The sequence below is a fragment of the Salvia hispanica genome, chromosome 4, assembly GCF_029641045.1.
Source record: "Salvia hispanica isolate PSC_SH4W2 chromosome 4, Shi_PSC_v1, whole genome shotgun sequence".
Lineage (NCBI taxonomy): Eukaryota > Viridiplantae > Streptophyta > Magnoliopsida > Lamiales > Lamiaceae > Salvia > Salvia hispanica.
This window is the reverse complement of record NC_142695.1, coordinates 13,044,068-13,188,246: the sequence shown is the minus strand read 5'-3', so window position 1 is coordinate 13,188,246 and position 144,179 is coordinate 13,044,068. Positions and strand designations below refer to the sequence as shown.

The 144,179-nt window shown below is 36.3% G+C and overlaps 10 protein-coding genes and 2 pseudogenes across 17 annotated transcripts; 5 read left to right on the top strand and 7 right to left on the bottom strand.

Moving 5' to 3' along the window:
* Positions 1–96: 96 nt before the first annotated feature.
* Positions 97–973, bottom strand: LOC125196287 (uncharacterized). The gene has a single exon (XM_048094740.2). It carries the CDS (start codon positions 910–912, stop codon positions 274–276), a length of 639 nt encoding a protein of 212 aa, XP_047950697.1. The 5' UTR covers positions 913–973; the 3' UTR covers positions 97–273.
* Positions 974–5,925: 4,952 nt separating this feature from the next.
* Positions 5,926–11,441, bottom strand: LOC125197555 (bet1-like SNARE 1-1). 3 transcript variants are annotated; one of them, XM_048096320.2, is made up of 6 exons: positions 11,246–11,431; positions 10,906–10,990; positions 9,244–9,421; positions 7,043–7,099; positions 6,647–6,706; positions 6,263–6,526 (listed from the first exon to the last, which is right to left on the bottom strand). In XM_048096320.2, the coding sequence occupies exons 2-6, from the start codon at positions 10,917–10,919 to the stop codon at positions 6,437–6,439; spliced, it is 399 nt and encodes a 132-aa protein (XP_047952277.1). In that variant the 5' UTR covers positions 10,920–10,990; positions 11,246–11,431; the 3' UTR covers positions 6,263–6,436. The 3 variants fall into 3 exon arrangements, with proteins under 3 accessions (XP_088925684.1, XP_047952277.1, XP_047952278.1); XM_048096321.2 differs by having other exon boundaries at positions 9,244–9,391; positions 11,246–11,426; XM_089069558.1 differs by lacking the exon at positions 7,043–7,099 and having other exon boundaries at positions 5,926–6,526; positions 11,246–11,441.
* Positions 11,442–21,240: 9,799 nt separating this feature from the next.
* Positions 21,241–21,916, top strand: LOC125192650 (14 kDa proline-rich protein DC2.15 pseudogene; annotated as a pseudogene).
* A 1,281-nt stretch (positions 21,917–23,197) lies between these two features.
* On the bottom strand, positions 23,198–23,860 carry LOC148927275 (14 kDa proline-rich protein DC2.15 pseudogene; annotated as a pseudogene).
* Positions 23,861–36,651: 12,791 nt separating this feature from the next.
* Positions 36,652–39,662, bottom strand: LOC125191666 (Lactate/malate dehydrogenase family protein). The gene is made up of 2 exons (XM_048089058.2): positions 38,964–39,662; positions 36,652–37,194 (listed from the first exon to the last, which is right to left on the bottom strand). Exons 1-2 carry the CDS (start codon positions 39,570–39,572, stop codon positions 36,748–36,750), a joined length of 1,056 nt encoding a protein of 351 aa, XP_047945015.1. The 5' UTR covers positions 39,573–39,662; the 3' UTR covers positions 36,652–36,747.
* An 18,709-nt stretch (positions 39,663–58,371) lies between these two features.
* Positions 58,372–66,311, top strand: LOC125192794 (YbaK/aminoacyl-tRNA synthetase-associated domain-containing protein). Its single transcript, XM_048090448.2, has 5 exons — positions 58,372–58,891; positions 60,879–60,956; positions 61,042–61,126; positions 64,483–64,571; positions 65,819–66,311. Exons 1-5 carry the CDS (start codon positions 58,604–58,606, stop codon positions 65,960–65,962), a joined length of 684 nt encoding a protein of 227 aa, XP_047946405.1. The 5' UTR covers positions 58,372–58,603; the 3' UTR covers positions 65,963–66,311.
* Positions 66,312–75,093: 8,782 nt separating this feature from the next.
* LOC125193364 (uncharacterized) lies at positions 75,094–75,620 on the top strand. Its single transcript, XM_048091135.2, has one exon. It carries the CDS (start codon positions 75,289–75,291, stop codon positions 75,460–75,462), a length of 174 nt encoding a protein of 57 aa, XP_047947092.1. The 5' UTR covers positions 75,094–75,288; the 3' UTR covers positions 75,463–75,620.
* A 2,061-nt stretch (positions 75,621–77,681) lies between these two features.
* On the bottom strand, positions 77,682–80,210 carry LOC125193362 (uncharacterized). The gene has a single exon (XM_048091134.2). The coding sequence runs from the start codon at positions 80,047–80,049 to the stop codon at positions 77,788–77,790; it is 2,262 nt and encodes a 753-aa protein (XP_047947091.2). The 5' UTR covers positions 80,050–80,210; the 3' UTR covers positions 77,682–77,787.
* A 2,395-nt stretch (positions 80,211–82,605) lies between these two features.
* Positions 82,606–89,355, bottom strand: LOC125191732 (uncharacterized). Of its 2 annotated transcripts, XR_007171221.2 has the most exons (16): positions 89,197–89,355; positions 88,959–89,121; positions 88,751–88,802; positions 88,614–88,653; positions 87,945–88,049; positions 87,048–87,160; positions 86,893–86,958; positions 86,664–86,806; positions 86,460–86,538; positions 86,315–86,376; positions 85,594–85,698; positions 84,650–84,725; positions 83,571–83,683; positions 83,234–83,271; positions 83,092–83,151; positions 82,942–83,007 (listed from the first exon to the last, which is right to left on the bottom strand). XR_007171221.2 is itself a non-coding variant. In XM_048089136.2 (15 exons), the coding sequence occupies exons 1-15, from the start codon at positions 89,282–89,284 to the stop codon at positions 82,899–82,901; spliced, it is 1,374 nt and encodes a 457-aa protein (XP_047945093.1). In that variant the 5' UTR covers positions 89,285–89,355; the 3' UTR covers positions 82,606–82,898. The 2 variants fall into 2 exon arrangements, 1 of the variants encoding a protein (XP_047945093.1); XM_048089136.2 differs by lacking the exon at positions 83,234–83,271 and having other exon boundaries at positions 82,606–83,007.
* A 2,370-nt stretch (positions 89,356–91,725) lies between these two features.
* Positions 91,726–94,809, top strand: LOC125197341 (leukocyte receptor cluster-like protein). 3 transcript variants are annotated; one of them, XM_089069780.1, is made up of 2 exons: positions 91,726–92,544; positions 94,243–94,809. In XM_089069780.1, exon 1 carries the CDS (start codon positions 91,779–91,781, stop codon positions 92,541–92,543), a length of 765 nt encoding a protein of 254 aa, XP_088925906.1. In that variant the 5' UTR covers positions 91,726–91,778; the 3' UTR covers position 92,544; positions 94,243–94,809. The 3 variants fall into 3 exon arrangements, with proteins under 3 accessions (XP_088925906.1, XP_047952033.2, XP_047952032.2); XM_048096076.2 differs by having other exon boundaries at positions 94,233–94,809; XM_048096075.2 differs by having other exon boundaries at positions 94,227–94,809.
* A 528-nt stretch (positions 94,810–95,337) lies between these two features.
* LOC125197304 (vesicle-associated protein 2-1-like) lies at positions 95,338–97,409 on the bottom strand. 2 transcript variants are annotated; one of them, XM_048096031.2, is made up of 7 exons: positions 97,323–97,409; positions 97,156–97,226; positions 96,758–96,839; positions 96,306–96,418; positions 96,048–96,185; positions 95,857–95,957; positions 95,338–95,773 (listed from the first exon to the last, which is right to left on the bottom strand). In XM_048096031.2, exons 1-7 carry the CDS (start codon positions 97,375–97,377, stop codon positions 95,596–95,598), a joined length of 738 nt encoding a protein of 245 aa, XP_047951988.1. In that variant the 5' UTR covers positions 97,378–97,409; the 3' UTR covers positions 95,338–95,595. The 2 variants fall into 2 exon arrangements, with proteins under 2 accessions (XP_047951988.1, XP_047951989.1); XM_048096032.2 differs by lacking the exon at positions 96,758–96,839 and having other exon boundaries at positions 96,306–96,434.
* A 31,812-nt stretch (positions 97,410–129,221) lies between these two features.
* LOC125191912 (uncharacterized) lies at positions 129,222–131,922 on the top strand. Of its 2 annotated transcripts, none has more exons than XR_007171274.2 (2): positions 129,222–131,272; positions 131,349–131,922. XR_007171274.2 is itself a non-coding variant. In XM_048089345.2 (2 exons), the coding sequence occupies exons 1-2, from the start codon at positions 129,938–129,940 to the stop codon at positions 131,403–131,405; spliced, it is 903 nt and encodes a 300-aa protein (XP_047945302.2). In that variant the 5' UTR covers positions 129,222–129,937; the 3' UTR covers positions 131,406–131,922. The 2 variants fall into 2 exon arrangements, 1 of the variants encoding a protein (XP_047945302.2); XM_048089345.2 differs by having other exon boundaries at positions 129,222–130,783.
* Positions 131,923–144,179: the final 12,257 nt, after the last annotated feature.

The following is a 144,179-nucleotide window of genomic DNA, read 5'->3' as shown; positions in this document are numbered from 1 at the left end:
GGAGTAGTATGCATGCGACTTTATTCATATTCATCCATCACATATCGCTGGCCATTCGGGATAAAAGTAAATAGTACTACCAAGCAATTTCAAATATAACAGAAATTGAAATAATGCTATTAATGACAAGACAGAGATGACAAACGTTTAGTCAAGTAAACACACAAGTAGTAGGAGTAATACAAAACATTTAGGAAAATTAATCAGAAAATTAAGTATTACAAAAGCCCAAACTGTGTTGCGACATCTACTCCATCTCCATGAGCAGAAAGTTTAGAGCGGCGGGCACATGAATCCCGGTGGCGGCGTGAGGCCACACGTCGCCAGCAGCTGCAGCGCCAAAGGAAGGAAAATATTGAGGTTGAGAAGCTTAAGCCTTATTGTTGTGCACAAACAAACGGCAGCCTCCAACTCAAGGAGCCCTTGTAGCACCGGGCAGCATACGTTCTCCGCCGGGTTTCCGATTCCCACGTGGACTAACCCTCCCAGTACGTCGAGGCACAGCCCTAGTTTCAGCGCGTCTATAGGGCACGTAGCCCGCGGAGGTGGAGGGGTGTAGGGAGGATAAGAGGACGAAGGCGGGGGCTTTGTTACGGGAGGGTTTATGATGGGCGGGATGATCCCAGGCGGGTTTATGATTGGTGGAGTGATGACCGGAGGTGGCATGATTATTGGAGGCACGATGGCGGGCGGCCGAGGGGGACTAGGGTGGTGCTTGGGAGGGGAGGGTGGGAGGGGGTGGTGTTTGGGAGGGAAGGGTGGATGGGGGTGGTGGTGGCCGGGCAGAGAGGGGCGGCCGCCGTAAGGCGGGTAAGGTGGTCCGCAGTGTTGAGGGCAAGAGTGGGTTGGTGGTAATGAGATTAACATGAATAACATGCAAACATACACCATTGCAAGGGTTTTTGAACCCATGCTTGAATTAGGGTTCAAGAAGGGTAGGAAGTGAGGTTTTGAGTCTGAGACTTGGGTTTTCTTTCATCCATGTTTTATAGTTGAATTTGAGACAACCCGTGAATGTCATGCTGTACACCAATTAATGCAGCAATTTTCAAGTAAATATGTCTAGTTTTTTATATAGTATTTAATTGATGAAGCATTCGATGATTTACTAAAGTCCAACATTGATATATATATTTAGCAAAAAAAAAAAAAAAAATTGTTCCTAATCATGAAGCGTTTAATTTTAGGTCTTAATTAATATGTTTTGGTCAATATTTAGTGATCCAGTAAAAAACTAATAATCAAATCGCTTTCTAACTTAATTGATGAGTAAAATATGGATCAAAACATTTTTTTTCTAGCATCAAAAGCTAATATACTTAAAATGGGTAATACCAAATGGGTATTTTGTTTAATTGTACTCCCTCTATCTATAGGAGTTCCATTTGAGTTCGATGCGAGTTTTAAGAAATATGAAATAAAGTGGATGGAAAATGATAGTGGAATGTGTGATCTAATTTTATACTCCCTTTATCCCGGCTAAGATGACACATTGCTTAGCCGACACGAGATTTTAAGAGTTATTAGTTAAAGTGTTCAATTGGAAAGAGAAAAGGTGGGTGTAAGTATTAAAATAGAGAAATAAAGAAAGATGGATATTTTAATAGGAGTGAGAAAAAGTGGTTGAGTGTATTAATTGGAGAGAGAAAATTTCCCAAAAAGAAAACGTGTCATCTTAGTTGGGACAAACTAAAAAGGAAAACGTGTCATCTTAAGCGGGACGGATGGAGTAATAAAATGTGAGTGAATGATTTAGTGGAATATGGGATCTAGCTACCATTTATAGTAAAATGAACCGGGACTCCTAATGGTTGACAGACTGAAATGGTAAACTGGGACTCTTAATGGAAGACGGAAGAAATACAAGACTAAATTTGGGTTTTAAAATGTGGTTGATGGTTAATTTTTACGTAATCATAAAATATGGATTAAATTATACTCCCTCTGTCCCATAAAATTAGGGACATTTGGTATATCACGGTAATTAATGCACGATTGAATAAGTAAGAGAGAAGAGGAGAATGATAGTTAAAGTAGTGTTAGTAGATAGTGAAATTTATATTATTATTAGTGGCTAATGGTGAATCCTGGTAATATATGTTATAAATAAATTGACATATATAAGTAATGAGTTTGGGAAACTTTTCATAAATGAAATATATTATTTTTATGAAACGGGCGCAAAAGGAAAATGTCCCTCAGACGGAAGACGGAAGAATTGTTTAGGATCAAAAGTTAATATACTTGAGGTTAGTGTTAATGTGTAGAATAAAAAATTATTTTGAATAAATACATTGGACATTTTTAACTTTAGTGTATATATATAATATATATTTATATATCGTGTGGACAAATGAGACCAATTTAAAATTAGAACAAGACATAGCTAACTACAAAATCTTTTTTTTTTATGGGTACTAGTTTATATTATTGATGAAATGCTATTGGATTCAACATAAATATTAGTATATCAATAGTATTAACATAAAAGGAATATGGGAAAAGATGAGCATTGAAAATCTCAAGATTGTAGCGTGGCAAAGAATGATTAATTCTTGAAAGAAATGGAAGTTCGATATTGATGAAAGACAGATTGTCGAAAAGTGATATATCATAAACTGAAATGAAGATTTTGGAAGGTTGTGAAATTGGGCGATTGCGAAGTTCAATATAAGTCCGTGAAGTGTAGATACATTATGAGTTGTGTTTTCCTTCTCTCCATATTTATATTATATAGGCACTGCTTTAGTCTTTAGCGGTCCATCATTTTTTTTATATTTGGATCAATTCACAAGTCACCTTCAAAGATGCTGAGTTTTCGATCGTTGTTATTACAAGGTAGACAAATAATATTTAATAGTTGCAGTTATCGTATTGTTATCATGGTGTAACTCAACAAGTTTTGGTTAAAAAAATAAGACACCTTCACTTTTCACTCGTCTTATTAGACATACACAAATATGTGCACTTATCGTATCCTTTTCATATTGTAAGATTCTTTTGGGTAGATTGTCTTCCTTGTTCCAAATTTGAGAATGTTAATTTTGATTGATTTGGTAGGCAAGATTCTGTGATTTACATATATTGCCGATAAATCTATAACATAAATATATAATACATTCCGTGTCTTATTTCAAATGACTGCATTTTCTTATTAATTAATCTAATAAAGATGACTATTTTCAATATTTGGAATAAATTTTACCTCTTCTGTTTTTTATTAAAATATTGAACTACATTTTGTTTTTTATTTTATCAAACAACTCTATTCAAAATTTTATGTCAATTAAGAAAATGGAAAGAGAATAAGAAAAAAAAAGTTATTTATTTGTAAGAGGAGTTGATAAACTCATAGTTTAAGATGTTTTATTGAGTATTTAACATGAATTATTAAGTGAATTGTGGTATAAAGTACTATGTCCGTCCCATAATAGGAGTCACATTTGATATGGGCACGGATTTTAAGAAATGCAAAGAATAGGGGGTTGAAAAAGTTAGTAGAATATGAGATTCACTTTTTTATAGTATTGATTTTATAATAGAATGTGAATAAAGTGAGTTAGTGGAAAGTGGGACCTTACTTACCATTTATGCTAAAAATGAAATATTACTCTTATTGAGGGACATACCAAAATGACAAAATGTGACTCTTATTGTGGGAAGGAGGGAATATAAGTTTTCATCCACTTATGCACTATTCAGGGGATTTAACGAGTTTGTTGATGTTTTGGAGTTAAAACGGGAGAGAACGGGCTTAAATGAGACTAAAGGAGGCGAAACAAAGGAAATGCCCAAGTCGCACGCTAGAATGGTGAGAAAACACGCCAGAGCTTAAATAGAGAGAATACATGAGTCAGGCGTTTCATAAATTGGAAAACGTTGAATCGTGCATTTTGTCATACCCTTGAGAGATAGTGAGAACTCCCCGGTCAGGCGATGTATCCGTTGCCGCTTTTTGGTCATTTTCTCACTCCATGTATAAAGGAACATGGACTTAACACACACTCTAGGACTAAATTCTACACTTTAGAAAGGAAAATTGAGAGGCAAAGGAGCTACATCCACTCAAGAGATTGAAGGACAAAGCTTTCCACCATTCAATTCACTCATGGGGGAGTATTTAATATTCCCTCCGTTCTATAGTAGTGAAAACATTTTTTTTCGGCATGGGGGTTAAGAAAAAAAATATGTTAAGTGAGTTAAGTAAAAGAAGAATAAAGTAGAAAATGAAAAAGGTAGAGAGATGAAGAGAGAATAGAGTAAGAGAAAGTAAAGTAAGTGAGAATAAATGTGTTGACTTTTACTAAAAAGGGAAATGACTCCACTACTATGTAATGCACCGAATTTGGTAAAATGACTGCACTACTATGGAACTTAGTTATTCATGTATTTGTCTTGATTTCTTCTATGTATTTGTCTTGATCGTTAGTAGCTAGATAGGTTTTGGGTTTTGGTGAAGATTGCAATTGATTGTATGGATAAATCTTGTGATTTTGTGTTTAGCAATCTCTTTTCATGACTTTGTTTATTGTGCTTTTATAATTCAAATTCTTAGCTACCATTTGGATTTCCTTGCCTAGTTGTTGTAATCGAGAGATGCTTGATTGGGTGTTTTAGTTAATCAACACTCCGTGTCATTTTGCATTCGAGTAAAGCATGTGCATGAAAGATGGTTAGAGTCATAGGAGTTAGGGAGTTAATTTGGAAGTATTGGAAGGAGACTCGATATTAGAGATTAATCAACGAGCTAGGTGCATAGCTGAGTATAACGACTTTCCTAGGCATACATTGAGTTTCATATAGGTAAACACTTCCATTGAGTGAGTTCTCATTAGTCCATTATAGTTGGATCCAAAACTCTACCCTCCCCAACTTGTTTTCAAACCGCTTGTTTGTTTCTTGTGTTGCTTCTTTTCATTAGGTTGTTCACTTAAAGCAAAACGGGCAAAAGAGGAAATATTTGGATATTAATTTTACTAACTCTAATTCAGGTAATGCCTACTCTCATATCTTACGGTGACTTTGGATTTACTGAAACAATTAATGATGTATTTCAAACATCATTTTGGATAATGTGTATTGTTGATGACTCTCAAGCATCGTATGTTATAACTCCAAATAGATTTTATGATCTAACACATCCTCACTAATTAGTCTCAAATATTCCAACATTATTATCTTATTCGCTTTGCCTAGTGCATTACTTCTCTTTTGATTCCATAGCACACCACGAAATCATTCAATAATTAATTTATAAGTTTACAAGGTACCCTAAACCTAATTACTCCCTCCGTAATTTATAAGTTTACAAGGTACCCTAAACCTAATTACTCCCTCCATTCCAAGATAGTTGAATTGTATCTTTTTTTTGTCCCAAAATAATTGAGTCATTTCTTTTTTTTTTTAGTAAAAACTTTATTCTATGTCTTACTTTACTCTCTTTTCATCTATCTTACTTTATTCCTCTCTTACTTTACTCTCGCTTTCTCTATTTCATCTCTTACGTTACTCTCTCTACTTTAACTTTTAACAAATAAATTTCTTAAATCATGTGCACAAAAGAAAAGCCCCAACTACCTTAAGACGGAGGGAGTAATATAAATCAATAGGTTTCACTATCTAGACAATCACAAATGTTTGACTTAGGTTCTCTATTATCACTAATCAAAGAATTCAAATGTTAAATAAATAAAATATAGAAATGGGTAGATTAAATTTATGAGATGGGAGGTAGAATCATACGGGTTTAATTTGATACAACTATCTTATGGCCAACTACCTATACTTCTACGCTTACAACAGTCTCAACAGTTGATAAGATAAACACTAGATAAGGAATTTCTGTTGAATCACATGAATTGTAGATTGCTTAACATAAACCATAGTCTCCTTAAAGTTATAGATTACACGAGCTCAAAAGAACCATTCCATCCAAGTAAATATTGGATTATTTTTATCAATTCATATTATATCTCAAAGAATCTCCTCCTGCCAAAAATATGATATATCGAAGCATATGTAGCACACCACATTTCACAGCAAGGACAGTTTAGACTACACAAAGAGAAGGCAAAAATATGACCTAGGTTACCGTGTTATTAGAGCATATGATATGCTTATGCTGCACAACACATTTTTACAGCAGCGACACAGAGAGAAGCTCCACCTGAAAGCAGCCATATTAATCGACACCAAGACCATTGAAACAGTTGGCGAGAGTGCGTCATCACTGTCTTGATTTTGGGATTGTAAAGAAAAGAAAGAGCAAAAGACGCTATTCGTAGTATTTCTTCATTGTCAATCACCTGATATCACGACGCAAGACACCAATACTCCAAACTAGAGATTACTTGTTTTATACAACATTTGACCTGTGCCTGCAATTTGGTATACTCACCACACACTTTTGCAAAGGATTTATCCAATATTACCTCACTTATCTAGTAAGATAATATACAACGAGAAAAACAGCCACAAAAGATGCCACTAGTGTAAACATCCTTCTACTTGATTTGTCCTCAAACACCTGAGGCAAAGTAAGAATTTAGAATAGCAAGTCAGAGTCAAGTAAGAATTTCGATTTGGGACTCAGAGTCCAGGAATACATGGGGAAATGATTGATATGGTAATAGAGATGAAGAATTACCATCTTGAATTTGTCCATGGTTCCAGATAAAACTCCTCTTGAGGTGTCCATGTCATTACCCTAGATCCAAAAAATAGGAAATCAGAAGGAATAGAACAGTTGCGCTGTCAAAGAACATTCAGAATGTCAAATTAACTACTCCCTTCATCCCATATATACTGGACCTAACTTTTTCTTTTTGGACCAATCAAATAATCAATAGATATTGGCTTATTTAGAACACCATTGTATTCACACCTTTATTATTCACACAACTTTTGAATAATAACTTTATTACGTACACACCTTTACACCATAAGTCGAATCTCCTAAATACCCATGCCTAAGAGAAATAGGCTCATAAACGTAATTACATGTGCCCAACAGGAATATGGAACAAAGAGAGTATATACAAACCATTCTGTCCAGCATGCGGTTATGGGAATCAACCTCCTCATGTATATCACCAGACAACTGTTCACACAAGCATCATATTATTGCATCATTGATGAAGCAATCTAATGCTCAGCAAAAACTGAATAATACAATTTTTTTAATATTTGTACATGATAGTTGATTAATTAATCATCAAGATAATCTCATGATTTGTATCAAATGAAACATCGATATGCACCATCAATGGCTTACACAAACCAGCATCTACGTGCTATTTTTGGATTGTCTCAAACAACTCTTTTAATTGGGGAAGTGATGATGTAGGTGATATAAAGGAGATAAAAAGGCAAGACCTAGAGATAATCTTGAAAAGTGACAACAAGGATCTGAGATTCTGAGTTCCCCATAGTTCAACTCGAAAAGTGGCAACCGGGGGAAACAAACTTCCCGCCAAACTATCCCTAAAACGAAGAACCGACTTACCAACATTTGATGGAAGCGATGTGCTTTCATCGATTTCCGATGCTGATAAGTACTTCCTCCGTCCCACTCAAGATGGCCACATTCTTGAGTGGCACGGGATTTTAGGAAGTGTTGTTAGGTGAAATAAAGTAGAGTAGAAAAAGATAGTTAAATATTTTTATAAGGAAAGAGGAGAGAGGAGGTTATTTCCAAAATTGGAAAGTGGTCATCTTGATTGGGACAAACAAAAAAGGAATGGTGGCCATCTTGAATGGGACGGAGGGAGCAATTGTTTTGTCCACAACATGCCCATGGATCGACGTGTGCAATTGCTCTTATTGCCCTGTCCAATCAAGCCATGGCATTGATCCAGATTCGCGTTAATCGATTACCCTTGTCCTTACTTTTAAGTATACATTGAAATTTGGCTCAGTGAATTGATGTCCTTCGAAACCCTACAAGTTCTGATATAATAATAAGTGGAGGTAGAGGAGGATTTCCAAGACACCCCTGTGCACAGTGTAGAAGACAATGCCGAGCAAATGGCCTTGCGACAACTATTATTATACAAGCTGTTTAGATGGACTCCAAACCATGACAAATTGTCGATGATCGGGTACACTAGTGAGAAGAAGCAGGTTAAGGTCATTGTGGATGGTAGCTCTAGCCAATGTTTTACTACAGATGCGGCAGTTAGCATGCTTAAGCTTGAGGTGGTGTCAATGGCTACATCTGATTGAATTTGTTTGGATATTCTACTGCAGTTGGGATCCAACAACTTTAACATTACTTGATGCGTATTTTCCCCTTGAATAATATAAATGTTATTCTAGGAGTCTCTTGGCTAGCCAATTAGGTGAAGTAAAGGCAGATTGGTGCAAATTGTTTGACAAAGTTCATGTGGAAGGGGAAAAAGGTGTAACAGAGTGGGGATCCCTCATTGACAAGACGAGAGTGCTTAACTAGAGACCTCTATGTGTTATGTGTTAGATGAAGTTGAAGAATGTAGAGCAAGAGCATGCCACACTTGACAATCCAATCGGGTGTTTCAAGCCTACGGCCAACTCGAGCGCCCCTATGGCCCTGGGGCGCGCTTTTGACAACACTAGATAATAAGCGTCCATTGACGGTTCACATGTACAAATGGTTGTTATATTACTATCAAGCTGGAGGAGGCATTCAATATGAAAGCCGTGGGCATGGGGGTGGAGACCGTGAATCAGAGCATTCACTACCCACGCCTACCACAACATCATCATTCCCCGCATTTTTTTTTGCGTCAGGCCACAACTTCCCGCCACATCATCATTCCCTTCATTTTCTGCGTGAGGCCACAACTCCCATAGTGGGGCGCCTCCCGCCATGCCCTCCCCACGCCTCATTTGGGGGAGAGTGTTTACATGCTATTTGCACTTCAATAATTATTCCTTTTTCTCCAAACATCATGCTTGAGTCTTCTCCTTGCTTCATTTCTCTACGAGACAATTACTAAACTAGAAAACTTGATTGTTATATTGTTATGAAATCTCCTGGAGAATTTGGTAGAAAAGGTGACATGATTCAATAAGAAATAGGCTCTTAAGCTACTGGATTAATAACTTCATCTGGTAGTCATTAGACTCCTCCATTTCCTCAAATAGCAGCAGTTAAACAAGATCAAGAATAGAAAGACATAAAGCAGATGAATGCTGGCAATTGTATTATTAAGGAAATGAGTGATTCAATTGAAGCAACAGTATGCTCTGGAAGTATAAACTCACCCTTTTCAGCATAATAACTCGATCTTGTAGCCCTTCCATGGCTTGATCATTCTCTTGCTCATCAATCTCATGAGAGGAGTAAGATGATGATGCCCTTATACCTCCTTCTTCAATTCCATCAAAAAGAGCAGCTCTAGCATTCCGATCCCTGAACCCGACGGTGTTCAAAAGCGCAGGACTGTTAATATTCAGATAGGTTTAAAAGATAAAAGTTTCTTATAATAATTTTATCGCTCCGGTGTATGTTGTCAGCATATAGATATATGTTGTCAACAATAAATAGAGTTAAAACATATATTCATAAAATTATTTCATCCAATAATCAGCCTTCATTACATATGTGATAAGATACAAACAATTTAAAAAATAGTACGTATTTTACCCGAAAATTCTGTCTGGTATAAAGCTAATGAATGTTTTTATAATAAAATATGGATAATTATGTCAATATGATATGTTCCGTGACTACAGTTCAAACATATGATCTCAAACAAAGCTTCTACTCGGCATTCTCCTCTTACTGAAGATGATAGAAATTGAACTGCTATATTTTAAGTGAGTGAGAAAGTTACCAAAAACTTGTGTTAGACTGCTTACAAGGGATTTTCCTAATGTAGAATCTCTAAGAAACTCTTCCTAAGAGCATCCCCATCCGTGCTCTTAGCTAAGAGCACGGAAGTGGGCCCGGACCTACTTTTACTGCTTGTCCTTAGCTAAGAGCACAACACCCACATCCGTGCTCTTAGCTAAGGACAAGCTCAAGGGTCCCACCATTCTATTATTCAATTTATATAAAAACATTTTCACAATATTAAAATGCATTAAAAATATCCGGAGTACTATTACAAATTATAAAATAATTAAAAATTACATAATTCAAATCCTAAAAATTAAAAAATACATAACTAAAATCCTAAAAATTAAAAATTACGTAATTAAAATCCATAAAATTAAAAAGTATGAAAAAGTATGAATGAGAGATAATTTGATGTTAAAAATGGATGATTAATGTGTGTATTTATAGATGATTTTGGGATTAAAAAAAATTCACAAAAATAAAAAAAAAAACGTCTATAAACGGCTCTATTTTTTTGGGAATCCAAAAATATATTTTTTTTATTTTTTGGTATTATTTTGAATTATTTATGAATTTTTTAAAAAATAAAAAATAAAAATCGAATTTGCCAACGTTAATGCCGTTGGCCAATAAGAAGACGCCACGTATGGCTGCTCAGCGGCACGGACGTGCTCTTAACTAAGAGCAGCGCCGTGCCGCTGGCACGGACGGACGAGCTCCATCGGCGGACGGACGAGCTCTGTCCAGCGGCACGGACGGACGGACGCACGGACGAGCACCGCTGCGGATGCTCTAATGTTCACAAACATAAGATGTAGTAGAATAGTATGACCACAATTTGATCAAAACATACATGTTTGCAGAATCTATAAGAAACTATTCCTAATATTTTTGTTCCAATTGCTACTCACGAATGTATGATCACAAATTGATCAAAACAAATGAATACATATTAACTTCCGACTGCACTCTGCAATTTCATAACACTAATTATTCAATCAATCATGCCAAACACAAATCCGGAATCATTAAATGCCAGCACACATTGATAAATTCAAAGAAACAATAATAATTGAAACAAAAACCTTCTAGGATTCATTCTTGAGGAGATGCGACTGTACAGAGATCGCCAACACCAGCAGAGATCACGCCGCGGATATAAACGTATTCCTACGAATCAATTCAGATAAAATTAAAAAAAAAAAAAAAAAAAAAGTAAATCAATTCACATCAATTAACAAAAAGGTTGTTCAGCAGCGCCAAATAATAAAAATGCTAAACCGCTAAATTATCGTTTAGAATCTGAAGGCGTCAGAAACGGGAATAAAAATTTCCGATTGAAAAATTAAAGATCTGAAAGAAAAACAATGACAAGATCACTGGACTACGTTGGAAAGAGAATCAATGACAAGAGCTAATACTCACAAATAAAAATCGAGATTATTCAATAAGGGCGATAGCAGGATGATTGTGTGGCTGGATTTGGAGGCGATAAGTGGAGGCTTCGCCGGACGTTGGAGCAGCCGAGAGGTAGAGAAAGGGGTAAGTGTTTGGACTTTGGAGTGAAGGAAAGAGACAGACACGTGTGAGATGAAGAGAGTATGTGTTTGGAGTGACTTTATTTTAAATTGAGAAAAGAGTAAAAGCCCAAAATTGATACCGAAGTCAATTTTATGTTTTTGTTCCTAAATATTATCTTTTGGATTTTTTGGTCCTGTATATATGAAAATTTGATCAGTTTGGTTCTCCGTCAACATTTCCGTTAAAAACTAACGGTCAACAGGTTTAATCCCGATTTTGACCAAATTAAACTTTTAATTCTGGTTTTTTACTTCCTAATTAATTCCTTAATTATTTTTATAAATATTCTCCTAATTATATGATGTATACCAAAATATACTCTCTTCACAAATTCTCCAAGAGAAACTCAAATCGGCAACCCAAACTTTGTCGTCTTCCTCCTCACGACTCCACGCCGCCGGTATCACGCCGTCGCTGCTGTCCCAGCACGCCGGATCAGCCCTCGCCAGCCACCGCCGCTCCTGTCTCCTCGCGTGGCGGTGGAGAAGGAGTCAGACGATCCGTATCTGGATTTCCGGCAGTCGATGCTGCAGATGATTTTGGAGAAGGAGATTTACTACAAAGATGAGCTCAAGCACCTCCTCAACTGCTTCCTGCAGCTCAATTCCCCTTATTATCGTATCGTCCGCGCCTTCACCGACATCTGGAACGGCCTCTATTCCCTTTCCTCTTCACCCACACCTCGCCATCACTAATAGTCTTACTTATGCACAAACACATTCGGTTTTCACAGACTTTTTGACATCACTTTCATTACTTTTGTTATGCTCATCAAGGTGAATTGGGGATTAATTAGAAGAAGAGATATAAATAAAAATATCGGCAGTAAAAAATTTGAAGGGGAATATTTATAAAAATAATTGGGGAATTAATTAGGAAGTAAAAAAATCAGAATTAAAAGTTTAATTTGGTCAAAATCGGGATTAAACCTGTTGACCATTAGTTTTTAACGGAAATGTTGACGGAGGACCAAAATGATCAAATTTTCATGTGTGCAGGACCAAAAAATCCAAAAGATAATGTTTAGGATAAAAAACGTAAAATGGACATATGTTGAGGACCAATTTTGGCCTTTACTCTTGAGAACATCAAAAAAGAGTAGTCCATTTTTTCTAAAATTATGGTCATTTTACAAATACAGTATAGTCAGGGGGTGTTCGGTTTGCAAGATTATATCCAGATTAAATTTGTAGTGTGCTTGATTCATGAGATTCAACCCTACAACTCAATCATAGATGAATAATCATGGGATAATTAGTCATAACTAATCCCCTATGACTAAAATAATCTCACAACTCAATCCTAGATTGTATCTTGGTATTATTTTATCTTGCAAATCGAACACCATCTCAGTGTATAACATACACTCTCTGCTTCATTCCATAATAATAATAATAATAATAATAATGGAGACATTTCTTTACAATATGAAGATTAATAAAAAAATGTATAATGTATTAAATAAAAAAGATAGTAATAAAATAAGAGAGATAAAAAATAGAGAAAATAAAGTAAAAGGAAGAAATGTATTACTTTTTATTTAAAAAAAAGAAATGACTCTACTACCAAAGAACGTCTAAAATAAAAAATTGACTCTACTACTATACAACAGAGAAACTACTTTTTTTATATTAGAATTTCATTGAAATGAAAATGATTCTGGAAATTCCTTTTTGGATGACTCTTTTATAAAACTAATAGTCAATTCTAATTAACTAATTTTTGACCTATTTAGGATACTAATCCATATTTAATCAAAGACTTAAAGTTATTTTTGATCTTTAACATATTATTTTATCTATCTCATAATAATTGTCACACTTTCCTTTTTAATTTGTCTCATAAAAAATGTCACATTTTCTTTTTAGAAAAAATTCTCTCTCACATTAACGTCGCAATCAACAGACGTAAAAATTAATGTCGCAATCAATAGACGATACTTGAAGAATTATTTAATTATAAAAAGTTGAAGAATAAACTTTTCTTGTATGGATACTCGTAAAAGTTAATGTCGCAACCAATAGACGATACTTGAAGAATTATTTAGTTATAATAAGTTGAAAAATAAACTTTTCTTTCATGTCACAAAGTTAAGTGATATTCCCTCCGTCCCGTTTTAGGAGTCCCGGTTGATCAATTTCGGGTCTCCCGCTTTAGGAGCCCCGGTTGGGATAAACTAATAAAAATGCCTACAAAGTAAGTAAAAGAGTGTTAAGAGTAGGTCCCAACATCCACTACAACATTTATTATTACACACTCAATTAAAAGTGAGTTTCAACATCCACTACAACATTTATTTATTACACACTCAAACACTCTCTTAAAACATGAGTCCGACTCAACCGGGACTCCTAAAGCGGGACGGAGGGAGTAATATTGAAGGTCAAACTATATTTAGAAAATTCGTCAAAATTATATAGTAAAGATATTTATAAAAAATATGAGTATGTGATAAGTTTAGTAAAAATATACACCCTTCAAGGTTTTTGTCCGAAAAAACTTGGAAATAGTAAAAAGTACTACTTCGATTGGTATTAACTCATAGTTGACGGACCTCAAATGATATTTTCAAAGTTCACGGACCTAAAATGATAGTTTGACAAAGTTCATAGACCAAAAAAGATGTTTCCTCAAATTCTAAACGAATGGGATTTCCTATTAATTTCTTGGTCCTCCTTCGTCGTTGGTGGGGTCGCGGTCGACCCCCTCCGCCCTTCCTAGCTCCGCCCCTGCTCCCAAGGATGGAGCTAGGATTTCAATTCAATGGGGGCAAAAAAATATATAAGAAGAAATTTTAAAAGTTTGAGGTGGGACATTTATAAAGGAATTCAAAATTTTTAAATAATTATACTCCCTTCATCCCAACTAAGTTGAGTCAAAACTTTTGGGCACGAAGATTATGAAATTGTGTTGAAAAGTAAAAGAGAAGGATAAAGTAGGAAAGATATTAGAAAGTAAAATAGGTGATAGAATAAAATAAGAGTGATTTGATGATTTGTTTTTAGTCAAAAAAGAAAATGACTCAACTTAGTTGAGACATCCCAAAAAGGAATACGATTAAACTTAGTTGGGACCGATGGAATATAACAAAATAGTACTACATGAAATATATTGAGGAGGAGCAAATGCCCCTTGTCCTCCTCCCCTACTAGATCCGCCTATGTCTGCTTCCTTCATTTCCCATTAAGAATAATTTTTTTCTTGCACAGATTTTAAGAGATAGTACTGAGAAAAGTGAGTTAAAAAGGTGAGTATAATATGAGTTTCACTTGTTTATATTAATTTTAAATGAAATATAATGAAATGAGTGAGTCAAATATGAGACATATTACCATTTCAAGTAAAAATGAACAAGGACTTATGTTTGCTAACGAGTCAAAATGGAGAAATGAGACTCTTAATCGCGAACGGAATGAATAATATTTTAAATTTTATTGTTCGTTTCTTGTGAAACTCTAACATAGGTCTTCGTCATCGACAAGATCTTCCAAGCATATCAAGTCAATGTTTGAAGTTGAACTTAGTCTTATATTGTACTCCTTGTATTGATTTGGTTCCAAAAGAGCATTATTAACGCCGCGGGCCGGACTGCACATGGGTCTCGGCCCGCAACCTGCATCGTTGGAGGGGAGGGAGTTGCTGCTCAGGCCGCGCCTAAGGATGGGGGAGAGTCTTGTGGCCGCGCCTAGTTGCGTCTCGACCCGTTGGAGGCTCCCGGGACGCGCTTGGTTGCGGCCCGGCCTAGGGTTATGGGGTTCGGGCCGGACCCAAACCCCTCAATTCTTTTTTAATTTCGAATTTTTGCCTATTAATATACCATTTGTTCAATATTTTTCCACCAATTTCTCACTTTAGCACTTGTAAGTTTTATTTTCTAGGATTTGTAATTTTTAATTTCTAGAGTTTGTAATTTTTATTTTGTAGGATTTAGTAATTTTTTATTTCTAGGTTTGTAATCTTTTATTTTCGACTGAACAATGAATTTTTCGTATTTTAATTGTTCAACACTTTCTATTTTGAATAACTTGTAATTGTTAATAATGCAATTTAATAGTTGGGGTCTGAATGGGGCCTGCAGGGTTATAGTAATTGTGGTCTGGTCTAGAAAATTAAGGGAATGATAACGTGGAGGGAACTTGAGACCTGGATCCGAGCCAGGGTTAAGGATACTCTAAACCAACAGTAGAATCTCTGACGGAGTTTGTTCATGTATTGTATGTTCTTTTGTAAATAATTATCCATCTACTAGAGTCGCGATACCGACTTACAAGACAGTCATCCATCATATGTAGCAATTGGTGGATTCAGAATGTGGAAATAATAAAATGAATAAGCTGATGAAAATGGAATCCTCTGAAAGCGGTTTGGATTCTGATGGCAGCCCATTCTTGGCGCACGGCGCGGAAGTCTTTCGGCGGCGCTCTGACCACGGCGGCGACAGCGGCGGTGAATGATGAGGACTCGGAGGAGTAATCCGGACCAGCATTCATTCCATCGGGCCTTTTCACACCTTTTCAGATCTTCCATTTTTTGCTTTTTCCACTAATCTTTTCCCGTTTTTTTCAAGATTGCAAAAGATTTCATCTTTTTTAGATAAATTAAAGAACTGCAACACTCACACAATTAGATAGATAAACAAGTTACAAATCTAAACAAAATGAAAAATGGGACCATAAATTGAGCAGGGAATGCATATAGAAACGTGAAAAGATCGAATTTTTAATATTATAAACTGAAATTTGGAGCTTACATTGTCATCTTTATCTTGTTTCTTAATATCCATATCAAAGCTTTGACCCATTTTCCAGAAGCCCCCATTTCTTGCTCCTGGTCGCGAAGAGAAGGAAGAAGAAGATCACGATGTGAAAAATAAGAATCCTAATTGTAATTTCGAATTATATTTAGAAGAATATTTTTAATAATAGTTAGGATTTTTAATTAAGGAATAAAAAAAACATAATTAAAACTTAAATTTGGTCAAAATCGGAATTAAATCCGTTGACTGTTAGTTTTTAACGGAAATGTTGACGGAGGGCCAAAATGATCAAATTTTCATATGTTTAGGACCACAAAATTCAAAAGATAATGTTTAGGAGTTAGGACCAAATACGTAAAATAACCATATGTTCAGGAATCAGGACCAAGTTTGACTTTTACTCTTAAACATATTACAATTTAAACAAGTCATGTTTGAATTCATTAATGAGTTTATGTAAAAGACATAATAAGTGAGAGAAACATACACCTTAATTTAAACAGAAATACAAAATTATTGTAAATTTTATACATAAATTGTGTAAATAATTAAGCTTCTTAAAATAAATAAAACATAAAATAACAATAAAATTGATTATAATTAAAAATATAAAAGTAATATAGATAAAGTTATAAATATTTGGATATATCTTCTAGATAATAAGAAGAAATTGATAAAATGAATAATGGATTAAAAAGTAAACATATGTTCTCATTTGGAGTTTGAACCATAGTCATCTCAGTTGAAAGACTAAAAAGTTGAACCACGGGAATATAAAATTTTGACTAAAGTCCAATTTTGGTCCCTTATATTTGTTCTAATTTTTTTTTTTAATCTCATACATTAAATTTATGAACTTTTGTCCCAAACATATTGTTTTAGTTCAAAATAACCATTTTCTGTTAAAATTAACAATCAAAATGTTTGATCAATTTAATAACTTAATTATAATCTAGGACTAAAGTCCAATTTTGGTCTCGTACATTTTTCATCAAATTCTTTTCGGATCCCATACATTAAGTTTGTGACCTTGTTTGGGAAAAAAATGTACCAAAACAATATGTTAGGGGCCAAAAGGTCACAAACTTAATGTATGTGACCAAAAAGAATTATAGGGCAAATATAAGGGACCAAAATTGGACTTTAGTCTAAAATTTTACTTTTTCCTTTTTTTTGAAAACGACACAGGTTTTAATGCAAAATTAGTAAAGTAAAAGAGAGAAAGTTTAAAAATGGATATAAGAGAGAGGAAGAGAAAAAGTAGTGGAATTATTATTAGTAGATTGTGGAGTCCATTTCCTAAAATGGAGAGTTTCTATTTTTAAGAAACAGATTAAAAAGGAAAGAATTTATATTTTCAGGGAAAGAATTTATATTTTCAGGGAAACAGAAGGAGTATATAAGATGAATTGAAAACAAATATTCTCTCTGTCTCAAGGTAAATTAGTCATCTCCTTTTTGCACGTGTTATAGAAAAATAATTTAAGTAGTTAGAGTTGAGAGAGAGGGTAGTAAGAGACAATAAAGTTGAGTAAGAGCATTGGGGGTCGATCGCAAGGGCCGAGCGATCGTTCCCCCCATCGGCTCTCATTGTGGAGAGGGAGCTGATGGTCACTCCCTTCCGCCTCCACCCCAAGGCCGATAGATCGGCCAACCGATCTTCCCTTTTTTTCTAAAAAAATTTAATTCATCTTTTATCCACTATATATACCTCATTCTCCATCAATTCATTCCTCTCCAATCTCAATCTCAATTTTACTTCTCTCTTGTTTTTTTTTATAATGTAGGATGCTTTATTTTATTTTTTTAATTTTATTGAAATTTGCTTCTCGTTGTATTCTTTTTTACAATATTGTAATACAACGAAAAATTAATTTATAATGTATATTTTAATTTAAAATATTTAGACATTGATATTAAAAATAAAATAAAATAGTGATGATGTGAAAATGAGATGGACTCTAGGATAGACTCATTGCACAGTGATAGGCTCTGAGATGGCCCTGCTGACGTAGCAGAAGAAAATTGAGATAAGCCCTGAGATGGCTCTGAAGATAGGAGGCCATAATTGCTAATGCCCTAAAGTACTACTTTATTCTCTCTAACATTACTCTATCTCCACTTAAACTATTCGATAATTATTTTTCTAAAACACGTACAAAAATGAAACTCAACTACCTTGGGACGGAGGGAGTATATATCTACACACGAGGGACGGATATCCTATTTTCGGTTCTACTGTTGGGGATATTCATCTCTCTTACTTTACCACCTGTGCATTAAAACTCGTGCATTTTCAAACGATTTATTTTAGAAAACGGAGGTAGTATATTATTCTTAAACACTATTAATACATATTTGCAAAAAAATAATTATTTTCTAATAGTAGATAAATTTCATTCCCCGATAATTTATATATTTATTCACTAATTAAATTTAAATATAAGAATATATATATATTATACGTAACATATTAATGGATAATTTTACTTTTTACTTTCTCTGTCCGTGAATAAGAGTCCCGTTATTTCATTTTAGTCCGTCCGCGAATAGGAGTCCTGATTCACTTTTACCATAAATGGTTATAGGATCTCACTTTCCACTAACTCATTCCACTCACATTTCATTTAAAACTTTCCACTAACTTTTTTCCACTCACTTTTCTTAACATTTCTTAAAATCCGTGCCGCCAAGAAATGAGACTCCTAACGGCAGATGGAGGGAGTATAAGGTAAATCCTTTAACAAACTTGATACCAATAAGCCGAGTTAAGTTGAAAGATCAACATTGATAATACTCCCTCCGTCCCAACTTAATTGTCACTCTTTTCTATTTTGGTCTGTCGCAATTTAATTGTCACGCTTCATTTTTATCATAAATGGTATATAGGTCTCATATTCCACTAACTCACTCTACTCACATTTTATTATAAAACTAATATAATAAAAATGGATCACACATTCCATTAACTTTTTTAACCAACTTTTCTTTATGGAGTATTTCTTAATATATGTGGCCAGAAGTAAATTTTAGTAAACAAACTTTTATTAAATAGAAATTAAAATAACTCACAATCAATTCAACTCATTCACATTTTAAGTCATCTATATATGGGTCCCTGACTCCAAATGGTAGAGCAATTTTGGTTCCATGTGAATTCACCTCATAAAAGAGCAACATATAGCTAGAGTATATTATACAAATGCATTGTTTTATTCAAGTTGGCGACTACCATTTCATTTTAACGATCTATTCGGTGGTTTAGATTCGAGGGAGAATTGTGGGGGCAAACAATATCCCACATTGGAGAATGAACAAGAGTTGCAAGCATATATATGGAATACCCCAACTCCATTAGTATGAGGCATTTTGGGAAGTACCTCAAGAACAAAATCGCGAGGGCTTTGCCCAAAGCAGACAATATCATACTAATACGGAGGGACAATATCATACTAATGCGGGGTTCGGATGTGCACCACCAATCCCAACAATAGTAATAGGTTAAAATTTAAATGTGGATATACGACATAAAGTTCATCAATTCACAACAAATAAGGTTTGTAATAAAAATATAGTAATACAGTCTATTTAGGGATGTCAGTTTAATCCATACTCGATTTTCTAAAACTAAAATACAATATACTCCCTTCATCTGCCATTACTTATTACTAGTTTACTTTTCTACTTTGGGTTCGGCACGGGTTTTATTATAAAATTTGTAAAGCAAGAGAGAGGTAGATAGAAAAGGTAATTAAAGTATAGTTAGTGGAGAATGGGTTTCTACCTCATTAGAGAGAAAAAACTTTCCAAAATTAGAAAGTGCATATTCTTATGTGACGGACTAAAAAAGAAAGAACCAATATTCTTGTGGGACGGATGAAGTATTATTTTTGTAATGGACCTTGATGTGTGATTCAAATCCATCTTGTATCTCGTCAAACTTGTGGTACTACGCATATTGGGACTCAAATTTAAACAATATTTCCATTTTAGGGCATGAACGAGGCATGGAATGAAGTTGGAATAAAGTCGGGAGTCAAGGATGAAGTTTGGAAGCATTTTTATACTTGACTCGACCAGAGTGGACTTGTGTCTATACTTGACTCGACCAGAGCTAGCCTAGGAGATCAAAAACTGCCAAGACAGAATGTTTGACTCGACCGAGTGGACTTGTGCCTATACTCGACTCGACCAGAGTGAGTCTAAGAGACCAAAAACTTCCAAGACGGAAAGTTCCACTCGACCGAGTGGAATTATGTCCAGAATCACTCGACTCGAGTGGAGTTACGCGCAACCGTAAATTGATTTACATGTCACTGCAATAATCGTTGAATTTTTACTATGCATTTGTAGGAATATTCAATTGATTTTGTAGATGAATTCATGTACGTTGGAAATTAGAAGTTGGATTAGAGCATACTATGCGTCTATAACAGTGATAATCCGGTGAGTATGAATCTGATCTTAGTGTTCAGCAAGGTTAAATTCAAATACCTACGAACATATTCAGTGTGAGTAGAACGAACGAGATTATTTCTACTTTCATTAGATTGATCTTTAATCCATAGATTTATTGGTCCTTGATTTACATCTGGAGCATATTAGGAGCAATGTTCTCAATCTCTTGCTTTTTTCTTGTGTTCTAGTTTTATTTCTTCACCTATTTTTGTTTCAATTTAATTTTCCAATCCAAAATATAAAAATCCAAAAACCTAAAATTTATGTTTCTTAAAACCCTGTCATGTCAAAGTGTAACTTTCAATGGCGGATGAAGGAAGTAATATCTACAAAGTGTTGGCCATGATTTACTCAATATTTCTAACAATTAAACAATTGCATATCTACCAACCTAAGATAAATTAGAGAAATCGTTCATATAATACAGTGAGGCAAAGGAACATGGCAATTTGCAGACTGCACTGCATATTCGCATGCATCCAAAAGTTTGCCTAACCCTATGCTCATTGTGCCAGCTACAATCCATCCCTCTAAACAATTTTTTATCATTTCACCTAAATAATTAAGCATCTTTTTCTAGCTATAAATACCCCATTTTTTTGCACCAAAGTCACACATCCAAAAAATCCCAAGTCTTGTACCGAAAGTTTTTAGGGTCCATACACCAAGAGGGGAAATGGGTTCCAAGAAAACAACATCAGTTGCCCTTTTCCTAGTGATAAACCTTGTATTCTTCACTCTTTCTAGTGCATGTGGATCTTGCCCTACTCCCAAACCAAAGCCGCCACCACCATTGCCTAAGTCGACCCCATGCCCTCCCACACCCGCCACCCCGAGCAAGTCTACTTGCCCTAGGGATACCCTAAAACTAGGTGTTTGTGCTAATTTGCTTGGTGGATTGATTGGTGCAACCATTGGTACTCCTCCGAGAGTTCCATGCTGCACCCTCATCGAAGGGCTGGCCGATGTCGAAGCAGCCGTGTGCCTCTGCACTGCCCTCAAGGCCAACGTTTTGGGAATCAACCTTAACGTCCCCATTTCTCTTAGTTTGCTTCTCAATGTTTGCTCCAAAAAGGTTCCATCCGGCTTCCAATGTGCCTAAATAATCAATTTCATTTGTTTCTATTTAGTGATTTGCTTTTTTTAATTTATTGAGATTCAAGTTTTTAAATGTTTTGGTTGGTTATGATTTGTATCTTGTTTCACATTTATGAAAGCAGCCGGTGGGGTTGAGATAGTAATTTTCCTTATTCATGTAATACCCTTTCTTTTAGTTGAAATTATATTAATTTCCTCTTCAAGTTTAATTATTATTTCATAGTATATTCTTGCCCATGGGATATTGTACTCATGAAAGATTGATGATATTATTGGTCGCAGAAACTTCACGAGTTAACTAAAATCAAAATGTATATTTCTTTGTAATTTGTAAAGTATTGAAAAAAGTAACGCATAGCAAGCAAACGTGACTATAAAAGATTCCATTATTATTGAAATAAAAAAAATGGAGTATAAATCATGACGAATGATATGTTATATACCATATGTGAGCATCATGCTAATTTAAGGCACGTTTAGCGTCTTTTGTTTGATTTTATACATTTAGGTTGATTCTAGTACATTAAAAATTATTATTGATACTTTTAATTTTACAATTTTCACAAAAATCAAAGCTCGATTTTTCATTTTATTCATTTTTTTTGAAATTATAGAGAAAGCGAACAAGAGAATGTTTCAGGACAATGAAAATGGCATTTCTTGAAGTCATTATATGTGAATGCTTTGTGTGGGGTTTTGCTTTTTTAGAGATGAAAAGTCATGGGTCCGAGTTAGGGTTTCTATAGGTGAAATTTTTTTATGTTATTGAATGTTTTGAGAGATACATATGATTTATTTCGAGGATCCATGTGGTCGTGATTGAATGTTATGAAATCCTGCCAAACTTATGGCTGAGGATTATTATTAGTATTTTATTATATATTCAATAACAATCACTGAAATATGTGTATATGCCAACGATCTGGTTTTTAATAAAATTATATATCCACGACTTGTTGTTTGAACATGTACAAGAATAATAATTGCTAGTTGACACAGTGAAAACTTACAGCGTTCTTTAACTTGGATGAAATTTGTTACTGCAATTATGATTTTTTACATCTGAGTTTAAGGTATGTCACAAGTCACAGTTCTTGATTTATTTTTACTTAAAATATATATTCCTTGCTATATTTATGTTTTTTCTTGAATTTAGAGTAAGGGTGAATCTAGAACACAAGTTGATGAAATTCACAATATTGGCATCCATCAAGGATACAATTTCGAAGAAAAAAAGAATATGGGACATGTTTGATACAAGAGTTGATGATTTGAGAATTGAACAATCTTTTTACCATATTATTTCGTAACCTTAGGATTAGCAGATTAATATAATTTGTTGGATTAGCAATATGAATTCCTAATTAGATATTAATTGGGATGGCATTGGGACATTGGTTTTACAAAGTTGTCTAGTAAGTGATGATAAAGAGTCTACTAATTGTTAGCTAACACAAAAAAATGGCCACACCAAAAAAATCAAGTATCGAAATCATCCATTTTTATTGTAAAGATGGTTCTAAAGTATCTACCACCATGCACAACAAATGACTGAAGACGAGATCAAGCCATCATTATAACCAAGGATACAAAATGAACAAAACAAATAACATAGGAATCGACATGACACACCAAAGCAACAGTAATAAAAACACTTTGATAAAAAGGGGGTATAGCTTATGCGCATTGGAAGCCAGAGGGAACCTTCTTGCCACAGTAGTTAACGAGCAAGCTGAGCGAGACGGGAACATTGAGGTTGGTGCCCAAGACATTGGCTTTAAGGGCAGTGCAAAGGCACACGGCCGCCTCAAGATCAGCCAAACCCTCGATGAGCGTGCAGCATGGGGTTTTGGGAGGGGTTCCCACCACAAGGTGCACCAAATCATTTAGCAAGTTAGCGCAAACTCCCAATTTTAGGGTGTCTTTGGGGCACTTCCCCTTCGACCCCTTATGGCCGTGGCTGTGGCCATGGCCGTGGTGGTGGGATGGTGGCTTTGGGGCTGGAGTTGAAGGCGAATTAGGAGGGCACGGGACATTGGTTGAGCTTACTAATGTGAAGAGGAGGATGTTTAGGACTATGAAAATGGCAGTTCTTGTAGCCATTTGGAGAGAGGGTTTATTTGAGGCTACTTGATTGCTTGGTGAGAAAATTGTTTGATAAGTTGGGGATTTTATAGGTGAGAAATGTGGGTTTTCTTGAATTGTTATGGTGCATTATTGGGAGAGGATCAGAGCCATGTGATTTAGGGGACACTAGATGAAAAAAATAGTAATATTTGTTGTGGAATTTTGTGTAATATACAATTGTAAAAGTTATCAGTTAGCACGGCCGAGTGTTGGAGGTATATGCATGGGCAATCAGTGGAGAGACAATCTTGCTAGGTGTTAACAATTATCACAGCTCATTTTGGTTAGTACATGCATAACTGATAAGTTGCTGGTGTTACAATTATTAATTAAGAATTATTGATGCAATCAAGTCGAGTCTCTTGTCACCTTATCAAAGTAATTAACATGTACATTGGTCGCTTCCTATTTATTCTTTTTTCTTGAATCTAGCGAGACAAGGTCGCATGTGACTTTACAATTTGGAGGTACATGCTACTCCCTTCGTCCCCAAATATGTGTGTCCTGTTGGAATAATTGCGTGAACAATTACATAAAGCTCTTTACGATGATTAACCGAGAACGATGGAGAAGGAGCATAAACTGTAGAGCGGAAGCGTACTTTGATCCATAACGAATTGAAACGGTGGAATTGTTGGAATTGCTTTGCAGCGGCTATGGATCTTCCAAACGACCAGAGACATTCTTCGCAATAAGTCTGCCGAGAGAATACAGAGATATCGAATGTTCTTCTGATGTTTGGGGACCATAACCCTAGCTTATATTTATATTAAATATAAACCCCTTTATTTTCTATTCGGTCCCTCATCAAATAGAAAATCACTTTATGGTATCTACACTATCTCCATAACAAATAAATACACTTTAAACCCAAACTTTAATCTTTACTGAATCACTTTAATTGGACAACTGAAAGATAGCCATACACATTAATTTCGTCATGTGGATGCCCAAATTTCTAACAATCTCCCACATGGGCAACACATGACACCAAATAAATGTGTACAAACCGAATGAGCGCTCAAAAGTGCTATCACATACTGTATTTCCAAACAATCTTATTATCAACCATATCGACATATGACTAAAGGGGCAATCACCATATTTTTTCATGATTAAACCCATCAGTAATCACATATGCAAATATAATCAACAACAGATCAATTATGGAGTGTAGCATGGAAATTTCATGCAAGGTGATCATACATGCCTATTTCCAACTGGTCCTCCCAAAGTGAGATCAAACAAAAAATAATAGACAAAACATAATACTTTATTTCTGTAGAGAATAACATGAGTTTATAACTTCATGTTCAAAACACAATATAGAGCAACAACCCTAACTACTCCCACTGAACGGAAGTACCCTTAAACAACATAACACTCATTTGGCTACGTGCCCATGAAAGACCTTTGGTGATAGTCCCTTAATGAGCGGATTTGTCATCATCAAATCCGTTCCCTTATGCTCTATATGCATTTGTCCATTCCGAACTCTTTATTTAACAACCAGGAAGCTCCTGTTGTTTTAGAATATAATACTGCAGAGCTATTGTCACAACATAACTTCGGTGGTCTTTCAATACCTTACAATATGCAGCCTAGTGACACAATTTCACAGTCATATTTATAAATAGATGCCCCAGAACAAGTTACGAATTCCGTTGTCATGGCAGAAGTAGCTACAAGTGTTTGCTCAGCACTTCTCCACGAAATGGCTCTACAGCCAACAGACACACGTAACCTAAAATGGATCCTTTACTGTATTGGCATCTAACAAAATCAGAATCAAAATGCCTAAAGATCTCTCCAAATGATCTGATTTTCTGTATGCGAGCATGTAATGCTTAGTTCTCTATAAATATCTCATAACCCATTTTGCTGTTTCCTTATGATCCATATCGGGTTATTGAAATATCTGCCCAACATATAAATAATTAAAACCAAATTGGGTCTAATACACACTTGAGCACACATTAGGCTCCCAATCACTGAAGCATATGGAACCTTCTGCATTTTCTAAATCTCAAGATTTATCTTAGGGCATTGAATGAGACTAGGTTTGACGAGAGTCTTAATTGAGGTTGTTGAGATTGACTTTAAATGATATCATCCGCATGAGATTGAATGTTTACAATAATATTATCTTGAGGTTCTTAATATGCTTCTTCTTCAATGATAGTAATTGATACCTGATCATTGTCAGAAACAGTAGTAGGTGTCTATACAGACTCCTCCTCAAAAGTAATGTTCCTTAACACATTCTTCCCCTCAAACTCAACATCCTCAAGGAATACTATATTTCTCGTCCCAAAATAATTAGTTCCTTTTGTGGGATCATAAAATTTAAAAACCCCTAAATTTTTCTGGAAAACCAAAGTGAGAATATATGCTATAGTCTTTAATGCCTCTCCCTAAAGCGAATGCGACAAGGAAGAATGATAAATCATACTCCTTCACATATCTTTAAGAGTTCTATTTCGTCTTTCAGCTACACCACTCAAGCTAGGAAATCCTGACATGGTATACTAATGGACGATCACTCTTTCGAATAGAGAGCAAAAGGTCTTTGACATTCACCTGAGCAGTCATTTCTGTCGTAGTATTCGCCACCACGACCAGATTTGACTTTCTTAATGCCTTTGTCGAGTTGGAGCTCAACATCAGCCCTGAATATTTTGAACTTGTCTAAAGCCCCAGACTTTTAATAGATTAAATGAGGTGCCCAAAACAAGATATATTCGCCTATGAATGATATAAAATATTGTTGGTCATTCCAAAAAACAGAAGGGAATGAACCACAAATGTCCGTATATATCAATTCTAAAATGTATAGCTTTATTGACACCTAATTTCTTATGTTTGGCCTGCTTTCCTTTAATACATTGAACACACAAATCAGGTTCTGAAAAGATAAGTGTATTCAATACAACATATGACACAAGTCTTACAATCCTTTATTTTGAGATATAACCAAAACACTTTTGTCATAAATTAACCAAATTTGCATTATTTAATTTGCTTAGTCCCTTTTGATTCAACATGCAAAGCTTCTGAATATGAAGTAACATAATCGAGAATACAAAGATTGTTATATGCACCTAAGGAAACAGTGCTCACAATACTAGAATTATTTGAAGGAAGAAGTTTACTATTTCTGAATGAACAAGCGAATCCAAATTTATCCAAAGCAGAAATAGAAACCAAATTTTATCTAAAAGACAGTACAACAAAGTATCCTTCAAAACCGAAAAATTCCAGTCTTTAATAACAATCTACAATGCCCAATAGTCTATACTTCCACCGATTTGTCTTATCCCACATAGATGTATCTTTCACCATCAATTGACTTTCGGCAGTTCAGACAGGCTTATAATGATAACCTTATGTGAGCAGTAGCACCAGAATCTACTCACTATATATCATTAGGGACTAAATCCAAATTAATTTCAGAACAGACCAAAATAAGAATTGTAACTTCATATGTACGCCATGCGTGATATCCGTCACAATTCTTCCTTTTATTATATACATGTCTACCACAAAAGAAACAACTATCGTTGTCCTTATGTTATTACCTTTGTGATGAACCCTTTACTTTATTTCTTGAGATACTGACCATGTGTGCAACACCAAATGCACAAACAAGTCATTAGAATTCACGCTTAAGTGAAGCAACGTGAGACATTTTCAGAATGTGCTCTCTAATGTTGCCCTTGCCCTTATACTTTATTGAGATCAAGCACGCTTGTCTCAACCTTAATGTTTTTCACAAAACGTTCCTTAATTTTGGCAAGGTATTCACTGGCCTTACTGATATACTCAGATGCAGTGCCTTGAAAGGCTTCTGGGATGCTAAGCCCAATGATCAGTAGACTTACACGATTCGAGTATTCCTACTTCTCGTAGTTTCTCCTTTGATAAGAAGTACTATCGTCCGTAGGAGAAGTAGGTTATTCAATCCTTAGCGCGTAATCTAGATCCATGCAATCCAGAGCAATCAAAATATAATCTTTGTAATCCTTAAAATTTGACCCATTCAACACTAACATATTGTTCATGTTGGAAGAAACTGCAGAAGCAGACATCACAATTGAATAGGGAACAAAACCAAATTAATTGTCATGCTCACTCATAAAATTCAAATAAAATGGTAGCATCTCGAGGTACCGGCACAACATTCAAATCAAGTCTGTGGACAGTAATATGAACTTGCAAGTGGTAACCTTTTGCAGTAATCAAACACTGACAATAAGATCATGTCAAGCAATGTCCACCTGTGGGCATCACATTTACTCACACGAAAACTGGATAATCATCACGTATTTATCACCACAGGTATGTGTGTATCTCGTGCCAAATATTAATCTTCCTGTGGGCGACTAATATCCGCATTAAAAATACGCACACACTTACCGTCCTAACATTCGCAGTAAAGAAGTCTAGACAAGATAGGTTATTGTTGCAACGTCTTATTTCGACTAATCTATTTTGAACATTAGTAAACCATATCGAGGTACCGAGCACAACATTCACAATAAGTCCTTTGACAGTAATGTAAAAAAAAAAAAAAGTCCTTTGACAGTAATGTGAATTTGTAAGTGGTAGCCTCTTTACAGTGATCAAACACTGACAATAAGATCATGTTAAGCAGTGTCCACCTGTGGGCATCACACATTACTTACACGAAAACTGAATAATTGTCACGTATTTATCACTAAAGATATGTGAGTATCTCGTGCCAAATATTAATCTTCCTGTGGGCTGACTAATATCCGCATTAAAATACACACACCAATAAAAGGAACATGAGATGCACCAAAATTATTAAATTTAAAATTTTAAAACTGAATATAAACGCTTGCAAGCAAGTGGTAGTTAACTTTCTGGAGTATAATGGCTAGCCAACGAGTCACCGGGTTCACGTACCTCGCGAACTCAGCAAGTCGATGAATCCTGACGGCCAGTCCAATAACTCCCCAAGCAAATCGCAAATTGCTGACTCCTAATGGGATTCCATATAATTTTGCCAAATTCGATTTTCACTAAAATCGACAAAATCCAAATTTTAATGTTCCCAAGATCATAACCAATGAACATAACACAACCAGAAGCATCATTAAAATAACTAAACAAATCCACAGAATATATATCCTAAGTTTATGGATTCACATAACAACCATGAACTATAAAATCCTAATCACCGAACATATACAATTTGCAAATCCTCAACATAATCCGAATTAACAAAACATATAACCGTACGCATAAATTTTTGCCAAAAGGAAATTCACCAACACCAATACATCAACTAAAAAATACACACCACCATACGTACATGCAGAAACAATTTTCTACAAAATTTCCATATAGTTGATAAAACAACAATTCTCAATTACCATTTACATAGGGATACGGCAATATTTAATACTCCACATAACAAAGGAAAGAATCAATTTGTGCAATATTTTAATAAGGCCATATTGAAAAGATTTGCACATAATTGTAAACTGAATCTCGGAAATTGCAAAACCACAATCAAAACATGTCTTGGAACACGTGCAAAGCAATATTATATCAACAATTGTGATTTGTGAATAAACCCAAAGCAGCGACTTGAATTTGGCAATTAACAATTCAGTATGCGTAAAGATAACAGAAATCCAATCAATTCGATGCATACATAATTAGGCTAAATCACCAACATAAATAATTATAACAATCTCGCCGTGTATCGCAAAATAAGAACCGTATGATTTTATTCATAAAATCAAAACCTTAATTTCCTTTTCTCAATTCTCAGATAATCATCAATAGAGTGGCTCTGATACCACTTGTTGGAATAATTGAGTGAACAATTACATAAAGCTCTCTACGATGATTAACCGAGAACGATGGAGAAGGAGCATAAACTGTAGAGCGGAAGCGTACCTTGATCCATAACGAATTGAAACGGTGGAATTGCTGGAATTGCTTTGCAACGGCTATAGATCTTCCAAACGATCAGAGACATTCTTCGCAATAAGTCTGCCGAGAGAATACAGAGATATCGAATGTTCTTCTGACGTTTGGGGACCATAACCCTAGCTTATATTTATATTAAATATAAACCCCTTTATTTTCTATTCGGTCCCTCATCAAATAGAAAATCACTTTATGGTATCTACACTTATTTTCATAACAAATAAATACACTTTAAGCCCAAACTTTAATCTTTATTGAATCACTTTAATTGGACAACTGAAAGATAGCCATACACATTAAATTAGTCATGTGGATGCCCAAATTTCTAACATGTCCCTCTTTAATTCGATACGTGAGTTAAGAAATACTATAAAAGAAAGTGAGTTAGAAAAATTAGTGATATATGAGTCCTACTTTTATTTAGTATTAGTTTTATATTAAAATGTTAGTAGAATTGAGTTAGCGAAATATTAGGTCCATTAGCAAAAATAATACTTCCTCTGTTCCATAGTAATGAAGTCAAAACTTTTCGGCACGGAAATTAAGAAAAATTGTGTTAGGTGAGTTAAGTAAATAGAGAATAAAGTGGAAAATGAAAAAGGTAGAGAGATGAAGATAGAAAAAAGTAAGAGAGAGTAAGTAGGTGTGGAAAAATGTGTTGACTTTTACTAAAAAGGGAAATGACTCTATTACTATGGAACGGACGAAAATGGAAAAACGCTCCTATTACTATGGAACGGAGGGAGTATTGTAAGTGAAGCTAGACAATTTTATAATAACAGACCGAAGTGAAAAATTAAGACATATAATAGGAGATAGAGGGAGTATTATGCAGTTTCAATCCTTAAAACTTAAAATTGGATTCAAAAATATAAATACCAAATATTCAGACATTTAATAAGTTGGTAGGTAATTACATGTAATATTATGTGGTTAAATATTTTTAATATAAATTAATTATGCAAATAGTTTGAAAAAAAAATGTAAAAGAATAACTGAACTGATGAGTAATCAGTAAAACCTTAGTTTCGGTAAAACGTAAATAATCTTATGAATCAGAAACAGCATTCAAAGACATCCACTATTTATAAGCGGCTAGAAAACCCTAGCGACCCAAAAGGAAATAAAACAAAAACTATGAAATTAATTAGAAGTATGTTCGGGAAAAAAAAATCGTGTTTTTCACATCCTAACTATGGTCGGGATGGCTGAAATCTATTGCGTGAATTCGCGAGGAGCGTGCAAATTTCAATGCATACTAACACATAAAATGTTTTTGGAGCATTTTTTGTGCCAATTGCCAATTGCCAATTGCCAATTGCTGGAAGTGAATCACAACTAGTGTGGATATACTAAGGTACAAGAGGGAATCTACTTTTTGAAATTCACAAGCTCATTTTGTCCGATAATATTTTCGTTTTTTAAAAATAGAAACATTTGAAATGGCACGGATTTTAATGCACAATTATTAAAATAAGAGAGGGGGAGAAAAATGAGTAAAGTAAGAGAAATGAAGAGAAAAAGTAGTGGAAATAGAGTTAGTGAATTGTGGGGTCCATTTCTTACAATAGAAAGTTTTAAAAAAATTATATTTTTAAGAGATGGCCCAAAATAAAAATAGCTTTTATTTTTAAAAGACGAAGATAATATCTAACTAAAACGAACTTGGTGAGATAATCAACCACTTGATGATTTCACATAGCTCCTTGGAAAGTAGAAATAACTGGAGTAGAGCATTTCCAACAGTTTTCCTAAAACCTCCCTTATTTCTCCCTAACTCCTGCCACATCAGCACCATAATTTATCCCCAGTTTTTAGCCAACTTTTAGCCAACTGCTCCAATGGTTTCTCCCTTATTTCTCCCTTATTTCTCCCTAACTCAACATTTCATTTTTACATCATCACTAATTTAATTGTTTTATTTTTGTATATAATAAAGCTAGCTAATTTAATTTATAAGACAAAACAAATAATAGTAATAAAGTTCGTTGTATTAAACATGGGTAAACATTACAACGACGAAAATTAATAAAAAAAATAAGTACAGGAATGGAAAAAAAAATTCAAAGTACAAAAATTCAAGGGCGGTGGGCGCGGTTTCTATTTACCCACAATTCTTCGATCATATCGTGTTGTAGTGCTCGATGGGCCTCCTTCTGGTGTATGTCCATGAACGCCTTGAACCGTTCATGTTCGTTGTACGGTACACCCCGGCCGGCGGACTCAGACTCGGTTGAGACACCGTGACTCGATGAAGAGAAGGTGTGTATTTATAGGGGGGAAATTAAAAACAAAAAAAACAAAAAATATATTTATCGCCGAATTATCGCCCACAGTGGTCAGCGATAATTCGGCGATAATCCGGCGATTTTTCGCCGGTTGGCGATAAAACGGGAGGAAAAGTCGCCGAATTTCGCAGACCTCTCCCATTGGTCGGTGATAACTCGGCAATAGACGGAGAAAAAATGCCAACTTTTAGCCGGCACCATTGGGAGTGCTCTTAGATTTTGCTACGTTACCATTTTACATAATCATACTTTTTAGTTAATTGTTTTAGAATTTGTTATGCGGAGTACCATTTTACATAACCATGTGCGCGGCTTAGTCATTGTTACAAAAAGAAATGTGTCCTTCAACTCTCGAAATTACCATGATAAATACAAATGCCTTTTCGTACCATTGATACCAATTTTGCATTATGTAAACTACTCTCTGTCCATCAATAATCGTTTCATTTTGTCATTTTCGTTCATCTACCAATAAATATTTTATTTGCTTTATGCTATTTTTGGTAATGAATTACGTATTCCACTAATCTTATTCATATTTTATTATAAAATTAGTATATAAAAGTAAGATCCACTATTCCACTTTCCATTATATTTCTTAACGTTTGTGTCAAACACACAGAGCCTCCCATTCCTGGACCGAGGGAGTAAATCACTATCAATGAGAGGATGCACGAGATCTAGTGGAACCCAACAGCTCCAAGTGTAACATGACATTCATAGGAAGAATAAACATAGGCTAGATCTCACTTTAATGCTTGCCCAGTCCCTTTGTTTGTCTTTCATTTTTCGCTAGCAACCTTCAACCTCAAGCGACTATTGGGAACCTTCAACCTCTCAAATTTTGGGTCATAGTATTGGGATTTATAGTGGAAGATTTTGCAAAATAAATAAAATAAGCAAATAGATATATTTTGGTGATTATTAGACTATTTCTTGTGCAATTGAAACGAGTTGCATGCTAGGAACACATTTCATTAATGTAAAACGAATATAAATCATATTTAGGTGATTATTAGACTATGTAGTATTGGGATTTATAGTGGAAGATTTTGCAAAATAAATAAAATCAGCAAATTAGATATATATGTGATTATTAGACTATTTCTTGTGCAAGTGAAACAAGTTGCATGAACACATTTCATTAATGTAAAACGAATATAAATCATAATTAATGAAATAATATGGACGGAAAATCATAGTGTCAAGATTTAAAGAATCGAAACGCTTACTTCTCTGCATAAAGATTTTTGTTCTCAACTATAGATCTTCTAATATGCTTTCCGAACTCAAGTTTTAATCTTTGGGTTAGCAAAACTTATCAACCGGAAATGACTTAACTAGAGAAGAGACATATAATAACATTTATGTCTCATTTCCAACAAATCTAAACTTATATAGTATTTAAGTTCATTTGTTAACTTTGTACAACCATGATTTTTCCTTAGTTCTTTATTTAATAGAAGTGCTAGAAAGAACTATATTGTTATTTTTGTTAGTAGATATTGTATTTTTAAATTTCAAAGTATATGAATTAAATAATAAAATTTTAAAATCTTATAATTGCTCATCGGATACTAGGTTTTGAATACCAAGATGAGTAACATTTTAAAAATAAATTTCACAACAATCATTTTTACATCTTGGATTAAAAATTATAAGAAAAAAATTGAATGCAGTCAAAATTAAATGTTGCATTTATGTGGATTTGGTTGGGACTTGTGTAGGCATTAGACTAGACTAATTAAATTTTAAAAGTGGTCTCGTACATTGGCTCAATAATATTTTGGTCTTATACATTAACTGGCTTTTGGTCATACACAATATATTTTCGTTCATATTTAATAGTTTCGTAAAAAATGACGGCAATAGCATTTTAAAGTCCAAAACCGGTCCCCTGCATTTGCATATAAAACCAATTTGGTCCTACACATGATAAGCGTGTTAGCTTTTGTCCTATACAAGGATGTTTTTGTCTATATATAACTCATCAATTATCTCAAAATGAGGTTAACCATTAATTTTTTACGGAATCATTAAATTTGGACCAAAAGATATTGTTTAATTCAATTGTAGCTTAATTCAACCAATGACTCTCGCTTCATATCACCAATGGATTGGGCCTAGACCGGCCCCACACCAAGCCTAGGCTGGGCTAGGGGTGGGTCGATACGATATATCGTATCGAAAACGTCGTATCGTGTATCGTATCGAAAATATCGATATGAAAGAATTTCATATCGTTATCGTATCGAAAGTTTCGATATATCGAACTTTCGATATAAAAAAATTTCATATCGTTATCGTATGGATATATCGTTATATATCGATATATATCGAAAATTTCGATATATATCGATATATATCGAAAATAAAATATCGATATATATCGAAAATATCGATATATTGAAAATTTTCGATATATATCGTATTTTCGATATAAAACGATATATCGCGATATAAGGAAATTCATATCGTTATCGTATCGAAAACTTACGATACGATATCGTATCGTATCGAAAATTACGATATATCAAAAATTCGATAATTTTTCGATATTTTTCAATACGATACGAGCGATATATCATTTTTTCGGTATTTTTCCCCAGCCCTAGGCTGGGTAGGTCCAGTTGACAAGTCTTATTCCAACACACCATTTTCAACATTCTCATAGCATATGAAAGCTCTTTGCATTCTCATTGTCAAAGTTGTAGTCTTGCTTCTTATAGCTTACCTAATTGGCTCGATTGGACTCGGGTTTACAGAATGGTCCTATTAGAACCCATGGTTCAACTAATTACCCTAGTCTTGCTTCATTTCATCGTTGGGTCAAGCCTAGACTGGCCATCACCGGGCCCAGGCCAGGTCAGCCAATTGATAAGTCTAATTTCAACACACCATTCTCTACATTCATACAGCATACGAAAGCTCATTGAATCATTATTGTTGAAGCTCTGCCCTCGCCTCTTGTAGTTCTTTGGAGCTCATTCGGTCAACGGTGCTGCTACTAACAAGAAAAAGTTATTCTTCTTTGGAGATGACACGCGGATATAAAGAATATTATAGGTGACTATCTCGTTTACATGAAGATGAATCAGCTACTAAAATGGTTTTCTAGCTTCAGTTTTATAATTTATTTTTTGTTCTTTGTTGTCCATTTTCGATATACTATTTTTATTATATTTTTTGGGTAATATAATGGTTGACTAAGTTCATTTCTATACCCAAAATTTCTAACTTGTACACAAGAAAAAGAATATACAGTCCCCCTCTTATTTAATTTGTAGTAATTCCTCAGTCCCGACTAAGATGACAATTTGTAGTACTCCCTCAATCCTAGTTAAGATAATACATTTCTTAGTTAGCATGAGATTTTAGGAATTGTTGGTTAATTTGATTAATTGAAGAAAGAAAGAGTGGGTGTAGTACTAAATAAAAAGAGAAAAAGAGTTGAATATAATTGGTGAGAGAAAAAATAGGTGGACATATTAATTGGGTAGAAAAATTTACTAAAAATAAAAATGTATCGTCTTATTTGGAACAAACTAAAAATAAAAGTATGACATTTTATTCGGACAGAAAGAATACAAGAAAAGAATATACAGGTCCCCCTCTGATTTTGCGTGTAATTAGCAGTATGATTTATGCATCAATTTCTAAAAACGTGTCCTCACTCTGCATAATTATTCAAACATGTTATTCTCTACTGAAAAAGTTTCACTTTTTATAACACTATTTCAAACACTTGGACTTTATTATAGGAAAGCTTGAAATTGATATCTATGACTGGATTTCCATCGATTTCTTACAGAATAAAGTATTTTACTGAGCTTATAAACTCCTCTGAAATATATTATAATTAAATGACTAAAAAGCTAGTAGTATAATTTTACTGTAATATGTTCTTATGCTAAGTTTACATCTCCTTAAAACAATTAATAAGTAATTTAGGGTTATAAATTTATTCGGTGTGGTTGGCTAAGTTTATAAAATCCTTAAAATAGAATATAAGTTTTTTGAGAAGTTATTAGAGCTTTCTGACTCAGCTTAAAAACTCCAAACACAATTGTTTAAGAAGTTTCTCTGTAAGTGGGTAACAACTATACTCAAATTATTCTGGCACTTTAAAAACTTATAAGCTATTGACATATTATATCTTATTAATTGTTTAGAGATCATGTAAGATTTTTTTTTTTCCCTCACAATAAGAGGATCAACAATGGTTCCCCATTTACTCCACATGATAACTCGAACCTCCAACCTATTGGTTAAAGGAGAAGCGTCTTACTAACTGAATTGCGCTTCGTTGTCGAGATCATGTAAGATATTGGGAGCTTACAAGTTGTCTAAAATAGTGTTAATTAGTGTTCACACCCAATGTCTTGCATCGACAATAAGAACTATTAGTGTGGAGTTTATAAACTAAAATGGACTCTCTTTTTTAATAGACTAATCTTTTGGGATGAATTCTCCTAGCAAAGAGTAAATCACACCAATACATGGCAACAAATCTTCAAAGAAATGAGCTTGGTCATGCACACCATTACCATATATCCATCTATGCAAAATAAAACAGCATTCATAATACTCTCAAGGTCAAGTACATAGATAGAAACATTACAACAATGAAATTAAAACATCAAAACATGATTCATTCATTTTAACCCCAACTGGCTCTGGACATCAAGAATGGTCTTAGCCGAGTTCCTGAGTTTCTCTACCTCCTCATCAGTAAGATGCACGTTGGTGACGCCCAAGACACCCCTCCGGCCAAGCTGAGCTGGAAGGCTGAGGAACACATCACCTCCATTGATACCGTAGAAACCCTTTGCAAGAATAGTGACGGGATGAATCCTTCTCTGGTTCCTCAATAACGTACGAGCCAAGCTTGCAACTGAGTAGCCTATTGCCCAAGAAGTGTAGCCCTTCAAACGTATGACCTCGTAGGCACCTTGCACAACCTCTTTGTGTATGTTTTCAAGCGTTTTCTTCTCGTAGGGAATTTGTTGTCTATCTAGAAAGCTTAGAACCGGTACGCCTCCCACGCTGATGCTTGACCACAGTGCAACTGAACTATCACCATGCTCCCCAACGATGTAGGCCTAGGCACATATTGGTTTTGTTAGTTATTGGAAAATAACATCTAGTTTTGACTGATTTACTTTGATTACATGACATCTTACAAATCAAGGGGAGTTGATACTGAATAAATCATAACTCGGCAATAAATCATAACTTCCAATTACTGAATATTGACTACTTAAAGCAGAACATGGATCATTTATGAATGAACTACTCTATAAGACATATGTTTCTCACGTAACTAGATCGAACAGACTGACATTTCTAGATCGAACGCACATTTCCTAACAAACGATGTAAATATCAAGAATTAACAATCAGATCACAAGATTTTTATACTCCCCTGTCCCTTAAAAATGTAAACATTTGGTTTGACATGTGTTTTAATGCATAATTGGCGAGTAAGAGAAATGTCAAGAAATGATAGTGGAAATCGTGTCAGTGGAGAGTGATATCCACATTTTTAGCAGTATAGTTGGATTTCTAAAACAAAAAAGTTCGTACTTTTCAGGAACGGACAAAAAAGAAAATAGTTCATGCTTTTAAGAACGAAGGAAGAATATAATAATGTGCTCTAACACTTAAACAGTGTCATGTGCATTAAACCCTCAATTTCTATAGCATAGACAAGATTAACTCTTATATATCGACAAGAAATAACCAGTAAATCGTTCGAGAGAGAGAGAGAGAGGGACAGAGTAGGTGAGGATCAAAATATATTAGGAAGTGGGATGAACCACATTAGTGGACACCTAACGTGGTTCTCATGAAAAAGTGAAAATAAAATAAAGGTTAGATCAATTTCCAATTTGTGGCCGGTGGTATATGCAATACCCGACAAATGAACTACTCAATCACTTTGGAACTACCACAATCGTCGTCTAATTAAAATAAAAACATTCTTTGATAAACCAAAGAAAAAGTTACTACTATTTCGCTTCCCTTTGTTGGTTACATTTTTAAAAGAGATATTTACTTTAAGTTTCTTAACTTTCACTAAAATTCAGATTTTGCATATCAATTTTAAAAATTAGTCTACAAATTAACAAATTATTAATTTATTTTAATTTTGCATCTAATATAATTTAATATAAATCATAATCTAATAAAAAGAGTTTGATTTAATTAGTTTATCTAATATAGTTTAATATAAATCATAATCTAATAAAAATAAGTTTGATTTAATTAGTTTAATTAAGTATATGATGTTGTTCGATCCTTAAAATAGAAACTCGTTTTGGTTAACGTTCAAAATGTCACGTAAGTAAGTCATGAACATATATTAGCATCAAAATCATGATTAATTGCAAAATAATAATACATCGGTTTCCTAAAATATAAATTCTTTCCCTATGAGTCTGTTTATTAAAAGTAGAAAAAATTTTATTTTAAAAAATAGACCCCACAATCTAATATACTAATTCCACTATTTTTTCTCTTCATCTCTTCTTATTCATTAATATCTCTTACTTTACCAATTTTAAAACTAGCTTCATTTCCAAAATTCATATATTAGAAAACAGAATTCATATATTTAGAAAACAGAGGGAGTAACAAATCAATATTTGAGTTCAAAATCAAAACAAATTAATAGTCTAATAATTTAGTGGCGAATTTTTAAGTCGTTTGTAAACCAAATTTTGAAGAAAGTTTAGAAATTTAGGCAAATTACCGTTTTTAAAAATCACATTACTTTAAAATGCATTAACAATGACTTGCATAAAGTAGATGGCGAAAAAAGTGACAAATAAAATATATAATAAAATACTAAAAGAAATATACTTCTAACCTGCACATCCTGCGCATTGACATCAAGGTGATCGGCGATCAGAAACCGAAACCGCGACGAATCCAGATTGGTACCCGACCCGAGAACCCGATTCGCCGGAAACCCAGAAAGCTTCCACGCCACATAGGTGAGCACATCGACGGGGTTAGAAACCACCAGAATAATCGAATCCGGCGAGAATTTGGCGAGCGGCGGCACGATGTGCCTGAAGAGCGCGACATTGCGCTGGAGCAGATTGAGCCTGGTCTCGCCGGGGTTCTGCCTGGCGCCGGCGGTGACGATGCAGAGGTCGGAGTCGGCGGTGGCGGTGTAGTCGAGGGAGGCGTTGATCTTGACGCGGGGGAGGAAGGCGGCGGCGTGCTGGAGGTCGAGGACCTCGCCGCTGAGCTTGTCGGAGTTGGCGTCGACGAGGGTGAGCTCGTCGGCGAGGTCCTGGGTGATGATGGTCTGGGCGATGGCCATGCCGACGTTGCCCACGCCGACCACGGTGATCTTGGTGTTGCGGCGGGGGGAGGTGGCGGGGGCGGTGCCGGAGATTGGGGTGAAGAAGGAGTTGGAGAGGTCGAGGCCGTCGGGGCCGAGGAAGGAGGAGGAGGACGCCTTGTGCATTTTTTTTGGATTCGGATTTGGATTTGTGGATTTGTGTTTTTTTTATGAGGAGGGGGCTTAGATTTGGGGGTTATAAATAGTAAGCCTGTCTCCTATTCAGGTGGTGGCGTGGCGTGGGGCGGAAGAAAATGGTGCTCTTGGTTTTCAATGGTCAACTTTTATTCCAAGACTTTGTTATTGGTGGTCGTGGTTTTCCTCTATTACCATGGGCTAAGCATCCTTTTCTACTATTGGTCAATTGGCCAATTAAGTGGGTCCTATTCTTATCTACCTCCATCCCTTATTAATAAAAATTACTCTTTTTTTTCTTTGATAGGAGTTGAGTCACTTTGTCTTTTTTATTATGTGACATAGAATGAAGTGAGTGATTTAATTTTTACTAACTAAAAATCAACAAATTTCTTGTCAATTACTCCATTCTCTTTTATTTTATTCTCTCCTCATCTCTTTATGTTTTTCATTTCTTAATTTATTCTTCTTTTACTTAACTCATTTAGAGCATCCTCATCCGTGCTTTTAGCTAAAAGCACGGAAGTAGGCCCAGACCCACTTTTACTCCTTGTCCTTAGCTAAGAGCAGCTAAGGACAAGTTAAAGGGTCCCACCATTCTATTATTCAATTTAAATACTCCAATTATTAAAAACATTTCTACATTGTAAAAATACATTAAAAAATAAAAATTACATAATTAAAATCCTAAAAAATAAAAATTACATAATTAAAATACTAAAAAATAAAAATACATAATTAAAATCCTAGAAAATAAAATAAATAAATAATTAAAATCCTACAAATTAAAAATTACACACGTGGAAGACTACTCCTCTAACCCCAATTGCCTCTTGAGACCCCGGATCATTTGCTCATGTGTTGCAAGTTGATCCGGAGTCATCTTAGACGTATCGTTCAAATAGAGTTGACCCAAAAGGGTCCACAACGAGTTGTTCGGAGGAGGCACAAAGAGACCGGGAGCTGGGGCGGGGCCGGGGGCGAGGGCGGCTGGAGTTGGGGCGCGACGGCGGGTAGCCATCGCCTTCTTCCTTCCTTGCTGCCGGCGGGAACTGCTCGGGCTAGCGTCGAGGCTACCCAAGTTAGTTCCGGCAAGCTGGGTAGCCACATCATCGGAGGCGCCGTCGGATAGGACTACCGACCTCGACCGTTTGCTAGAGGAGCTGGAGGAGGATGCTACTATGCCGCCCCCATACTTCGAATGTCGGCGCCCCTCCTGCCAACAATCGAGGTACTTGAACGGTATCATCTCCAAGCTTTGGTAGGTCGCCAAGGCGACACTGATGATGTCGAGCTCGCTCGTGCCGCTCTCCGTTGCCCGCTCTTCCTGTTGGAAGTACCCCTGGAACTTACCGATTGCTAAGTTGCATCTGTAGACGCAATTGCGCACCATACTCTCATTGCGAGGGATGGTTCCCTCCGGCCGGGTTTCATTATAAAGGCGAGTGATACGCCACCAATACGTATCCCTGGTTTGGTTTGTGCCAACGTCCGGATCTTTGGAGACTGCCAAGTAGGCTTTGAACATCGCCATCATCTCACCCGGAGTGTACGGGGTGCGGGTGCCACGAACAGGAGGAGTAGGAGTAGGAATAGAAGTAGGAGTAGGAGTAGAGCTGCTGCTCCCTCCCGATCCGGGTTCGGGTGCCCACCCGAACCCGAAGGCGTTTTGGTCATGCACCGGGTAAGGACGGTAGCCACCCAAAAATTGCGAACCTTGGGTTTGAGGAGGGGCAATAAATTGCGTTTCCGGACTAAATCCGGCCTCGGAGTCGAACCAATCGTGGTTCCAACCGCGATTATCGGAGGGGTGATCGCCGGAGCCGGACATTGTGTAGTGTGGTGGGAATTTAAATGAGAGAGTATGAGGAAAAAAGATGAGAGAATGTAGATGACGATAGAATAGATGAGAATATGATTTTTTTGTGTTGAAGTGGGGGTATTTATAGATGAAAATGTGAATTTTGGGGAAAAAAAATTTGAAAAATAAATTAAAAGTGGGGAGAAAATGGATATATTTTTTTGGGAAAGGGAAAATATTTTTTTTTATTTAAAAACATTTTTTTAATTAATTTCGCATTTTAAAAAAAACTAAATAAGCCAACGGCTATGCCGTTGGCAAATAAGGCGACGCCACGTGTGCTGCTCAGCGGCACGGACGTGCTCTTAGCTAAGAGCAGCGTCGTGCCGCTGGCACGGACGGACGAGCAGGCGCCTCTTCACCGCTGCGGATGCTCTTAGCACAATTTTTCTTAAATCTCGTGCCGAAAAGAAACGCTTCCACTACAGCAGAACCAAAGGAGTATTTCTATTTTGGGTCGTCTCTTAAAAATACTAGAAATTTTCTAAACTTTCTATTTTGAGAAGTGGACCTTGCAATCTATAACACTACCTCCACTTTTTTTTTTCTTCCTTTCTCTTATTTTACTCATTTTTCTCTCCAACTCTTTTACTTTATCAGCCGCGCATTAAAATCCATGCCGTTTCAAAATTTTCACTATTTTTTTTCTTTCTTTCTCTTATTTTACTCATTTTTTTTCCAACTCTTTTACTTTATCAGTCGCGCATTAAAACTCATGTCGTTTCAAAATTTTCTATGACTTTGTTTTAAGAACAGAGGCACTATATAACTTTTGTTTTCCGAAAATGCCTTAATCTATTTGTTAATTAGCAAATGATGCAGGGTATCACATTTTATTATTTCCATACGTACACGATATGTAATTATGTTATTTTTACTGTTTTTAGATAAATGGACAGATAGTCGATTAAACTGTGGATGGAGAAAGTATTTACTTATATAGTTATATGCATTTATTTGGATTTGCTGGGATACAAGAATGGAAATGAAACAACAATTTAAGTCGAATCAATCATTCTATCCGAAAAGCATATAAAGGGATAAGAGGTGAATTATAATACTCCCTTCGTTCCTGTCCAACCTCAATTAGTTTGAGGCCTTTTAAAAGTGACCCAAAAACAAATCTGTGCGGGCTTGATCCAAAACGGACAATATCAAACTAATGTTTGCCGACGCCGACAATTCTGACAAGTGGTATCAGAGCCAGGTTGGCGTCGGGTCTGGTCCGATTTGCGAGACCCATGTTTGAGTGGGGCCGACGATCCGTCTGAGTCGGAGCTCATTATGTGTTTCGATGTGGTCTCGCTTTGAGGGGGAGGTTTGTTAGTACAAACCTATCCCACATCGGACATTTGAGGGAAGTTGGAAGGTGTATATATGACGAAGTCTCTAACCAACAAGTTGCTCTTGAAGATGTCACACTTGGAAAATGGTATAAGATTTTAAGAGATGTTATTTTGTATGTTAAGTGATGAGAGAAAATATAATTTTATAATTGATGTGAGAGGGAATTTTTCCAAAAGAAGAAATGTGACATCTTTTATAGGACAAACTAAAAACAAAAGTGCGACATCTACCTTGAGACGGAGGGTGTACTAAATTTTTTTAATTGCTAACTCTGTTAGTTCATCAATGCAAAGTATTTTTAAAATGTCAACACGATGACATTAAAATGTCCATACATAATGTCAACAAAGTATACTGAAATGTCAACAAAATTATATATTGACATTTTTAATATATTAAGTATTAATAAATTAACAAAAATAGCAATTTAATAAAGTTAGCAATTAATCACGACCAAGAATCTATTCATTAAATAATCAAACATACGCATAATTACTTCGTAAAAAAATTAGAAAGATCATTTATTTGGCTTTGTTGGGATACAAGAATGGAAATGAAACAAAAATTTAAGTGGAATCAATAATTCTAGCCGAAAAAAATTGGTTCGCATATAGAGGGGTCTATTTATCAAATAAGCAAACAGACGGATAATTACTTCATAAAATAACTAATATCATAAAACTTTTTAAAAAATACGTTTTTTCCACGAATTTTAAAATTGGCAAATATTATCACGAGCTTTACCTTGAGTTTGTTTTTTTTCCACAAATGAAAAAATTCTGACAAATAATATTATGATACGGATTTTTTTTCGTAATTTCTCGACAACAATTTTGAGAGCTTCAAGTTTTTCAATCTTTAAAGATAGTTTTTCTTGAAGCACACCCTCCAAAATTGTTCTTCAATCTATTAAAGTAACATGAATTTTTTCATTCGTGGGAAAAAATAAATCCGGGATAAAGTTCGTGATATTATTGTCAATTTTAAAATTCGTGAGAAAAACCCAACTTTTTGAAAATTTCATGATATTAGATGTCAATATCTCTAAAATAATTAGAAGCTCAAACGAGCATATATCGATGAGTAGTCAATTTTCCTATTTCACTTTTTAACGCTTTTAACTAGTTAGAGTATCCATATTCATGCTCTTGCCAAGAGCACGGATGTAGATCCAGAACCAACCTTTACTCATTTTTAATTCTCTGCTGTTTCGTAAGAGCACAACACCCATATCCATGCTCTTCCGCAAGAGCATGTTCAAGGGTCCTCCATTCTATTATTCAATTTAAATATTTCAATTACTAAAAATATTTTCATAATATTAAAATGCATTAAAAATATCCGAAATACTATTACAAATTATTAAAAAAATTATATAAATAAATTCATAAAATTAAAAAGAGGAAGATGAAGGTGAGTTGTATGAAAAAATATGAGAGAAGTATGAATGAGAGATAATTTGATGTAAAAAAAGAATGATGAATGGGATAAAAAAAAAATATGAAAAAGGGTCAAAAAATAGCTCTATTTTTGGGAATCCAAAAAAAAAAATATATTTTTTGGATTATTTCGATTTTTTATGAATTTTATATATAAAAAAATTTAACGGATCAAAAACGAATCCAATCGCGCATGGGGTGATTGGCATCATCTCCCAATCAGGAGACACCACGTCGGCGTGCTCTTCGCTAAGAACACGGCCGTGCCGTCGGCAAGAGCACAGCGGCGAGCACAGGCGCACTCTTGCCGACGGCACGGACGGTGCTCTTGCCAAGAGCACCGTTGTGCATGCTCTTAACGCCTGATCCAGCTCTAGCCAAACTTTTCGCTTAACTAGTTAACGCCTAGATCCGACTCCAGCTAAACTTTTCTGATTTTATCTGTCATCGCTCACTAATCAATGGCTTTCTATCGACATTGGGAGCATAAACACAACGTCAAGATATATTTAGTTTTGCACTACCCCATTATGCTGGTAGATAAGTACTTTTGTCGTTCCATGTTAATAGGAGACGTTTTATTTTCCGCACTCGTTTTGAAAAAAATAATAGTATAAATAGATAAATTGGAGAAAAAGTAAGTTAGAGAGAGAATAATATAAATAATCATATTACTTTTTCATAAATAATCAACTAAACATGGATTATAAGTAGATGAATGATATTCAACATACCTTTCGTAAACTCTTTATGTGAGCACCACTCTGATTTGACGCATGTGTAGTGTTGTTCATTTCGATTTATATACTTAGTTTGATTCTAAAAGATTAAAAAATACTATTATTTAAAATTTTAATTTCACAACATTCATAAAAGTCTCAATTTGTTCATTTTTTTTATAATTTTAAATAAATAATAAAATAACAAATAAGTTTTAATTTTTTTTATTTTGTGAAATTAAAATCAAACTAAAATATATAAATCAAAATGAATAACGTGCGTCAAACGAGGGAGTGTAATCACGTATCATTCCTCCCTAAAAGTAAATCGTTAGACCATTTGTAAGTGTACACTAAAACCTAAAATGAGATAGGTAATTAGTTCCAATAGTACTTCAAAATCAATCCATTTTTTATTTTTGGGAAAAACATTTATTTTTAGGTTTATACTGAACTCAAATCCAATAGTTTTTTTAAAAAGTTTAAATTTAGTTAAATGGTTAGCAGAGCGGATCTCCTACTCCATTCTTAATATACACTCTCACAACTTAATAAAATAATGTTATAATATGTAAGTGATAGTCAAATGGTCTTAATAAAATAATACTACCACCACTTGACCATCACTTACATATTATAACATTATCTATCTATACATATATAAAAGGGGAGTTTTGGAAATATTTACAAGAATGCCATTATAATTTATTTTAATTTATGTAATACTTTGGTATAATTTTAAATATAATTGGTGCAAAGCAGTTAAAAACAAAATCAGCCTTACCGTTTTTAATTTGAAACGTGATGAAATTGATGTCCACAGTTATTTGTTTCAAAGCTATTATATTCCAATATTGATGTCCATAGTATTCCAAATATTGACTTAATACAGCCATGCACCGTTTGATTAATTTTTACAAGCAACTTTCATATATCGTAATCGTTTCTTTTAAATCATCAATGTTAATTTAATTTACAAATTACAAATACCACCCATAATTGAATGCACGTATTATAAAATTAAGTGGGGAAGTGGAAGGTTTGGAGAAAATTAACCAAAATGTCATTTTAATAAGTAGTATATTTTTAACATTTATAATATTAATTTCTACTTTCAATACTTTTATCTCTTGGCTTTCCATTTTCTTGTAACCACCATTAATTTAATGGCTGTTTAATAGTGATATAAATCTATGATTCTTCATATACTCACCTTGTGCCTATAAAAGGAATGGGGTGTAGATGGATATCACAACTCAAATCATGTATTTAGCCTCATGTATAAGTATTCCATATTCTAAGAATGGGGTGTAGATGGATATCACAACTCAAATCATGTATTTAGCCTCATGTATAAGTATTCCATATTCTAACATCTTATCATCGAGTACACATTCGTTTTTATATATATCTTTATTTTTATTTAATTTATTTTGTTATACATTTGTAATTAATCTTTGCAAAAAAAGTGTCATGTCCAATATCTCCGTCGTGAAAAGAGATATATAGATCGAAGGCAACGTGTGTTGGAGGAAGCCAAGCGGGCAACCATGGTATCGTAGAGGTGACGGTGGTGGTAAATTTTGCATGGTAAGAATATGAAAGATAAAAAAAGGTAGTAGTTTGTAGGCGGATAAACTTTTTTGTTTGTTTTAACTTACTAAAACTATTAAAATGTTATACAATGACGTATATTAAATAAGCAATCTTTGGAATAATATTTCACTCAAATAAAAATAAAATAACGGGTAACGATAAATTTTAATTATGAAGAGTAATAATTTTGGAACACTTATTAAAAGTCTTGGTTGAGTTTTTAACAACACTATTGTTTTTGTATTTTTATTTGTTCATGAAATAATTAAAACTGAATCACTTTTTTAGTATTGACTTGTGATGACTAAATGTTTTCTTCAAAATATTATTATTTCATACTCCAATTTTAAAAATACTTTCTATTGTTTTTTTAATAAATATACACTATAATATGAAAAAAAGAAAACAAAAAAAAACGCAAGTCAAAACAATGCAGTTTTATAACTTTTGTCCATAATTGCATCATCGACTAAATTAAAAGTGTATTTCTTTAATAAATGGACATTACAAAAATATAATCTAGATGAAGCTTACTTTATAAATACATTATGAATTCTTTAATAAAAATTGAAAAAAATAAAATAGTTTTAAAGGAAAATAACATGGATGATTTTGGCATATCTAATCTTAAACATTAAAATTGATGATTGTCAATTTATTTAAGAGTCTTCTAACATAAATATGGCGAGAATATGAAGGGAGAATTTTATTGATAATTTGTTGGTCATGATGAGTGTATTTTAAAGTTAAGGGTTTATGATTTAAATTTTAGGGTTTGGGTTTTTAGCGTATAGGGTCAATATATTGCAATGAAATGAAGCTCGACTAGGAAGTATCTCATCAGTGCAATCTTAAATTATAGTTTATGTATGTCTGCCGGTTTTTTTTTATATTTAAAAGATTTAAAATAATATTTATGGATTATTAATAATGTATGAATTTTCATTTCATATTTATGATGCATAATAATTTGATATTATATACAATTTGGAAGAAAATATATTGAGCCGTGCATCGAAATAACAAAAATGTTATTATGAGTACTTTTGAATACATATATTATGAAATTATAAACTGAATATTCATTTCATAAAGTAGGCATATAAAAAAAATTTAATATCTTTTAATTTATCAGGAGAAGTGAATCGGCTTTAAATGAAGGGACGTGCAAAAGGTTTTGGAACTATACCTATTGAAATTATAATTATAATAAATTGCATGTACAGATGAGATTATACATTGGTTTCTTCATTTTGGTATATATAATTATACGTATTTATTTGCATGATGTAAGAATTTTATATAAAATGTGTTGAGATGCTTTTAAGTTTTGATTAAATTTAATATTTTCTTAATTATTCTGATATTAATTTAATACTCCACAATGTTTAACTGGATTTGTATTTTATAGAAACTTTTGGGATGTTTTGAATAATAATTTTATGCAAGGGAGTAAATGCAATTAAGTAAAGTTAAGGCGTTAGGGCTAAATAATTACTAGCGACAAGGGCAATATTTATGAAATAAGTATAATTTTTCTACACATTTGATTCTAGCTAATATCTACATTATTGTAAAATAAGATTAAATTTTTATATCTTTTATCTTCATTTTTTTGTGATTATCCAGGATCTTAAAAGAACAATAAAACTATATAATAATGTTAGCTATTTTAATAGTATATTTAATGTATTTTACTTTAAAGTTAGTGAAATTTGTATTCAATTTTTAGTATATGTAATATATAAATACAATTAATAAATAAATTGTATTAAATTATTTAATTTATAAAGTTATTGTAGTTGGATAATATCATGGTCTCGAAAGAATTATTAAGGAGTTAGCTTAGCCGTTTAACATAAATATGATATTTAAAAATTGCTATAACATTAGATGCACAAAATTAATGAAATTAATAGGTGAATCGTTGATTGATTGACAATTAATAATATTAATGAGTGTCAGTTCATTTTTAATTTATGAAATTGATGTTAGGAAAAAAAAAAGAATGTCATCATGTTTTTCTTTTAATTTAATATTGCATTTTCTTGACATGAGCATATAAACAGATTATCAAGTAGGCCAATCCAGTGTAAGATATCGAACACAGATCTAAAACCCCCAAAATAGAATAAGTAATCAATAAAGTAAAATTGAACTGGGACGGAGGAAGAATTTTATTGATATTTTACTCATTTGTTGATCATGATGAGTATATTTTAAAGTTAAGGGTTTAGGATTTAGGTTTCAAGGTTTGGATTTTTAGTGTATAGGGTCACTATATTGCAATAAAATGAAGCTCGACTAGGAAGTGTCTCACCAATGCAATCTTAAATTATTGCAACGTAAACTTGCTCCTGCAATTATAACTCAATGGTTAATTCATATTTTCATAGAATTAAAATGCTTTTTAATTTTAAGTCATTTGAGGAGATTATGCAGATTGGTTATGTATGTGATGAAATGATTGCGAACATACATACATTTTTACAATAATATAAGAAAATATGTTAAATTTTTGCATTTTTAGATGATTATCACGATGTTAATAATAATAATAACAATAATAATAATAATAATAATAATAAGATTTTATTTAGTTTTGTGATAATTATGAGAAGTAGAAATGAAAAGGATTTTTAAAATAAATTAAACTGAGAGGTGTAAGTATAAAGTTTTTTTAAAGATATATTAATTACCTATTTAAAAGTTTAAAGTTAAATAGTAGTGCTCCACTACTAATCAAACCTCTATAATATTAAATATCATTGTAATTTTTGGGGAAGTAGAAATGAAAAGGTTTCGGAGGTGAAAAGATTTTTTAGGTTCGTGTAGTAACAGAGAGAAGTGAAAGGGTTTTAGAAGAGGTGATGAATTGAAAAAATTTTAAATAGCTAATGGTAAATAATTTAACGCATAATCAATAATGTTGTTACAAGAAAATTGAATTTTCATGTTTTTATTTAAGTAGTCAAAGTAAACTAAACGTTGGTTGACTTAAACGTTGGCTGACTTGCAACTTTTGTGGCTCAATCGATTACATTATAAGTTAAATGCACATATTAAATTATATGAATAAAATACAAATAATTTATTTTAAATTATGGTCATATTTATTAAAAATATGGAAATGTACACTGATTTTATTTTTTAAACTTACTACATCCATATATTTTTTTATATATTTATGTACAATTTTCAATATTAATTACATAATAAAATTTTATTATCTCAAATTTGTGACACAAATTATTATAAGCTCTATCATTTGTATATCGCAACTTTATTTTAATAAAATTCATTACTTTAATCAAATGTATTATTTATATTTATTATTAAATACATTATAATTATAATGTTAGACTCTATATAATTTTATTACTATTTCAAAAAAATATTTCATATTTGAAGAGAATAAAGTGGACCGTGCATAGCACGGGTGTGATACTAGTTCCACGGGGAGTTTTGAGGGTATTTATGGAATCACAATTTTTGACACTAGAATGAAATTAAATTAATTAGCATCTGCCACGTGAAAATATGCTATAATTTCTTATATTCTTTGATGATCAAATTATATAAAGTAATTCTTCAGTTAACATTATAAATCCAATTAGACCTTTCCCCTACGCAATTAATTTGATGTAATAGAGTAAATAGCATAAAATAGAACAGAACACCTTTTATGGTTTCTTATTTTATTTAATTAAAATTATAAAATTAAATTGGGCCCTTCGTCTACACAATTAATTTGGTGTAGTTAATGGCCTACGTTAGTGATAGGAAACATTAAGAAGAATTTGTTTATAACAATAGAATAAACGTTAAGAAGAATTTGGTGTAGTTAATGGCATACGTTAGTGATAGGAAACATTAAGAAGAATTTGGTGTAGTTAATGGCATACATTAGAGTAAATAGCATAAAAAACAATTTGTTTATAACAATAGAATAAACGTTTTTTAGACTCATCATTCTATAATATTCAATACTCCTAATTAACAGAAGAATTTTAAGTGTCAAAAAAATTTAGACAGGAATAAGAAGAGACTCATAACCTTATAAAACAAGTACAAGCGAATCTCTATAAATACCATCAAAATCAATGCATATTTTACACTCTTTGAACTCTCATCTCTTTATGAAGGCTGCAAGTTTAGACTCGGCTAAAGAGTGTAATGAGTGTGCAACTCTAAAAAAGGCACAACCCATCATCGGTCACGAGTGCGAAGCAAGTGAGGATCGCCATCAACACTCATTTTTATGTTGAAAATAGTTCAAATGGTGTTGCAAAACGCATCCCATATCGTCCCTTTAAGGTGGTTGAACTTTAGCAAAAGCAAAATATTCTCATATTATGAAAATTGCGTTTTCATTTTATTAGTGTATTTTGTGATAGAGAAAGTGAGCGAAATACATGTTTTGAATGAAAGATGAGTGGAGGAAGGCTCTGCAAATAAGATGAAGAAATTTCATCCGGGGAAGAAGCCATATTTAAAGATACATTACCAAAATGAACATTCAAGCTAATATTTTGTTATATTTTCGAACATATTCAAGAAATCAACTTATGTAATTGAGCTTAGTTAGTGATACAAACCTTATTATAATTAACTTTTAGAAATAATTATAAATTAATTCAATATATATGTCCTAATGAATATTCAAATCTTACTAAAATTAAATTACGATTAATTTGGAATCATATACTCCAACTCCATTAACCACACCATCCCATTAATAATAAACCTAAAATTTTAATAATAAACGTTCAGATAATTACTGTTTTTATCTCTCTATAAACGTATAATATATTACTCCACACAAAATGTACTTACTATTTTCTTTTTTACTTTTTTTCACAGCTATTGTAAATTTTTAATTGTGTTTTTTCCATTTAAGTGGGACACATGACCGGCCGCACGTAATTGAACATAATTGTGATAAAGATTTTATAATGGAGTAATTACTTTCTAAAATTATGAATTAATTCAATAATTATATCCATATGAATGTTCGAATTTTATTATAGTTAAAAATTGATAATTTTTTAATTTATAGGTTTGGTATTAAATTTTCGAATATGTCAAGAGGAATTAACTTATGCAATTGAGCATAATTATAAACATTACTACAATTAACTTTTAGAATTAATTGTTAATTAGCTCCATAAATATATCCAAATGAATATTCAAATTAATCTTACTATCAATTTTGAACTTTTAGGTTTGGTATTTCAAAATCATACTATAATTAAAATTCTAATTTTATAAAATGTAATATGTTGAGATATTTTTAGTTTTGATCATAATATTTCTGAAATTATTTTTATATTAATTTAATATTGTAATGGTTAATTGGATTTTCTATTTTATAGAAGACGTGCATGTATCTATGTTATTTAAAAAGAATTTTAATTATATTCGTTTATTCTATAAATGGGGAGTTTTGGAATTTTTTCATAACTATTTTATGAAAAGGATGTAAACACAATAAACAAAAATTATTAAATTGGTTAATTGGTTACAATCATGATCATATATATAATTGGACTGTTATATATGGTGATGGGAATTTATGATGAGAATTTAGTCCTATGCAGCCGTCATTAGACAATTTCCTTCGTCTTCCTCAGAATTTTTAAAAGTGTTCGTCGGTTATGGTCAATTAGAATTAATGTAGCAATAATTATGACATGCCCAAATTGCAATATATACGCTAATATTACACAAAAACTTGTGTCATTTATTACACTACATGATTACACGAATACTTTCTTTATATTTTTGCCTATAAATATGTTTTTGCTATTTTCTTATTAACAACTTTATTAGCTTCTATTAAATTATTGGATTTTTCTCCAACAAGAAAAAATATTTTCAATATGGAATTCGCATTCCTTAATGAACAGCCTAACAATACTGCGTCGGTCATCAAAGTGAGGTGTGTATGTGTTTTTGAGATGAAGGTGAAATGAAACTATCCGTTTTAAATCCTATTTGGAAGATCATTCTTTGTTTGACTGATGTTAGTTTATATTTAAATTTTTTTTTAACAAGTCTAGCTTCAACAAAACACTACTTTGGCTCCAATAGATAATACCATTGGGTGAATAGATGCTTGGATGAATGCAAGCAAGATTTTTTTTTGGTGTACCGTTCACATAGCCCTATTGTAAAACACTTTTCTTGATATGAGCATATAAACATATTTACCGGCAAGATTCAGGTAAAAAAACCTTCACTATCAGTAAGGATTATCAAGTAGGCCGACCCAGTGTAAGATATCGAATGCAGATCTAAAATCCCCAAAATAGAATAAGTGATCAACAAAGTAAAATTGAACGGACAGAGGGAGAATTTTATTGATTTTTTTGCTCATTTGTTGGTTATGATGAGTATATTTTTGAAGTTAAGGGTTTAGGATTTAGGTTTCAAGGTTTGGGTTTTTAGTGTATAGGGTCACTATATTTAGGGGTTATCTCATACTCCTTCCGTCCCCAAAAAAATATGCACTTTGGGTTCGACACGAGTTTTAATACAAAATTGGTAAAGTAAGAGAGAGGTAGAGAGAAAAAGTAATTAAACTATTGTTGGAGAGTGAGTCTAACCTCATTAGAGTGAAAAGAGTTTCTTAAATTGGAAAGTTGGAAAGTGCATATTCTTGTGGGACGAAGAGAGTATCATTTAACAATAAAATATTGTATATGTGATTAATTATTTCATAGTACTATATATTATTGACCTATATTTATTATATATGATACATTTTTGTTTACTATTTTCATATAATGATACTCTCTCTAATTTTATTTAATTAATTTATAATCTAAATAAAAAATATTTTGAAATTATTTTGATCCATGCATAGCACGGGGGTAATACTAGGGAATAGAAAAGGCAGCCACATTTATATAAATAGTCTTGTATAACCATTAGCCATTAGTATTAATTTAAAATGGTTGGATTCATTGGTGGAAATAGAAAAGGCAGCCACATTTAAACCCTATATAACATTATTTTATTAAATTGTGAGTGTGTATTAAGGATGGAGTAGGGAATGTGGATTAAGAGATCCGCTCCGAATGGCTAGTAAGAAAATACTGTTGGGAAAGAAAATAAACGGAGGGCGCCAACACCTGAAGTGTTGGGTTTTGGTGGCCTCAAAATGAATCGAACCTGAGACCAACAGATATGTGGAGTATTGAGTTAAATGTTTTGATCCAACGGCTGACATTCGCGGAGAGATAAGATTCAATCTGGGCCGTGGATTGCTGGATCTTATTATTATTCAATACAAAACAGAAAGGGGAAAAAAAGAGAGGAGTTCAGTTCGCAAGAGAAAATAGATTAGCTAAATCGATCCTTGAGAGTTCATCTTAGCTGCGAAGAATCAGCCTGCGATTGTTGGTTTCTTGTTCTAGATTCTTGTATTGTTCTTTTCGTTTCCAGTTGTAACATTCAGTATTCACCAAGGTCGAAATAAAGATTGTGTGTGCTCGTTCTTCCGTGGATGTAGACTTACGTCGAACCACGTAAATTCCCGGTGTTCATTTCATTCTGTTTTGTTCTTAATCGCCATTTTCAAACCTTCAATTGGCGCCGTCTGTGGGAAATCGAAGGATGGCGATGGCGAGGTACGAGACTGAGAAATTTAATGGTAGGAACGATTTCGGCTTGTGGAAGGTGAAAATGGAAGCTCTGCTCACGCATCAAGGGTTGGATGATGCGCTCGATTCGACCAAGCTAGCGGAGAAGCCGGCTGAAAAGCAATCGGAGATCTTGAAGAAAGCAAGGAGCGTAATCATCTTGAATCTTGATGATAAGGTGTTGAGGGAAGTTGCGAGGGAAAAATCAGCTGCGGAAATCTGGAAGAAGCTCGATGAGCTGTACTTGGCAAAATCCCTCGCTAACAGGTTATACCTCAAACAACGACTTTACTCCTTTAAATTTACCGATGATGGAGCTATTGGGGATCAATTGGATCAGTTTAACAAAATATTGGATGATCTTGAGAATGTTGATGCCAAAATGGAGGAGGAAGATAAGGCAATAGCCTTGTTAAATGCCCTTCCAAAATCTTTTGAGCATCTTAGAGATGCTATGCTATATGGACGGAAGGAGGCCATTAGTCTTATTGAAGTGCAATCTGCGTTGAAGTCGAAGGATCTGCAGAAGTCAGAAAGTACTTTGGGAGGTTCTGGGGATGTGCTCAACATCAAGAAGTTTAAGCAAAAAGGAAAGGGCAAAGCTCCCAAGTTTCAACCTCAGAAAGCAAAAGAAAAGGATGAAAAGAAAGAAACGAGGTCCTGCCATTATTGTAAGAAACCCGGGCATCTCAAAAAGAATTGTTACTCTTGGAAGAGGAAGCAAGAAGAGGAAGCTCAAGGTCAAGGGTCATCCGACGTCGTCCAAGAAACAGAGGAAGTGCATGCCTTGAATGTCATGGAAAATGACATAGGGGGTAGATGGATAGTAGATTCTGGCTGTAGTTTTCACATTTGCTCTCACAAAGAATGGTTTGATTAGATAAGGCCATCAGAGGGTTCTGTTTTGTTGGGAAATAATCAAGTTTGCTTGGTCCAGGGAGTTGGAAATATCAAGTTAAGGATGCAGAATGGATCTATTATAAACTTGAGTGATGTAAGGTTGATCTCTGAAATAAAAAGAAACTTGATATCCCTGGGAGTTCTACAATCTAAGGGCTGTGAATTCAGATCTTTAAATGGAGATTTGCAAATTTACAGAAACTCTAAGGTTTTGTTGACAGCAGTCCGGAATAGAAGTCTCTATTATGTTGATGCAGAGGTTCTAGTAGGGGAAGCAAATGTGGCAGTGAGGGATGAGGCAGAATTATGGCATAAAAGGCTGGGGCATGTTGGCACGAAAGGACTTAAACTGCTGCAGTCACAAGGTCTCATTCAAAGTCAGGGGATAGAGTCTATGAAAAAGTGTGAAGATTGCATTATGGGGAAGGGAAAGAAATTACCTTTTCCAAAGGGAAAGCACACATCCAAACTCCCATTGGATTATGCCCATAGTGATTTATGGGGACCAACGGAGCCACAAAGTCTAGGTGGAGGAAGGTACTTCATGTCTGTGATTGATGACTTCTCTAGGAAATTGTGGGTGTATGTACTCAGGGAGAAGTCAGAGGCCTTCTGATATTTCAAGGAATGGCACACAGAAGTTGAGAAGCAAAAGAACTCCACACTCAAGTGTCTTAGAACAGACAATGGACTTGAGTTTCTATCTGCGGACTTTGATCAGTTTTGCAAAGATAGAGGGATTAAACGACATAAGACAGTGCCCAGGAACCCACAGCAAAACGGCGTAGCGGAAAGAATGAACAGAACCATTTTAGAGCGAGTAAGATGTATGTTGCTGTCATCTGCAATGCCTAAGAAATTTTGGGGGGAGGCAGTCCTAACTGCTGCAAAAATGATCAACAAGTGCCCTTCATCTGCTATAGACTTTGCTATACCTGATCAGAGATGGTATGGAGAGAAACCAGATTTTTGTAGGCTCAAACCTTTTGGATGTAGAGCCTATGCACATGTCAGAAGAGGGAAACTTGATACAAGGGCTGTAAAATGTATTTTTCTGGGATATCAAGATGGTGTTAAGGGCTATAGACTATGGTGTCAGGAGTCTCAAAAGGTTATAGTGAGCAGGGATGTGGTTTTTGATGAATCCAAGATGCCATATGTTGATGCTAAACTAACGAGGGCTGCAGAGCAATCTGAAATGGAGGTGGAGCCTCCAGATAAGGAAGCAAATGATCTGAGTCAGAACTCCCCTGCTAGATCAGACACTGGAGACCCACAAATGTCTTCAAATGCTCAGAAATCTGTTGTTTCTTACAGGCTAGCCCGAGATAGACCAAGAAGAGAGATCAAACTGCCAGAAAAGTATTCAGATTATGAGATGGTTTTTTATGCTTTGTGTGTGGCTGAGAAAATCTTGTTTGATGAACCTGGAAACTTCAAGGAAGCAATGAATAGTGCTGAAAAAGCCAAATGGATCAAGGCCATGGAAGAGGAAATTGATTCTTTGCTAAGAAATGGAACTTGGATTTTAGTAGATAGATCTGAACACCAGAAAGCAGTAGGGTGTAAGTGGATTTTTAAGAAAAAGATTGAAGAAGCTGCTGTGGATGGGATCAGATTCAAAGCTCGTTTAGTAGCAAAAGGATACACTCAACAAGAAGGTATTGACTACAATGAGGTATTCTCTCCGGTTGTTAAACATAGTTCTATAAGAATTATGCTAGCTGTTGTGAATCACTTGAATTGGGAATTGCATCAGCTTGATGTAAAAACAGCATTCCTCAATGGAGAGTTGGAGGAAACTATATACATGGAACAGCCGGAAGGTTTCAAAGTAAAAGGGCAGGAAGATAAAGTTTGTTTGCTGAAAAGAAGTATATATGGATTGAAGCAAAGTAGCAGACAATGGTATAGGAAATTTGATTCATATTTGGCAGAGATTGGTTTTCATAACTCAGCATATGACAATTGTGTTTATATTATGATCAATGATGGAGTTGCAGTTGCATATCTGGTCCTATACGTTGATGATATGCTTGTTGCAGCATCAGACTTGTCCCTGGTCAGAAGCATTAAAGAAAAATTGGGGCATAAGTTTGAAATGAAAGATCTTGGTGAAGCCAAGAGGATCTTGGGCATGGATATCTCAAGGGATAGGAAGAAGGGAGAGTTGAGGCTCAAGCAGACTGACTACATAAGAAGAGTAATCAGCAGGTTCAAGATGCAAGATTCATCAGAAAAATCAGTGCCTCTTGCACAACATTTCAAGCTGACTGTGGAACAGAGGCCTAAAAATGATGAAGAGATGATGGAAATGAGTTTGATTCCTTACTCAAACATCATTGGAAGTATAATGTATAGCATGATCTGCACGCGGCCCGACTTAGCACATGCTATCAGTATCACCAGCAGGTTTATGAAGGAGCCGGGGAAGGAGCACTGGCTGGCCCTAAAGTGGATGTTGAAATACATGAAGGGATCCAAGGATGTAGGACTTTTGTACAAGAGATTCAAAGGTGAATGTGAGGAACCACTGATTGGCTATTGCGATTCTGACTATGCCTCCAACTTAGACACCAAAAAATCACAAAGTGGCTACATATTCAGAATGTTTGGAGGAGCAGCCAGTTGGAAATCTTCATTACAATCCATGGTGGCTTTGTCTACAACGGAGGCTGAGTACATTGCCCTCACGGAAGCCATTAAAGAAGCAGTTTGGTTGAAAGGGATCACAGGAGACTTCGGCTTTGCTCAGAAATCAGTGACAGTGTTATGTGATAGCATGAGTGCGATCTATCTTGCTAAGCACCAAGTTTTTCATGAAAGGAGTAAGCACATCGATATAAGGCTCCATTTCATAAGGGACATCATTGAGCAAGGAGAGATCAAAGTTGAGAAAATTGGGACAGAGGATAACGCAGCAGATAGCCTCACTAAAGTTCTACCAGTTGCAAAGTTCAGGCATTGCCTGAAACTGGTAGGAGTGGTTTCTGATTAAGGTGGAGTGATGTAGAAGAAGAGCAGCTCATGATCATTTTGAGTCCAAGGTGGAGATTGTTGGGTTTTGGTGGCCTCAAAATGAATCGAACCTGAGACCAACAGATATGTGGAGTATTGAGTTAAATATTTTGATCCAACGGCTGACATTCGCGGAGAGATAAGATTCAATCTGGGCCGTGGATTGCTGGATCTGATTATTATTCAATACAAAACAGAAAGGGGAAAAAAAGAGAGGAGTTCAGTTCGCAAGAGAAAATAGATCAGCTAAATCGATCCTTGAGAGTTCATCTTAGCTGCGAAGAATCAGCCTGCGATTGTTGGTTTCTTGTTCTAGATTCTTGTATTGTTCTTTTCGTTTCCAGTTGTAACATTCAGTATTCACCAAGGTCGAAATAAAGATTGTGTGTGCTCGTTCTTCCGTGGATGTAGACTTACGTCGAACCACGTAAATTCCGGTGTTCATTTCATTTTGTTTTGTTCTTAATCGCCATTTTCAAACCTTCATGAAGAGAAGATGAAAAGAGTGATGGGGTCTCTTGCGGAGCTAGAGAGACTGCAAACTGGAATCCTTCACCGCATATCACACCTCGAGCTCTCTTACTTACCCCAATCACTCTCTCTATCCGATTCTGATGACTCTACCACCACTCAAGGCCGCCTCTCCGCCATCCTTGCTGCTAACGGAGTCCGAGACTTCTCCTTCAAGCGCGTCCCCTCCGATTACTACGACTGGACCCTTGAAGCCCGGCGAGATGTCCTCGGTGCCTCCTCCATTCACCATCTCTGCAAGAGCATTGTTTTGGTACTTATTTTAATTATGCCCTAATTTACATAGTATTTTTTGCCTTTCTGATTAGGAAACTTGCGATTATCTGATTTTGCATTCAAATCCCCAGTTTTTTAGGCTTATTTTTTGAGATTGTTTACCTAGATCATCATGCATTTTAGTAGAAGACAGTTCCATTGATCAAATTGCAGAGTATTTTGATGAGGCTTTGTTTGAAAATGAGGAGTGGGTTTGCTCTTCAATACCTATGTGTTGCCTTGTTAGCTTATCAAATTGGCGGTACCACATTAGCATGGATGCCAAGACCTAGTGCTTTAGTTGAAAGAAGCAACCTGTACTAAATTAGCAAGAAGCTCGTCATTTGAAACATTTGTATTTCAGTATATAGAATTTCTGTTAGATTTCTGTGATGAACTAGATAGTAAAAATGAGATTTTTTTTTATGTATATGTTTTTCAACCCGACTGTTGCAGGTGATAGTAAATAGTATTTGATCTGATGCCTGTAGGCTGTAGCCAAACACAATGAAAGATGTTTATTAAGAAAGAGCAGAACAAGAATGAGAAGGAAACGAACCTATAAAACATAAAATAAACATAATAACGTTCCTCATTGTAAAACAAAGAGGCCACTCCTCCGAAAAGTCCTACAACAAATGAACTCAAATGGAGTATATTAATGAACCATTAAAATGCAGGAAAAGTATCCCTATTTATAAGACTCCAATTGAATTAAAACCCCTAGTTAACTAAAACTCCTAAACTATAACTCTTATCTCTAACTCTTGAAGATGAAGTCTATCTCTTAAACAATTACTACTAATAAACAAGACTAGATCAACAACTAATGGAATGGATAATAAAAAAGTAACTAAAGATAGTGCAAATAATATTTAATATTGATCTGGGAATGCCTAGAGTGAATGGACTATGAGAAACGTTCTCTGTCAATTACTCTGCTATCAAAACAACCTTTGCCCCAAGACTGCAGTTGGAATTGACCACTCGCTCCTACTCACGCTTGAGTACACAAGGAAGTGTGCATAACCGAACGATCCACAAAAGAGTAATGTGTTGTACGAGTGAAGAAACAAGACATGGGGGAGGGGCAGTTGCTGCAGAATCAGCACGAGAAACGATGCAGAGGAAATGGACGTGGGTGAGGACATGTAGATAGATGGCACTGGAGCAAACACTGCGATTTCATGGACAAGGGCGGGGCGGTGGCAGAGGGCTGGGTGACACGTTAACTTAGGTGCTATCGCAAACTGGGGTGGTGGTGGAACAACGAAGCTGATGGGACCGGTGGTGTTTCGCGATGTGGAGTCGCAACTAGGATCCCGGCTCACCAGAGTGATGAGGGAAAAATTCACGTGAATTAGGGCACTAACATGTTAATTTACAACCTATGTCTGCCAAAATTTATGCATTTTAACATAAACTCTGTTTTTTGTCCAAAATATTTATCAAATATGCACTATAAGTCAGATTATTTTTGGAGTTTTAGTTTGAGTTAGAGTCTTGTGTAATTCTGTATAAATACTTCTTAAACAATTGAAGAGAGGTACCCAAGGGATCAATTAGTTTGTGTCCGGCAAGTGCTATGAGGTTAGGACTTTGTTCCTTTCTTTGTTAGGTTACACCTCTTTGTTTTTATCAGTTCCATTCATATCAGTCATTCCATATTCATCAATCCACCATTCCTCTTGAGCGATTCACCAAACAAACTTGTGAACTATAGCATTCATTCAATCATAATATCATATCATGTTGCTGTGCAATATGTTCCGTACACACTACACATCCTTCTTATCAAGCGCCTTCCCTACACCCGCCTCTGTTACTCGCCAGCTTATGTGTTTTCTTGTGGCTCCGGCAGCAGCTTGTCAATTCCAGAACCTTCCGCCTTTTACTCCATATAAAGTGCTTTGACCAAAATGCTTTTGCTTTTATGACTCAATTCATGGAAAATTTTCTGAATAGAAAATCATTTCTGTATATAGGTCAATACTCAAGCGCCGCCAGATGTAACTGACTGCAGCAATCGAAACAATTCAAAGTACTATGTTGTTGTTGTTCAGGTAGCAATGTTACACTCATTCTTGTGTCCATATGAAAAGAAAATGCTTGTCTTTGTTATTCTGAATTTCTCTTCTTTGACTGCAGTATACTGCTCGCTTCAATGCTGAGACTGTCAAAAACTTTTTGTATACACTAAATGATGGCAAGATATCAAAAAAGAAGTTCAATAGTATGTTTACTTATTCTAACTCAAATGTTGTGCCCATTTCCTAATCACCTTCATTGCATAGCAACTCTTGTATTTGTGCCTTTCAGAGTGTGGGTATTGAATGTTACTTAGTTCATAATCTCTGTAGAAACTATATTTCTGAGATAAGATAGACACTTGAAACTTGAATTACATAGCTGGCAACTCTGTTCCCTTTAGATTGTGAACTTGTTATCACCAGAAGATAGATGCACAAGTTGTGTATTTTTTTTATTAGAGATTGATAGAGAATAATACAATGGCTTGCTGGAAATAGGGCGCTTCTGGAAAAGATACACAAGATACATGAGATAGAATAACGATGGAATAAAGTGAAACTGAACGAATGGTATACACAAAAATAAAATTCTACGAGGCCATACATTAGACTATTTTCCTAACTCTAAACTCCAGGCAGCTCTACAGACTACATGTACTATCAATCAGTAAGGTCGAGGAGCTGTGCCAAGCGGCCTCCAAAGGCAGCAACGTAGTCATCCAGAAAGCCATCTTGGGACGTTGTGCGTAGCGCCGCTGCCTCCTAACCATCTAACAATATAGGGCCGAGCATGACCCAAAACAAGTAAATAGCTCACTTGAAAATTGGTGCATGTGACCAAAAAGGGAACGAACACAACAGCATTTGGTGAAGACATGGTGGGGCCGGATAAAGATATTAGTGTTATAAGCACTCGTTTATCAATGTGGTATTATGGATGAGGATGTTTTGATCGCTCTTGGTTAGCCATGTGAGTGCAGAGTCATTGAAGGTGGGAAGTTCCATGGTTTGTTGGAGAGAGAATCGGTGATAGCAGGTGGAGATGTTGTGCAGTGCTGTTTTTGGTGCCGGAGAGGATGTCGGTAGTTGGGCTTGGGAGTCCCTTCAGACTTGCGCAAAGCTGTGGCATGCTTTCGAACTTGGAGTCTATGTCCGCATGAAGTTTCCAGAGGCCAACACTTGGGTGGTGGCCACTCGTACTCAAACTCTACTAAATAAACATTTCTCTTTGACTCCACTAATACTAGGGGTGGGTAGGTAAGGTATACCTTACCGAAACCACCATACCGTATACCTTACCGTAAATACGGTATGCGAAAAAGTCATACCTTTACCTTACCAAAGTTTTCGGTATACCAAACTTCGGTATACCTTATATTCGGTATGACAAATTTCCATACCGATACCGTACCTCATTTTCGGTATACCGTACTGAAGTTCGGTATACCTTATTTTTGCGGTATACCTGACTTTCAACATCAATTAAAATAGAAAATTAGAGTTTTTAAAATATTATTTATAGTTTATAATTTTAAAAATAAATTAAATATAATTTATTCATAATTATATTTATATTTCACAATAGATTTATAATTTAAAAATATATAAAATATATTTTATATACAATTGTGTTTATATTATTGTGGTATATACCTTAATTTACGGTATATACCTTAGTTTACGGTATATACCGAATTTCGGTATGCAGCGGTATGCAGCAGTATACCTCGGTATTTGAAAATTCATATCGTTACCTTACCGCAATCTTTCGGTAAGGTATCATACCATACCGAAAGTCACGGTATACCAAAAATTCGGTATTTTCGGTACGATAAGACCGGTTTTTCGGTATTTCGGTATTTTTCCCCAGCCCTAACTAATACCACAACTCTTTAAACAAAGCAACTAATGAAATAATAACAAAGATAGTAACAAAAAATACTACTCCCTCAGTTCCACGGTAGTTGAGTCATTTCATTTTCTGCACTCATTTTAGAAAAATGATAGTAAATAGTTAAAGTGGAGAAAAAAGTAAAGTAGGAGAGAGAATAATGTAGATAAGACTCTTATCTACCTTATTCTTTCATTTATTTTACTCTCTTTCCATTTTAACTATTTATTATCATTTTTACAAAACGAGTGTGCTAAAATCAGCAGTGACAATCCATATCAATTGCCCCGGTGTTGAAACATCCGTGTCCTCATTAAAGCCACCATTATCATGTCGCTCGGACTAGCAGGTGCAGCAGTGTGAAATAAGCCTTCATAATCGGCTAGAACATCCGGGAGGTCGTGGCACGGAAGAAGGTGGCGGTGCTGAAGAAGCCGAAAGAGAAACAATTGCCGGAGATGACTGCTGTGAAGTATTAAGATCATATGCAAATTGGTTCTGCGTGGCAAAGGGCAGCGACGCGGCAGCAATTGGATCCAGGGCATGGTGGGGCCGCAAAAGCTTGAGGGCGGCATGTACTCGTTTGTTCGGTGGGGTGTTAACTGTTATGGACGAGGAAATATTGATCAGCGGCCCTGGCTTGCCATGTCATTGAAGGCAGAAAGCTCCATGGTTTGTTGGAGAGCGAAGGCAGTCGGTGATAGCACGGTGGAGATGTTGAGCGGTACTGTTTCTGCTGCCGATGAGGAGGCCTCGGTCGCAGGGTCCAGGGGTCCATTTAGACTTGCGAAGAGCTGCAGCATGTGGTCGAAGTTGAAGTCTATGTCCGCACGAAGTTCCTGCACGTTGGAGTCCAGCACTTGGGTGGCGGCATGTTGATCTTCCATTGCCTTCTCTAGCGCCTCACAGTGCCGCCTTTCATGTGTTCATACTCATTCAGCGCACCAAATTTATAGAGAAATATGCGTTACTTGCTGGAAATGGAAACAGGGCTGCCGTTGGTGAAGATATAAAAATATATGAGACTGAGAATAATTGATGGAACATAAACATACTAGTCAGTGAAACTGAACCAAAGATACACAAGACAATCCTATTTGATGCCCTGCGATAAACTATCGTCCGGACTCACGACTCTTCTAATGAGGAGCTATTTATCGCTATTGGATAAAGACTCCACTCCTACTCAAACTCTACTAGTTAAACCTATCTCCGAAACTCCACTAGTTACAAGACTCTTTAAACAAATCAATATCTAATGAAATAATAACAAAAGATGATAACAAAAGACGATAACAAAAGACGATAACAAAGGATACTAGTTACTAGTACTAACTTTCACCAAAATCAGCAGGGATGATCCCTATCAGAGATTGTAGAAGGAAAATAAGTAATTGAAAATATGTATTTTACAGATGGAGCACAAGTTATGTAGTTGATTATAGTCATAGATGTAATGTCAAATCATGCAATTCATATCCTAAATATACTGAGGGGTCCCAAATGTACATGTCCATCTTTAACATGCCTAGGAAGATGCAATTACATTTTCTGTTTTAGTGTTTGCTCTTGTATTACTGTTTACCAGTTAACATTGCACCCCCCCCCCCCCCCACCCAACAACTATTGCGTGTTTTCTAACTTGAAAAACACATTTCTATGCTGCAGTGAGGCTTGCACCTGAAGAAACATCTATGAAGTTGACTGGTTATGAACACAATGGTGTAACCTGTGTTGGCATGAAAACTGATATACCGGTAAAAATCATCTAGCCTCATCTTTGAGAAATTGAATTTTATGTCGCATGCGAATATAACTTTAGTAATGTCTGCATGACATCTATTTTGGTTATCTGTCCTAACTTTTGCTATTGTGCCACTGTTAGAGAAATGAAACAAGGAAGGAAAAGTTTTTTTTCAATTGAACACTTTTGAAAAGAAAAGGGCAACTAATTCTGAATTTGATACTCCTTCAAAGAAGGATGTTTGCCAATAATGCCGTCACTACAATATTGCTAAAAGATAGTCCTTCAAACATCCTAAGGACATATAATAATACTATCAATGACAATGTAAATAACATGTGTGAAGTATATACTAGTTGAAAAGTTACTGATGAAAATGCTGCAATCTTCTGTAACTGCCGACAATTGCCACTCCATTCTTCTCTCACCATCAAGCATGATCAAATAGCATTAACAGCTACATTAATTTTTCCTATCTCCACTTTGAAACTGCTGCACGTCTCACACTTGTGCTGCTTGGTAGTCTACCATTTTCCTCAGGCCTCTCCGGTAACCATTAGAGGATGTGTAACAGCCACCCTATTTGCTGCAGTGCAATGCATCTTAATTCTTGCGGAATCCTTTTGATAAAAAAGGAATCAGTTAATAGCGCATAAAAAGCCTTTTAGAAAGTCATATATCAATTAGATCCACAAACTATACTGTTAAGCAAATAGGGATGTGAAATTTGTTATCTGGTTTCATATCTCACTAGTGTCTTTCGGAGGAGACCACACAGGGGAGCCATGACTATTTTGTTTTAGATCTGATATGAAATTGGAATATCTCGATTGGTTTTATATATGATGATGCCCCTAGAGATTATGTCTTACAATTCATGATGCCAGCTGGTGCCCAGATATTGTACTAAAAAACAAGCCTACCGTTACCTATCCTACAACTTAATTTTATCATCTATGACCAGATGCTTTGAGGCCATACAGATTTATATTTGCACTGCGATGTCCAGCTGTGTGGATCATGTGGTATAATTGTTAATTTATCTGCAGTTAACTTTCCTCTACATTCATCTATTATGTCTGAACTTGTCTCTTTCTTAACCGTGCTCACTTGAGAACTTACATTGCTGTATTGTTAATATGGTAGTCCAGCATATGTTAAACTCGAATCGCTTGCTAATTGCCTCCACATGACTGAACTCCGGGCATACTAGCATTTCTACCTCTCTACTATAATAACGGGATGAAATATCTGTCCCAGGTGATTTTAGACGAAGCAATTGTGAAGCTAAATCCAGATTTCTTCTGGTTGGGAGGTGGTGAGGTTGATCTCAAACTGGGGATCAAGACTCTGGAATTCATTAATCACACAAAGCCATTCATTATTAACTGCAGCGGCAACTGATTTAGTATCCCTCTAAATCAATCCGAGAAGGTTGTGCCCTACCACTGCTATTTACTATATACGCATCTTCTCATATTACTTGATGGTTTTGCCGTAAAAGAAAGGAACGAAAATTAGATTTTACGGGCATCAATGCTCGATTGGTGACTTTACTCATGGCTTCTTTCATCGTATTTGGACATTAGCATGCTAGAGAAAATGTCACTGAACTCTAGGACCAGCACTGTTGGGACCTTGAAAATGCTGGTTAATAGAACAATTTTGCTTCTCAATGAGTAAGAACTTCATGTATTTATCTCTCATTGTAAAAAACATTTTATAATGATGAGACGTGGTTGAGTTTGTTGGATGCTTTCTCTTGATGCACAAAAAACCACAACACTAGAGAAAAACACAAACACAAGAAAAGCGGTTATGAAAAAAGAATCGCCAACCAACGGGTCGTAGCGCAGTTGACAGCGCGGAGATGTGGTGACCTTGAGGACATGGGTTCAAACCCTGCCATCCGCTAGGAGACTTTCTGTCTTAATTGGATTCCCCCGAAGACGGAGATGTGGTGACCTTGAGGACATTAGTCGGATTCCCCTAAAGACGGATTCGGTACATCTGTGGTCAAACTAAAAAAAATCACCATACCAAGGTTCTCTTGGTCAAAACTGGGGCATTAAAAGAAAAACAATCCTTGCATCTAAAGGTAAAATTGCCAAAGCATATTTAATACTATGTCAACTTCCGACACATCAAACAAAAATTTTTAATATGCACCCATACCTACGATGTATCAAACACAATAATAACTTTATAACATCTCTGTGTCTTTGGGTCAAAATCTGCATCATTTTCTGCCCTCACCATTTCCATATAACTAGCATTATAGCAAAACGAGCTTATCAGCAAACTCTCGACAAGACGTGGAGCTACAAGCATTGTCCATCGGTTTGGACATGGTGGGAGGTGGAGAACAGAGAGTTTGGATTGAGATGAGTGACCCTGAAATTATATCGTTGCTTTGTGATAAGAGATATGGGTCGGCTGCTTCTCGCCACCGGCTGACGGAGATCCATAACAAACTCAAACTAGTGAGCTATAAGATATCCCACATTCCAAAGGAAGGTAACAAAGTGGCAAATTGCTTAGCACAGCAGGGGTGCATGGATGTCAAGTTGGTGATACTCGATCAGAACATGGATGTGCCTTTGGTTAAGGCCTTAATCCGCATCGATCAACTGGGGCTTCCTAACTTCCAGTTCTGTTGACTATTTTGATTGCTTCTCTTTTCTTTTTGCATGCACAGACATGGGAAGAGAGTAGAATTGTATCCTCCCTTAAAGGGAAGCCGACACAAAGATACTCTTTTTGGTTTAATGGTTGCTCGTTTGTTAGGCAGGTCCGCTTTGGACGGTGCATGTACTGTAACCTTCTTGTTTGATGATATATAGGGATGAGGGACCCATGAACCCTCCACCTTGATGGTGTTAAAAAAAATAAAAAAATAAAAAAATAACTATACAACTTCCATCTCTAAAAATGTAGTATAAATATTTGATTTGACACGAGTTTTAATGCATAATTGGTAAAATAAGAGAGAGATAAAAAAAGATTTTAAAGTATTATTAGTGGAGAATGGTATTATTAGTGGAGAATGAGTCGCACCTTGTTAGAGAGAAGAATTTTCAAAATTAGAATGTTCATGTTTTTCAGGGACAGGCTAAAAAGAAAAAAGTTCATATTTTTCAGAGATGGTGGGAGTATAAGACATCAAACATGCCTTTATCAATACTTATCTCCTAAAATCATATATCATCTTTCAAATGTGACAACTACTCCAAGATAAAGGGTGTGTTTTAATTTGTTTTAAACTCTGGTGTATCTAAGGGTCTATTTGGCAGCTAGGGTGGAATTAGCATGGTTAGGTAAAAATCATTTAAAGTTATTTCGTTTTGAATGATTAAGCTAACAATGGTTATTATTTAATACTTACTTCATCTTATAAAAATAGTGACTTTGGGATGACAAAAATTTAAATTCAAAATTAGTAAAGTATAAGAGAAATATCTTATAAAAATAGTGACTTTGGGATGACAAAAATTTAAATTCAAAATTAGCAAAGTATAAGAGAAATAAAAAGAAAAAAATAATTGAAATATTGATACAAGCATATCTTTAGGAATACCCCTCGGATCTTATTATTTAGTTAGTGTTGATTTAGCATATCTTTTTTGTATTTACTTAGATAATTCGATTCACTTTATTTTGGGTAGGATATTATTGTATCCACATACTATATACTCCCACCGTCGCCCATATTTAGTCCAGTTTGTGTTGGGCACGAGTTTTAAGAAATATAAATAAAAGTCAGTTGAAAAAGTTAGTGGAATGTGGATCCCATTTTTATATATTAGTTGTATAATAAAATATGAGTGGAATGAGTCAGTGTGAAACCTACTTATTATTTATAGTAAAAAGTAAAAGTGGACAACATATAGGAATGGATGAAACTGGCAAAAATGGACAAAAAATGGGGGACGAAGGGAATATGTGTGGACTATTCCATATCATTAATCAATCAAGAAATAACAGACTAAGCATGACCAGAAATGCTTGACGTTTTGATATAAGAATGAGTTTTGATAGAAATCATACCTTATTGTCTTAAATATAAATGGTTAGTTTAAGGGTGTGCATGTGTAATAAATGTGTGTGTGTGCATGGGAGTATTTTTGTGCATGGAAAATATATACTCCTTCCGTCCCAAGATATTAGATCTCTTTCTTTTGGGCACATGAATTTAGGAGATGTTGTTTGTGGTGTAAATGGAGTTGGTAATAAAATAAATTTTTACCATAAAAATAAATGACTCAAGTATGTTGGGAGTTGGGACACCCCAAAATGGTATATGGATCTAATATCTTGGGACGGAGGGAGTACATAAAAGTGTGTGTGTGTGGGTGAGTTTGTGTATCTATGTGTAGTGATTTTATTTAAGTATTACCTCCGTCCCATGGAAGATGACTCCTTCTTCGGTCGGCACGAAATTCTAGAAATAATAATAAAATCAAGAAACACGTCCTTCTTCTACATTGTAGGCAGAGGCGAAGCCCAAAATTATAATGTTAGAGGGCCCAAATGACAGTTAATAGTAAATGCTATGAGAAAGAAATACTTGCATGATGATCAATATAAACTAGGAATACATACACTGGTTAACGTTAAAAACATCATCGAAATCAAAAGAACCAACATATTTATATGATGTATTTATAGTTGAATTATAAGTTTCATTAAATATGTAAACAACAAAGTGTATTTATATATTTATTCTTAGATGGCAAAGATTGTTATTAAATGATCTTAAAATAATTTTTAATATCAATATAAATTTACTGCGGCAACGCATAACACAAAATGCAAGAGGAGAAAGTCGAGAAAATACTAGGGCAATGCATAACACAAAAGGCAAAAGGAGAAAGAGGAGAAAATATAGCTAAGGAGAGTTGATCCTCTGACCTAAGTGAAAGGCACTGCGCTACTAAATTAATACGTAGTATTATATAGAAATTATACAAATTGGTGGTGGACCATGGGCCCCCTAGCCCTAACGTGGCTTCGCCACTAATTGTAGGTATGTCAATAGATCCATGATATATGCGAATACCTATTATGAACGGTTTCTAGTGTTGATTAGAAGGGGAAATATCGAAATACCGGTATACCGAATTTATCATGCAAAAAATAGCAAAAGTACCAAATTTTTGGTATATCGTGATTTTCGGTATGGTATGCTACGTGATAGAAAGATTTCAGTATGAAAATGACATGAAGTTTTTTATATGAAATTTCGGTGTACACCGTAAATTACGGTATATACGAACTACAATTATACACATATTTGGTAACAGTTTGTAATACTACTTATATAGGAGCATGCCAGCATTTTACAATCCACCTACAAATAATAACTGAACATTCCTAAATCCATGACCCCAGAAATGCACCTACAAGGCTACAACCCCAAAATTGACGAGTCCAAAATTTTGAATTATTGCGATCGGACTTGAGTGTTTAATACGTTCAAGTTACGCTCGCCAACATCAAATTTCAATGAAAAATTTTGAACATAATTTAATTTTGTTTTGATGGGAGATAAAAGTTCATTAAAATGAATGTATCTTATGTTTCACTTACGTGTTCCCTCAATAATGTATTAATGTCACGTGCAATATCAAATTTAATTACTTTCTAAAGTTAACGACGGGGTTAAACATATATGGTGAAATTTTCTATATGTAATGACCTAAAGTGATAACGAAAATGGGAAATTTAGATTTCGTTATAAATACATAATTTTTAAAAATTAATCTATACTTCGATATTATGGTATAGTATCAGAAAGAAGATTTTTCTAAAGTCAAATAAGCTCACCAATTAAATAACATTCAATAACATTTTTCACCACATTAACACATGGCCTACACCCCTTGCATCATATAAATCCACCTAGGTACCTAACATATAATGTAATGTTTGAATGTATATCAATCCAATTAAAACTTAATATTTTCACAAGACTAAAGGAGAAAATAATGAGTGCAAGATTGAAGGAAATGGTAAATTTCTTTTACTTCCCAACACTAATCATGTTGGCTATCACTGTTGCATCTTATATTCGACTAGATAAAACTGAATTCGTTGTAAGCTCAGACAACTTTATTTTCTCCAAAATACAACAAAATGCAACTCAAAATGGCTGCAATTTGGCTTCTGGAAGATGGATATACGACAACATTTCATACCCTCTTTATAAAGAGAAAGATTGTACTTTCATTGGGAATGACCTTACCTGTGAGAGATATGGAAGAGAGGATTTGAAATATCAGAATTGGAGATGGCAACCTCATCATTGTGATCTTCCTAGGTAACTAAATAATACATACATTTGTTTTCTTGGAAAAACGTCTATTTGTGTTGGATTATGGTTTTCTTTGACAAATGTTCGTTTGTGTTAGACTATGTTACGAGTATTTTTTGTTAAATTAGGTTTAATGGAACTGCGTTGTTGGAGATATTAAGGAATAAAAGGCTTATATTTGTAGGAGACTCCTTGAATCAAAATCAATGGACATCCTTAATGTGTATGATTGAACCAGATCTTCCACCAACCACAAATAAAACTATCGTGTTGGACGGAAACCTATTAAAATTGCATGTCGAGGTAAATATGATGTGCAAAATCTTTTATTTCTTTTCAGTTTTTATTTTTAATATATTTTTCATTTATTCTGACTGTTATTGTGTGTGTGAAGGATTACAACGCGACCATTGGATTTTATTGGTCCCCGTATCTTGTGGAGTCGGACGGTGACGATGTGTACAGGCACAACCAAAATCAACATACAGTGCGGATTAAGTCTATAGAAAAGCATGGGATCAATTGGAATGATGCAGATATACTAATATTTGACACATTTGCGTGGTGGCTTCCGAAAATGACAATCCTGTGAGAAATTTGTTCTAGCTAGAACATTAGATTTTATGTATGAACTAGTTGAATGTATCTTGCATTTAACGTAAAAATATTGAGTTTAATAATATATAGTGTAGTTTTATTGTGATAATTTGAAATAGGATTGTTTCTCACATCTTTTTTATATTATTTATATGTCGATGTTAGGTGGGGTTCATTTGAAGATCCTAATGCAGTTTACCAAAAAGTGAAGTCATCGGGACGTCCATATGAAATTGCTATAGATACTTGGGCAAACTGGTTGGAATATCATATCAATCGAAATAAAACCAGGATATTTTTTACTAGTGCATCGCCTCAATCAATCGGGTACCTTTTAATAATATATATATATATATATATATATATATATATATATATATATATAATTACATGCATTAATTGTTATGCATAGTTTGTGCTAAATATGCATAAATTTTTAGTTGTTATGTATGGTTTGCGCTAAATATGCATACATTACAGATTAACACCTTGGGGTAATACTGTTGGATGCAACAATAAAACAGAGCCGACATTTGATGATATTTATTGGCAAAGTCATCCAAAACTTATGATGAATGCAGTTGAATCTACCATAGAAAAGCTTAAAGAAAGAGGTGTAAATGTTCAATATTTGAATATAACACAATTATCAAGTTATAGGCAAGATGCCTATCAATCAGTTTATACAAGAGATTGGAAAGATGTACATCTCAAAGATAGAGATCCCAACAGGTCAGATTGTTGCCATTGGTGTCTTCCTGGAGTTCCCGACGTTTGGAATGAAATTCTTTATGCATATATTATTAAATCATAATTTTATTTTTTATATTTTATTTTGCGAGAGTATTTTTACTTGAAAAATAAAATGATTTTTTAGTTTCATATTCTACTTGTTATGATTTTTATGTATTGCTTAAAGTGTGAATTGTGATAGCGAGGAACTTGATACATATATTTTGTTAAGGAATTTGTCTCGACTAATGGAAAGAAAAACTCCGAAAAGAGCTTCTTCATCTCGACTCAACTCTCTATGTAACTAGTTGATAGGATAGTATACCATGGATTGGCCTCTCCAAAAAATGTGAGCGGATCAGGTCTTCTTCTGACACTCTCGTTGTCTTCTTTTGACCTTATACAACTTCAAATTCACTTAGAAAGTTGTAGGGATCTTCATATTTTAGCATGTACTAGTATTTATGTAACACACTCAACAGTCCCAATTTATCTTGGGTATGGTTGTTCATGGCTTTCAACTCTATCAGGTTTGGAGAATCTTCCTCCATATGCCTCACAAAATTCCAAAGAGATGGTTCACTAGGCTGGGCAACTCATAATCCTTCTTTGGCTTCTCATCTTCCCCTTCTGTTGTCTCTCTGGCCTTGCGATTTCTGGGTGGAAATGTAAGTGGGTTGGGATAAACCAAAAAAAAATAAAAAATCAAACAAAATAAAACAACTTTAAAATATTCATAATGAACTAAAAGAATGTTAAAGAGATTTACACACCATATCCTCAGCAAGAACGACTAAACTTGATCAGGTTTATATTCGTCGTCGTTGTTAAAGACCAAGCCAAGTTAAGATTTATGATTCCAATTACCCAATGTACAACTAGGGTTGTTGATCCTACGAGAAGTTAGTCAACTTGTTAACGTTATTTTTGTTCGGAAAAGTTGTTAATGATGCCATCTTGCTTTAAGTTGGGTTATTGGTTGCACTTGCAACTCTTGAGTTGAGCAATTGGACTCTAACTACTCTAGGAGGGTGTTCGGTTTGCAAGATTGTATCCGAGATCAAATTTGTTGTGTGTTTGGTTCATGAGATTAAACCCCACAACTCAATCCTAGATGGATAATCATGTGATAATTAGTCATAGCCAACCCCCTATGACTAAAATAATCTCACAACTTAATCCTAGATTGTATCTTCGCATTATTTTATCTTGCAAACCGAACACCACCTTCTTGAAATGAAAAATAAACTAAGTATTGTATATTAAACAGGATTGGTTAAGTAACATAGAGATAAAAAGAAAAAATAATTATAGTATTATTAGTGGATAGTGTGGCCCATCTTGTTAGAGAAAAAGAAGTTACCAAAAATGGAAGGGGATATTTTTATGGAACATCCCAAAATGAATAATGTCTTTATTTTTATAGGACGGGGGGAGTATACTCACTCCGTCACTTTATACTTCCTCCGTCCATTTATAGCTGAATTGCATTCCTTTTTGTGTTGTTTCACTATAGCGGAGTTATTCCTTTTTTGAAAAAAAATCATTACATTTTTTATTACTTACTTTACTCATTCTTATTTTTCCGTTCTACTTTATTCTCCTTTTACTTAACTCACTTAAAAGAATTTTTCTTGTATCCCTTGCCAAAATACGTCTCTAATACCGAGGGACAAAGAGAATACATATTATGAGCAACTTGCAACATTCAAGTTTTATTGAATTGCTCTAATTAATGTTATAATTTGCTATAAAATTTTCTTACAAAAAGAATTCTACAAAAGAAATAAAGACGAAGATGACCATAGTGAATTATAATAGAAAATAAGGAGAAAGAGAACACAAACAAAATAATTATATCAAAAAATGAATGAATGATCTAAATATTTAGTTATAAAAGAGAATACTTCAACATTATTTATTCCAATATTAAAAATGAAGTATTACTAAGAAATATTTAAGGATATCTCTATAAAAGAGAAACATTCAAGAATAATTCCATACAATTCATAGGCCAACAAATAAAGATAGAGTATTATGAAATTTTAGTAGTATTAATTTACTTATGAAAATTAAATTTTAAATATAAAAAATAATTTTCATAAATAATATCCTTTTCAGAAACCAACCAAAAATTATACTCCAAATGACAATTATCACGTACATACAAAATGTTTCACTCTTTAAATTAGTATCAAAAGTTTCTAAGTTATGCATAAATTATACAAAAAATTTTATTTATATTTTAAGTTGATCTAAAAATGGCCAAATGAAGACTTAAAAATAGAGAGTTATTTATACTACAAATTTGAAACTTTTTTAATCCCTACGCTGCTTCATAATTGAATAATTTTTTCATTTTGGAAAGCTGCTTCATAGCTATATATAGTAACACTATTTCTCACTCTTATTTTACGCTCTCTTACTTTATTTCATTTACTTTATTTACTTTCTATTCTATTCTCTCACTTTCTCCTCTTTTACTCCTTTTATCAATTTACTTATCACACTAAACAAATAAATATTATTTTCTTAAGCTTTGTGCCAAAAAATTCCGCCGTAATTATGAGTGAACAGATGGAGTATCATTTTGAAAGGTTCAATACTCCCCCCGTCTCCAAAGAATATGAACTTTGGGTTCGACACAGATTTTAATGTACAATTGGTAAAATAAGATAGAGGTAGAGAAAAAAAGTAATTGAAGTATTGTTAGTGGAGAATGAGTCCAACCTTAGAGAGAAACGACTTTATAAAATTAGAAAGTACATATTCTTGTAGAATGGAGTAAAAATGAAAGAGTATTTATTCCTGTAGGATGAAAGGGGAATGAGAGGAAACATTGGTAAAATATTTGAAATATTACTTGGGATGTCGCAGTATACAACTTTCTGTCTGTGGTGAAACGAAAAACCTAATTTTTGCATCTTAAATCCGATTTAAGTATTTAAATATAATTGGATTGCTTGTTTGAGAGGAAACTAAATAACCAATCCCTGAGTCAATTTCGATTGAATTGGTGAGTTTTCTTCCCCAGCAAGAATTGTTGACTATAACTATCTGTCGTCTGCAGAGAAGAGTCGAAGAAGAAATGGGGATCATAAAGAGCGGCTTCTCATTCATTGTGGGGACAGCTTGCGGACTTTACATAGCCCAGAATTACAACGTTCCTAATGTTCGGAAGCTTTTCAACACTAGCCTTGTCATCGCCAAGCACATCGAGGAGAATTACCGCAAGCCTAAGAAGCGCGACGATGATGAATAAACCACAATTCATATTATTTTCGATCTGATTTTTATTTTTTATACCTACAATTTAGATACCCTTGTGCAATTGAAGGGCTTCACTTTTATTTTTTTAGATTAGGGCTTGAAAACTTTTGAGGTGTTTATAAAGAAGATTTTGGTGGTTACTGTGTTCAATGTTGAGTATTGAGGGTCAATTAATTTATTTTTGTGTTGATTTAGAAATTGTGAAGGAAATCTATAATTTGCTGGGGAGTGAGTTGATTCCATCGTAATTGGTTGGATGAAAACTTGGATTACCTGGTTGTTTCTTTTTGTTGTTTGGCGATCTAACATTGATATTTTAACTTGTTTCTGTATGACAAAGGTTGTTTGTGGTTCAGCACTGAGCTTTTGGTGATTCCTTTACCTGCAATATTTTAATGGTGTTGCTTTAGTGCCAAAATGATTCTGTAAGGATAAATGATAAGAAATCTTTGTATTGGAGCCAATGTTTAGCCTATACTTTGGCATCGGTTGTTCGTCATCATGGTTCAGCATTGAGCTTTTGGTGATTCCTTTACCTGCAAATGCAATATGTTTAATGGTGTTGCTCTAATGCCAAGTTGATTCTGTAAGGATAAATGATAAGAAACCTTTGTATTGGAGCCGATGTTTAGCCTATACTTTGAAATTGGTTGTTCGTCATCATGGTTCAGCATTGTGCTATTGGTGATTCTTATCTAAATTACAGTGATACTCTAAGAAGGTAATGATATTACTGCTTGCCACTTGTTGTGTAGAGTTCTAAGGAATGACACTTCTTTTGCTCATATATCATCCCTTTGAGATCTTCTCTGATGCTGTGTTTTCCTTTCACGACTCTGTTCTTTTTAGTTTTGGATTGGTGAAAATGTATATTTGACTCGAAAGTTCTTGGCTCTTTCCTGGAGTTGCCATAATCTTATTGTTAAACACAAAGTTTTTGGCTCTTTCCTGGAGATGCCGTGTTTTCCTTTCACGACTCCTGTCCTTGAAATTGGTCTATGTTTTGCTTCTAGTATTAAGAATCGCCAAACTAAAAGCTAGGTTATAGCTCTGTCACCTGGAGTGTTAATGAGCTATGTAAGGTATCAGCCTACAGTTTCTGGTAATTCTTCCTAAAGTGATGCACATGCTTAGGGCAATGAAAAGTTATGCTATTGAAATAGATAAGCATGTGCACAAAACATCTCTGTTTTCACCCTACTTCTTTCTAATCTTATTAGCTTGGATTTGGATGACAAAATAGGAATCTGAAGGCTGAAGATAGCAAGGACATGGGGAAATGCATTAGCTAATTGGTTACACTTTCATTGTTGTGGTTCAAAATTATCTCCTACTGGTAAGGGGAGTTGGACATGAAAAGAAGAAGGGTTTACCTTGAGAACACAGATTAACTCTTGAGACTATTATCATCTATAATTTGTTTTTTGCTTACGTATCCTTATGGAACAGTTTCAGTCTGTAGACTGGCCAACAGTTCACCTCTGGAAGAAACTTGTCATGCTTTAAATTTTGGGGTGTCAAATTCATTGATTCATGGTATGGAAATGATGTTTTGAGGCTTTAGTATATTGTCATGTGTGTCTGTGGAAATATTTGCTCATTAACTAGTAAATACTCCCCCCATCCCACTCTAAGTGGAGCATTTCTTATTCACGGGATTTTAAGCAGTGTTGTTTTGTGAGTTAAGTGGAGTGAGAATAAAGTAAGAGGAGAAAGTAGAGACTAGAGAGAGTGGTGTTTTCATTTTAATAAATGTGTGTTTTAGACTGGGACATCCCAAAAAGGTAAATGTGTCACTTAGAGTGGGATGGAGGAAGTATGTTTTTTGAAGGATGTTCGCTTTTCATGCAGGTTAAATGCTATAGAAAGGTGCTTTCAAGTTTCAGATATTTTCCTTTATATGAAATTAATTAGTTTCTAAAATTAAAGAAAATTGAAACTGCTTCTGAATCACAAGTCATGGTTGCTTATATGTTTTATATCCTATCTCAGATTTTGTTGGCTTAGTCTTAGCATCTTTTAACCTATATATATGTATCTGATATTCATGGTGAACCAGCTTTACTATGAGATAGAATTAACTTGCTTATGTAATTAAATGGTGTTCTTACCTAGCATTTGATAAAGTGACAGGGAAGTTTCTTTACTTGCCTTAAATGATACTGATTTTCACATTCAGTTTTAGAAGCTCATCCTATTCATGCACAAAGCTAAACAGCAACTTTATGTATTTATATAAATGTGTAAACTATAAATATTGATCCCGATCAACACGCAAAATGATATGCCTCTATACATACTCCTCTACTATTTTATTCTAATCGATGTTGAGACATAAGTCAGGAGAAGAACTACTTGTTGTACAAGACTCTTGACGTAGCAAATCATTCTCCTTGCCCACTGCACGCCATTTATTAATGCATGCCATTTTGTTTGGATTTGAACTCAGGGAGGAGGAGCAGGAGCTAAGAATCTCCAATATCTTTTCTGTTTTGCCTAGTAGAAGAATAGCACCACGAACGCTTTCCTCTCTCTGTTCAATGGAACTCTGATGGCATTTTATTGATATGGCATGCTGCAAGTTGGTAAGGCAAGCGCCTATTATGTCAGTGATCATGGCGGTAAGATTCTCCAACATTGCCTTACTGCATTCATTTGATCTATTTTCAGTTGCAAGCAGAAGGGTTTGGCATATTCTGTACATCGAATTTGCAGCCAAAACCTTGACGGGCCACTTTGAAGGAGTGTACTTTAAACAACCAAGTGTGTCATTCTGTCTCAACTCTGAAAAAATGTTCTTTGCTATGTCTGAAAGCTCTTGAATTGTGTCTCTTGGGCTCTTTTCCTGCAGTGCCAACTGACGGAGATCCACGTCGAGCCACCTGTAGTGAAGGTCAACCCCTCCCCACACCATCTCTGCTGCTTTCCTGACATTTGTCAAGTCTTCATTAGCATCAAGGTTGTTTTCTATGAATCTAACATATTTAAGGCCTTGATGCACAGATTTCATCAGCCCTTTTAGGGATTCAAAGTCGGTGTTACTAGTTGCAACTGCAATACTCGTCAGTGTCACCAGAGGAAGAGCCCAGCTGTAGGGAGGTTCTTCAGATTCCAATGAAGGAACCTTGTAGCTGTCAAATTTATGTACCCCGTCAAATCCTCTTGATGGATTGAGAGTCTCCATTAGTTCTGTGAGGTATCTTGGCTGCTTTCGTCTCCCCATTCTAACCCAGTGTCCAATGGCGTCCCTGTCATTTTCCATCATCACGTCTACCAGTTCATCCTCTCCTTCGAGGTGCAGAACATAACTGCTGAGATCCAGTTTGCAATTGCCTCTGGAATCCGAATCTGTATCAGAGTTCACAATTGCATTGTGGCATTTAACCAACCCAACAAGTTTCTTGCAGCAACGATGTATTTTTATTAACTGGATAACAATGATGATTGATATTCCCCCGACTATCTTGCTCAAGATCACCATTGCTTTCTGGATGAAAATGCATAAACCTAATACCTTGTCCTTTACGGTGTGCACAAGCTTTCTACTGCTTCGGCCGCATATTGTCAAATCCAGCGGAAGCGCTCTGAGTTGGTACAGCTTATGAACCCAGTAACCCTCTACTGATAATAACCCGTGTTTGCTTCCATGTTTCATTCTCTTCGGGCACCTAAACTTAATTGCTATGAACCATCTTGTTGCAGGGGCAATTGTGCCTCCCACGACCGCAGCTGCCTGAGTCGCCAGTATCAATGTAGTCGACCACTTGTAGTCCGATTCCCCTTCACAGAATCTGAATTCCCATGGCATCAGGTAGCTACGAAGCACAGCCTCTCCCAGAGTAACCGCGGTGAGGAGGCAGAACGCCCCTGACGCAGTGCAAGTTGCCAAACGCCCCATCACGAACTGAGGGCTGCAGGTATGCGCCATCATCCAATGCCTAGCCAGATCATCTCTCATAATCCGAGTTATCGAGCCATTGCAACTGGTCGTTTCGCGTTCCTTCATTGCCACTAAATACTTCTTGCTGTACTTAATATCCAACACACACTTGGTTGCAGGAATCGCAAGTGATGAAGAGATCACGATCGCGAATAACACGACCATCAGAGACATCATGACCGCATGCTCGTACCAGAACACGTAGATGACCCCGGTGCCCATCTGGATGCAGACGTTGACGATGACAGTAACAACAAGGATCCCAAGAGCCACCACATTCATCATGAGCTCTTTAGTCTCCATGGCTCCTAATGAAGGCATGGAGTTTCCTATGGTCGTGCAGATGAAGGCGGTGCTGCTGAGCTTTGCCAGCTGATCATGGGCCTGGGGCATCGACGTGTTGAGATCAACCGCGAGCTTGACCGCGACGCCTATGAGAGTGAGAGTCGTTGCGTTGAGAGCGAAGAACTTGCAAGGGAACCAGAACTTCCTGTAGCGGAAGCCGTGGAAGGCGTCTAAGGCCATAGCTATGGCGCAAGCTGCGGATGCTGCTACGACGTAGAGGCCGATCCACGGCATCGGCTCGTTGAATCTCGAGTCATCCAGTATTCCATTGATGGTGCAGCCGATCTTGCCCATGTAGACTCACCTGGTCTAGTCTCTGGATCGATTATTCACTCAAATTTGGTTTGATTGTTGAATAAATATTGTGGTATTGAAGTTGTTTGGGATGAGTGGAGCGTGTTGAATGTTGAAACTCCAATTATTTAATTTCAGATGCATCCATAGTTGATGACATTGATGATGACGTTTACTCAAACAAGACATTATCTTTAATATATTGGAAGAAGCAATTATTTTAGTCAAGAAAAATTATTATTTGCTCTAACTTTTTTCTTTTTATAATAATATATTACTTCCATTCTTTTCAAGATGTCCATATTTTTAAGTGGTATGAGATTTTAAGAGGAATTTTTAGGTGAAATAAATAAAGAGAAAAAGAAATAGTTAAATATTTTAATGAAGAGAGAGGGACGAAAGATTTATTTTTATATGTAGAAAATAAACATCTTGAGTGGAACTAAAAAAAAGGAGAGTTGGAATCGTGAATGAGAATGGGACTACGTAAAGTTTGTTGAGTCACGATTGACTTTTCATCTTGTATACTCCCCCTGTCCCCTATTAGGAGTCACTCTTTGACCGGACACGGATTTTAAGAAATGTAAAGAAAAGTTGGTTAAAAAAGTTAGTGGAATGTGGGACCCATTTTTTTATATTGGTTTTATAATAAAATGTGAGTGAATTGAATTAGTGTAATGTGGGACCTACTTACTATTTATGGTAAAATTAAAGTGTGACTCTTAATTGAGGACGGACCGAAATGGAAGAGTGTGACTCTTAATGGGGGACGGAGGGAGTATTTTTCTATTATGAATGTGTGATACTTACATTTTTCAAAATCTGCTGGAGAAATTCTTCTATTCAAGAAACAACTTTTTAGATTTCCAATTGAATTAGTCTCATTTTCTTTAGACTAAAAACAATTTTATTAATTAATATATTTATCTTGTCTTTATTTTATTATTATTGAATTCACTAAACTTTATTTTCGAAGTGTTGAAAAGAAGCGTCTTTAATTAAATTGGGATAGTATTTTAAAATTTATTTTACATCTTTAAGAAAGAAATTTACGTAACACGACATTATCAAGATGTGCAAAGACGAACTACTGCCCCTAAATTGTCAATGATGACGCATTTGAACTTTTACAACTTTTGGATCTAAATTTGATGTGACGCATACTTTGGAATAAAATGCAAATGGAGACATTAATTTTAGACACTATCTAACTTTGTGAATGAACACTCCACTTTGTTCAGAGGAGGGAAGTCTTCACTTACTCAATCAATTGTTAGTTTCAAAATATTTCTCGTACACGTGAGGGCAAGCGGTAACTAATCCGTAGGTCTAGGCCGGATGAGAGTTTCAGGAATATAGGGCCGCATGCGGTAGAACCAGTCATTATAAAAATTTTACCCAAACACAGTTTTTGCCTACAAGGATAGCGCCGTTGGTAACGGAGGGGCAGATCTTGCTACAATGAGCCTGGGTTCAAATCTTACTGCTGTCGTGTAGTTGCTTTCATCTCTCAGGCTCAAGCGTGTGGCATTTGGAGATGGACTTCTGGCGGCCAGTGAGTTAAGGCCTCCCCTTAACGGGCTACTGTATATCCTAATTGAGTCTCCTCACATAATGTCGGGCTGGAGTGTGGGGGCCGCTAAGGCGATGGAATTGCCTTTTTGTAGTTGCTTTCATCTTTCAGGCTCAAGTGTAAGACCTTGGAAATGGGCTTCTGGCAACTAGTGAGTAAAGACTTCTCCTTAATGGTTACTGTATACCCTGATTGAGTCCCCTCACATGATATCGGGTCGGATTAAGCGGCCGCTAAGGCGACTAACCACCTTTTTTGCTGCAGTGAATGACACGAACTGGAACATGGTGCCATTTACGAAAAGGATGGGCCACCGAATTGAAGTGTGTACTACGTGTTCAGTTTTCCAAATTTAAACCTTGTTTCGGGAGCTGCAATTTGATAATTCCAATAATGATTTAACTTCATACCTCTTTCCTTTAATATGTGTAATTTGGGGAATTGAATAAAGAAAGGGGTAAAATTGTCATCTCGTATTCAGTTTTTGGTACAGTTTTCCATGCAGATACAAATACTACTCCTAACATATTTTAAGCAATAGTCCCAAGATAAACTGAGTCACATTTTTTTTTTTTGAATGTTCGGTTAAGTGAATCATTTTTTTTTAGTAAAAAAATCATCTCTCTTATTTTATTCTTCATCTATTTTATTCTATATTTATTTCTCTATTTATTTAATGAAAAGTGCTGAGTCTTCTATGATTTCAAGGACTAGCAAGAAATATAAACGGAAAACTGAACAATTTGAAATGTCAAAAATTAGTGCCATTTCTTCTTGTTTGTTTGAAGGTGAATACATTTTTCTTTCTGAGATATATTCTACTCTAAATGACACATTTCTAAATATAGAAACATCCACAAAGTATAGCAAGTCAGAATTCCTGGCACTTTTTCAAGATTGCGAGTAAGGAATGTAGTGTTTTCTTCTAATAGATTGACATTGCAGGTGTGTTTAACTGTCTTAGAATACATAATTCCTGCAAATTGCAATCGAAAGGCATAGAGTTTATTTGTCTCAAAATCTTGCATCTACGAATAATTATCGAGAATAAAAGTAATAAGGTCAGTTCCTTATACTTTAGCAGTATAAACACTTTACATGCTATTGATAAACAATAGACGAGCATTGGATCACAGGCCGGTCGATCCCTCAGGCTCAAGGTGCATTACACATGATTGATAATCAATTGTCACCCTTCCTCATCCTCTACAAGAGACAGTACAATAACTGGACCTTCATCTTCTCCATACATTCAAAAATCCACTGACTTCCACCTTCAAAAGATAAAATCACTCAGCTGCGCACCTTTCTTGTCCCTGACGTTTTTATTCTTTAAAATATAGGCGTTATCTTCAACATTTGCGTTCAAACAGTTCATCCGATGCCTGAGAAATCAATATTGTTTTATCAGAAGCTGAAAACTCTGAGATAAAACATGTTGGCAATATTAGTAGCAAGCAATCACAAACCACTCAAAGTGATCTTCACAGCAGATAGAGTTCACAATGATTGATAGTCCAGCAGGTTTCCTACAAGCAAAATTGCATTTGTCAGTATTCAATCCTTTAAAGATGGCTAGAGATCACGACGAGAGCCTGAGAGAAATATTACAAGTTAATCTTATGCTTTTGGGTTAGGCATATATGATCCTGAAATGAAATTGGAGGGAATCATGAAATCAGACATAAACATGTTTTTCCTTATATCTCTTGGGAGTCAATTCCATGATTTGACAATTTTCTTTTACATTGTGGGATGATGAATACGATCTGAAACTAGAGGTTGAAGGCGACCTTTCCCAGATTCAGGAAACTCAAAGCAGATAACAAGTTTGTCACAAGGGAATCAATTCGTAAAACATTTGTTTCTTGCAAAGAGTGGTAACGTGAAACAAGAAACGAAGGAGCTTATGCAAATATGCAGCAGGTTTGGTTGGAGCATCACTTACCACGTTGCGGAGTACATATCATAGAACTTGTCAAAAGCTTTATCAAAACAATAATGACAAGCTAAGAGATCCTTGATACTAGTCACCCGGCAAGTTGACTTACAACATTTAACCTGTGATGAAAAAAAGAGTTAATAACTAGTAGCGGTCATCCAAGCAAAAAAAAAAAAGGAAAAAGAAAAGAAAAGAAAGAAAGATGAGCAGCAAAAGAAACACATAGAGTAGTGCAACTATTTTTTTTGTCTAAAATAGCTGTGTTCTTTCCATCCTCTTAGCCTGTAGTAACACTATGAGCCATAAACTAAAGATAAAGCGTCGTACAATCTCTGTCCGCAATTCAAGCAGAAAGGTGAATTGTGTTATGGTGATATTAATCATCAGCTATTTCATACTCTCTCCGTCCTTTAACGGTAGCAACTTTTGAAATAGCACAGTTTTAATGCACAATTGGTAAAGTAAGAGATAGATAGATAGAAAAAGTGATTGAAGGATTGTTAGTGGAGAATGGATCCCACCTCATTAGGAAGAAAAAAGTTTCCTAAACTAGAAAGTGCATAATTTTATGGGACGGATAAAATTGGAAATAGTTGCTATTTTTAAAATACAGGGGGAGTACAAGGTTAAATTTCTAAGACGGTTAAGTCCTTATTTCTTTTCCGTTCTTCCCGTTATATGAGTGTTCCGGCGAAATTACTAGATTCAGTTCCATATATTCACACCATATTGCACCAATAAATGGCAAGAAAAGAAGATATTGACTAGAAATTTATCAGCATGTGTTTCTCATTCACTTCATTATAAAACATTAACTTTATGTGTGTGCGCCTCATTTACTTGATATTTGATAAGATCAAATTATATGCACAAACTCCTCTAAAATCATGCAAATGTGGTGCACTGGCAATATTCTACAAGCATGATTTCCATAGCAACCATAAACATAAATAGATACAAATTAGATTTGCATAGCTTCTGATAGAGAATTCCTAGATCTCTCAACCCCAGCATGATGGAACTCACCCTCCAAGATACCCAAACTGATTCTCAGAAAAATTTAAAAAAGTAAAATAAATTCTTACCAGACGGTTAAGTTTATACGAATAAAATTGTTGATGTATTGGATTTTCTGTGATGTGTTCAGCCAGATGACCTGCACTGAAAACTCAAGGCCATCACTCATTCTCTTCAAGTAATACATATAGAAAATAATTTGTGGAAGCTGTAAAGATGAAAAAGGCCATCAAACAAATCACGTGAGCCCTTGACGATGAGTATGAGTAATTCTTATAAATAATTGAAAATATAGCAGATACGGGTTCATATTCTCCATATTGATTGATTGTACCATGGGTTGAAATAATTGCAGAATAGCTAGAACAAAACAATATGCAAGAATGAGGAATGAGAGGTAGTAAAATTGGCTTCCATCAATCAGTTTGATTAAAATAAACACGTCTAAATTTATAAAAAGAAGTGAGAAGCCTATTAATAGATGACCGAGAGAATGATGCATTTTTGTTTCTCATACCAGGTGAAAATATAGGAAAGCACAACTGATGAATATTACCAGACAGATTAAGATGATATATGTATATTCCCATACCTAGAGAACTATTGCTAATATTCTTCTGCATTCTTCAACTAGTCAAGATGTACTCCCTCCGTCCACGAATAAGAGTCCCGTTCACTTTTTTGCACTTGTTTTGTAAAAATAATAATAAATAGTTAAAGTGGAGAAATGATAAAGTAAGATAGAGAATAATGTAGACAAGACTCTTATTTACATTATTCTCTATCTTACTTTATCATTTCTCCACTTTAACTATTTATAATTATTTTCACAAAACAAGTGCAAAAAAGTGAACGGGACTCTTATTCGTGGACGGAGGGAGTATATACTAATGATGAAAAGAACCTTGTTTATCATCCAGTGCAATAAAGAAATATTAATGCACACCAACCAAGTTGATCCACGACATTTGTTGAATAAAGAGAAGAGATTGGAACAAGTTAAAGAGCTTACCAATCACAAAAGTTATTCTTACAGCCTAGACAAGCAGCCAAAGTGGTTGATCCACGACATGTGTTACACCTTGCGTTCAAGAAATTCTTCCCAATTTGGTGGCATCTGCAGATACAGACAGCATGTCATATGTATCATTCAAACTCAATTCTAAGTTTCTAACTATCTAACGAAAATATATAATCAGCTAGTTCAGCGTGCTTCCTCATAGACACTGAAAACCAGTGGTTTCTCTGTTTATTTTCCTATTCTAGCTAAAATAATCGAGATGCAAGTAGAATTGTCAAGCCACTTTTTCATTTTATATGATAAATGGTATGATGTGAAGATCTCTGGTACACAATTGGTGTCCTACTCAGCGTCGTATTCGATTTTCAAGTTATGTAACCAAAAAATATTAAATAATGTAGTATAATTTTAACAAACATTCCAAACTCAGAAAAATGGACACAGTTTTACAATGGACACTAATTGTGGACTGGGAAATTTCATCTCAAATTTCATGTACTACTAGATTGCATGCGGTCCAGCTTATAAGATAAAGACTTTTCATGCTGACCATTCACCTAGACATGTGTCAACTTAATCAGATGTCATAGACATTGGCAGAAGAAAAGGTGTGTTGTGAGTTTGCAACAAGCCCTACTTCACATCCAGAAAGTAAGGACAACAGAAGAAATTTTATCAACAGAACATGAGAGCAAATTATGCACACAAGGACCTTCTGTACAAATCAAGAAGATCTCTGGATACTGTATTGGATCTGTTTTGTACCATAGCAACCTGCAAAGAAACATTCCATGATTAATAAAATGCTCAAACAAAAAGTTATGATTTCAATCATGAGAAAAGAACTGGTTGCATGCCTCGCCTGCTCGACAGGATTCACTAGATGTCAACATCAAGCAGTCTTCTGGAAGATGCCCAGGCTTCTTGCACTTCCAACTACAACAGAGAAAATTTCCCAGTATGAGATCCAGACTCAATAGAAGTTCAACATCTGAGTCTTGGCGAATCGGACATTAACTGCTTGCATATTTTCACAAAAGCGCATAAATAGCTGATTATACCATTCATAAGTGCAAAGCCCAGATATCTTCTTTGACCAGCGATGCCTATCATAATCCCATGTGTCCCCTCCAGATTCAGGCACCTCCAATGTACATCGACGTGTAGATAATGGCACAACTTGGAGTTGCTCACCTTGGGGGCCCTGGAAGTAGGTTTTAAGTCAAAACTCGAAAGGAAGATAATGAAACAAAATAATGAGTGTATTGTTAGACCAAGAGAAAGAAGAACCTTTTGGAACTTAATCCTCTGAAGAAGTTGAGCTTTGCACTCCATGCTGCATATATCGTCATCAGTCTACAATGACAAAAGATCACAAACTTAATCAGGTACTAAAAGTTATTCCAAGAGGACACACAAGCAAAGTAAAATCCTAGATGCCTCACCTCATTGCATATGTACTCCCCATAATTTCCACATATAACGCATACAGGTTCTCCTGGAGCAGGATACCTCTGTTCATATTGTGTCTTGATATGATCAGCTTCCTCTGTGCTAGCTAAGAAAGTCAGAGATCAATTAATTAGTGGTCCACATAAGAGATCAATAACTCATTATGAGCAATACTGCATTGATTTTGTCCCCATATGCACAAGTTTTAGCAGGAAATAGTTTAGATTACAGTAAGTTATTGACATATGAACTTGTTAGTGCCTTGAATTATGTGTCTCTTTACGTTTCTCATTGTCTCGATTACACAATTGCTCTATTCTGTCACAACAGAACTTTCACACCAACTCCAGAAATAGTAAATTCACTTGACTATAGAACTTTTAATTGCATAGAGAAAAAAACCAGGCACCAGCACATTATATATGTATCTGATAGTCATTTCAGAGGTCTCAAGGATTCAGGTTTCACCAATTCCAATGCACAGTACATTCACTTGCTCAATCACTAAAGCAAAATAAATGGTTTCCTTGCTATAGAAAGAACTTCTACATAAATAATAAGCAGCAAAATTGATCTCCTCATGGTCTACTAATGAACTCAACAGATCTTATCACCTCAAGATACAGCATATTAACCATCATCTGCCTAGAGAATTGTCCTGAAATTAGGAGATCTAAATTTTATGGGAAAAATATTCATGTGACTGAATTGGTAAAGACCAATGATCATTTAAATTAGAAATTCATTCTGGTGATGCTAATAAATTTCAGGTTTAGCATTATTACTCAGTAAACAATCTTATAAGCTGCATTTCGATCTACATCTTTTATTTCATATCAGATTCACATGTAGTTCAATACTGTTAAATCTGTTCAGGATTTGCTTCTAACCAGAAACTGGAAAGTACTGCATTTCACTGCTAGGATTGGAGGGCTCTTGCGAAACATTTGAAGTACCTCGGTCCTCTTTACAATCAGAAGAACTACTTTCATCGCCTGCACATTTGAACATTCCTTATGGAGATTACAATACATGTTTCTAAGTTGCAAAAATGCAAGTGCACTTATACAAATAAGAGGAAGCTACTAACTTGCTCAAAGTATACGTAATAAAAGAAATAACATAAAATTCCGGCACAGAACTAGTAAAATCTTAACAAGTTCTAGAAATTTTTTCATAATTCACATGTCAATTAAAACATCATAGTGGTGCTGGTGCAAAACGGTTTTTCAGGATCCATGACACCACTTTACCATAAATCACGCAGATTCCTAAACTTGCATAAATGTTCATGGCATGCATAATGCTAATTCAGGGCAACTTAGATACCTCGACCAAATTCAGTCTGAAAGCAAATCAAAGATATCATGCCGAGTTTTTTTGTTGCTAGCTAAGTGATCTAGTGGTTCTTGCTCTCAATGAACTATGGAATAGAAGTGTGAATATAGCCAATAGTATTTTTTATTACTCTGGTACCAGCAAAATGACCCAATTAAGATATTTAGCATCATACGTAGAAATCAGACTCTCAAATGTAGAATTGGGAAGAACAAACTTACTCTCGTAACCCACTAACTTTAAAGCTGAGCTTGAATTTTCCTGTAAAGAAAAAATCTCATCAATTTGCAATTAGAACCAAACAGAAGAAAAAAGGATACACAAAATCAGCAGAAGTAAAATAGACAGTTGACATCACCAGCACATCAGCAGTTAACTGTTGGTATGGTTGGGATGCATTAGCTTCGTCCCTGTTCATCCAGAAGTAATTAATTTAATAGCAACAACACGAAATTAAACAACTAAAATGAAAGATTGACCACAATCAATACAACAATCAGCATTTTCATCAACAAACAATCCATTCATGAGATCATGATGGTAGCAAAATTAACCAATAAACTGACCTCCGTTTTTCAATGTACTCCTGGTGGGACATGGGGCCATCATATTCTTTAACGACAACTGACTGAGGCGGCGGCGGCAGCGGCCTCGGCTCACGCCGTCGCTTTCTTTGCGGAGTGGTGAGTGGCTCTTCCGAAGGAGTATTGCCGGTGACAATATTGTAAGCTGAAAATTGAAGAAGAATCAATCAATAGAATGATAGAAACAGAGGAAGGTGAAAGTTGTGGAATTGGAAGTTACAGTTGAGATTTTGAAGGACGGAATTTAGGTTTAATTTCTTGTTGTACGCATATGAGGGATTCTTGTAGAAATTCGACGGAGTCGCCATTCATCCGACGCACCAACGGCTTCAGATTCGGAAGAACAATTAGTTTATACACGAGTACAACTGTACAATCCTTAATAAAAAAAATAAAATAAAATAAATTGTCTAAAATGTCACAAACAATAGATAAAGTTTGGTTTTTTCCCATAAATTATAAAAGTTGCACCTAAAGTAATAAACTTTATCGGATCGTGCAAATTTCCCAAACTACCCGACTTGACGACATATTTCAGTTAATGACTTATCCCAAGTGGCGTGCCGGAGGCGTGACTTGGCAAAATTACTGAACTCAGGTAATAAAACCTCTTTTTGGCTAATTTCGAAAGCGCAACCCCCATTCAATCGACGGAAAATATAATCGACAAGAGTGAAATCGTCGACAAACGGTTTAGGGATGAAATCGACAATGTGTAAAGAAGGTTCAATAATAAAAAAAACATAAAACGACGTCGTTTTGTGTCCAGTCAGAAATTTGGTCAAGTCACACCTCCGGCATGCCACGTGGGATAAGTTTTTAATGGAAATATATCGTCAGGTCGGGTAGTTTGGGAAATTTGCATGATCCGATACAGTTTAAATATGAAAATTTTTTAATCAATTATACACCGTTAATTTGCATACACGCTCAATGTTACTTTCATTATCTTTTCCCTCTCTCATGTATTTCCTACGTTCCACAATATGAATCACACTTTTCCATTTTGGTCCGTGCTATAATAAAAATCAAACTTCATTTTTATCATAGCAGTAAGTAGGTTGCACATTCCACTAACCTACTCCACTCACATTATATTATACAACCAATATACAAATTGAATTTCATATTCCATTAAGGGCATCCACAATGGGGCGGACTATACGACGCCCTAAGCCTCGCCTTATGCACCGCCATATCAGCATTTTATCCTCCAACTCTTCCACCTGTAATGAGGCGGACTATAGCCCGCCCTAAGCCCCGCCCTAAGCATTTTACTTATTATTTGAATATTTAAACACTACAAAAATTCATTAATCCTATTTTTTTATATTTGCAAATATATCAATTAGCAAGAATAAAAATATAAAAGCACCACAAATTAAAGGCATATATTATTGTCAGTATTTATTTTCTATTTTTTATATTTTATGCTTGCAAATATGGAAATCGTCGAAATTCATTATTGAATTTAGAGAGAAATTGAGATGGGGAAGAGAGTAATGTGAAATGTGTGAAATGAAGTAAAAAATTGGTGATATATATAGAAGAAAATATAAAAAAAAAAAAAGAAAAAAAAGAGAGAAAAGTGTGTCCATAGTCCGCCCTATAATCCGTCCCCCCTGCAATGGGGCGGACTATAGGCCGGACTATGCAAAAATGTGTGCATAGTCCGCGGACGATGCATAGTCCGCGGACTAAGGAATGGGCTTAGGGCGGGTTGCTGCAATAGAGGACTAAGGGGCGGACGATGCATCGTCCGTCCCATTGTGGATGCTCTAATAATACTTTAGTTATTTTGTCTTTTTACTTTTCTGGACGAGGAAGTATCATTTTTAATTTTAATATTTTTGATACTAGTATATAAAAAAAGATTTTTTTTTAAATTGACAGTAAAATTAATTATTATAAATTAATTTTCAATATAAAATATTAAAAAAAATTATTCATAGTACTCCCTCCGTTTCATAATATATGTCACACTTTTTTTTTTAGTTTGTCCCACAAAAGATCACATTTCCATTTTTAGAAAAAATTCTCTCTTATATTAGTATAAAAATTATTTCACTCTATTTAACCCACAAAATAAAACTTCCTAAAATCTCGTACGGTACGTAATCAGTGCATACGTCTAATTTGTGAAATGTAGACCAATAGCTAATTGCGAGATTTTAGACCAATATCCAGAAAACCTTCCTTTTACTTTCATAACTTATTCTCCGTATAAGAAATATACTCCCTCCATTTTGTCATAGTTGAGTCATTTTTTCAATTCGGGAAGTTTATTTATAGTTGAGTCATTTCTATATATGGTAACTTTTTTCTCTTTTTTACTTTACTTTCTCTTACTTTATTCTCTCTATTTTATTCACTTTATATTTTATTCTCTCTATCGTTTCCTCTCTTTTACTTTTTTATCTATTTAGGAAGTATTCGGTTTGCAAGACTAAATCTCATGATTAAATATGTATCATGTTTGGTTTCTAAGATTGACCCCCACAACTTAATCCTGGATAGTCTCATGATAATTAGTCATAGCTTCCCCCTCCAACTAAAATAATCACACAACTTAATTCTAGATGGATAGTCCTATGATAATTAGTCATAGCAACCGAACGTCACCTTATTTAGTACACCCAATATTCATTTTTAAAACTCCGTGCCAAAAAGTTTCCCCTCAACTATGGCGAAATGGAGAGGGAGTATATATATATTTTTTTATCCTTTTGCGAAATTTAACCAGAAGCCCTAATTTGATTTGTTTATAGCAACGATTTTCCTTCCAAATTCCGTTGAGCGATCATGGGAGGTCACGGTGGATTGAACATCCTCCCGCAGAAGAAGTGGAATGTCTACAACTTCGATAATCGGGAGAAGGTCCGCCTCGACGAGGTAGCCGCCGCCAAGGAGGAACAGCTCAAGCGCGAGCAATCTCGCCGCCGCGACACCGAGCTTCGCCTCGAGAAGCTCCGTCAGGCTCGTGGCCTACCCAGCCAACATCCACCCGAAGCCGACGAAAAACCCTCTGTCGAAACTGCACCCGCTCCTGCCCCTGCCCCTGCTCCTGCTCCTGCTCCTGCTCCTGCTCCTGCTCCTGCTCCTGCTGTATCAATTGCCGAGCCCTCAAATTCGGCGTCTGATTCAAAGCACATTAATTTGTTCGAAGGAATCAGGATTTTCGACCCGATCAAGCCCGGCGATGAGAAGAAAAGTGAAAAGAGAAGCAGATTTGCGAGGGATGATGATAAGAATAAGAGGCTGAAGAAGGAGGAGGTTAGGGTTGTGGGGCCGGAGGATGAGAATCATAAATTTGGGTACGGAGTTGCTGGGAAAGGCGTTAAATTGCCGTGGTATATGGCGAAGAGGGTTGCTGATGGGGACGACGACGACGGTGATGAAGAACAGAGGCGTAAGGAGAAGAAGAGGAGCTCTGGTGGTGGTAAAAAAACAATTGAGGAGTTGAGGGAGGAGAGGCTGAATAGAGAGAGGAAGGAGAAGGAGAGAGAAAGGGCTTTGTTGATGATGAAGCATAAGAAAGATGGGGGTTTTTCTTCCCGGAGGAGATGAGGTAATTTCTTGCAAATTTGGATTAGCAGAGTATTGAATTTTCTATTTATCTGTTCAGCATTTGAATGTTGGGATGGGGGTTTTCAGTAGCAAGATTTTAGATTCTGATTGGTGGAGATGCATTAAGTAGAATGCCTAATTTGTTAATTCGTCAGGTGCAAGCATGCTGTTCTTGATCATAAAACACTCTATTTAAATACGACTTAAGGACTATGTTTATATGCTGAGTGATTGAGAAGCTTATATGCCATGGTGTTGATACATTGTGTAGCATAGTGTAGCTGGCATGATTTGTTTGAATAACTACTGATATAGGAGTGAATACCCCTATGCTGAAAAATCTTTGTATTTTCTTGTTACTGTGTATTTGCTGGTGCTATGTTTGGACTCTAAAGACTTTGCATAATGTATAAGTTCAATCCTGGAGCAGTGTCTGGTGTTATCGTGTTATGGTTTTTGTGTTTTTATTTGCCTGTGAAATTTGTGTATGTGCTTTAGAGCCGAGCAGCATTTGTGCTGTAGCAGGTGTTTGATTTTTTATTTAGGATATACTTCTTCAATATTTACATTAATTATTTATACTAGAAAATTAGTACTAGTTTATATACTTCCAGGAATTTCCACACATCAAGTCATTCCTACAGTAAATGCTTACTATTGCAGAGATGCTGGTAATTTGGACACAGATGTATACAATCTTACATAAACGCAACAGCTCTGAATCCATTTAAAAATAATTATTAGGGTAGATAAACTACCAGCTGCTTATAATTAATTTGGTTAGGGTTAATTACTAAAGTTGGTTATTGGTTTATGTGCGTGTAACATGCAATTAATATCAGGCCAAAAGTGTATGGATGAAATCAATGCTGCTTAATCCCTTCCATTAATCCATTGCTCCCTCTATCCCACTGTGAGTGGAGCATTTCTTATTCGACAAGGGATTTTTATGTAGTTTTGTTTTGTGAGTTAAGTGAAGGTGAATAAAGTGGAGATAATGATGTTTCCATTTTCGGAATTTTGATAGAGGTCAAGCTAATGATCTCCATTATCTCTTGAGATTATTTTCATTATTATGGAGATTGTTGAAAGATTACTTTAAATGGCAAGGATTTGATTCCTTGTTTGTGTATATGTTGATTCACTTTCCTAGATTAGAGTTCGTAGGATCCCTATAAATAGCTCCTCTTAAGAAGAGCTAGATATCTCGGAAAATAAAGTTTTTTAGGACGGTATCAACCATAGGCAGTTTCGAAGGATTATCTTGGGCCTCTTTGGTGGATTGTTCTTCTTTTGATATTAAATTCCAGTTCTTGTTTTATTTCCGCCTTCACTCCATTTCAAAATGTGTTAATTAGAGTGGGACTTTCAAAAAAGCAAAATGTGTCAATCAGGATGGGATGGAGGGGGTATTTAATTTCATTCTCTCTAATATCACAAGGCACACTTTATTTTATTTCTATTGAAATGGTTTATATTTACACATGACTGTTCTTTGTACTAGCAATAAATAATAGTTGTCACAATCTCACAAATCAAGAATAGGCAGCACAGCTTGATTTGACATGGCTTATTCGGGAAAGCAAGTTCTTCTATTTGCTGCGAATCTCTCTCTTATGTGATGTTTTAGATCTTTTATCTTAGGATGCCTTCAGCCTTGGTTAAGTGCTCTTCTTTTTCCAGTTCCAGGTTATGGCAGGTGATGCAAATCTGGGGTGTATTCACTCTTATTTCACAAGATGGCAGGTTGTGCAGCTAACGTCATGTATTCATGGAACAATTGAAACAGCGAGAGCCTTCTTGTACGGGATCCAAGAAATTTACATTCGACATCTATGCATATAAGTATAACAAGTCATTGTCAAGGGAGAAGTGCAGTAAGCAGCCAGTGGGCAGAAGAAACTACAAAATTCTTCAGTGGCAAGTTGTGTGCTCGGGTTCTTGGTTCAATCATTTGGCCTCGTTCGAGCAATTAGAGCCGGCATGTACATCATGATAATTTCTGGTTTGCATATCATAGTCCACTCAAAACCATTTCCTTAACATTGTTATTTTCAGCCCAAGTACTCAAAAGAGAAAATATCAATGGTTTAAAATGAGATTAAGTACTCAAAAGCATTGTTATTTTCCCGTCATTCACCAATAATTATCATCTCTTCTACTTCAGGGAAATGGTTTTAAAGATTAGACTATTTGGTGAATATATTAAAATTGAATAATTAAACTAATTTTCATAATTTTCATATAGAGATGGAGTGTTAAATTATGATCTCTTGCAACTAATTTTACTTCTTTGTATTACCATCAGAGATAATAATACAACAGAAGTCGAGGTTTTTGGGTACTGTCACTAGTCCACCATTTAAATAACTATTATAAATAGCATCAAGGTGCATGACCTCAAGACTTGGCATTAAAAAACAAAAATTAACCACCTTTATTGCATCCTGAAATGTAGAAGCTATTTTCTTCATTGTACGCCGAGAAAGATTATTATTCTGAGAGAGAGTTCTTTTGTTCCTCTTTAATTTGTTAAGCCATGAGCGCAAAGCGTATGCGCGAAATGATAGCTAGAGGAATGGGCAGACATGAGAATGTCTGCCCTCGTGGGCACGTTCCTCTCTGGGTGGGTCAAGTCTAATCGAACGTCCAGAATTTGACTCACGTCGTTGCTTCTCTTTTTAATGGCAGTGTTGGCGCTTCCGCATGGTTAGTATCATGACATAGAATGGTGTAGTTTATTTCACGTCATATGAAAAATAAAAAGGAAAGCATTCCACGAGCCACATCAAGATTCCAGAAAAAAGAAAAAAATTAAGCAAGGGACATTTCTTATACAATGCTAATAGTTTGAAATCTAATTACATACTTAAGCACAGTATACAGTGGAAATTATTTGGAATTTAGAGTTATATGTATATACCCTTTCCTTTGATGAAGAACAAAAGCAGATACAAGCACTTGGATTTGGACAAGCCAACAAGAACTAAAAATCATGGAAACACAGACATATTTTCACCTTTCCATTTTCACTTCACATATATAACACGAATCATCCGACGGGAACTTGAGTTTCAAGGCCGGATCTGCTTCTCTTACGCTGGAAAACAACTGTAAAGAAATGAAGACAGATATAGACGAGAGTCTTGACTACCCAATCCTCAACTGAATCCGAAACCAGCCTCTTTGCCATCTTTATTACAAAAAATGTCACCACAAACATCCAACTCCTGCACGGAAAAGACGTTAGATCATCACTGATGTACAAAACTAGAATCGTGCATGGTTGGCAGACAACAGATGATTTATTCACCATATCACTGGGAGTATCCTCATGATGAGGTACAAAAAGATCAAACTCAGAAACAGAACAGAGATGGCCTTCATGTACAGATTGTCACCAAGCCACCCAAGCTGCATCACATGTAACATGGAGATAAGATAAGTATTAAGACAAATGTACACAAAACATCGAAGAAAATATTTACAGAGAAGCGAACTAACCTTAGTACTATTCGAACTTCTTTTTTTCAAGATTTGTCCATTTATTGAAGAGCCTCCTCCTGATCTTTGCTGCTGTTGAGGAAGAACATATACAACCCTCAATTTGTAATCTCCAACGGCATGTGCTCTGTTGTTGAACTATAAGAAAGAAAATGGCAATCCAAATGTCTATAATATATCATCAAACTCTAAAAAATTTAGATAAGAGTTACTTGGAAAAGACACAGATTTCTACAAGTAGAGATGTTAGTTAATTACCAGTTTCTGTGTTCTAGCTACTGTGTCATCAGGACTTGCTAGAACACTCTTTATCAGAAACTTATCCTTGCACTCCATGTTTGGAGGGACCTCCTCTGGAGCGCGCATAATAACTGCAAAACACTCAAACTAGAAATAACAAAAGGAAAAGGTCTGTAAAGGAACAACAACATTCGACATGCGTTTCAAATGTACTTTCCAACAATTCCTTGCTTCGGAAATTGCCTCTTTTTGGGTCAAAATCAACATTTTTTCTGCTTTCGTTTCTCAAAGTAGGAACTTAACAGTTACAGATTTGAAATCCTGAGGTCCATTACAATATAATCAACCAAGAAGGGAAAGTTCTTAATCGAAACATGATTGTGGTATTAATTTAAACCAAAATTAAGACTAAACTTCTCTATATATATTATCTAAAATATAAAAATGAACATGTTTAATTTATGGTGCACCTTCAACGTGACAAGTTGTTCCAGGTGAAAGAATTCCATTATTTGGTTTAACAAAGTACTTTTCTGGACTTGTAGTCATAACCTGACAAATATTATGAAACTGAGACATATATACATACATATAGTAGTAGTAGTTACTCCCTCCGTCCCAACTTAATTGTCACACTTCATTTTTTTTAAACCATAAATGACAAGTAGGTCTCACGTTCCACTAACTCACTTCACTTATATTTTATAATAAAATCAATATAAGAATATGAGTCTCACGTTCCACTAACTTCTCCAACCGACTTTTCTTTATCTTTCTTAAAACCCGTGCCCACTCCAAGAGTGACAATTAAGTTAGGTCGGAGGGAGTATTATAATGGAAATGAAAGAAATCCAAATTTGATTTTTACCTTAAAAGCAACATGCCTTGAGGAGTTGCTACACAATCGAATCCCGCAAGATGCATTTTTCATTAACTCAACTGAGCAAACCAAAACACACAAACAAAAATCAACAATTCAAGAAACTGAAAAAATCAAATTAATTAAACAGCAAAGCATAAAATGGAATTACTGACAGCAGAAGGTGAGCTCTTGAGGTTCGATTAGGAGAAGCTTTTCGGAGATGGACATTTTTGAGCAACGACTTGCAGAAAAATAATTAGCAGTTGAAATGAAATGAATTGGCAAAAGTCTATATAAATTAATCAAAGTCAAGAAACTGGGACATGATTGGCTAGTTGCAAGCTAGAGAAGAGAATATGGCGCCAACGACTAAATTAATAGTCCCTCCGTTTCATGTTAATAGACTCATTTTATTATTTTGAGAAGTTCCAAGATAATTGAGTAGTTTCTATTTTTGACAAAAAGTAACTCTCTTTTACTTTATTATCTTTTTATCTCGCTTACTATATTCATCATCCATTTAACACACTATTCTTAAACTCCGTGCCAAAAAGAAATGCGTCTATTATCAACGAATAGAGGGAGTACTGCTAATACCTCTAGCTGGACTATAAGGGTTCGTTTGATAAGAAAGACGAGATATAACAAGAATTGTTAAATAAGATAAGAAATGCGGGCTTCGTGTCAAGATAAGCTCGGTTGAAGGTTTTTTCGTTGTTGTTTGGTAGACAAGAAATTATCTAGATTTTGTATTAATAAATCATAATAAATGAGGTAGAAATGCTATCCGACCAAATTTGTGAGTTACATATCTTTGTATTTTAAGGAAAAATTTGCGGGCTCGGATGGGCCATAGAAAAAACCACGGGCTGACATAATAGGTTAACTATGATATCAAACACTTAGAAATAATCATACAAGTATCTATATCTAGGCATTACTAACTTATTAAACGAGCCATAAGAATATTTTAACTTGTATTACACATCCATGACTTTTTTAGTATAATTCTTACCTAACTTGTTTATTTTATGTATATCTGATTCAAATTAGACCAATTTAAAAATTTAAAATTCTACTTCCTCTGTCCGTCATTATTTGTTACTCCCTAGTTTCCTTTGTTGTTCGTCAATACTTATCACACTTACATGCATTTTACTATTTGAATGATAGGCTTCACAATACACTAATTTATTCTTTTCACATTTATTATAAAATTAATATATAAAAGTAGAATTCAGGTTCCACTTGACTTTGTTTTTAACCCAATTTGGATGTTACCTTTCTGTTGCGAGCTGGAGTAATTGAGGAGAAAGAGATTTGGACCATTTCTACGAGCCTCTATGGTCTAGTTGATTTAGGAAGCAACACATGCATAAGATGGAATGGGACATGGTTTGTTGTCTTGAGATGCATGTGTTTGATGGAATGGCCATAACCCCTGAACAGCCTAGGGAATTAATTTTTTATCATTCTCTGAAAAATAATTAGTTGATCAACTCATTCTTTTTTTTTTAATAATATTATAAGCAATATTATAATTAGATGTCAAGTCACACCTCTGGCGCCACGTAGGATAAGTTTGTGTCGAAAATTTATCGAGTCGGATTAAATAGAATTTTTACACAATCTAATAAAATTCATAACTTTTCATACAACATTTAAAATTCAAAAAGACTAAACTATTTTAAAAATTTATGACTTTATATACAATTTGCACGTTCTAAAACAAACCCAAGTTTAAATATTTTAGCCCCACATGCCACAACATCAGACGATAAATTCTTTTTCATGTTTCACTCCCTTCTTTAGTTTACTTTTTTATTCTTCACATTTATTTATATTTTTTAAATCAAGAGTCGTCCAGATTTTAATTCTTAGAATATTAAGTTTGCAGTCATTATAATTTCAATCACTATCTTTAATTTAATACTCACACCATTCCGCAAAATATATCACATTTGTGGAATGATACGAAATTTTAAGAGCTTTTATTTTGTATGTTATATAGAGAGATAAAATATAACTTTTATATTAATATAAGAGAGAACTTTTTTAAAAAAATGAAAATATGACATTTTTTTGGGACAAACTAAAAAAAAAATGTAACGTACGGAGGGAGTAGTATTTTCACGGACGAAATGAAAACAGTTCTTATTTTAAAGGACAAAAAAATATTTCTCTATTTTCATCATAACTTGTTTTCAAATTTCAAATAGTATAATATTAGTTCTTCTAAATTTGAGTGCGTATTTTTATTTATTGGTTTGATTCGATTTTTAAAAATTAAACCAAACAATAAATCAAATTATATACTAGTATACAATAATTTTATTACTATTATTTTAAATATTTTAATAATACTAGTATTATACTCCCTCCGTTTTTTAAAAATAGCAACTTTTATCATTTTAGTCCGTTCTTTAAAAATAACAACTTTCAAATTTTCTAATTTTGGAAATCTTTACACCCTTATATATCGATTTATTTACCATTTATGCCATTTACACCTCCCTAATAAAGTGGGTCCATAACCCACTAATATTAATTCAATTACTTTTTTTTTCTCTCTCTCCTACTTTACAAAATTTTTTTTCTCTCTTACTTTACCAATTTTTCCCTCTATCTCTCTTACTTTACCAAATTGTGCATTAAAACCCGTGCCGTTTCAAATGTCCTTATTTTTAAAAAACGGAGGGAGTATATGAATTTCAGCACCGGCAAATTAATTTTTCTGGTTCTGTCCCTGCTTGTTAAATTCATATTTAGCGGTTTTTATTTTGTTTTATATATTTTGTTTAATTTTAATAAATGTATAAAATAAATGAAACGAGCTTTGAATTATAAGAATAAATAGAATCAAACAAAATATGTAATCTATATGTCCCATAGAAATAGTCCATATCCATTTATAGAAATCTTTTTCTCCCTCATTTTTACTTTATCATTTATGGGTGCCACCATCCACTACAAATTTCCAATTACACATTAAAATCCATGCCAACTCCAAATGACATATTTCTATGGGACAGAGGGAGTATAAAAAATCAACTTTCAACATACATGCTCGAACAAGGACGATGCTCACATAAGGAGTTCACATGAGGTATATAGTATATCATTCAAATAATTTCACATTTTATTCACATGCCTTCTTCTATAAGCTTAAATTACATTAGTCAAATTCCCAGATTTCATAATTTAACCTACTATTATACTATAAGCGAAATTAAAAAATAAATATAAGTTAAATTCTTAAACTCTAGTAGCGAAATTCCTAAATTGCATAGAAAAGAGAAAAATTAATTCAGGCCACTGTGACGTTCAAAGTAATGCTGCAAACAAGCGCCCGAATCCGATCCCGGTTGTCTGCCCCGTAGTAGGCTGAAATCGCGACCGCTTCCAACCGAGTTGTCCTTCCTGCATTTAGGCTCCAACTTAACCCCCATCCTAGCGACCCATCAAGACTGTTTCGAATGCTCTACAAATTTCACTATGAAGTTGGAAAAGGTCACCCCTAAAAAATTAAATTCACGATTCCCATAAACTCGCTAGGGATTTCCCATAATATCATGTATATATATATGAAGATATTCAATACTCGAAGTAGAAAAATATTTGATAATCGAACATGTGTTACATCTAAAAAGACTAGCAATATATCTAAAGTTTGTAGGTATGTATAGTGTACACCAACACACTGGCCGATCTGGGGGGGGCAAGAGGGGGGCGATCACCCCTCCCATCCATCAGAGAGCCAAAATTTTTTCCTCGAATCTAGCTGAAAATAGTATTTCTCTCCTCTTTGTGGAGTGTAGAAATATATTTTTTTCAATAAATATAATATAAAATGTATAGTCCAATGATTTAGTTATTAGGCTTTTAACTAAGAGGTCCAAAATTCAACCCTCAAGAAAAATTTATTTTTTTCATTCTTTACTTTTTTATTTTATCAATTAATATTTGTTCTTATTACCAAAATAAAACCTTTAAATACTTTATGAAATCAAAACTCTTAGTAATTTTCATATAGTATTATTTTGTTATACTGATTTTTTAGTTAAAAATCATATATAATACTTATGTTAATATTTTTTTCTAAAGTACTTATAATTTGTGATCCATATTTGATCTCATTCTCTATGTAAAAAAATTGAACATTTTCAGTATTTATGTAATCTTTATATTTACTACTCCACTTTACTTATATCACTTTTGTATATAATATTACAATGATTTTTAATGTATTACAATAAGTTTATATTTTTAGATAAATAATAAGTACATATTTTCAAACTAATGCATATTTATATTTTACTAACAAAACTAGTGCTACTTAAATATTAATATAATATTATTTATTTTATTATTAAAAATAATATTAAATTATATTTAATATTAAAAACATTAAATTTAGCCCCTTCATTTCCGGCGTCTGGATCCACCGCTATATACCAATCACATATACAAAGTAAATGACTAATTTTTTAATGTGTCCACAAATTTAATGTCTATAATTTCAACTATCTCATTCACATGGAAATGATATGTAATGTACCTTATGTGACTTCTGTGGGTATCATCTTCGTTCAAAGCATATTTAGCATTTTTTTATTTTATTTTACATATTTTGTTTGATTAATTAAATTATTATAGATATTTTTATTTTTATTTTTTTAATCGAAAAACTCATAGTGGGCGGGGGATTTAGGGAGACCCCAAGCCGTGAATAAAATCAAAATATAACGTTCCAAAACGTGATCCTTGCCCAAAAGTGACTATGGATCCAAAGCAAGAACATGATAGGACAAACTAAAGATCCCACAAGTCGGGATCCTCCATGCTATCAAAACTAAAATATGAACAAATGGAAGAACCAATTGAAAAACAATAAGAACCACTCTAAAGTCAAAATCAATCCACATCTCTGCGTCGGAAGCGAAGTTAGGATATCCCAGCTGGTCCATCCTAACAAGCGCCTTCAGGTATTATAGATATATCTTAGGGAATAAAATGCGACATTATTTGGAGGTATAGTTGATAAGCTTACAGGAGGAATTGTGAATACAATGCGAAATTATTTGAATGATATATGACATGCTACATGCTACATACTACATACCTTATGAGAGCTCTTTATGTTAGAAAGAGAATATGTGAGTCTTAAGTATGTTGGAAAAAGAATATGTGAGTCCCAAGTGTATTGGAAAGAAGATAACATAATATAGTTCCCAGGTACATTTATATCTATAGTCTTATAAATATCTATGTATTCCCTCCGTCCCAACTAAGTTGAGTCATTTTCCTTTTCGACAAAAAATAAACATTCAATCACTCTTACTTTATCTCATCATTTATTTTACTTTCTCTTTATCTCTCCTACTTTTTTCTCTTTCCTATTTTATTTAATCTATTTAACACAATTTCTTAATCTCCGTGTCTAAAAGTTTTGCACTAACTTAGTTGGGACGGAGGGAATACTATGTATCAACAAATAACAATTCAAGTCTAATACTACAATGTAGTCAATAAAACTTTTAGTATCTTTTATTTTCTGCAGTCTACTTTTTAATATAGTAGGTGAGCAGATTGGGTCCTTTTGTATGGATCGACCTGTATCTATGGAAAAAAAAAGAGACCAAAACCCTCCCAAATATACAGCCAAGAATCTGCCTAAATAAACCAAAGTGAAAAATTAATCTCAAACTAGTGGGATTTCTAATGGTTCAAACCAAACAGTGGTGTGCTCGATGAGGGCGTCGAGGGAGCCACCCAGAAATTAAAGGTTGTGGTCATCGTCAACGGAGAAGAGCCGGAGACGGGGGCGCACAATGGTCGGGAAAGTGCCGACTGATGACTGAGCAAATGCCTGAAACATTAGACGGCGAGAGGGCGTCGCAGCGGCGCTGGTGGCGAGGAGGCTGGGCGAAGGCAGTAAGGCGCCAACTCTGTGCCAGCACCGAGCGGCGGTGGTAGCACAAGGCGATGGCAACGGCGGTGGAAACCCGACAGCGATAGGCTATGATTGTATGCTTGCTGGTAATGTAAGTCTGATGACCGGAGAGAATGTGAAGAAAGGCAGCAGAGAAGATAGCAAATTAGGGAAGGAAGAAAGGCCCACAAATTATGAAGAAAATTCAATCAACTCTGTTAGTGACTGAAGAATTGTGTGAAGAAGGAAAAAGATCAAAAACTATATAAGATGGCTCCTAAATAGTAGTAAAAATAGTTTAGACTAGTTCCCGGGCACGAGTTAAAACTGTGAATCAAAACTTGAAGAGCTCCTTGATAAGAGCCTAAACTTTCAATGAAGAAAAATGAAGAAGTTCCTTAAAATGAGTCTAAACGTTCAATGAAGTAAAAATAACTCCTTGATACAAGTATAAAATATCAATGATGAATTGAAGAAGCTCTATGATACGAGCATAAACTATCAATGAAAATTAAAGGATTCATGAATACAGATATAAACTATTTATCAAAGTGAAGATCGTGTAAGTTAAGAATCGAAAAAACTCAATAACTAACTTGAGGGGTGTGTTTGAAAGAGAATATGTGAGTCCCAAGTATGTTGGAAAGAGAATATGTGAGTCCCTAGTGTATTGGAAAGAGGATAGCATAGTATAGTTCCTAGTTACATTTATATCTAGAGTGGAGTCCTATAAATACCTATGTACTATGTATCAACAAATAACAATTCAAGTCTAATACTATGTAGTCAAATAAAACTTTTAGTGTCTTTTATTTTCCACAATTTACTTTTCAACAATTTTATTATAGATATCTTAGCAAATAAAATGTGACATTATTTGGAGGTATAGCTGATAAGCATACAAGAGGAATTGTGAATAAAATGTGAAATTATTTGAATGATATGCTACATAGCACATACCTTATGAGAGCTCCTTGTGTGAACAACATTTTCTTTCGACGCATGCACGTTTAGCATTGTTTGCTTTATTTTATATATTTTATTTTTGATTCTAATAAATTCTTAAAATTCAATGCTCGATTTTTTATTTTATTTATAGTCCACAAAATGAAGATACCTATTGAGAGCACAGAGAAAGAAAAGAAGATAAGCCACGTTTTGCATGCACATTGTGTCATTGTGATTGCATTTTTTCCCTATAAATACCCCTTTCGTGTTAACACTAGAAACCCCACAAACCAATTTTCCTATATCATCATCAGTTTAGTTCAATCAACTACAATGACGAGTATTTGTCAAGGTAAATGTAATAAAAGTAAGTGAATATGGCTTCAAATATTCAACTAATTAATTTGATGGTATGTATGTTTAGGAAAGAGCTCGTGGCCAGAGCTGGTGGGGACTTTCAGTATACTGGCTAAACATGTGATCGAGGCAGAAAACTCATTGGTGACTGCCATCATTGTGTTTCCAGAACAACAACCCATCATCGGGAATTTCGATTGCACTCGTGTGTGGGTATTTGTGGACGACGACGGTGATGTCATTAAGACTCCCGTGATCGGCTAAGATCTGCTACATATGTGTGTGTGTGGGTGAGTGTTCGCGTGTCTCGTATTTCTATGTGTGTTTTAGTTTGGACCCAAAATCAGTCTATTATTTTTGGAGTACTATTTCTATTTCCGTTCAATGTGTATGAATAAATGGGACAAATGTACGTTCACTGAATACAAATGTAACAAATGTTTGTTGTATTTTATGTTACACAAAACCTCCCCACTCACAATTAGTTTGGGTTCTCAATTTCTTCATTCTAATAATTGAGGTATTCCTTCTAAAAAACAGGGTGCTCACTGAATGTCCTCTTTTTGTAGTGCATCGTATAAGCTAGCTTAAGGTACAACTTTATTCAAGCTCTAACTATAAAAAAAAATCACCAAATAGCGGCAGATATTTACCTACTAAATCTCAAACTTCCGCCAACATAAGGATTTAGTGGCGGATTAGTCGTAGAAGTGAATCACAACAATTTTTTTGTCAGTATATATTAGTGGCGGATTTTTGCCACAGAAAATAGTTTGAGAAATTCTGCGATTAGAAATTGGAAATAGTGATGGATTAGAAGACTTATTTCTGACACTATTACAGGCAGGAAGAATGTGATCAAATGCAAACTCTAAATATTGTACAAACTTCAAATTATGATTTAGACCATTAAAAAATATCAACAGATGACAAAATAGCAGCAACAGAAAATGTCAACACAATGTCAACGATCGATGCGTGTTGATACTGTGTTGACATTTTCTGTTGCTACTATTTTGTCATTTGTTGATATTTTTTAATGGTCCAGATCATAATTTGGAGTTTGTACAATATACTCCCTCTGTCCCACTAGAAATGAAACGTTTTCCTTTTTCGGCTGTCCCATTAAAAATGAAACATTTCTTAAAATAGAAATAACTTTATCTCTACTTTTCCCTCTCTCTTACTTTACTTTCTCTTCTTTAACTCATAAAACAATACTACATAAAATCTTGTGCCGAAAAGCAAACGTTTCATATTTATTGGGACGGAGGGAGTATGAGTTTGCATTATATACCTACCTACTGGCAAATATGTTTCAGCCACTAAATTTTGATAGCGAACAATGGCGAAATAGTATCATTACAATAGATTCCGCCATGATTATATTATAAGGGGATCCATAATAATTTCCCAAGACATGCCAACTAGTGATTGATCTCTAATTAATAACAAACAAAATAGGATAAATTGGATCTAGGCACAAAAACTAGATTCCGAAGGAATGGATGGATGGAAAAAGATGGGAGAAGCGTATACGATGAGAGATCTAAATTGGAACATCAACATCTCCTCCAAAACAATAATGGCATGCCTAGGCAACTTTCACCATGCTAGATCCCAAAGGATAAATTGGATCCGGGCACAAAACCTAGATCCCAAAGGATTGGATGAAAGGAAGGAGATGTGAGAACTGTATATGATGAAAGATCTAACTTGGAACCTCAAGACTCCTCCAAAACAATAAATGCGATCCTAGGCAACTTTCACCATGCTAGATCACTCTATGGCTCCACTACTCCATGGATACAAAAACTATGGTTAAATCTATAAAATGAAACAAGCAACCTTCAAATTAAGTTGGAATTAGATAGATTCTCTTTAGGAGAAAAACTCACAAATGAGATACAATTTCAATTTATCAAAGTCTAATGTGCAAAATCACTAAGGGGTCTGGTCTATTTATACTAGTCCCTAAACAAGGAATTAAAAACTACATAAGTTGGTAAATATGGAAAGATCGTTGAAGTGACCTGGACAAGGTAAGGTTGTCACAAAGGTCACCCAACCTGGGTGACGACTCTGGAATCACAAAGTCAGAACTTCGAACCCTCCCTAGATGAGGTTGGTATGGAGCCGTCCGGCCCGGGTGGATCTTCTGTCACCCCTTGGTTAAGTGACCCGACCGGGATGGTCTAGTGTGAGGGTCTACCCGGCTCGGGTAGAACGTGTGAACTCTCATGTGAACCATGCTCGCACCCGTCTTCATGCCATAACTCTTCTCGAGCTCCATATTCGTCCCTTCCTCATCAAAAAGCTTCCGGTTTTCCCGATACGATTCCCTATGATCGTATCATTATACTCCCTCTGTTCCATGTTAATTTAGTCATTTTTCTATTTTAGGATGTTGTAAGATAATTGAGTCATATCTATTTTTGGCAAAATGTAACACTCTTTTTTTTACTTTATTTTCTCTTCATCTCTCTTTCTTTATTCATTCTTACTTTATTTACCATCCATTAAACATACTATACTTAACCTTCGTGCCACAAAGAAGTGTTTTATTAATAAGGAATGGAGGAAGTAGCTTATATGTTGATTGGCATGATGAAACAAATAAATATATCATTCTAAAAACGATAAGAAATTGTTCTCTACTACCCACAAAAATAGTGTTACTTCCTATGTTCCAACTAAGTTGAGTCAAAATTTTTGAGCACAAAGATTAATAAATTGTGTTAAAGAGTAGGAGAGACAAATAAAATATGAGATATAAAGAGAGAGTAAAGTAAGTATTATAAAGAGAGAGTAATATAAGTGATGTAATAAAGTAAGAGTAATTGAGTATTTTGTTTTTTATCAAATAAGAAAGTGAGTCAACTTAGTTGTGATATTTCAAAAAAAATACGATTAAATTAAGTTGGGACAGAAGGAATATTTGTTAAAATTGTGATATGATGTATGAGTTACTGTTATGTGCATTATAAAATTGTCGAAAATTTTAAAGACGTAATTTAAGGGTGCATTAATTACGGAGTAATAAAATTTACTTCGAACTTTAATGTTCACCAAAAGCATATATATAAGCATTATTGGTGTAGCTAAAATTTGTTAGGAGTACTAAAAAATTGAAGCATATACACGTTCAATTGGTTTTACTATAATGACTTCACTTCTCGAAAATTTTGTGGTAGTGCAAAGTATTATAAAACGTTTGGACGGAGAACATGAATTCGAATTCGTTGATAGATGATTTATTGTTTTTAATATAAATCATGCATTGTTCCATAATATTCCCTTTATCATTATATGAAAACATATGTACTATACACATTGATACATCATTGCCACTCTGCAGACAGGACCATGATCACAAAAAATAATTCCACAATTTATGAGGTCTGCAAATATTCAGTACACTTCATCTCCATAGGTAGGTTTGTATTTATTTTTCAATCAATGACTCAGTAACTACTACACATCCATAAATTAAGACAACCTGTCTATAAAGACGTGAAATGCACATTTTGCACATTGTAGTTGTAATGTAACAAAGAAAATAATTCCACAATTTATGAGGTCTGCAAATATTCAGTACACTTCATCTCCATAGGTAGGTTTGTATTTAAAATTCAATCAATGACTCAGTAACTACCACACATCCATAAATTAAGACAACCTGTCTATAAAGACGTCAAATGCACATTTTGCACATTGTAGTTGTAATGTAACAAAGAGTAAAGTACTATTTTGATCTAAATTATAAGTAAACACTAACAAATATTAGAATTGAAATAAAGATGACAGAATTCTCACACAAAGTAGGACAAATTCAACCCCTATTCTGAGAGAGAGAGAGGAACGAAAATTGTAGAGAAAAAGTTATCTACGTCTCTCATTTATTCTTCTATTTATATTAAGTTACACATTGGGCCCAATCAGGAATCTATGGAAGTTTGAATGCAGGCCACACACAATTAAGCTTTTATCTAATTAAATTGAATCCCAATTTAATATAAGCTTGGATTGGAAATGTTATTATCAGCCACTACAGTAATAATATTGATTTACCCATTCAAATCCGAAATTTCAAGTAATCCGGGTTTCTTCATTTACATAATTATTTTCCGCGCTTAAGATTTAAATACCCATTAATTAATTGAAGTCTGTTATGGACTTAATTAATTAATAGTGTTTTATTTACTCCACGAGTGGACTCAGCAAGAAATGCTAATTTAATATTCATGGAATAATTAAATTCCAACTAGCTAGGTTCCGAATAATAAAATTTTATTTCGAGCTCCTCTTGATGATATTATCAAGCCAGACTCTCCTGGGGCGCGATTCAACATAATAACAATCCCAACACTGCTAGATATTAATTACCACTATCCAAAATATAAGGTTCTTGGGTTGTGAAAAACCCACACAATTTGATAAATCAATGTAATGCATAATCAATAACGTATGCTCAATGCTAAATATATTGATTAAAAAATGGTAGTTTATCAAGATCTTCGTCTTTTAGTAGATAGCATAAAGACTTGTCCTGCTGTTAGATCCGTTCAGTGCTGTAACACACTAATGTCATCTTATTTCGTTAAGGCTTGGAAATATACGCATTGACATTGCAACTTTTCACGATAGGTAGTCAAAGTCTATCTGGGTTGTGAAATTCTTTTTTCTCTTTGTTTAGAACCGACCATGTTATCTTAAAGTGGATGCACAACTGGTCTACTAAAACATAGACTTTGACTTATTATGTTTTCTTATATATTTAAACATGTAAAAACAACCATTAAATGTAAACTTAACACCATTATGACAAAATAACATGTTTTATTCCTTGGAAAATAAAATAAGAGGTTTTAAAGACTCGAAAGGTGATTTCTAGTATACAAAACTCTAACATTATCCAACACTTAGAATAGATGCGAAGTAATGAAAAAAATGGACATTAAATAAATAGGAACTGTATAAACCAAAGTCGTTACTAACACATCCTTAGAATTCTGTGAGTTTAGTTACACATGATTAAATAATCTAAAAATATAATTTGTAGGGAAAAAGTTGGAAACATAAGAACTAAAACAATAAAACCCAAAGGTTGAATGATATAGTCTTGATCTTCTATTGAATCCTCACTTCAAATGTCTTGGATCTTTGATGAACAAGGGAAAGAACTCTCAAATATTAAGCTCTGTTAATTAATTAGCAAAAGGTACATTTGATGAAGCTTTGAGGGGTATTTATAGCCTTTAAGTCGTGTGCCTAGATATGGTAAATCTTTGGCATAGTATGGTAAGTCTTGGAGAAAAAAAGGCAATTTCTGTGCGTCGCATTTTCCCAGTCGGCGCCTGCACGTTGTTTAGTGGTCGCTGGCAATCACTCAGTAGCTTCTAACTCTCGAACAATGGTCATTGCGCACACTCCAGCGGTAGCTGGACGTGTTATTCTTTTCAGTTCTATTTTTCGAAGCGGATTCTACAGGGGCGGCAGTCGATGGTGGCCAGCGGTTGCTGGCTGATGTGCAGCGGACCGCTGGCTGGCTCGAAAACTCCAGATCCATATTCAACATTTTGCTATTATTGAAAAACTAATACTATAAAAGTAGGGTGCACATTCCACTTAACTTTTTCCACTCAATTTCATTCAGTTTTTTTTTTTTTGAATCCGACTGGTCAAATATGGGATATCTAGGGACAGGATGAAGTATAATTTAATTTCCAAATTACATTGGTGAAATTCCCAAATTTCATAATTTAACTTTCTAAAAATATATGAGAGAAATTAAAAATTAAAATATAATTTAAATTCTTAAACTACAGTAGCGAAATTTCTAAATTGCATAGAAAAAAGAAAAATTAACCCAAGCCACTGTGACGTTCAAAAATGCTGCAAACAAGCTGAGAAGCGACCTAGCAGCCTGGTTGTGTGCCCTGGAGTAGGCTGAAATTGTGACCACTTTCATCCGAGTTGTCCTGCATTTAGGCTCCGACTTAGCCCCCATCCTGGCGATCCATCAATCTGTCAAGAGACTGTTTCGAATGTTCTACAAATTTCACTACGAAGTTGGAAAAGATGACCCCTAAAAGATCGAACAAGGCCCATAAAGTCGTTAGGGTATTCCTATAATACCATGTATACAAAGATGTTCAATACTTGAAGTAGAAAATATTTGATAATCTAACATATTTTAAATCTAAAAAGTCTAGCAATATATATAAAGTTTGTATAATGTTATGCTGTAAACCTTGTGTGAGCTCTATGAGTATCATCTTCATTCAACGTATGTTTAGCGTTTTTTATTTTATTTTACATATTTTGTTTGATTAATTAAACTTATTATAGAAATCAAATGCGACATTATTTGGAGTTACAGTTGATAAGCTTATAGGAGGAATTGTGAATAAAATGTGAAATTATTTAAATGATATGCTACATACTACATACCTTATAGGAGCAACATCTCGTTCGACGCATGCATGTTTTATTTTATATATTTGTTTGATTCTAAATAAATTCATTAAAAATCAATGCTCGATTTTTTATTTTATTTATAGACTATAAAATGAAAATACCCAGGGATGGACCTAGCGTAGGCCAAGCCGCCGCTCCAGCGGGGCTTGGCTGGCGCCGGACCAATATTCTTCATGGCCGCCCCAGAAATGTGACTGAGTGAATTTGTTTGTGTGCAACATTGAGGAATGAGGAAGAAAGGAAAAGGAGAGAGAATGGAACCTGTAGATCTTGAAAAAGTTAAAGCTACTCTTGGGAAGACGCCTATAGGCTTACGCCATCCCACATCTCGAGTACAATTTTTTTTTTATAATCTTATTCGAGCATATTCAATGGCTTTAGGTCAGCCATAGGCCAGCCATAGCCTAGCCAAAAACTCCTCCTGCCACATCATCAGGACAAGAAACTGGACAAGCAATAGCCTAGCCATAGACCCGCAAAATTATAAAAAATAAATAAATTACAATCACGCAAATTAAGGAATTAAATTTACGACACAAATACGGGAAAATGCGATAATTTTATTATAAATTAAAAAAAGTACAAAAAAAAAAAATACATAATTTTTTTAAAAAAATAAACACCATCCTGCTTCATGTCACGATCCTCGTCTCACTCCTCGTCACCGCCGTCGCCGCTACTCGGGAACCCCAAATCTGGCGCAGCTGAGTCCCCCTCGTCTCCCATGGCCCTACGTGCGTGGTCCAAATCGGCCTACATACTTTGAAGGAGCTCATAAAGAACCCATTCTCCACAGGGTCATCTGCCGCCTTCCATTGATTGACGATTTTCCACATGTTCATCGCCGTTTGTTGACGTGCGAGTTCGGCGAGCTCGGCTGTCGACTTGCCAGTAGGGGGGGATGCCGACTGGACCTCCTGGGACCCCTGGGTGACTCCCCTTGAACGGGCTCGTTGCGCCGTCCTTTGACCAACCGGGCGGGTGCGGCGAGCAAACGATGGAGGGGACGGGAACTCCTGAGCATCTTTGGGGAGCTCGTGGGAACCACCGCTGCTGCTGTAGTCACCGGCGAGGTTCAGCCGCCGCTTCTTCGGCCAGCCAACTTCGACATCCGCCCGAAACTTCTCAGAATCCATCAGCACCTCATAGCAGTTCCAGAAGGTGAACTCCTTATAAACATTCGTCAAGGGGAATTGCGCCTCCGCCATCCTCCTGACATCGTCGTTAGTTTGGCCGCTGGTCTTCATGCGAGGTTGTTGGCGTACTACCCCGCAAAATCGGGAGACCGCAACCCCGATTCGGTCCCACTACTTTCGGCACTCCTCCCCGCTGTGTGGCTTCCCATGTGGGCAATGTGTCTTATAGGTTGCTGCAATCTTAGCCACAAGTTGCCGATCTTCTGATTGTTCGACTGGAGAGGATCATCGCAAACAGTCACCCAAGCCTTGGACAGCCTGACGTTCTCGTCATCAGCCGGCTGCGACGACTCGCTGACCACCCTTTTGCCGTTGCCCCTTTTCTTCTTCGGTTCGCCCCGACCCCGACCTACTCCCCCTGTATGAATGCGAGTGTCGTCGTATCGATCGACTTGTCCTAACAACTCCTCTAGGGAGAAAGTGTCATCTCCAGTGAATTGAGTCTCCACTAGGGTCGATGTGTGGGAAGACGTAGTAAAAAAGTCAAGACTGGGGCGATAGACATTTTCCTCCCCCCCGGCACCCCCTGCATCCTCGGCTGCCATCCCTGCTGCAGGCCCGGCATCCCCGGCATCACCAGCATCCTCTGCATGCCTGGCACCCCCTGCATGCCCTGCCAAACCGGCATACTACTACCCTCGGGTGCCATCCCCGGCATCATCCCTGGCCACGGGTACATATTGTAGTACCAGCCTATCGGATTCCATCCACTTCCCACGGGTACCGTGGGAGTAGCCGACCCGCACGTCACTGTAGTATAGTAGTTGTTGTTCTCCATTTCGAGATGTTGATCTTGTACAGAAATTAAGAAATAGAGAAACTCGTAAAAACAAGTGGTGCAAATGAAAATGACGTTAAAATCGCATATATATAGAGTTTCGAAAAAATAAAATAAAATCCCGCTCGCCGATTGAAAAGAGCTATTGGTGTGTAAACACGCTGTGCACACAGAAAGAATATAACAGGTTTCCTTGGTCCAGCAAATCCTCTAGATCACGCCGTCTAGGAACTCGTTGGTCGTCGGACACACAGAGCACTCTTTAAAAAACCCTCAACCACTTTACTAAACCTAGCATAGGGAAGTAGGGATCGATCCTACAGAGATGGATGCGTAATAATCATGTTCAAGGATTTGGACTTGTTTTTGGGGTTGGCTGCTGCCACGCATTTTTCTTGGGTTGAGGAAAATAAACTTAACTTGGGAATTTAAAACTGCTACGCTAACAGCTAGACCTAGGCGAAACAACAAAAGCATGCACGAAAATTACCCGAACAATCACTAGATCTAAGAAACTACTCTAATTACCTAGACTTGGGAAACAAACTGACTGTGGGGACCATGACTGAAAAAGGAGAGTACGGACGAAAAGCTGGCAAACAACTAACTCTGGTACTAACGAACAGCGACATCATCTTCTTCAACCAAATTGCGTAAAAACTCAGAATAAAAACAACATGAACCAAATCGGAACAGAGTAGACTAAATCTAAACCATTTTAATGAGTAACAATGAAGAACCAAACAGATCTACAGATGCTAGACGAAGTAAAACAGAAAGCGAGCGGAAAACTCAAAATCCATGCACAACTCAACCTCCTCCCTTCGGATCCAACCTCAGACGCTAAATCCACTCCGGATCCAAGCGTCCGACACAAAATCTAACCAAAAGAAACATTTCATAACTTCAGATTCAAACAACAACCTCCAATCAATCAACAAACCACAGATCTATCACCAAATTCCCAGATCGAGTACCACCGCAGCAAAAACAGAGATCGACATAAAACTTGTAAAAAAAATAAACTCTCAACAGCAAGGTCTACGTGGATCAACTTGAAATATCACAGATAAACGCAAACAAACAGAAGTGAATAGATAATCAGTAGCATCAACAACCGAATCGACTCCCTAAAGTGAAGTTCGACCGTAAAAGTGCAAAACAAACTAAAATTTAAAGAGATTGTATCTTCGCCCTCAAGCGGACGGTGTTGCGATTGAAATTCTGAAGAAATAAACCCCTTCGGAACTGAAACTACCCAAAATCTCCCATTCCCAAGTGTGTGTTGTGTGTGTGAGCTAAGAGTGAACGAAAAAAAGTCCTGATCGTGTGTTGCATGCTCTTCTATTTATAGGCGTTGGAGTGGGGCCATCGAGGTATAGATAGACTTTGTTGCCCTCAGCTACTGACTCCCTCCTTCACGCCTTCTTTTTCCTTAGATTCTGCTCATTTTTACTTCATTTCTTCGCTAGATTGTTTCCTTCAGCACCTCCTTGATCTAGCGATTCTGTCACACACCTGGCTTATTAACCGTGTTAGACCCAGCAAAATGTAACGCTTTTCACCATATAACCGATGCATGAAATTAACCTTATCAAACTGCTTACACTTAAACCATACTTGTCCTCAAGTATAAAGACAAGAAAAAAAGGAATAAGGCGAATTTCAAGCAAGGTTATCCCCTGACCGACTCTTTAGACTCTAGACAGACTCCTAGACCTAGACACAATTTAAAACTAAAACAGTTTAAAAAAACACATAAACACATATGCATGAGCTAGCTTCAACTTTTTGGCAACCGTCCCCACAAGATTAAGGTCAATCCAACAGGCTGCACTCCTCCAAATAGGCCTTTTCCCTTCCTCTACCTAGCCAATCTGTCAGCTCGTCAAGATAGCCCTTTTACTTACCCAATTGTTGGATTCACTCGATCACTCATTCCTCACTAGGGATGTTAGGATCGATTCTCTCTTAAGTTATTGCCACACCACTGAAGCGTCGGGTTATGAGAGTTCCTCCTTTTTCCTGGGTCAGGCTATTATTGTTCCTGCCCTTTAGACAACTTCCCCCTGGACTTCGTCCAGCTTATTCCTCCTTATATATTTTTTATTTTCTCCTTTTTTTTTTTTTTTTTTTTTTTTCTCTTTTTTTTTTTATTATTATATTTTTTTCTCTGGACTTTGTCCAGCTTATTCCTCCATTTCCTCCTCTCTTCTGGACTTCGTTCAGCTTATAACACCTTACCCTGGACTTCGTCCAGCTTATACCTTCATAACCCAATTTCCTATTTTTTTCTCCTTCATAACTCTTCTCCCTAAGCATTCAGTGGCGGCCCTTAAACATGTGTTAGGTCGAAGTTATTTAAGGCTTATAACTCGCTATTATAGTAGGGCTTCACAACTAAGTAAGCAAAGGCATCCTCCATCGTTCTCACTTTACTCAGATTGACTTGGCTTATTAAAGGAAAAAGCTTCTAAGTTGAAATGCCTCCTACTTTCAATTACTTTCACCAAGAGAATCATGTCGTATTATATTCACTGGCTCATGCGACACAACAAAACTTAGACCTAAAGACTCTTAACATGCAGACAAATTCATGCATTTACTCCTCTCCCCCTCCCACTTCACTCAAGCTTGTCTCCAAGCCATCGTCGGAAGGGGGGAAATAGAGAAATCAATGCAACAATATCAATAGTTTATAAAAACAAAAACTTCTCACACTTAGACCAAACATTGGGCTAAGTGGGAGAAAAACACATCAAACAGAAAATACAAACTTCTCACACTTAGACCACGCAGTGGGCTAAGTGGGAGAAGACACAGACAAGTACAGAACACAAAAAGGTAACAGAAATAATATATAAAAAAAAACAGATAACGGAAAGCAAGAAAATTAAAAGTTACTTGGTCATGGGGGGTGATTTACTTCTGGGGCTTGCTCCCTCGAGAGCCAGACTGGGGTGGGATTCTGGGTCGGGTCATCTTTACTTTCTTCTTTGCTGGCTGCTCCAGCTCTTCCTCTTCATGTGCTGGCTGTTCGGGTACTGGCTTCCTCACTATAGACTTTGATTTAGATGGGGCTGGAACTTGTTTGGGAACGGGCGGGGAGATCAACTGCTTGAGCGATTGCTGCGGTTGCTTGACGGAGGGACTGCTCTGGATGGGCTGCTTGACCTCACTGCTGGACCCAAGAGTTACCTTCGACTGGGTCAAGGGGAGTGTCTGCTGCAACCACTTCAACATCTTCATTGAAAGCTCCACCGCTTCTGTCATTCGATCATTTTGCTTGGCGCACTTCACCGCCAAATCTGCAATGTTGCCCCTCAGGGTCTTCACTTCCTCCCGATTCCCGTTCAATTCCTTTCTGATCCCACCAAGTTCCTTTATCATTTCCTTCCTCATCAACTGCATCTCCTTCTTCACATCCTGGACTTCCTTTCGTAGCTCTTCAACCTCTTCACTTGGCATGGCTTCCTCGGCTTCCTTAGGCTCTGCTTTGACCTTGTCTCCTAACGAGTAGAAGAGGGTCTTGGCGCCATGAGTCTGCAGCAGCCCCTTGTTGAAAAAATAATCAACACTGAACACCTCTGGGGGGTCGCACATGACTACCAATGGAGCGGCCTTGGCAATCTTCATTTCTATGTTCCGTTGGAGGTAGGCGCCGAGGAGGTGGCAGGTATACATATGATGCGCAGGGTTGCTCGTCATTTGGTGGCACGCCTGAGCCAGCCAATAGCCTAGGTGCACCTTTACGCCTTTCGCCATGTACCATGTGAAGTAGAGGTCGGTAGTTGTAAGAGCTGAATTAGCGGTTCCCATCAAGTTGTAACTGACAAACGTCTGAGCAAAGCGGAGAATTCGGTCTTCGATGTGGGAGGCTTTGGAGTAGCTGGATTTAAACGTTCCCGCCTTGGGGTGAGTGATCAGTTCCCATGCCGTTTGTACTTTGAAACCCGGTGTATTCTTCGGCACACCGATCATCCTGTCATTCCATGCCCCCTCTTCATCCTCGGCTTGGGTAAATAATCCCATCCGCAGAGACCATTCCTGGATGCTCATCTCATATTCTTCATTAAAAAGCCTGAACGTTATTGATTCCGCGTCAAGATTAGTGGTGTTTTTTAAACGAAAGGTGGAGAAAAACTCCCTTGCTTGATCGTCGAACTGCCTCATCTCCTCTAGCAGCTCTTTAGTCAACCAGACCTCTGGACGTCCTAGAATAGGCTCTTCTTCAGCTTCTTCAGATTCATAGTCGTGCTCAGGGATAGGCTCGTCTTGTTCCTCGACAAAGGGATCCTCGGTCATAGGGGAAAGGGTCTCCTCGACCTCCTTGATGGAGGGAGCTTTCCTTGACCGAGTAGATGAGGTCGCCGCCGCCTTCCCTTTTCTCGCCCTTTCCTTGGCCAGGCGGCATTCCTCTGCCTCCGCAGCATCAGGAACTAAGTCATCGACTTCATCGAGGAGACTCCTCCTAGTGCGCCTCTTTTCTGCCCTCTCGTCTATCTTGGGTTCATCTTCCTCCTGGTCGCCCACCAGGCCCACAATCAATTTCAGCCCTCCCTCGGGCTCCGGTACTCCAGTCGCAAGTAGATCTGCTTCTTCCAACAACTTTTCCGGGGTTTCCCCCTCATGTTCCACTATCGGGGTCGCCCCCTCAATATAAATGGGGTTCTCCCCCCAGACACCAATTGGGGTCGCCCACTCTTCCACGAGTTCAGGGGTCGCACACCTGAAATCAGTTGGGGTCTCATCCCCAGTTTCCATAAGGGTTTCCCCCTCAGCAACATCCTTCACAATAGGGGTTTCCCCCTCAATCGTACTGTCCACAATAGGGGTTTCCCCCTCCACAACTTCATCTAAAACAAGGGTTTCCCCCTCACCATCTTCCTTTCCCTCAAAATTAGGGTTCTCGTTACCTTGCTTCTCTGTCTCTTCATCTGTTCCGCCGTTTGTCGGTCTATCCTCCCCCGGCCGTTCGTGCACCACCTCCTGTGAAGCGGTTTCTGCATATTGAGATCCAAAATCTTGCGCCTGTTTCCACGAAGATTCGCCGGTTGTGCAGCTGAATCTGCCGAAATCGTCAGTGGCGGTACGACCGGCGCGGACGTCATTAGGCTAGCGGAGAACATGTCATATACTTCTTTTGCTTTCTCGACGCTCCCCAATTTCTGCGTCAATTCCGCTAACTCGTACACCGTTCTTTGTGAACTTCCGGTGAGTTGGGTTGAATCCATCACTGCAGATCTGAAATTGATAAAAAAAAAACTGGGTCGAATTTGGGTTAGGGTTTGTTTTCTAGAGAGAGAGAATGAAAGTAGAGAGAAGGGAGAGTAAATTCAGTTTTTCGTCGATTTGGGATTATTGGAGAGAGAGAAGCGACGGTTGCTTTTCTGATGAAAGGATGGTGCAGTTGCAGGCATGATGTAAGCAACCGTACAACTTCCATAATTATCGGTAGATTTTGAAATTCAAATTATCTCCGTCCCTCCTTGACCTCTTCCTTCAAGCTTTCCTTGACTTCTTCCTTCAGATTCTCCTCTAGATGATTCCCTTGATCATGATCCTATACTTATACAATTAAAAAAATTGAAGGTTCCAGACTCCCAGGTCAAGGTTAGAGTATAAAGTATCGGTTTCCTTCGGAGTCTGGTGCTTCGAAAATATTTTTGGATTTTCTTTAGTTTGAAAAATAATTAAACTATTTACACACTTCTTTAGAGTATTCCCGAGATTCCCTGGTTCAGTTTGTATTTTTAAAATTGTTAACCTATTACTTGACCCAGGAATTTATCGAGAATTCCTCCTCGTCCGTCTAGGCGATAGTTGGGAGTGCATGTAGTGGAACTTCGTCCACCACACACAACTCGGAATTATCCCTATAGACGTTCACTCTATGACCATTGACAAGAAAAGGGACAGAGTTAGGAGCACTTCCCTGGATCTCCACTGCTCCGTTTGCGCGGATGCCGACGATGGTATATGGGCCGATCCATTTAGACTTTAATTTTCCTGGCATTAGCTTGAGTCGCGATTGAAAAAGGAGCACCTTCTGTCCCACATGAAGTTCCTTGACCCGGAGATTCTTATCATGCCATAACTTCGTCCTTTCTTTGTACCACATGGCAGACTCAAATGACTCCAGCCGAAGTTCCTCCAATTCTTGCAATTGCAACTTCTTCTCTTCTTCGCAAGCTATCGGCTTCATGTTCAACTCTTTCACTGCCCAGTACGCCTTGTGCTCAATACCAACAGGTAAGTGGCACATCTTGCTCCAGTCCTTCCTTGACGGATTAACTGTTTTCTCTAATATCGCCTTGATCTCGTGATTAGAAATCTCTGCTTGGCCATTAGACTGGGGATGGTACGGAGTCGACACTCTATGGTGAACACCATATTTCTTCATCAGAGCCTCGATGGTGCGATTACAGGAATGAGTTCCCTGATCTGAGACGATGGCCCAGGGAACTCCATATCTGTTGAAAATATTGGCCTTCAAAAATTTTGCCACCTCCTTCGATTCGCATGTTGTGGTGGCCTTAGCTTCTATCCACTTGGACACATAGTCTACTGCAACCAATATATACGTGTTCCCACAAGATGATGGTGAAGGGGTTGGCAGCGGAAGCGCATACATAAATCAATTACATAATAATCAGATCTATTTAGCGGATTATTTAGACAAATTCTATTCGCGTAATCATCTCACGTATCATGCTCATAACTCAAATAATCACATGCTTTAAATTAAATGAAATCTAAAACATGCTGTTCTAGGGTTTAGCCATTATACCTTGATGATTCTCCAAAGAATCGAAGATAGCTAGCGCCTTCTCCTCGTGAAGATCTTTAGTACAAAACCACGGATCTTCTGACTGGTTCCCGGACTGTGAACTGATATCAGGGTGGGCTGATCTCACCAGCGCACTAGGACTTAAATAGAGAAGACAGAAATCCTTTCCCACGGAGGAGAAAAATTCGACCTCTACTAGGAATAGAGAGGGCCGAAAATTTTGAGAGAAAATCAAGTATTTCTTCTGTCTCCTTTATTCTCCTATTTATAATAAGTCACATATTGGGCCCAGACAGGGATCTATGGAAGGCTTTGGATATGGGCTCCTCCAATTAGCTTTTTACTAATTAAATTAAACCCAATTTAATATAAGCTTAAAATTGGAATATTACGAGCAGCCACTACAGAAGTAATACTGCACTCCCCATCCAAATCCGAAATTACAAGTACTTCGGGTTTCCAATACTTTATATTTATTTCCCGCACTTAAGATAGAAACATCCATTAATTAATTATTGTCTGCTATGGACTTAATTAATTAATATCTTATTTATTCCAAGAGAGGACTCAGCAAGAAAATCTTATCTATTATTCATAGAGTAATTAAACTCCAACTAGCTAGGTTCCGAATAATAAAACCTTATTTCAAGCTTCTCTTGAGGATGTTATCAAACAAGACTCACCTCGCGCACGATTCAACATAATAGCAATCCTAGCACCGCTAGGTACTAATCACCACTACCCAATATACCAGGCTTATTGGGTTACGAAAAACCCGCACCATTTGGTAAGTCAAAGTAGTGCATAATCAATACCGTATGCTCAATGCTCACGTACATTGATTGAGAAATAATTTACGAGACCTCGTCTTTCAGTAGATAGCATAAAGACTGTCTCGCTGTTAGATCCATTCAGTGCTATACCACACCAACGTCATCTTATTTCAGTAAGGCTTAGAAATAATCGGACTGACATTGCAACCTTTCACGATAGGTAGTCTAAGCCTATCTAGGTTGTGAAATAATTCTTTTTCTTTGTTTAGAACTGACCGTGTTACTTTAAAGTGGACGACGCCCACAACCGGTCTACTAAAACAATCTTTTTATTCATTTGGAAAATAAAATAAGAGTTTTAACAGTATTCAACACTCGAAAGGTGATTTCTAGTATACAAACTCTAACAGATGGGAACGGTCCCATAAAGTCCATTCCCCACAAATCAAAAATTTCACACATGATCACCGGGACCTGAGGCATCTCGTCCCTCCTTGAAATTCCCCCCGTCTGTTGGTACCTCTCGCAACATTGGCAGAACTCAAAGGCATCCCTATTCGGCGTCGGTCAATAAAAACCGCTGTCGAGAACTTTCCTCGCTGTCTTCCTTGGTCCAAAGTGACCTCCACATGCCAAAGTGTGGCAATGAATTAACACATCTTTTTGTTCCCATTCGGGAATGCAGCGTCTAATCACTTGATCTGAGCACATTTTCCACAGGTAAGGGTCATCCCAAAAGTAATATTTGGCTTCACTTTTAATTTTCATCCTCTGGGCCCGAGAAACTTCATCTGAACTTGGCACTTCTCCCGTGACCAAGTAGTTGGCTAAGTCAGCAAACCATGCACTGCGTTCAGTGTGCGCTTTCCTTTATCCGATTCCCCTAGACCGGTTAAAGCTAAAACTGCTTCCCAATTAAGTGGTTTAGGAAATTTCTCCAGAAAGTACAAATGCTCCTCAGGGAAGGCATCGGGTATGGCCTCTTCTGTTTTCCCTTGATGTATTCTGCTCAAGTGATCGGCTACTCTATTCTCCGTTCCTCTTTTGTCTCTTACTTCCCAATCAAACTCCTGCAAGAGTAACACCCATCGGATTAATCTCGGCTTAGACTCCTTCTTAGCCAGTAAGTACTTTATTGCTGCGTGATCCGTGAAGACTATAACCCTCGACCCAAGGAGGTAGGGTCGGAATTTCTCAAACGAGTATACGATAGCCAACATTTCCTTCTCCGTGGTGTCATAATTCTTCTGAGCCTGATTCAGCGTCTTGGAAGCATAGAAGATCATAGCTTTTTCCATCAATTTTCAGTCCTAGGACAGCTCCCACAGTTAAATCACTCGCGTCACACATTATCTCGAAAGGATGGTTCCAGTCTGGCGCTCTGATAATCGGTGCTGACACTAACCTGTCCTTAAGCAACTGGAATGCCTTTTTGCATCCTTGGTGAATTCCACATCATTGTTTAACAACCGAGTGAGTGGTTGCGCGATTTTTGCGAAATCCTTGATAAACCTCCTATAAAACCCTGCATGACCCAGGAAGCCTCTCACCTCTTTTTGGTTCGTAGGGTATGGTAACTTTGATATCACATCCACCTTTGCTTTGTCTACTTGTATACCTCTCTTAGAAAGCACGTGACCCAGGACAATGCCTTCAGTCACCATGAAATGGCATTTCTCGAAATTCAATACTAAATGATTCTCTTGGCATCTCTGTAACACTAGATCAAGGCTGGCCAAACAAGTATCAAATGAGTTCCCGTATACGGTGAAATCTTCCATGAATATCTCAATGCATACTTCCAACAGATCCGAAAAAATGCTCATCATACACCGCTGGAAGGTTCCTTGTGCATTACAAAATCCAAACGGCATTCTTCGGTATGCATAGGTACCCAAGGGGCACGTGAATGTGGTTTTCCCTTGGTCCTCTGGATTAACGTAGATTTGGAAATAGCCACTGTATCCATCAAGGAAACAAAAGTACTGCTTGCCAGCCAGTCTTTCTAGCATCTGATCTAGGACTGGCAATTTTTGACACGACACGATAACACGACACGAACCGGCACGAAATTAATGGGTTTGGGTCAGAGCTTATCGTGTTCGTGTCCTTATCGGGTCGACCCATTAAGGACACGAAAATTTCGTGTCGTGTTCGTGTCGTGTTCGTGTCGGGTTCGTGTTATCCGTTAACAATGCGTGTTCGTGTCGTGTTCGTGTTATCCGTTAACACATAATATTTTAATATTATTATTCTTATTAACACATAATATTTTAATATTATTATTCTTATTATTTTTATTTTTCAATACTTATTTTCGTGTCATTAATGGGTTCGTGTCGTGTTGACCCGAAACGGTTCGTGTCGTTAATGGGTTCGTGTCGTGTCCGTGTCGTGTTCGTGTCTGAGGGTAGCGGGTCGTGTTCGTGTTCGTGTTTGAGGTTTTCTTAACGGGTCGTGTTCGTGTTTGTTGTTATCGTATTCGTGTCGTTATTGTGTCGACACGATAACGACCCGACACGCACGATTTGCCACCCCTAATCTGATCAATAAAAGGTAGAGGGAAATGATCCTTTTTCGTGGCTTCGTTCAACTTCCTGTAGTCGATGCACATAATCCACCCTGTCACTAGTCTAGTGGGCACCAGCTCATTCTTTTCATTCTTAACAACCTGTATTCCAGACTTTTTTGGCACCATATGGACAGGACTGACCCACTCACTGTCTGGAATGGAGTAGATAATCCCTAGAGCAAGCAATTTTAACACCTCCTTTAGGACCTCCTCTCGCATGTTCGGATTCAGTTTCCGTTGTGCATCTCGATGAGCCTTCGCACCTTCTTCTAAACGAATGTGGTGCATACAAAGATCAGGACTTATTCCTACCAAATCCGAGAGAGTCCACCCTATTGCTTTCTTGTTTCTTTTGATGACTTCCAATAACCCCTTCTCTTGCTCCTTGGTCAGGTCACTGTTGATTATTACAGGAAATGTCTCATTCTCCTCCAAGTAAGCGTACTTGAGGCCTGGTGGAAGTATCTTCAGCTCCTTCTTCGTTCCATTCGTCTCCTGGGGCAAGGGATTTTTTTCCGCAATTTCTGGCAATGCCTCATTCTCAGACCCAGGAGATTTCTCCAGACTAGCCACGTGAGCTGATCCCTTAGATTTGGCTGACTCGGGGCTTCTGCAAAATTCCATTATGGCCTCCGTGAGTTCTTCATCTGTCAATTCCGTTGTGTTCATCGCTGCACACCATCCTACAACTTCTCTGTCAATCGAATGACTCAACTCTGAGTTGTCAATTTGTTCCTGTATCAATTCTGTCTCAAGATATTCTTGGACTAGGGGGTTAATAACATCAATAGCATAGAGATTCTCAACATCTAAAGGCATTTTCATCCCTTCATCTATGCTAAAAGTATACTTCTCCCCGTTATAATCCAAGCAAATTGTTCCATCGAAAACATCGATAATGGTCTTAGCGGTACGCAAAAATGGTCTCCCTAAAAGTACACCACTAGACTCAGTAGACTCATTATCATTCATCTTGATCACATAAAAATCAGCAGGATATAGAAAATCATGCACCTTGACTATAACATTTTCCAACACACCTTCAGGACAAATGCAAGTTCTATCTGCTAACTGGATCACTACCTTGGTAGCAACCATCCTTACTCCAGTCAATTTCTTATAGATCGAAAGCGGTAAAACATTAATGGACGCCCCTAGATCACACATAGCATGCTCGACTTTGATGTCCCCTAGAGACATGGGTAATGTGAACATACCTGGGTCGGTGCATTTTGAGGGCATCCTTCTCTTTTGTATCACAGCAGACACATTCTCCCCGATCACAATCTTCCCATCTGGCTTGGTCTTCCCTGCAATGAACTCCTTGATGAACTTGCTGAAAGCAGGCATTTTTAGAGCTTGCAAGAATGGCAGGTTGATTTCCAACTTGCTAAAAATCTCCATGAGATCCTTTGTATCATTTTTTTTCTTCTTCGCTTCCCCTCGGTATGGAAATGGCTTTGCTCGCTTTACTGCATTTGTGGAAGTCCCAGCCTGGGTTTCATCAACTCCCCTGTTTCCTTCCTTGCTCACTTCTTCAAGTTCTGGGTCTAGGAAGAATGGGTCTCTTGGTCGAGGTAGGGATCCCCCTAAATCTCCCTTCTGGAGGTCTTCCTGAACAAGGATTTCCCTGGGTCTAGAGCTATCCTCTTGATGCAACTGACTCTTTTTTCCTTCACTAGCCTACATAGGCACTTCCTCATCAATTTCCAACGTCGGTCCTTCATAACCCCGCCCAGATCTCAAGGTGATTTGACTAATGTTTGCTCGGTCTGGCGGTTTGACGGTGGCAGGAAGCTTCCCTTCATTTCCCCGCATCTCATTCAAGGAGACTGCGATCTGGGACAGTTGCTTTGCCATCATATCCATGACGGCTTTATGTTCAGACTGAGCGTCTTGTAATTTGTGCACCACGTCATTGTTGGAGTGCAGGTTATTCTGCATTAACTGCTGTGAATTCACTAGGTCGTGGACCATGTCATCCAAACTCCTCTGTGGCCTGGAGTTGAATTGACCAGAATTTGGTCCTTGACCTTGGTTCTGACGATAGTTCCCTTGATGATTGTTGTATTGGTTGTTAGACCCTTGATTTCCCTGATGGTTGTTGTACCGGTTACGAGACCCTTGATTCCCCTGATGATTTGGTTGGGAATTCTGGTAGTTCCCTTGGTTGTTTCTCTGATGAGGTGGCACATAGGAGCTCCCTGGATTATTCTGATTCCTATTTCCCCAATTAGTATGGTCCTGATTCCTGTACCCCAGCTGCAATTGCCCCTCTTGACCTTTTCCTGACCAGTTGGACTGCCTCTCCGGAGGGTGTGCATAATTCGTGAGCTGAAGTGGGGGTGGCTGGCCTTGATCATGGTCAGTCCACCTAAAGTTTGGGTGAGTCCTCCATGGAGCATCCCTCTGTCTTCCTTGGTTCCAACTTCCGTCGGGATTCCAACTTCCCATCGAATTTGCCTGAGCTTGGCACTCCCCTTCACAGGGCTGGCTGTAATATGGCTGAAGTTGCCTTTCCTCTGGACCAGGGGGTTTCTCAATTTCCACTAGAGCATGCGGATTGTATTTCTCAATTGCATTCAGCAAAGCTTTCTCCAATTTATCGATCCTATCTTCCACCTTCTTGTCATCTTGTTCCATTACTGCATTGGCTGACCCTCTCCTCAATATGCTTCGCGGGTTATCATAGGCCTTCTTCGCCTCGATCAGCCTTCCCAAAGTTTCCCTAGCTTCACTTGCTTTATTCTTGGTAAAATTTCCCCCGCTCGAGAAGTTCATCAAGTCCTTTGATTCAGGATTTGCACCTTCGTAGAACAGATAGTAGGTCTCCGCTTCTATCATCCTGTGGTTCGGACAAGCATCCAGCAGCCCCTTGAACCGGGACCAATAAGAACTCAGAGACTCATCGTATTCCTGCTTGCACTCCTGAATCTCCTTCTTCAAGGCATTCGTCTTGTTGGACGGGAAAATGTAATCCAAAAACTCTAGTTTAAAATCCTTCCATGTGTTGATCGAGTCCGGTGAGAGCCTTAGCAACCAAGTATTCGCCTCCCCTTTGAGAGCAAACGGGATTGCTCGTAGACGGTAGTCCTCCTCCGTCGCCTCGTTGGGCCGCTTTTGAATGCTGCATAGTTTACTGAACTCGTTCAAAAATTCATAAGGGCATTCGTTCCTTCGTCCAGAGAACGTAGGTAGAACTCTGAGTACATTCGTTTTGATATCAATCGACCTCCGGCGTGGGTTTGAGACTATAGCATGGGCAGGTTCACCGTCGAGATGTGCGGTGAGTGACCCTATCTCCGGATCAGGGTCTACTAGATGAGCCATATTCGGGTCCTCCTCCTCCTCGGTCTCGGAATGCTCTGTTTCTGTTGATGACTCCGGTCCTCCTCTCCCGACTCGAACGGGAATGGATCCTTCGTCCTCAATCTTGATCTGGTGGTGATGGTAGATGTAGATTCCTTGACTCGCCACTTGTATTGGCCACTCCCTGACCCAGATGAGCTCGCCCAACTTCCAGAATGAAAGCCTGCGTTCATAAACTGTCAAGGAGAAAGAAAAATAACAGAAATTAAAATATTTACACCAAATCCTTAAACACAATAACAATAAACGCCATCCTTCCCCAGCAACGACGCCATTTGAAAAGAGCTATTGGTGTGTAAACACGCTGTGCACACAGAAAGAATATAACAGGTTTCCTTGGTCCAGCAAATCCTCTAGATCACGCGGTTTAGGAACTCGTTGGTCGTCGGAAAATCCCGGTCGTCGGACACACAGATCACTCTTTCAAAAACCTTCAACCACTTTACTAAACCTAGCTTAGGGAAGTAGAGATCGATCCCACAGAGATGGATGCGTAATAATCATGTTCAAGGATTTGGACTTATTTTGGGGTTGGCTGCTGCCACGCATTTTTCTTGGGTTGAGGAAAATAAACTTAACTTGGGAATTTAAAACTGCTACGCTAACAGCTAGACCTAGGCGAAACAACAAAAGCATGCACGAAAATTACCCGAACAATCACTAGATCTAAGAAACTACTCTAATTATCTAGACCTAGGAAACAAACTGACTGTGGGGACCATGACTGAAAAAGCAGAGTACGGACGAAAAGCTGGCAAATAGCTAACTCTGGTACTAACGAACATCGACATCATCTTCTTCAACCAAATTGCGTAAAAACTCAGAATAAAAACAACATGAACCAAATCGGAACAGAGCATACTAAATCTAAACCATTTTAATGAGTAACAATGAAGAACCAAACAGATCTACAGATGCTAGACGAAGTAAAACAGAAAGCGAGCGGAAAGCTCAAAATCCATGCACAACTCAACCTCCTCACTTCGGATCCAACCTCAGACGCTAAATCCACTCCGGATCCAAGCGTCCGACACAAACTCCAACCAAAAGAAACATTTCATAACTTCAGATTCAAACAACAACCTCCAATCAATCAACAAACCACAGATCTATCACCAAATTCCCAGATCGAGTACCACCGCAGCAAAAACAGAGATCGACATAAAACTTATGAAAAAAATAAACTCTCAACAGCAGGATCTACGTGGATCAACTTGAAATATCACAGATAAACGCAAACAAACAGAAGTGAATAGATAATCAGTAGCATCAACAACCGAATCGACTCCCAAAAGTGAAGTTCGACCGTAAAAGTGCAAAACAAATTGAAATTTAAAGAGATTGTCTCTTCGCCCTCAAGCGGACGGTGTTGCGATTGAAATTCTGAAGAAATAAACCCCTTCGGAACCGAAACTACCCCAGATCTCCCATTCCCAAGTGTGTGTTGTGTGTGTGAGCTAAGAGTGAGTGAAAAAAATTCCTGATCGTGTGTTGCATGCTCTTCTATTTATAGGCGTTGGAGTGGGGCCCAGCGATGTATAGATAGACTTTGTTGCCCTCAGCTACTGACTCCCTCCTTCACGCCTTCTTTTTCCTTAGATTCTGCTCATTTTTACTTCATTCCTTCGCTAGATTGTTTCCTTCAGCACCTCCTTGATCTAGCGATTCTTTCACACACCTGGCTTATAAACCGTGTTAGACCCAGCAAAATGTAACGCTTTTCACCATATAACCGATGCATGAAATTCGCCTTATCACCGATCGGGAGCCTACAATGGCGGTGAGGCGACCGGCTAGCGGTCGGAAATCGGCGTGGACTCGCCGATTTTTTTGCCGAAATGGATCTCGCTGATTACAATGGTCGGCTAGCGGACCGGCGAGCGCGTGCGGAGCGGTTAGCCGGCCCGCTAGCCGCCATTGGAGATGCTCTTGTAATGCTCAATTAAGAGACACATATCTTTATTAGTTTTTCTATGGGTGCATAGCTAGTTTTTTAAGAGCAGAACAAATATTTAAGAAATAAAGTATACAATATTTATTAGTTATATCACGATTACAATTTTTAATGAATATAAATTTAAATTTAATTGGTGATGTTATAATATTTTTAGTATTTAACTATAAGTAACTATGAAAAATAAAATTTAAATATTTGCATCCTAAAAATTACTTTTATTTACCTTGAAAATTAAATTTTAGATATAACTAAAATTTTGCCGATTTTCAGTTAAATATGTCCTCAGTTTTCAATTATTTAGTGATAGCAACCTAAGACCTGATACAATTTTTTTTTTGTTTTTTAATAATTGCATTTTAATAAATTATGATACTAGTGATTTGCAAATTATAGTTTGGTTTATTAATATTGAAAATAGATACCTATGAATTCGAGAATAAGCATTTATTGAATTTTCCTCATTACAATTACACGTATCACCTAGTCAAAATTTGTATAATTTTTATAGGTAAATAATACTTCCTCTAGTCTCCATTAGAGGTCTCAGTTTATATCATCACAAGTATTAAGAAATTGTTTAATTTTATAAATGAAAGTGGCAGAAAAAATTAGAGGAATATTAATCATACTTTTATATACTATTTGTCAAAATATTGACAACGAAATGAGATTTCTAATGCAAAACCGAAGAAATATTAGTGTATTATTTTAAATTCAGCACCGTCTATTTCGAACATCTGGTTCCATCCCTGAATGATGCAGTTATAGAAGACAAGTCTTGGAAGCTAAGAAAAGTATATTTTTGGTTTTATTTATTTCCTAGTTAATAGAATTAGGAGATGGAACAAATATTAATTATTTTTGCTTATTATCTTCTTAGTTATTTTCTTTACATAAGTTTAGAATTTCTTAGTTATTTTCTTTCCATAAGTTTATGATTTTTCTTTGCCTATATAAAGACTTCATTGTTTGATCTTAAAAGACAGACTTTGATTATATATTTTGACATTGAGTTTTATACTCTCAAGTTCTCAATTTAGTTGAGTTCTTTTTGTCCATCAGTTCCGTCATTCTCATACTTCTCCGTTCATTTGCATCATTTGGTATCACGATCCAGGTTGATTATCAATGGCTGAACGTAGACATGGCGGCAGACGTGGCGATGCTCGTGGCGGTGGTCGTGGTGGGGGCCAAGGAGATCTCCCAACCAAAGAGGCTGCACGACAGCGTGATCTGCGCGACATCGAGAACGATGATCTGAGACAACAGGTCTGAGACCTCCAGCGCAACATCGAGAACGGTGATCTGCGCCAACAGGTTCGAGACCTACAACGACGATTTGAGCGATTGGAGAAGCGTCGTGGGGAAGCCAATCCGATGAGATCTCATGCGTCGGAGCGTCGTTCAGTGGACGATTCGTTATTCAGCAACGTCTACGGTGGCAAGTCTAAGCCCGTATACGACAAGGATATATTGTCGATGCCGGTGTATGATAAGCCCGTGTATGACGAGGATATATTTTCGATGCCGGTGTATGATAAGCCCGACGAAGATATATTCTATGATGTTGTTGATACCATTAAGTTTGGTGTGAATGTGGTAGATTTAGGAGTTGTTGTTGGAGGGACAACAGAGAATGGATACAGGAAGGTTATTGAAGAGGAGGTTCGACTTGAATCAGTCGATAGTGCTAATGAAAATGGTGATGGTATCGAGAAAGATGTCGTTACTAAGGAAATTGGAGTGGATCTTTAAAATTCTGAATCTGCAGCAGAGGAAAAGGGATATGACGAGAATCAGAAATTATGAATTCGAAGGGAATGATGCCGGTTTGTTTGTTTCTGCCGAGTATGAAGATTTGGATAAAGAAGTTGATGTTGTTTGGGAGACGATTGATCATAGGATGGATTCACGGAGGAAGGATAGAAGGGAGGCGAGGTTGAAGGAGGAGATTGAGAAATATCGAGCCTCGAATCCGAAGATCACTGAGCAGTTTGCTGATTTGAAGAGAAAAGTGCAAACAATGTCGATTGAAGAGCAGCGAGAAGGGGTAATGGATGAATTGCGTAATGTTAATTTAAACAAATTCTTCATTGAAGCTGTAGCTCTGATTTGTGATGCAAAGCTTAAAGCAGCTGATATACAGTATCCTTTACAAATTTGTTCTTTGCTCCATCAGTGGTATAAAGAATTTTCTCCTAGTCTTGTTCTAGGTCTCTTAAAAGTTTCCATGCTGGGGAAATCTGTGGAGGATCTCGATGGAGACAAATACTCAGGCACAAAGAAGCAGAGTACCTTGAAGCTTCTTTTGGAGTTTTACTCTGTTGGGGTTGTAGAAGATACTGGTATATTTGTGGAAATACCAGAATTCTTGGTGTATGTGAGACGTGGTGATGGAGATAAAGTAGACTCGAGGACGAGTCTTTTTCAAGAAGGGGAGTATGATGCAGTTATAGAAGACAAGTCTTGGAGGCTAAGAAAAGTATATTTTTGGTTTTATTTATTTCATAGTTAATAGAATTAGGAGATGGAAAAAATATTAGTTATTTTTGCTTATTATCTTTTTAGTTATTTTCTTTACATAAGTTTAGGATTTCTTAGTTATTTTCTTTCCATAAGTTTAGGAATTTTCTTTGCCTATATAAAGGCTTCATTGTTTGATCTTAAAAGACAGACTTTGATTATATATTTTGACATTGTATACTCTCAAGTTCTCAATTTAGTTGAGTTCTTTTTGTCCATCAGTTCAGTCATTCTCATACTTCTCCGTTCATTTGCATCACTGAAAATACCTACTGAGAACATAGAGAAAGAAGAGAAGCTACGTTTTGCATGCACATTGTGTCATTGTGATTGCGTTTTTTTCCCTATAATTACCCCTTTTGTGTTAACATTAGAAACCACACAAACCAATTTTCCTATATCATCATCAATTTATTGCAATCAACTACAATGATGAGTATTTGTAGAGGTAAATGTAACCAAAGTAAGTGCATATATATGGCTTCTGATATTCAACTAATTAATTTCATGGTATGTACGTTTAGGAAAAGACTCGTGGCCGGAGCTGGTGTGGGTTTCAGGTGAACTGGCTAAGCAGGTGATCGAGGGAGAAAACTTATTTGTGATTGCCGTCATTGTGCGTCCAAACGAACCCATCTTTCCGGGTTTCAACTGCTTCCGTGCAAGGGGCGGAGCCAGCCCTATAGCAAGTGGGGCATTTGCCCCTCCTCACCTCTCCCCCTCCATTCTATATTTATTACAAATTTTTATGTATATATATAAAATTATACCAAATGCCCCTCCTCAAAAATAAAAAGTTTACTATCTATATGTAATTTTGCCCCTCCTGTATTGAATTTCTAGATACGCCCCTGCTTCCGTGTGTGGGTATTAGTGGACGACTACGGTAATCTCATTAAGACTTCCGTGATCGGCTAAGATCTACTGCATATGTGTGTGTGGGTGAGCGTGCGCGTGTCTCGTATTTCTAGTGTGTTTTCAGTTTGGACCCAAATCAGTCTATTGATTTTGGAGTACTATTTCTATTTCCGTTCAATGTGTGAATAAATGGGACAATTGTACGTTCACTGAATACAAATGTTACAAATGTTTGTTGTATTTTATGTTACACATAACCTCCCACTCACAATTAGTTTGGGTTCTCAACTTTTTATTCCTTATACAGAAAAAGACATCGAACGCAAACTGGGTGCTCAGTTAATGTGTTTTTTTGTAGTGCATCATACAAGCTAGCTTAAGGTTTATTCATGCTCTTACTACCAAAAAATCACAAATAGTTTCAGATATTTACGCTACTAAATCTCAAATTTCCGTCAATAAAAGGATATACTGGCGGATTGGTCGCAGAAATGAATCAGAATTATGTTTTTATCAATATATATTAGTGGCAGATTATTTTTCCCCTCTAAATTTTACTGACAAATTACCCATGGAAAATAATTTGCCAGAGAAGTTCCTCACAATAGAACCCGGCATAATTATATTTTGATAGCGAATAATGGTGAAATAGTATCCTCACAATAGAACCCGGCATAATTATATGATAAGGGGATCCATAATAATTCCCCAAGACATGCCAACTAGTGAGTGATCTCTAATTAACAACAAACAAAAGAGGATAAATTGATTCTAGCCACAAAAAGTAGATCCCAAAGGAATGGACGGAAGCAAAGAGATGGGAGAAGCGTATACATGAGAGATCTAACTCGGAACCTCTAGATCTCCTCCAAAATAATGATGGCAATCCTAGGCAACTTTCACCATGTTAAAATTATGTGCATTACAAAACGAAAGTTTATCGAAAAATTTAGTAACAAAATTTCAGGCTGTATTATATTATGTACTTATAATTGGCGGACACAGTAGGAGGGAATTAGGGGTTTAAGCCCTTCCCAACAATTTTTTTTTAATATTTTTCTACTTAAATTTTTTTGGATATTATTCAAAACCTTTTTAGCCCTTCCCAAATCAATATAATTGAAGACTAAATCGCTGGAGCTGAATGAAATGGAGGGGCTGAATAAATTTTGAGAATGGAAAACTTGCAGAAGAATTGAAAGGAAAAAATGACTGTCGTATTTTAGGAAGAAGAAGAAGTTTTGTTTATATAAAAAATCACTTTTAAAATGTGATATAGAGTACTCCCTCCGTCCCACTTAAGATGACACGTTTTCCTTTATAGTTTGTCCCAATTAAGATGATATATTTCCTTTTTTGGAAACTTTCTCTCTCCAATTAATACACTCTACCACTTTTTCTCACCCCTATTAAAATATTCATCTTTCTTTCTCTCTCTATTTTAATACTTCCATCCACCTTTTCTCTTTCTAACTAAACACATTAACCAATAACTTCTAAAATCTCGTACCGGCTAAGAAATATGTGTCATCTTAGTCGGGACGGAGGGAGTATTTTAATGCTATCAGATAAGCCGTTTTGAGCTCCCAATTAGACTTTTTCTTATAAAATAAAATTGATTATAAATTTACTTAATTTATAATTTTTGAGCAATGAAAACTTCTTTAATTTCTTGAACTAAGTTGCATAAATTGAGCAGAAATTAAAATTTACTCCAAATTAAAATTCAAATTCCTTTAGCTAAGTTTGATACTATATACTACTCCCTCCGTCCAAGAAAAATATGACACATTGTAAATGATACGGGTTTTAATGTGAAATTGGTAAAGTAAGAAAAAAAGGAAAAAAAAGTAAGAGAGAAGTAGTGTTAGTGGAATATGAGGTTAATATTATTAGTAAGAGAGAAAGGAAAAAAGTAAGAGAAAAATTGTTGAAAACTTTCATTTTTTAAATGTGTTCTATTTTTAGTGGATAACCAAAAATGACAAATGTGCTTTATTTTTCGTGGACGGATGAAATATAAAAATATATTTCCTCTTGTTTTATTATATGAATGGTGAGAAAATAAAATAAAAATAGTGACATTTCCATTTAAAGAAATGTGTCAATTAAAGTTAGATATCTTAAAAGAAAGATATATCACTTAGACCGACAAAAAATACTATGGTTAAGGCCCTGCCATTAATAATTCCTTCGTCCGCCATACTTTTAAATGCAGCAAAAGCATATGCATGCATTATTGGTGTAACTAAATTTAGTTACTAGTAAAATCAAACATATACACGTTCAATTGGTATCACTATAATTATATCACTTCTAAAAAATTTTGTGGTGTGCAAACAGAGTATTATTATTATTATTATTTTGTTTATGAATAAATGAATTTAAAATTAAAGGCTACGCTGCTAAGAAATAAACAAGGCATTATTTTTAATACGTTTGGATGGAGAACATGAACTTGAATTTGTTAATAGATGATTTTTAGTTTTTAATGCGAATCATGCATTGTTCCATAATCTCCCCTTCATCACTAAGGCATTCCTGTATAAAACATGAAGCCACTCTGCAGACTGGACCACGTGATTACAAAAATATAATTTCCATAATTTATGAGGTTTGCAAATATTCGATACACTTCCTCTCATAACTAAATTAATGATTAAAGAATACCACACACCCAAATATCAAGATGACATGTACATAAAGTCTAAAGACAAATGCACATTTTGCACATTGTAGTTGTAGTGTACAAATAAAAATCTTAGTACTTGTTTATCCCTACAGAATAGCATTATAATATTGTTTAACTAAATTTAATCTATTACTATAAACATGCTCTAATTAACATTCATTACCAAAATTCAAGCTTCAAAACTTTATACGCAGGTTGCAACTAAAGTGAAAATATATAGTTGGAATAAATAAAATTCGAAAAGTAAAACATAATATAAAAACATGAAACTGAGAGACTAGATCAAGTAAATAACGAAATATTATGTACTACAAAAACGATGAATACTAGAGCAGAAAAATACTCGATAATCAACGAGTTAAATTCAAAAGGACTAATTTGTTACTACCTCTGTCCCTGAAAATTTGATACAGTTTACCATTTTGGTCCGTCCCTGAAAATTTGATACAATTCACTCTTACCATTTTTGGTAGTGGACCCCATATTCCACTAACTCATTCCTATTCACATTTTATTATAAAACTAATACTTTAAAAGTAGGATCCACATCCCACCAACTTTTTCAACTCACTTTCCATTACATTTCTTAAAACTCGTGTCGGGTCAAAGTGTAGCAAATTTTGGAGGACGAAGGTAGTAAAATTTGTAGAGCTAGCTAGTGTTTCAAGCTCTAAGGATTACAAATGCGAGCGTATTCTCTATTTTACACCGATGGCATCATCATTAGGGTTGTTCCCATGGTCTTCTAATAATATTACATCAATGTCTACATATATGTTTGTGTGTCATGTTCTAGTTGAATAATCACGTTGGTTCTTTAGTCTTTCTATTGGTGTGACATGTCATTTCCCTTAATAAATATTCTCTCCGTCCCCGATTAAAAGTCACACTTTGATCGGGCACGCGTTTTAAGAAATGTAAAGAAAAATTGGTTAAAAAAGTTAATGGAATGTGAGATCCACTTTTTTATATTAGTTTTATAATAAAATGTGAATGAAGTGAGTTAGTGGAATATGAGACCTACTTACCATTTATGGTAAAAATGAAGTGTGACTCTTAATTGGGGACGGACAGAAATGGAAAATTGTGGCTCTTAACGGGGACGGAGGGAGTATACGTTACAGTGTCATGTTTAGATACGTCATTGATATGCTCGGATTTTGCACGGTTTTAAGGCCATTATTTGGCCCGTTATTAAGGTCAAAGTTGCATTACATGTCCATTATTTGCATATTTTATCAATTTTGGTATTTTGACATGTTTTGTGAGAAATGTGCATATTTGAGCCTAAAAAGGGAGTAAAAACGCGAAGTAGGAAATCTGGAGCATCTCCGGCGACCGCCGCAACACTTCCGGCAACCGTCGGCGCTTAGCGGAGACAAAGACAAGCCCGGCGACTGCCGGGAAGTGCGTGGCGACCGCCACAAGGAGTCAGAAGCTACTGGACTGCGCGCGGCAACCGCCGGCCAAGGTGCGGCAGCCTGCCACAAAAATGCGGCGCACGACATATGTCTTCAAACTCAATTTTCCGGCGATCCTGAAGTCCGATCAGAGCTTTCTATACACCATTCTCTTCATCTTGAAAACAGATTCAAGATGGTTCAAGAATCAACTCAATCGGAGTTCTGTGGAGAGAGTTATGGCCGTTTTACCAAAGTCGCACAAACCCGTCATCTGCAGTTTAGGCGGAAATTTGAAGAAGGAAAGAAGATATTACCGTGTGAAGCCAAATCTTTTCCTTCTACTATGGGGAACGAAAATAACATTTTTCTAATGCTTGGAGGACACTTATTACCAAATTTAAATCCTTCTAAAGCCTATATATACCCCATAACCTCATCCATAGAATTCAACCCTTCCTTAGAGCATCCGCATCGCTGACTCGATGCGGGCTCGGTCTTGTCTCGACGAGACGAGCCAGCATCGAGACAGCGTTGCGAGACTCGTCTTGTCTCGACAAGACGAGATATCTCGTCGCGCGACGCGTGCCGGCGAGGTCGGCCTCGAGCTGGCGAGACGACGCGCGCACCCACGTGGCGCGCGCTGGAGCATTGCGTGACGCCCACTCGCCGGCCTGCGAGTGGGCGTCGGAATTATGACGTAATAAAAAAAATTATAAATTCGAAAAATTCGAATTTAATAAAAAAAAATTCAAACTGTCAAATGACCGTTGGGAACAAACGGTCGAATTTTTTAAAAAAATTATTTATTTTTTCTTTTATTATTCTATAAATATACTCCATACTCCATTCACCACTTTACACACAAACACTACTCTCATTTCTCTTCCATTTTACACACAAACACTACTCTCAAATTGTAGAAAAAATGTCCGGCGATGGAAACTCCAGCGGCGGCGGCTCCGGCGGCGGCTCCAGCAGGCGGCGCTCCGGCGGGTTCGACTTGAACTCGTTCGACGATTGGGCGAGCATGTACAACTGTTTGGGTACTTGAAAGGTGTCTAATCTGCGTGCAATGTGTTCAAAGGGAAATAACAGGTTCCCTAGGTCCAGCTAATCCACTAGATCACGCGGTCTAGGAACTCGTTGGTCGCAGAAAATCCCGGTCGTCGGACACACAGCGCACTTCTTTAAAAACCCTCAACCACTTTACTAAACCTAGTATAGGGAAGTAGGGATCGATCCCACAGAGAAAGATGCGTAATACTCATGTTCAAGGATTTGGGTGTGTTTTTGGTGTTGGCTGCTGCCACGCATTTTCTTGGGTTGAGGAAAACAAATTAAACTGACTTGGGAAACTTTAAAACTCTTAAGCTAACAGCTAGACCTAGGCGAAATTATGAAAGAGCGTCGCAAAGGAAATTAACTGTTCAACACTTGATCTAAGAAAACTACTTCACTACTAGACCTAGGAAATAAACCTACTGTGGGGACCATGACTGAAAAACCAAAGTACGAACGAAAAGCTGGCAGAATAACTAACTCTCGTACTAACTAACAGCGACATCGTCTTCTACAACCAAATTGCGTAAAACTCATAAGAAATTCAACATGAACGAAATCAAACAGAGCAAACTAATTTAAAATCAAATTAATGCATAAACCACGAAGAACTAAACAGATCTGCAGACACTAGACGAAACAAAACAGAAAACAAGAAGAAAACAGAATCCATCTAACAACTATCTTTCCTCACGTTGAATCCAACCTCAGACACTAAATCCACTCCGGATCCAAGCGTCCAACACGAACTCCAACCAACAGAAACTCTTCGTCACTTCAGATTTGAACAAAAAAACTCCAAACAGTCAATAAACCACAGATCTATCACCACATTCCCATATCAAACACCACAACAACAAAATAAAACAGAGATCGACATAATACTTGTAGAAATAAACTATCAGCAGAGAGATCTATGCAAATCGACTTGAAATTCAACTGCTAAACGCAGATCAACAAATGGAAAGACAATAAGTATCATCAACAGCCAGGTCGACTCCCAAAAGTGAAGTTCGAAAGTAAAAACGAGCAAAACAACTGAAATTAAAAGAAATTGTATCTTCGTCCACACTCGGACGGTGTTTCCAACCGTGAAACTTCTAAAGAAAGTAACCTTTCGTACCCGACTACCCCAGATCTCTCATTCCCAAGTGTGTGTAATGTGTGTGAGCTAAGAAGAGTAAAAAAAGTGATAAGTGATAAGTGATATTCTTTGCGTTGTATGCTCTTCTATATATAGGCGTTGGAGTGGGGCCCAGCGAGGTATAGATAAGACTTTGCTGCCCTCAGCTATTGACTCCTTTGTCACGCCAATTTTCCTTGTAAATCCTGCTCACTTCGTTCCTTTCCTTCGCTAGACCATCTCCTTCAGTACTTCCTTGATCTAGCGATTTTCTTCACACACCTGGCTTAGGAAACGTGTCAGACCCAACAAATTATAACATTTTTCGCACATAACCGATGCATGAAATTAGCCTTATCAGTACTCCCGGTTCGTCGTCGGGCACCCAAGGCTCGACCACCCTGCCGGCGTACCAAACACCACATTTTGATGTGGATGCATACTATCGTCCCTCCCCCCCAGAGGTACGGGAAATCGCCGGGATTATCCAAATTCCGGAGAATTTTTTGGCGCGTGAACGCAGTTTGCCCGACTGGCCAATAGGTGGAGACTCCGGCTCCGGCAAGATCAGCCTCAAGCTCGGCATCAATGCCGAGGAGGAAGAGGAGGAAACGGAGGCAGATGTTGTGGGAGACGGCACCCGTCATCCATACAACCAAGACGAGACGTTGGCTCTGTACGACGCTTGGATCAGCGTCTCGTACGATCCTGTCGTCGGGAATCAACAAACCCACAAGTGTTTTTGGTTAAAAGTCACCGAAGTTTACAACGCACGAAGGCCGAAGAATACCGTTGCCCGCAACGTGAAGATGCTCCGCAGTCATTGGGACCGATGCGACAGAGATGTCAAAAACTTTTGCGCGATATACAGGGGAGAAGAGGCGAATTATCAGAGCGGAGCCAGTGGAGCCGACATTCTGAGAGCAACGTTGCGGGTCTTCAAAGACGACGTCGGCAAAGATTTCAAGCTTGTCGATGTTTGGTCGCAAGTCCACCACCTTGAAAGGTGGGCTGGCGGTGTCGAGTCGGGCTCGAAACGCACGAAATGCACGGCGCGTGGCCACTACTCGTCTAGTGATGGCGGCGAAGGCAACACCTCATGTGAGGGCACGCCAACCGATGATGCAAGGGGGTCTTCTTCCGGTACACGACGTCGGCCGCAAGGGAACAAGGCGGCGAAGGCGGCTAGAGCGAGGGGAGAGGGAGAGGGAGGGGCCGCGGCGAATCAAGCCAGGCGGGCGAGGGCTCGGGCTCCGGCACGGGCATGGGCTCGCACACCCTAATGTCCATGTACCTGGTCGCCACGATGGCGGACATTTCAAAAATGACTCCTAGCCAAGTTTCAGCCCATATAGTTGGAATTGAGTATATGAGAGCTCAACTTGGTATAGGTGCACCGCCGACTACGGGGGATGATGATTCGCCGACGGAGTAGTTTTTATAGTTTAATTTAGAGTATTTTAATTATGTATTTTTTTTATTTTTTAGGATTTTAAATTATGTATTTTTTTTATTTTTTAGGCTTTTAATATTTATTTTATTTTAATGAAGTGTGTTTTTATTAATTGAATTTGTTGGAATTAAAAATAAAAAATGAAATTGAATGAGTAGTTAAGAGATGGTTAAGAGATGGAGGGATGCAGGTGTTGTCTCTTAGTTAAGAGATGAGCTGAAAAACACAGTGGGGCCCATGAATAGTGAAGAGATGAGATGGTTAAGAGACGGATAAGAGACAGCGTTGCAGATGGCCTTAGCCCCCAAAAGGGGAGCTTTCATAGCTCCTCCTCCAACCCTAATCTTTCATCTTCTTTTTGCCAATTACTTCCATAGCATAAATTTGAGAGTTCTTCATTGTGCAAGGGGTTGGAGAAAGAAGCAAGAACATCAAGAACGACAAGGATTCAACCTACGGGTTTTATTTGCTTTAGTTTTATGTTCCAATTGTTTTCACTCCAATCTATGTTTTTAGCTTATTCAATTATGTCTAACTAAATTCATAGGATTCTTTGGATGTGTTAGTAACTTTTATTAGTTTATAAAATTCATTTTTCTATTTAATAGCTGTTTTGTTTTTACTTTGTTTCTTCCCTAAGTAGTTTTGATGTTGCATGATTGAGTGACACAATCGTGTATGATTGAATATAGCTTGCTTCATAACAGAGTTCTTGCGAGTTAGATTCACATAGTAGACACTACAGTTAGCTTCCCTTAAAACGGCACTGTTAATTGAGAGTGAGGACTTTTCAATGGTCTTAGGAGCCTTTTGGAGTTACGTGTTAGGATTGACAACCCTAATGTTGTAATCAACGTTTGTATCGCATGAGCATAAGCTAGGTGACTCGTCCTTTCAAAGTATAAACTGTTCTAGGGTATTGTAGTTGGAATTTGTATAACCATAATTGTGAACGCACATCCACGGAATTCCCTTATCACTCATATTTTATCTTTGTGATTTAATTGCATTTAGTTGTTTGATTGCTTTTAATTGTTTTACTTTCAAAAACCCAAAACTTCTCTTGTTTCTCTAGATAGTATTTGACGCTTAGTACATAATAGCCAGTTGCAATTATATTCCCCGTGTTCGATATCTCGGTACTGACCTTTAGCTATACTAGATCTACCCTGTATACTTTCAGGTATTTTTAGTGCTAATCAAAAGTGCATCAAGTTTTTGGCGCCGTTGCCGGAGAATATTTTTGCTTTAAGCTGATATTGTAGAAAGGTTGATTATACTAATTTAGAGTGTAATATTATTTAATTTTATTTTTCTTTTGATTTTTTTTGAGGTACTTGAGGAGAGCAAGGAGCACAACAATGGATGCGTTTCAATATTGGAGACAGTCGACATGGGCATACACCACCAATGATGAATCCGAGCAAAGGTGTCGTGGACTTGAATTCATAGTACAAGAACTTGAAAGACATAGAGAGGAGAGTTTACAACAAGGAATTAGAATGGAAAACACGATAAAGTCCATGGAAAAGAAATGCAAAGAGATTAATGAAGGACTTGAAAACATTAGCAAGAAGATGACAGAGACGATACTTCCATGTTTTGAAGAAAAATCAATCATTGAAGAAGAAAAGGAGGAACAGCCCCACGCTAATTGGGAGGAACGGTTAGAAATTTGCATCATCGAGGTACAAGAAAATAGGAAGGTGACCAATCAGAGGTTGATGAATTTGGAAAGAAACACCGACCTTTTAGAGCAAGGATTCGCAAGTCTTGTCGCACAAGTGGTAGAATTAGAATACAATATGGGGATTTTGCCACTACAATAGGGAGTAAAGAACCAACTGACCACTCGCCAGCCGTTGATCATCCTCAGCGGCCCGCTGCACATCTTCACAGCGGTCCGCCGGGAACTTCACAGCCATCCGAGGCCGATTCGGACATAGATGCAGAGCAGCCACTACACCACTTTGCGGCGGTCCGCCGCCTGAAAGTCGGTCCCCAGAGTCGCAGGTTCCTAACGCCGACACCATGACCATGCCTTCCCATGAAGTTGAAGAAGATGAGACAAATAAAACTGTGGTTAATTCTTTCAAACCCTCTCTCTCTATAATGTTAATTCCTTTTATTGCTGACAAAGCTGATTTTGGTGAAGATTCACAATTAAGTCATGCATGGAGGAAAAGTTGGAGCAAAACCGAAAAATCCAAGTTCAAGCTAAGAAGTTGTCCGAAATATCTGAGGTACGATTTGTGTGGGTTCAATCTTTTATGTCCATTGTCACATTTTGTGTTTGCACAATCTCCTGCTGCAGCACTTGATAAGCTCCGTAGAGTATGGGTGAGATATAAAGTCCAATGTTGATAGCTTTCTTGTTTTTAGTAGTTTCTAGTTTTATTTTTATTTTCGCTTTGTTTTAAAATTTTCGTTTTATTTTATTATTTTTCATTTAAAAAAAATCTTTTTCTTTAAGTTTATTTTCGTTTTTCTCTAAACAAAAAAAAAAATTCTGGAGCAGGGTTGGCGGTCGCCGCGCTAGTTGCGGCGGCCCGCCGAAAGAAGAACAGTAAAGACAGACCATCCACGGCGGTCCGCTGAACTGCAGTCAGCGACCGCCGCAGCGTGTTAGACGCGAGATTCTCACATAAGATATGTTTCTTCTTTCCTTCTTTTATTCTTTTTCTTTCTAACCCTAGCATCCACTTTCTCCCCTCTCTTTAAATTCTATTTCTCCACATTATTCACACACTCACACTCCAAATTCACATCACTCAATTAAGTTCTTTGGATTCTACCGAATTGTTCTTGTGCTCAATTGTCAACCAACGCAAGGTACGTTCTTCTTATAATTTCTGAGTTTTGATCTTGAATACTTTCATTGGATGACTTTGTTGTTGGTATATATTTTGGTAGTTTACCATGGAGTTTGATAGGGGATGATATTCTTTTGATAATTTGTTGGTGAATTTGTGAGTTGGATTTTTTTGGAGTTAATCATTGTTGGGTGTGCTTGAATTAGCTTCTTGTCGTGGATGAAAATTGAATTCCCCGTTGTTTTGATTGTTGATACGTATAGTTCATGTTCATAGCATTGTGAGGCTATTTTATCTTGCATGACTTGTGTATATTTTTGAGCTTATATTGTTTTGCATGTTCTTGGTCTATGGTTGAAAATACTTGCAAATTATTGGGGGATAGAGATCTTGATGAGGGATGATTTTTTGAATCAAGGTGGATTACTTGGTCTTGGATGTGATTATGTTTACACCTTGATTTGGTTCAAGTTTGGGGGATTGCCAAATACAATGTGTTGTATCCTACTATAATTTTCTTCATTCTATGCTCACATTGCGAATTTGTAGGTACAAAGGCATCCCAAAGGAATCCTCACGATGGGGGATAACATGTGCTTCAAAGAACGTCAAGCTAAAGACGAAAAATAAGCGCTTGTTGGAAGACAACCCAACCATTTATTTCCAGTTTTTGAGTATCTTTTGGTTTTTGTTTTATTTTGTTTTCTGCTTTGAAAAAAAAAATTCGCAGGTTCTGACCCTTACGTGGCGACCGCTGCAAGCGCTGCGGCGGTCCGCCACCTGCTCCCTGGAACAAATCTGACGATGTGTGGCGACTGCCGGACAGGCCGCGGCGGCCCGCCACCTGAGCACAGTATCCAGCGCGATTTTTTGAATTTTTCAAATTTTCGCCCCGTCAACCTCTACGCGAAATTTTTCAAGGTATGTTTTCTTTTTAGTAGTTCACTCACGTCCCTACCGACTCTACAAACTTATTTTACACTTTGTTGTAAATAAGTTTGGGGGGATGAAGTAGTGGACCGTGAGTTTAGGTTTTGTTTTAGGGTTTTCTTTTTTGTTTTAAAGTTTTTTGCTTTTGTTTTTCAAAACCCCGTAGGAGAATCTTGTTGTTTAAAATGTTTTCTTGAATCCATGTCGTGAACATAACATGAAGAACATGGAAACACGCATGCTTAGGAACACACTTTAGATCGAATTGCCAATGATATTACATTTCATATATGTTTAAGTGTGGCTTAACGTTTTGATTTGATGGTTTGGTAAAAAGGTGCATAATTAGTGAATTGCTTGTTCGCCTTGAATCATGCTTTATACCTGGTGAGGATTTGAGCCTTTATTTCATTCTTGTGTGATTTATCTGCATTCATGTATTTGTTTCTAGAACTTGCTCCTAGTCTTGCCTACGTTTACATAGTGTTTAAGTCGATTTAGGAGGATGATTGACCATCTTTTCTTAGCCTATTTTTATCTAAAAACCATTATATTCAAAAATTTTCCCTTCGGAGCCAAGTTTGAGCTTTTAAGCCCTTTCTTTGGAAGTCAAAATTATGAGGACAATTTATTGGGTTAGTTAGTCATTACTATCTTATTTTGTAAAGGAATTGGAGAGATAAGGGGGAAATATAAAAATAGTGTGCTTAATGTAAAGAAAGTACAAGTTGTGAAATGGTAAAAATTCCAAATATGTGCTTGATTTTAGAAAAGAAAAGAAAGGATGTGTAAGTAAGAAAGAAAGAAAGAAAAAAAAAAGTGTGAAAGGCTGTGAAAAGAAAAAAAAATTCAAAGGATTGGAAAGTGAGTTGAAGGAGAAATAAATAAAGTGTTAAAAGTGTCTATGGTTTAGAAAAGTGGAGTTATCTTTACTCTACTTGGGATATTTTTATTTTTAGTCACTTTTTAGCCAAATATTCCACACCAACCAAAGAGCCTATATTACAACCAAATATAAAGACCT

What these genes read in the sequence shown, in the direction of transcription:
- LOC125191666 (XM_048089058.2), bottom strand. Translation starts at nt 39,572, where the DNA reads ATGCACAAGGCGTCCTCCTCCTCCTTCCTCGGCCCCGACGGCCTCGAC. An exon ending in TCAATGCGCAGGATGTGCAG is followed by an intron (nt 37,195 to 38,963) that starts GTTAGAAGTATA and finishes ATATGTGCCTAG; the next exon opens with GCCTACATCGTTGGGGAGCA.
- LOC125197341 (XM_089069780.1), top strand. Translation starts at nt 91,779, where the DNA reads ATGGGAGGTCACGGTGGATTGAACATCCTCCCGCAGAAGAAGTGGAAT.
- LOC125196287 (XM_048094740.2), bottom strand. Translation starts at nt 912, where the DNA reads ATGGGTTCAAAAACCCTTGCAATGGTGTATGTTTGCATGTTATTCATG.
- LOC125191732 (XM_048089136.2), bottom strand. Translation starts at nt 89,284, where the DNA reads ATGGCGACTCCGTCGAATTTCTACAAGAATCCCTCATATGCGTACAAC. An exon ending in CGTCCTTCAAAATCTCAACT is followed by an intron (nt 89,122 to 89,196) that starts GTAACTTCCAAT and finishes TTCAATTTTCAG; the next exon opens with CTTACAATATTGTCACCGGC. An exon ending in AAAGTTAGTGGGTTACGAGA is followed by an intron (nt 88,050 to 88,613) that starts GTAAGTTTGTTC and finishes TCAAATGTGCAG; the next exon opens with GCGATGAAAGTAGTTCTTCT.
- LOC125191912 (XM_048089345.2), top strand. Translation starts at nt 129,938, where the DNA reads ATGGATACAGGAAGGTTATTGAAGAGGAGGTTCGACTTGAATCAGTCG. An exon ending in AGTCTTGGAGGCTAAGAAAA is followed by an intron (nt 130,784 to 131,348) that starts GTATATTTTTGG and finishes ATGTACGTTTAG; the next exon opens with GAAAAGACTCGTGGCCGGAG.
- LOC125192794 (XM_048090448.2), top strand. Translation starts at nt 58,604, where the DNA reads ATGAAAAGAGTGATGGGGTCTCTTGCGGAGCTAGAGAGACTGCAAACT. An exon ending in ATCAAAAAAGAAGTTCAATA is followed by an intron (nt 61,127 to 64,482) that starts GTATGTTTACTT and finishes TCTATGCTGCAG; the next exon opens with TGAGGCTTGCACCTGAAGAA. An exon ending in GCATGAAAACTGATATACCG is followed by an intron (nt 64,572 to 65,818) that starts GTAAAAATCATC and finishes TATCTGTCCCAG; the next exon opens with GTGATTTTAGACGAAGCAAT.
- LOC125197304 (XM_048096031.2), bottom strand. Translation starts at nt 97,377, where the DNA reads ATGTCCATCTCCGAAAAGCTTCTCCTAATCGAACCTCAAGAGCTCACC. An exon ending in TCAAGAGCTCACCTTCTGCT is followed by an intron (nt 97,227 to 97,322) that starts GTCAGTAATTCC and finishes TGGTTTGCTCAG; the next exon opens with TTGAGTTAATGAAAAATGCA. An exon ending in CAAGGCATGTTGCTTTTAAG is followed by an intron (nt 96,840 to 97,155) that starts GTAAAAATCAAA and finishes AATATTTGTCAG; the next exon opens with GTTATGACTACAAGTCCAGA.
- LOC125193362 (XM_048091134.2), bottom strand. Translation starts at nt 80,049, where the DNA reads ATGGGCAAGATCGGCTGCACCATCAATGGAATACTGGATGACTCGAGA.
- LOC125193364 (XM_048091135.2), top strand. Translation starts at nt 75,289, where the DNA reads ATGGGGATCATAAAGAGCGGCTTCTCATTCATTGTGGGGACAGCTTGC.
- LOC125197555 (XM_048096320.2), bottom strand. An exon ending in GAGTTATTATGCTGAAAAGG is followed by an intron (nt 7,100 to 9,243) that starts GTGAGTTTATAC and finishes TTGTGTGAACAG; the next exon opens with TTGTCTGGTGATATACATGA. An exon ending in ACCGCATGCTGGACAGAATG is followed by an intron (nt 6,707 to 7,042) that starts GTTTGTATATAC and finishes TTTTGGATCTAG; the next exon opens with GGTAATGACATGGACACCTC.